General features: G+C 38.2%; 7 protein-coding genes across 10 annotated transcripts in view; 3 read left to right on the top strand and 4 right to left on the bottom strand.

Annotated features, from left to right (window-relative positions):
• Positions 1-21,546: 21,546 nt before the first annotated feature.
• On the bottom strand, positions 21,547-41,837 carry LOC135476559 (RILP-like protein 1). Of its 2 annotated transcripts, XM_064756618.1 has the most exons (8): positions 41,462-41,837; positions 32,378-32,528; positions 29,890-30,008; positions 28,547-28,789; positions 26,570-26,757; positions 26,000-26,113; positions 24,727-24,802; positions 22,235-22,362 (listed from the first exon to the last, which is right to left on the bottom strand). In XM_064756618.1, exons 1-7 carry the CDS (start codon positions 41,759-41,761, stop codon positions 24,754-24,756), a joined length of 1,164 nt encoding a protein of 387 aa, XP_064612688.1. In that variant the 5' UTR covers positions 41,762-41,837; the 3' UTR covers positions 22,235-22,362; positions 24,727-24,753. The 2 variants fall into 2 exon arrangements, with proteins under 2 accessions (XP_064612686.1, XP_064612688.1); XM_064756616.1 differs by lacking the exon at positions 24,727-24,802 and having other exon boundaries at positions 21,547-22,362.
• Positions 41,838-42,091: 254 nt separating this feature from the next.
• LOC135476395 (transmembrane emp24 domain-containing protein 2-like) lies at positions 42,092-48,235 on the top strand. Its single transcript, XM_064756401.1, has 4 exons — positions 42,092-42,322; positions 43,614-43,806; positions 46,241-46,348; positions 47,758-48,235. The coding sequence occupies exons 1-4, from the start codon at positions 42,137-42,139 to the stop codon at positions 47,880-47,882; spliced, it is 612 nt and encodes a 203-aa protein (XP_064612471.1). The 5' UTR covers positions 42,092-42,136; the 3' UTR covers positions 47,883-48,235.
• Positions 48,236-56,034: 7,799 nt separating this feature from the next.
• Positions 56,035-82,373, bottom strand: LOC135476639 (cell division control protein 45 homolog). Its single transcript, XM_064756731.1, has 18 exons — positions 82,252-82,373; positions 76,531-76,590; positions 75,146-75,238; positions 74,180-74,274; positions 70,030-70,144; positions 68,803-68,918; positions 67,779-67,827; positions 67,041-67,102; positions 66,455-66,565; positions 65,437-65,628; positions 62,480-62,578; positions 62,004-62,115; positions 61,333-61,388; positions 60,107-60,245; positions 58,857-58,940; positions 57,633-57,751; positions 56,938-57,014; positions 56,035-56,150 (listed from the first exon to the last, which is right to left on the bottom strand). The coding sequence occupies exons 1-18, from the start codon at positions 82,300-82,302 to the stop codon at positions 56,086-56,088; spliced, it is 1,695 nt and encodes a 564-aa protein (XP_064612801.1). The 5' UTR covers positions 82,303-82,373; the 3' UTR covers positions 56,035-56,085.
• Positions 82,374-84,281: 1,908 nt separating this feature from the next.
• On the top strand, positions 84,282-94,002 carry LOC135476607 (ubiquitin recognition factor in ER-associated degradation protein 1-like). The gene is made up of 12 exons (XM_064756689.1): positions 84,282-84,425; positions 85,214-85,328; positions 85,709-85,741; positions 86,944-87,065; positions 87,609-87,739; positions 88,804-88,876; positions 89,544-89,612; positions 90,738-90,812; positions 91,385-91,426; positions 91,664-91,752; positions 92,050-92,131; positions 93,469-94,002. The coding sequence occupies exons 1-12, from the start codon at positions 84,423-84,425 to the stop codon at positions 93,538-93,540; spliced, it is 906 nt and encodes a 301-aa protein (XP_064612759.1). The 5' UTR covers positions 84,282-84,422; the 3' UTR covers positions 93,541-94,002.
• A 2,466-nt stretch (positions 94,003-96,468) lies between these two features.
• On the bottom strand, positions 96,469-99,602 carry LOC135477099 (uncharacterized). Its single transcript, XM_064757253.1, has 3 exons — positions 99,341-99,602; positions 97,318-97,467; positions 96,469-96,629 (listed from the first exon to the last, which is right to left on the bottom strand). The coding sequence occupies exons 1-3, from the start codon at positions 99,600-99,602 to the stop codon at positions 96,469-96,471; spliced, it is 573 nt and encodes a 190-aa protein (XP_064613323.1).
• A 10,011-nt stretch (positions 99,603-109,613) lies between these two features.
• Positions 109,614-113,399, top strand: LOC135476112 (toll-like receptor 6). Its single transcript, XM_064756013.1, has one exon. The coding sequence runs from the start codon at positions 109,652-109,654 to the stop codon at positions 112,586-112,588; it is 2,937 nt and encodes a 978-aa protein (XP_064612083.1). The 5' UTR covers positions 109,614-109,651; the 3' UTR covers positions 112,589-113,399.
• Positions 113,400-119,489: 6,090 nt separating this feature from the next.
• Positions 119,490-129,878, bottom strand: part of LOC135476114 (hillarin-like) — a 16,759-nt gene continuing 6,370 nt past the window's right edge. For all 3 annotated transcript variants that reach the window (XM_064756014.1, XM_064756016.1, XM_064756015.1), the window contains exons 4-7: positions 125,652-125,801; positions 124,413-124,495; positions 124,070-124,213; positions 119,490-123,099 (exon numbers count right to left, since the gene is read on the bottom strand). In XM_064756014.1, the coding sequence (XP_064612084.1) occupies positions 121,737-123,099; positions 124,070-124,213; positions 124,413-124,495; positions 125,652-125,801 (1,740 nt within the window). In that variant the 3' untranslated portion in view covers positions 119,490-121,736. The remainder of the gene's footprint in view (positions 123,100-124,069; positions 124,214-124,412; positions 124,496-125,651; positions 125,802-129,878) is intronic.

Raw genomic sequence — 129,878 nt, 5'->3', positions numbered from 1 at the left:
GTGATTGTATTTTGTAATGTGATGACAACATAGAATTTTTATTACTTCCAGTCGAGTGACGTTTAATAGATTGCAATTAAAATATCTGTATTGTTTTCAGATTACTTCTGTTTAATCTTTGCTGCAGTAGGAGGTATTTAAGTTGCTATGATTTACGCATTTACAACAGTTTGAAAAGACCTCTTAATGAGGTGAATGACAAGAGGCGGGATTTCTTCGGTTAAGTGTGACCATTTGCAAAATCTCTGGTTTTATTCCCAGTAATGTAGTCCTTAATGTTAACATAAATATATGTTTTTGTCTGGTATAGAAGTACTGATATGTTGGACATATATGCGTGGCAACGTGCTTCTGGCTCTAGTCACAGAAGATACTTGCACTCCTTTCTCACCTCACGCTCTTCTTGTCTCATCGTACATAAATATGTGTGTATATATATATATATATATATATAATATATATATATATATATATATATATATAATATATATATATATATATATATAACGCCACCTCAACTTTCTGCATTCTGTTATATCCCAACTACAGTTTCAAACTTCATGTTAATTTCAAGAAATGTCCACAGAGGTCTTTATATGTGTTTATGTGTTACCAGTAACTAAGGAACATGTTACGTACATGTCAAAACAGGCAGTGGATTAGTTACATGGCATAAACACACGGATAAATTGTTGCTGGGAACAAGGTCGTACATGTATAAAGCTGTTAAGTAGTGAGCAATAGATTAATCGGTACCTGAGATTATCTATCCGCAGGCGACTAGTGACGATGGATAATCTGTGACATAAAATTAATCAACATAAATTATACAAGCACGGGGTACATCGTCATATTATGAGATATGATATAAGTGCCGGTGACTACCATTGAGACATGGGTTGTATTTATTTATGAAGAAAGTTTCTTTTACATCTAAGGTGGCTTGATTTCCATCTAATACTTTATAAAAAGGAAAGACTTTAAAACGAGGGAGTCAATGACAATGCGCATGAGCGTATGTGCGTACTGACTGGAAGATGACAATATTCTTCGTTGCTGATATGTCGTCCATGCAGTGTCAATCTGGAGCGGAGATCTGAGGTCTGGTCAATATATTGTCAGCCACACGCCTGGTATTAATCACAATAATTAAACAACACGGCCCCGCCTGGTATTAATCGCAATAATTACCTCCCAGGAACTGTGTTTATCGGTCAATTTAGAAACCGTCAAAACCGTTCAAGGGACTAGTACGGACTCTTTTTTTCTTTTAGGAAATCGCCGGGGCCAATGGAAGAAACCACAAAACAACCGGTGGTCCCGAAAGTAATTAACCTTTCTTTTGTGATTTTGACCCAAGATGACATTAATGTATTAAAATTAGGACTTGACTTCACTCCAGCGCCATCAGCTAACACTGAAGATCTACAGAAAGATATACGTGAGTTTAGCAAACGACTAAGAATGAGTGAATTAATGCATGGCCATACTAACAATAACGTGAGTGATGAATCTCTGGCTAAAAACCCATCCACTGTCAGGCCACGCACCAGTGATGACGATAACCTCGAAACATTTTAAGATAATTTGCAAAAGATTCCCCTTAAATCTACATCAAAAGCCAGGTCAAATTTATCATCTGCACAGAAGTCAGCTCTGGATAATCTTGCAACATTATTATAAAAGAAGCAGACAAAGGTAAAGCTGTCGTTGTTATGGATAAGGCATTTTATTAAACAAAACTTATGGAAATGCTTGAGGACAGAGATACTTCTGTGGAAGTAGGTAGCAGCCCAGATAGTGAAATACTCCCTGAACTTCGGGAATTTCTGCCAGGAATCGGGAATCATGAACGAGACCTTACTAAAAACGAACGCGAGTATCTAACCAAATTTGAATCTAAAACCAGCAACTTCTATGGTCTTCCTAAAGTGCATAAATCAAAACAGGTTACCATGGATATTAAAGATCAGAAATCAGAGTTCATTACACTGCACTGTCCTTCCGATTTGAAATTTAGACCAATTATAGCTGGTCCTTGCTCTCCTATACAAAGGCTTAGTCATATAGTTGACATTTTACTTAGGCCAATTATTGCTCAGATCAAAAGTAACGTAAGAGATGATATCGACTTCCTAAATAAGTTACCGCAGGATGTAGACCATGATGTCGAAATGGACACTTTTGATGTGAACAGTTTATATAGCAACATTCGGCACGAGCTGGGAATAGAAGCAACACACTATTGGTTAAATCAACATCCCGAATCACTGGACAAACGCTTCAAAAATGAATTTCTAACAGATTGTATAAAATTTATCTTAAACAATAACTCCTTCTGTTTTAACGATTGTCATTATGTACAAATTTTTGGGACATCAATGGGAACAAAAATGGCCCCAGTTTATGCAACATTAGTAATGGGCTATTTAGAAATATCTCTTCACAAAAAAATACAAACCATGTTTGGACATGATTTTGCAACAGAATTTAAAAGCCAGTGGAAAAGGTAACTGGGTGATTGTTTTATTTTCTGGCCAAAGGAAACCGGGCCGACTGACCTTCTCTTTGATAGCCTCAACAACCTTCATCCCCAAATATCCTTCACAATGGAAGTAAATTCTAAGTCAATACCCTTCTTAGACATACTTGTCTTGAAAGAGGGGACTTCTATTTCAACTGATATTTATCGGAAACCCACGGCCACACAACTTCATCTTAATTTTAGTTCGAATCACGCGCGTCATACTCGAGAAAATATCCCATATTCCTTTGCCTGAAGAATCTGTACTATAGTAAACGTAAAATCGAAACAAAATGAAAGATTAATAGAACTTAAATCATGTCTACGCAACTGCGGTTTTTCCGGAAGCATCAATTGACAAAGGAGGACCGCTCAGAGTCATTCATTGACTGAACTGAGGAAACTCACAGAAAAAACTTGACGAGAAGGTAATTCCATTTGTTTCAACACATAATCCCAATAACAACATCTTCTCAGTCATTGTGAATACCTTACGAGTTCTAAAAAACAGTGACAGGGTGAAAGATATTCTAGCCCAGTCTAAGGTCATTAATAGCAAACGAAAGGCTCCAAGCCTCAAAAAAATGTTAACTCGCGCTCACTTTTCAGAAATATCCGTGACGCCATCGGTTTCTAAATGCAATAAACCTAGATGTGGAGCATGCATACACATGTTAGAAGGACCAAGCGTTAAATCTGAGAGAAACGATTCTTTGTTTAATTTAAAATTTGACATGTGCTGCACTGTAAAAAATGTTGTATATACACTTGTTTGCATGGGGTGTGGCAAACAATATATTGGCCAGACCTCAGATCTCCGCTCCAGATTGACAACACATTAACAACGAATAATATTGTCGTCTTCCAGTCAGTAAGCGCATACGCTCATGCGCATTGTCATTGACTCCCTCGTTTAAAGCCTTTCCTTTTTGTAAAGTATTAGATGAAAATCAAGCCACCTCAGATATAAAAGAAACTTTCTTCATAAATAAATACAACCTATGTCTCAATGGTAGTCATCGGCCCTAATATCGTATCTCATAATATGATAATGTACCCCGTGCTTGTATAATTTATGTTGATTAATTTTATGTCACATATTATCCGCAGGACCATCCTTTCGATGCTAATAAAGACGCATCGTCACTAGTCGCCCTGCGGATAGACACTCTTAGGTACTTATTAATCTATTGTTCGCTACTTAACAGCTTTATACACGTACGACCTTGTTCCCAGCAACAATTTATCTATGCCATGTAACTAAACCACTGCCTGTTTTGACATGTACATAACATGTTCCTTAGTTACTGGTAACACATATCCTATATAAAGACCTCGGTGGACATTCATATTCATATTCCTTGAAAATAACATGAAGTTTGAAACTGTAGTTGGAATATAACAGAATGTAGAAACTTGAGATACATACAATGTTGAATATACCGGTACCACTTCTCTGGTTGCTGTTTGGCTGCGAATGGGTTACTGAAGTAATACACAAACAAGAAAAAAGGACGATTATGTTTCTTCATAAGGCAAGACACACCGGTCTGCCACAGGAATTTATTCCTACAGGAAGACGTTAGATTTCTGAGAAAACCCAAGTCCGGCAGTTAACCTTTTGGTACCCCTACTACTTTTACCTCGTATTGAATGGATAAACTCTAATGGTCCAGGGAACACATGTTGAGTTTGGGGGATACATGATCAGAAACCCCCGACGCTGTCGTGTGCTGGGGATTATGGCCCGGATTAATTTTGGCCGCGGTTTCGGGTTTCAAGTTCTTGTTGACCGGTCGTGTAACCAGAGATGGTACAGCCAACAAATGCTAGGATTAGTTTGTGAATTAGCCGAAGGAGTTTACATGCACAAAACGCTTTGCGGGTTTTACCAAAAGGCGAAATTACGGAGACTAGAACAAATTGACCAATTAAATAGCAGCATTCTCGTTGGCTGCCGCTCGAGCTCGTATCCGGTCACAGACCTGGGACCAATTAGGTCAACAACTTGTTCGTCTCTCGCACCGGGAGCCAAGATGTCTGCCTTTCTTAAAATTATAGCCAATAAATGGAGAGATTTTGACAGTAATTGATGACTGATAGATGGCAGATTCAGATAAACACAGCAACAGCTATCGATCTAAAGTCAAAACTTGCAGGCAAGTCATTACCCCTACATGTTTGTACAGGACAAGCCATCTTGAAACTCCCACAGATTGCACAGTTCGTACGCCACACGGACTCGTCGAGGATGTGCCAAAAATCTGCCTAACAATCTACAATGTTCATTATCTGAAAAGGGCAAACCTACAGGGACTTCAGTCCCGTCATTTTGACCACAAGAGCTCTCTTGTTATTCCTCCACTACTTTTTTCTGTCCTTTTATAAAATGCCGAGATCCATTTATGTGTAATCTGACTATAAAAAAGCATTCATATCTCTGCACAATTTTATAACTGTACCGATTTTTTCAGTTGCAAATGTTTGAATCCAGCCAAATTGCCTTATCTATAGAAACCCACTGTTGCCGTCAATGTTATCTTGTAGGCAGCTTTACGTTTAACAATATTCCCGTTAACCTCGATGCAGAACTCTAAACTGTGAGGGTTAAAAAAGCTGATTACCTTAAATCGATGTTGGAGGCATAATGTTTTTAGCATTTGTGGAATAGTTCTTAGAAAGATGTGATGTTTATACATTTGCCCATATGCGGCAGATGATGTCAATATTCTCAGTGTTAAACACAATAGAGCGAGAGAGAGCGAGAGAGAGAGCGAGAGAGAGAGAGAGAGAGAGAGAGAGAGAGAGAGAGAGAGAGAGAGAGAGAGAGAGAGAGAGAGGAGAGAGAGAGAGAGAGAGAGAGAGAGAGCTTAAATTGTTGGCGCCTTGCAAAGTTGATCAGGGACTATGTACGCCACATTTTTGAATGTTTCAAAGAGTGAGTGAGTGAGTGTTTGGGGTTTGACGTCGTACTCAACAATTTTTCAGTCATATGACAACGAAGGAATCCTAAGGGTGTATGTAATGTGCCTCCTTGTCGCAGGACGGATTTCCACCGCTCTCTTATCTTGTACTGCTTCACTGAGACGACTTAACGAAGACAAGTAAGTTGCCCCGCTCGAGCCATTATATTGATACGGGTCAACCAGGGTTGCACTATCCCCTTCATGCTGAACGCCAAGCGAGGAAGTTACAACTTCCTCTTTTAAAAGTCTTAGGTGTGACTCGACCCAAGAATGTTCCTGGATCTACCCCTCCTGAAGCGGACGCGCTACCAACTGTGCTATCCGGGCCGGTCATATTCCAAAGAAGTCAAAAAATTAGGCATTATAACCATTCAAATAAAATTACAAGGTATTTTCTCCGTCCGAAAAATAATCTTCTAGCATTTGCCATAAGCCTTGCTATTTCATCCAATCCATCCGTTCTGGATTGGCGTGGACAGGTGGTAACCTTTAATTTTGTCCTGAAAAATGCGGTTATGAGGTACCCTTACAAACAACTACATCAACGCAACAAAGGTATAGGAGACATTGTAGGAGAAAGTGTGTCTCAGAAACACCACAATCACCACAAACACCAATATATGGTACGAGTTCAATTTTAAACAGACGCCAGATTAAAGTTACAAAGCCAGTATTGGTTTTTGACTTACCATACGAGCCTTCTCTGCATACCCCCCCCCCCCCCCCGCCCCCACCCCCCAGCTGTCACACTGTCCTCGCTGCCCTGGTTTTCTTGTCTGTGCTGTGCGTCTTTAATTATATGATACTAAAACAGACAAGAACTTTGAGTTTAATACACAACATATGCTTATTCAAGGCTTGTCGTTACTAGTCCTATTCAAGAGGCTTGAGAAGTGATTCACCGTCTTGTGATATTCACTTCCATGTAACTTCCATGACAGCCAATAATGTAGTTATTACATCGCTATGGTAGTTACGTGTGCTCCATGCATGTGCCCGTGGTTTATAGATGCACGTAGTCCAGCTGGCCATACAAGCGTATTTATCCTATATGATTGCCAAAATACACTTCTCCACACAACGCCAGAGTGGCGCCAACGTATATAAGCTGATTTAGCGGTCAGCGCTATCCCTGGGTCAAAGGTCAGCGCGAGTCCTTGGTTAAAGGTCAGCAGTTCGCATAAGGTCAGCTATGATATGTACATACAAGTACAATCTATCTTGACCACGTAGTTGAATCGTGTATCTGGGCCCGTTAAGCGTGGTCAAAATGTCAAGTACACTCTAAGAAAAGTTGGTTCTTCAAGACACCTGACTTGGTTCTCCCCATATTACACAGGTTAAACCAAAGTTCGACCCAAACAAAGAAACAAACATAAATCTGGAACCACCACCACCTAACGGTTAGAATTCGCACTTTTTTCAGAGACATTGTTGACTGCTTACCCAGTGGGAATCAGATGTTTTGGATTATATCACATACCAAGAGGTTCCATAGAGAACTAAACATGAGAACAAAAAACCTGAAGAACCCAGATTTCCGAGAGTGTATGCATGCCTTATAATAACCCAAAGTAAACATACTGTAGGCAAATACTCAGGTCTCTTTTTTACAACTGTTACGTTCTAAAGTAAAATTGTTGTTGACCAACCATTTATGTCATTCTTATAGTTGAGTTTGTCATGGTTGAACGTTATCTGCTTTTATTTCACCAAAAAAACAGGCCATTGGGTTGTAGGTCAGAACGGTGTGGAAATTAACTAAGCTAGAGTAAATCTACGCATCCGACGTTTACAATCCACAAACCATGAAAGGACGTTCCAAGCCGATAGTCACAATGATCCATTTCTTAAACAACCCAATAGTGAGTTCTCGACGATGTATTTATTTATTAATTTGATTGGTGTTTTACGCCGTACTCAAGAATATTTCACTTCTGCGATGGCGGACAGCATTATGGTAAGAGGAAACCGTACAGAGCCCAAGGGAAACCCACGACCATCCGCAGGCTGCAGGAAGACCTTTCCACTTACGGCCGGAGAGGAAGCCAGCATGAACTCACAGTGACCGCATTGGTGATTTGCTGTCAGGTTTGGGTCATTACACTGCGCTAGCGTGCTAACCAGCTGAGCCACGGAGGCCCCCTCGACGATGTAAGGTTGACAGTCCATATTCTAGGCATGCTATCAAATTCAAACTTCAAACTCGCAGCCCGGGAATAATTCCTAGATCGAACACAAAAATACAGCTATCTTAGCTGCGATTTCGTTGCAATAGTTCATAAAGCACCATGTAATAACCACGAATGATTATATATCCCCAGGCATCCAAAACCACACAACTTCAAGTAATAAAGTCATCTAAGCATTTTAAATTACCACAATTCAGTTTTGTTTTCCAGAAATACAGCACTTAGGCGCTGAATTAACGGTCTGAAGTATATACATTATAATGTCACATTACTTTTTTATTTGATTTTTTTAGTTGATTGGTGTTTTACGCTCTACTCAAGAATATTTCCCTTATACGACGGCGGCCAGCATTATGATGGGAAGAAACCGGGGAGTGCCTGGCGGAAACCCACGGCCATCCGTAGGTTGGTGGCAGGCCTTCCCACGTACGGTCGGAGAGGAAGCCAGCATGGGCATTACGGCAGCCAGCATTATGATGGGAACAAAGCGGACAGAGCCTGGCGGAAACCCACGGCCATCCGTAGGTTGCTGGAAGGCCTTCCCACGTACGGTCGGAGAGGAAGCCAGCATGAGCATTACGGCGGCCAGCATTATGATGGGAACAAAGCGGGCAGAGCCTGGCGGAAACCCACGGCCATCCGTAGGTTGCTGGAAGGCCTTCCCACGTACGGTCGGAGAGGAAGCCAGCATGAGCATTACGGCGGCCAGCATTATGATGGGAACAAAGCGGGCAGAGCCTGGCGGAAACCCACGGCCATCCGTAGGTTGCTGACAGACCTTCCCACGTACGGTCGGAGAGGACGCCAGCATGAGCATTACGGCGGCCAGCATTATGATGGGAAGAAACCGGGCAGAGCCTGGCGGAAACACATGACTGTCCGTAGGTTGCTGGCAGGCCTACCCACGTACGGTCGGAGAGGAAGTCAGCATGAGCATTACTTTTCTCATGAGCATTACTTGTGAACTCATCGCTAAATGAACAGGCTTCACAACACAAACTTCATCTCTGGATCTTAATATGACCCGTAACTGGAAAACCAACTATTGTAACGCCAACACATTGCTTAATTAACAATATCAATTTCAAGCATAAACGTATATGAAGTATAGAATCTCAACAGGTAATACGAGGACATTTAAAAGAAAAAAATTAAAGCTTCCAGTGGTATTTTGGTGATTATGACATGCCTATTTGATGGGTCTTTTTTTAGCTTAACAAGCGTCACTATAGACAGGTTAACCATGGTTATCAGGTTAACGTAGGCCTAAACGTAATAAGAAAACGCCTATTGATAAGGTCAGAGTTTCATGCGCAGGCCTAATAGAGCTAGTTCTTTGAAACATACGCGTTTATTAGGAACTTATTTATTTTTTAAAAATATTTTTTGTAATAAATATATTTGTTTTATTTATTTATTTATTGATTTTGTCATCAGATTTGATGTCAGGTTTGTGTTAAACGTCGTTTTGGGAAAATGCCTTACGATTACTGACCCGGAAAATCCATAATGGTTAACGGCTGGTATACGAATGTCAGTTTCGATGGATAGATTAAATAAGATCTAAAAAGCGTTTATTTCTTATGATACACGCGTGGTTCCACTATGCTTTGTTGCGTAGTGCTAAGTCTTGAATCTCCCTTTTTCTTTAACAAGCTTATACTGTTGGTATTTCTTTTCTTTTTCTAAACTGGGATTGTTTTCCTTAGTCTCCTTTGCACTAGATGCGGCCTAATTGGTTGACCGAGAAATTTCTTGTTGCGGCTCAAAATGTCACGCAGTGCGCATGAACTGTACTTCGTGTTCTGCACGTAAGGAGATAACGAATTTTCAAATATCTCACGAACCCTTGTTACCAAAAGCTTAGGTGGACACGCTTTGTGATTTGAATCGGTGTCTTCAGTCAAGGGAGAATATCAGAGCATTTTCAAGGAAACACAACATTTTATGAAGTTGCCTCCCTTGTCTAGCTTCGATACTGTTATCTGTGCCAACGGTGTCAATACTTGCGGGTTCGTTTTTTTACGCAGAAAATATCCCGAATTTACTCCTTTTGCTACAATGAACCGTGGGCAAAATTTTAAGTGAATGTGAGCTTCGTTGTAAATGAAAAAAATATCTAGATTTTATAGTTTTTTTTAGGCATGCATGCAGCTGTCATCCGTTTGAATATTCTGTAAACTTGCCCAATAACCGTAAATAAGACAATTTTTAAGCGCCTTACGATTTTTTAAAGATTTACTGAAACGAATCTTAAATTATTATAGTAGGTCTGTGATAAGCTAAGTTCAAACGAGACGCAGTAGTGCTAAAATGTTTACACTATAGGCTAATCGGTGGTGCGTTGCCATTTGTAGTAAATTTTATTTGTTCATAGTTGACAGGTAACTGATTTTGAAAGTTGTATTTTCTTGTGACATTGTAATATTTGTCAGTAATAAGTGTTACTCTACCATTAGGGTATTTTACTTTTGAATAGCACAAACCTCATTCATTTTTATAACGTTTCCGTTATTTAATCTTTGTGATTGATCAATCACAAGGCACTTTGGTCAGCGATGCAAGTATTTGTCGAGTAGCGCACCAATCAAATAAATGGATCGAATGAGGATAGTGTTGGAAAGTTCGTGGGGCTAATGTCCGTTTTTGGCCATGCGCTCACAATTTCGTGGCTTAGACCGTCAATGTGGAAATAGCGAAGTACCAAAAACATTCACAGTTGACGGGCATAGTTTTGATCACCATTTAGGAAAGATGGGGAAAAAAAGGAAAAAGAGAAATATATGTCTAGCATTGTGGGGATGGGGGGTGAGATGGGAGTCACCTTAGTAAGCAGCTATGACCGAAAGAGGTAAACCTTCAGAAATGGTGAAAACCCTGAGATTAGGCCTACTTTCTATCTCTCGTTAGCAATATGTGTTAAATTATTTAACAGAATGTCGAAGGTGCTAAATCAGTGTAATTCATTGTCCTGAAAAAATTCACGTGCTGACACAAGCCTCAGTATAGTTCCTTATTTTGCTTCCCCTTTTCGAGGATGCAATCTCACTTTCGACATCGCTTCGCGTATTCGATTCTTTATTTGCAAGGTCGGGAGGACATCGTCCTTCGAGGATACACTATTTCGAAAATGATCTGAGCAATTAACATAATGCATTAAGGTCAATATGGCAAATATCGCATTGGAGATTCACCAGGGCGGTTGTGTTCATTCACTTCGACATCTGTACTCCCTGAATCAGGATGTGTTATTTGCAGGCTGTATTGACATTGTCAAATCAAATGTTGAAATCCCGGAGTCAAACACATCAGTCATACAGGGTAGGTTTTCTGCAAACAAATGGGAATAAAGAGAACACCATCTGTCACTTGGTGCGAAATTATACCAAGTCAGCTTACGAGCCTTTTTCATATACAACAGGAACAATTACTTAAATGCGTCCCAGCTTTAATCCACGTTTTCCAGATCGACAAATAACTTCATGCATACAGGCTTCTATTCGGGAAACACCGATATTAAGAACGCTATTAACGCTTATATTCCATCCATTCAATCCATGCTATATGGAAGAAATATAAAAATAATCAAGAATAATCCAGCCAATATCCAGACGATATCGATGATTATTGTTTGTTACCATATCTAAAGGAAAGTCAGTGTGATAACGGCGAAAAACTATGAGCAAGGAAAATGCATGAATATCCAGAGGAATCACGTGGGAATGACTGACTGTGGGGTACCGGTTTATAAGTAGTATGCACAAGGGCACTCGTGGGCAAAAGCTCTAACAATTGGAGACTGGAGGACGAGCTACACAGACGGCCCAAATGACATGGCAATGCATGTGCACCTCTTGTATGTTTTATGAGCACACGTACGCTGATAGTTGTGACGTGATAAAGGAAAGAACAAATTAGCACGCAGTTTTGGACCGTCTTGATACAAGCGGGAAGGAGTTTTACTAGTTCCCCATTGCTGTCCTTACAACGATGGACCATGACTAATGGGATGTCGGTAGAAAACCCAAAGTGGGACGTATTACGTCATTTCAGTGTCGCTGGACGTTCCACTGCAGTATCAACAGCGCGACGTCACAGAGGGTAGACCCAATACGTCACAGATAAAACGCAACATGATTCACGTTGCACAATAAAAGATTTGTGAGGTGCAAACTCACACTAGCGCTACCTTTTGTGAGAGAAAAATCTGCCGCTACTCTACTGCGGACGTATACTCACGGGACTAAGTTGAAGTTGACTAAAAAGAGAAAACTGCCACTATACTACGCACTGGTCCAGAAAACAGGAAACAAAATTATCTGGAGTGAAAATCTGCCTGGAAACCAGTCAGTGGCATTGAACCTGTTGGAGTGTCCCCGATTTTGGCAAAGATAAGGAAATCTTTGACCCGTTCGATTAATTCTATTTATTTACCCGTTTGCTTGCATGCTGTTTAACGCCAGAATCAGTGTCGTGGATGGGTGTAACCGTAGTAAACTTGGAATAAACCACGGACCTTTGGCAATTAACTGACGAACTTTCACACATATGACGCAGGTACAGACACTACCATTGGCGGAAGACAAGTGGTCTTCAACGAACGTTAGACCGCGACAATGGCCAGGGCCGCTTGCACAAAGGGATCGTAAGCCTAAATTGGTTGTAAATCACTAGGATCTCGATCGTAGCCATAGCGTACAATCGACACCCACTTACACGAGGGGATTGTAAGCTAAGATACCTGTAACTTACAATCACAAATTACCTTCGGACCGACCTTATTGTCAATATTTACAATCGCCCTAGTACAAATTTTTGCCGTAGATAGACTTAGTACCATCTGATTCGGTTTGCAAAGATGTGCCACGCAGTTCTATTAAAAAGATGTTACGAATCTTTTTTCACTTATTGTTGCTGCTAGCTGCTGAATCATTATGATGTAGAACACTTTTGAAAATGAAGGCAAGACAAGTTACTGACCTGTACATGTCCACTTACACACCGAGTCAAATTTGGCCAATGATCACGATTGTAACTTAAAAATATTCCAACCACCTTACAATTTCTTTTGTGCAAGCGCCGTAAATTATTTTCACAATCAACTGTTAACTGAATTGTAGGGTATGTACAATCTCGTTGCGGAAACGGGTCCAGAAGAACATCGTCAACCCTTTACTGTTACAAATACCAACCAAACAGTGAGATTTATTTATTTATTTATTTGACTGGTGTTTTAAGCCGTTCTCTTAACAGAATATTTCACTTATACGACGCAGCATTATGGTGGGAGGACACCGGACAGAGCACAGGGAAACCCACGACCATTCGCAGGTTGCTGGAAGATCTTCCCACGTAGGACCGAAGAAGCCCGCAAGAGATGGACTTGAACTAACAGCGATAGCATTGGCGAAAGGCTCCTGGGTATTGTGCTGCGCTAGCGCGCTAACCACTTGGCCACTGTGGGCCCCTTGACACAAAAACACACGGGCTTGTTATTACTCACGTTGTACGAAACAAACCAGGCTCAACATTTTTCATGCAGTAAATACAACAAAAAGTCTATATAACATATTGGTGTTCAATTTAATATATTCTGAGGAAAGTATGTCCATACATAGTCAATAATATATCTTTTGTTATGACGTCGTGTCTTGAGATATAGTGACGTATCTGGTGTGCAGATGTGTATACTTAAGCCTAGAATTACTCCCCAAAACGGACACAAAGTTGTACTGATAATAAATAAACAAATATATATATATATATATATATATATATATATATATATATATATATATATATATATATAAACCCGAGCTCTTCATACAGATTTAAACATATCATAATAATAACCAATTACCGGAAAGTATACAAATTAACTTCATTGTTTAATGATGGTTATTTTTAAATTGTCCCAGTTTGAATACACTGACTTATGCACGACTCGCATGTATAGTGATAAACAAAAGCGGTAATTTTTGGCCAAGAATTGATCTGCGCAAATCCATTCAAACTGTTGCTATTATTTGATAATAGCCCAAATAATTACCGGTCACAATATATCAGCCTTTTACGTGCATGAGTTACCATTCAAAATTGGTAAGTTTTTGAAATCTATACAGCCTTTTCAAATTTTGGAATCATTTTAACACGATATTATAGGTACGAGTCTGACACTTAGTGAAAGGCAATCATCTGAGCTATTCTTGGTGAACACAGAAAATTTGATTTCTTTAGCCAATATAGATTATTTTTTGGCAAAAAATCTCCAGTGTATCCTCGTTTCAGACGATTTTTTGTCCCAATATTCTTTGTGTGCGGGCGATGTTTACGCTATATATCCACGATATGTTCTCAAGTCATACAAAGAAAACAGGCAACACCTGCATTATACAAGTACACAAAATCCTGCATTATACAAGTACACAAAAATCCTGGGTCGATAAAAAAGGTTTAAAATGAAATTATTACATACTCAAATGATATTAACAAATGCATTTTTTGTAACATAAATACATGACACAGACCTCTTGGGAGACGTGGGTTATGTGTAAGAATAGGCCTGGTGTTCATTTATTTCTTTGATTGGTGTTTTACGCCGTACTCAAGAATATTTCACTTTTACGACGGCAACCAGAATTATGGTGGGAGGAAACCGGGCAGAGCCCGGGGGAAACCCACGGCCATCCGCATGCTTTTCGTGTTATGTATATATCTTTAGGAAATCCCCGTCATAAAACAAGCTCGCGGAAGTCAAGATTTTAAAAAAAGAAGGTGACATACTACGAACACTTTCGGTTCCAAAAGTCAGGATTGCAGGGAAACGTCTATCACGTATACTCTATGCTTACAATATCACAATTTGAATTTCTGGGACAGTATACATCTGGTCATGTGGAATTTGGAAATCTGGACTCAAGTCATATATATAGTTTCCTGGGATCGGCTATGGTATGCAGTATTACAGTCTTGGGAACACTCAAAAATCAATCTCTTAATTTTAACTGGAGTCTGTTGTCCGAGTGATGCTAGAATTATTATGTTATTACAACAAAATATTCTGTCATATTCAACATAATATCCTGTTAGTCATGGAATCTTTGTGGTGAATTAACACAATATGTGTGCCATATTGAACAAAGAAAACTGCTGCAATAGCAGAATTCATTCAAACATCACCCAGACAACGGACATTCTGTTAAAATGAAGAGATTTTTTTTTGAGTAAACAATGAACAACCACCCTGGGTTATAATGACATATCGTATACCTAACGCGCCATTTTCCTGCATGTCCGCTGACAACCAGACTAAGCAGATACCAGTCACCCAAGAGACTGTTTCCAACTGAAATTTACTTGAGGTTTCCGTTAACACGTTTAACTAGACTTTTCACAGAATGTTTAAAAATCTGCCTTCAGAACAGGCACGTATTTTTGTTGACATCTTGTCACCCATACACAAGCACAGACAAAAAAATGTAAAGAACGTATCCTTTATATCCGTATACCATCGTTCCAAGGCACTTCACGAATAGCTAGATCTGCTGAATTTGTGGTTTAACTGTCCTTTATATTTATGTTCAAGCTGTATATAAATTAAAATTACACCACTTCCATAAATGTGATGCAATGGTTTACACACGGTATAGATCCTTTACACACTCATCTAGATGGACTTACAGAGCCTAAGCTTATCATATCTTTCATACAGGCAGGAAAGAACAAACAGGGAAGTAACCTACATACATTAATTGCTCGTTTCTCCGAATCAGCAATAGCCGGTAATATGCTGCTTTTTCTCATTTGTTCACGTAGACTAGAGCAACTTTAATTCTGCATTGCTCTATATAGTGTGATTTAGGGCTACCATTCCAAAACATTGCGCATACTTGTACAAGCCGGGCTGTATACTGATTGATGAATATATATACAGCCACTTCAGCTGTAGTGCTTGGCCACGATTTACACACCCTGTGCTTGTATATTTATCCTTTACAGGTAAATACAAGAAACACAGAAAATAAAAGCATGCTACACATACACTGATACTTCCCGTTCGAAAGTTTAACCCCTTTAAATCCATCATTCTACGTCAAATGGCACAATGGACATCACAGTTACACCTACATTAACATTTTGTGATCTAATCTACAACATTATAAATTACATGTTTCACTAGAGAACATTCATTTCACGCCTAAATTTATTCAGGTCCAAGCTGTGCAGTCGTTCATTTCTGTACTACTATTACAGGTCTACTGAGGCGTCATGCAAGATGACACAACAGGCTTGCCATGTATATCGATCTGCAAACACCCAATGGCGATTTTTCATAAAAAATATTTTGGTCACTGCACCTAGACATCAATTACTTAAATATATACCACTGTTTTCATTCGACCCAAACCTTTGAAGAAGATCTCGATTAAGCCTACTTAAACTAATTTGCATATTTACAGGATAGCATTCATGGAGGTCGAAGTGAATCCCTAGTTACATTGAAATTACCATGGTTACTGCGACGAACCAGTGCGTGATATATATATATATATATATATATATATATATATATATATATACGCACATGACCATTTGCAGAAGTTAGCCTTCTTGTAAAGTGGAAGAAGTTTTGATAAGTACTTCCAAGCTCATCTGATTCTTCACAACCGAAGCACTGGTCTAATCTGAACTACACTCATAACAACTTAATAACTCGCTTAAACTGCATGGGCAAGGGTATGCTTTAATCAGTGAACAATAATAACACTACAATGGTTAGTGGCCACGATGTGACTGAAATGCTGCCGATGTGGCGTTAAGCGATAATCATTCATTAATAACGGTTCCATGAAAAATTGGTGGTAGACACAACAGATTTACGGCCGAAACTTGTTTCTCAAAAGCGCTAGCCTGTAATCTGTATAAATACCGAGTATCGAGTGTATAAAGAAAGAGAGACGAGCCTGATAATTGACAAAGACGGCTCATTCTATAAGTACACATATTTATATAGAATAAAGATCTATAATAATGCGCCATTTGCTTCTTGTTGTATCTAAAATATATAGCAGTATATATGCAGCTATTTCGTCCTACTTCGATATCATAATATGACTAGACATGCTAGAGTGTATGTATATAGCATATATAAATAAGGAGAGTAGTACAAGAAAGGATTACAGCTACATGTATTTAAGAAATCTTAACACAAAAACACAGCTGTTTCATACCCGTGAAGAACACACATATACGTGTAGTTAATATATATATATATATATATATATATATATATATACACTCCTCCACATATAGTAGAAATATATATATATATATTTTACTCTTCTAAGAAGAAGGTACAATCAAGATGATTTTTCATTACTTCCCTTGCAAGGAGTTCTGTTTTAGGAGCTTTTTTTATTACATTTTAACACAATCACAAAGGTTAACTTTGTGCTATAGATGACCCCAAAAAACCATTCACATGACAGTTGTAAGAAGTGTGAATACAAAGCTTTGGTTTTCTGCTTCAGACTATTCAATTTTGCAACAGTAACAAACGATTACCAAAGTCCATACAGGGGCAATACAGGATTCAAAAAGAAAGTAGAAGCACAAGAGAAGGTGAAAGTAGACATGAAAAAGAAAGTGAAAGTAAATGCAAAAAAAAAATTAGTGGCCAAACCACAAAAGGCCTTAAGAAAGAGAATGGGAAATAGCAGAAAAATGGACTGAGCAAAAAAGCACAGAATAGAGAGGGATAAAGGTAAAGAAGAGACAGTAATTGTTTACACTAAGACCATCAAGGTAATAAACACCATTTAGTGGTTTGTTTTAAAAACAAGGTAGGATCATCATGGAATGTTACTGTAAGGTTAACAGATAACAATGGAAGGTGAACTTCTGAGAAAAGCCTGCATGTATTTCACATCAACAGCAAACTGTTGTAAAAATGGCTAAAGATATAATAAACCTACTGAAATGGATTTGAATCAGTGGCTACATATATAATTCTATGCTTCACATCTGTCACATCTTAAGTGTGTACTGGTAGTATTGGGTAGCAAAGTCCTTCAACCAATGTGACTTTATGTTCTAAAAACCCTCCCTGCAACAGAAGCATACACAACTGCAAGTCATAATAATAGAAAATTCAATCTGAAACCGGTTATTCCAACATTTTTGCATTTCACATGCTTGGTGCAATTTACAACTCATGTCCATATTACTAAAACAATATCAGTATATCGAATAATGGATGTGTCAGAATGTCTGTTTCTGTACAAAAACATAAGCTGCAAGCCCTAACATACAAGCCAACAATATACAAATAAATACTAAAATATACATAAAGTACAGAATCCTAGGCTTACACATAACATACAATCATAGTCACATGATATACAATGATTTAACAAAAAAATGAATAATGTTTTCTTAATACAAGAATATGCTTTTCAGAAACTATATATATTCTGACCCAGTTTACACATAATAATTCTTGTGTCTGTGTACATGCACACACAGAGAGCTGGAATGACATTCAGGATATGTGAACGTTCAATCCCTCCTCAAACCTATATGGTATTCTATACATGTAAGATATACATCATAATTCCACACTGATACATAAGAAGAATCATGGTGTTAAATCTAAACATATGTTGTTGCTAGAGAGTGGAAAGTAAGAGCTAACTAAAGACCAATTTGTTAACTTATTTGACAGCTGACTGACACCATTCTCCAGTTAATTGTTCACTAAGAATTGTTTCAGTTTTAGACCATGGGTGGAGGAAACTGGAGTGCTCTGGATATTAAACCATCACCTTTCGATAAATTAGTTATATAACACCCTGCATGCTTAGTCACTCGGGCCTCACAAACAATGCAAGGCAGATAATCTAGGAGTTCTAGCTCTGTCCATGGTGGGGATTGAACTCGTACTTCGCAAGGATCGATGGTTTATGGTTTCATCAGGATACGCTAACTAACTGAGCCACTCCTTCAGAAATACCATTTTAGAACCTTGCCAAGAAACATCTTCTGAAATTGCCCACTGATGATATTGGTGTATTCTAGAATGTCTAAATGACCAAAAATGACAGCAAGGCTAAGTTAGTACTTTGCACAATACACAATTAATAATCCTCACCTCACAGAGTTGTTCATCCCTAGCAGTTTTCAGTTGTTTTTTTTTTGCATAGTACAACTTGCAAACCTGTGGCATAATTTTTGACATTGTTGGCAAATCACAAAACACACCCATTTGATTAACAAAAAAGCAACAACAACAACTGATAATACTGAATATAGGCAGCTCAGTGTTTCTACACAATTTTAGAGTAATAGTTGTTCCTCCTGGCCTTATCTCACTAAGCTTTTTTTAATTTCTGTCAAAAGTAATTTTATGTTTAATTCTGTGTTCCAATTAAAAGCACTAAAAAACATGTTCCATTTTCACAATGATTTTACCCATTATTTCAAATCAATTTTAAAATTTCCTTAAGCACTAACTTATTTGTAAAACATTCCAAAATTCTTACTTTAGTATTTCCCTGCATGAAAGATCAATTAGAAATTACCTTCTTCACTACAGATTTACTGCTTAATTTCATTTCACATCACATGTCATTATGATTATCCTAAATCACTTTCAATCAACCCATCAACTAAAAAAAAAAAACACAAAAATAAAGAAAAAATCCATAAAACATCAATCAACAACAACATTCCAACTCATGAACAAATTCTGTAACCATTAGTTACAGACAAGGAATGAACATAACTGCTCTTTCGTTTACTCAAACAAAATTACTTGAATACAACACATCCCATTACAAGATGGTCACAATAACATTGCTTAGTTTTCATGCTCAAGACACCTCTTCTTAAGGAGAAATAATATAACAATTGGTAAGTACACATGCATGCAGTCAAATCAAGAATAAGTAGCGCATTTTGCAAAGTAATCAGTCAAATATAAATCTACAGGTAGGGCTAACATTTGGTCTGAGCGTCATCACACAACGGCATTTAGTATAACTTACCTACTCTAATTCTTCTAATTTTTGGGACAGACATCAGTAGTGTTGAAAGCAGAATATTACATTTCTTTACCAGCCTTTTTGGAAAAGTTAAGATATGAGTATGTTGTTTATTAGATGGTCTAACCATGTGAGAAAAACAGAAATGCAATATTCCTGCTACAGTTACACCTATATTGGCTAAAATGAGCAGACCAGGTGTCCCAAAAATTAGAGGAAATAGGGTATTAAAGCACAAAGTACAGTTACATGTAATTGGAATAATAATGAGTGATTAAGGAATGATTCTTGTTATGCAGAACATTAGTATGGACCATCGTATCAGTAGACCCTAATTCCTGAAGCCTTTGAAATACTCATGTGGTGTTTTATTTGAGTAAGAACATTCATGAATCTTTTTGCTGTCAAGATAGATGACTTTTTGTGAAGCTCTGAAAATATTCCTATAAAAAACATGTATATGCCCATTATCTAATTATTAAGAAGCTTACTGAAAAAAAAAAAATAGATATAGCTTCCTCGTTTTTGTTATATTTAAATTCAAGACTTGAGGTAACAAGGGTTTAATGTTGTGTACTCATGTAATACAAGAGCTTGTTCAGGTGTATCATTTGCTCCATGTATTAATGTGCAACTTTGTGTGTAATAGTGTTATGTGTACATGCTTTAGGGTCAATAAGCAACTGTGTGTGTAATAGTGTTATGTGTACATGCTTTAGGGTCAATTTTTAAATCTGTGTGTAATGGTGTTATGTGTACAAGCTTTAGGGTCAATATGCAACTTAGTGTGTAATAGTACTGTGTGTACATGCTTTAGGGTCAGTATGCAACTTAGTGTGTAATAGTGTTATGTATACATGCTTTAGGCTCAATATGCAACTTTGTGTGTAATAGTGTTATGTGTACATCCTTTAGGGTCAATTTTCAAATCTGTGCCTTATAGTGTTATGTGTACATGCTTTAGGGACAATATGCAACTTAGTGTGTAATCGTGTTAAGTGTACATCCTTTAGGGTCAATATGCAACTTTGTGTGTAACAGTGTTATGTGTACATGCTTTAGGGTCAATATGCAAGTGTAATATGTGCTGAATATGTACAGCTCAGAACTTATGAAATCTCAGACAGAGCACTGTAGCCCATCAAATAAATACTACAATCCTGCGTGCGCTGAGTACCGTACTGCAAGTACAACTCCAGTATTCACTAACTATGATACGCTTAACTGAGTACTGCAACACATTACTGAGTACAACAATTTTTTAATCAAGACATTATATCTTCTTCCTGTTGCGCATTGTTCACAGAAGCAACACCTGACAACTGCATGAAATGCTTGTCAAATCATGAACTATGTTGTCATGAACCTGGTCATGCAACTCATGAACAGTGTCATCATAATATGGCTGTAATATTGCAGACGTCACCTTCAGCCATAATCAGGGATCAGGCCAGGTCAATTCTGTCTGATTACCAGGACACTGCCCATATTAATTTTCACTCAAAGATGTCTTCTTTAAGCAAAACAATCAAAAATAAAATCCAAAATTTGTGCATTCAGCCTTTAAAAATCAACAGCAAGAAAAAAAAAAACCAGCATAAAAAACCAAAATATAAAGGCACCTGGCATTCCATACCTAGATAAGGCTTGGTAATATTCACTCATTCAATCACAAACTATTTTCCTGAACTCCTGACCTGTGCTTCTCAACGGTGTACAGAGCTTCCATAACTGCATAAAATCACGATATATATATATATATATATATATATATATATATATACATATACATACATACATATATATATATGCATGTGTGTGTGTGTGTGTATACACAGTTCAAACCTAAACAAAACATATAGATTTGCCAATGGTTATGACGGTTTGGCATGGTTGTTCAAAAATGTATTAGAAGTTTAAAACATGTATTAAGTAAGCCGTAATACCAGCCTGCAATACATAACAAACTACAGACTAAAAATAAACAACAGGCTTAAATCTTAACTCACCTTTGACCAGCAAGGGTCAGAAGTCATTGATGGTATTAAAGCGAGTCTTTTTTTCTTTAAAACAGGTTTCAAACCAAGCACACACAAAAAAAATAAATTCATTAAAAAATATGTTGATGCACAGCAACAACAACAACACAGATCATCCTCAACCGGTATTCAAGTTCAACATGATTGAAACCTCAGCCAAAAGAACATTGCAATTAGTTAAAAAAACAGTAACAACTTATGCAGACTAAAAATTCATTTGTGTATATCATACTGACGTGAAAGACAAATCAGCAAAGTACTATATACATTTGTTTGCATTTGGTGATTCTTAAAGCCTATAGCCAACGCATTCAATACAACAGGAATGACAAATGTGCAGCTGCATGTCTGACCATCTGTGCGTGGAGCCGTCACGTTGTGGGACCATACTGGCAAGAAGTTCAGTTGTGACTAACCTCTAAACTGCCGCAGGAATCCGCCAACTCTGCGTTCGCTATGGGTGTGTTAAGTTCTGTGGCTGGAGACGCCGTTTCCACGGAGCCATATTTTTGTGTTTGTGTCCTGAACGATGAACTTAGTTTGCTACTTGAACGGCTCTTTCGTCGACTTTTCTTTGGGTCACGGAAAAGGAAATTAAAACTGAAACAGAAAGCAAACTCACTCATATAACATCTCTTACACGTCAAAGAAAAAGCTTACAAACACATATTTTTCCACAAGTAATTCATAAATAAGCTACTTTAATACTATCTTCAAACTGAAAGATTATGTTCACAAACTGACTTTTTCTCCACAATGTGATAATGAATGACAATTCAACACTGTGTTCCACACAATTTTACCATGCTGTGTTTTTAAAATGATTACATGTGATTTCATATCATCATATAAATATACACATGTACATGGACATCAGATGAGAAATACACGCGCACATGCATGAAGGAAAATAGAGTTAACTACATGTACCTGTTCCACACTCAATTGTTTTTCTCAAGTTTTATTGAAATGCTCATCTTGCACTCGATATAACAAAATAAGTCAGTGTTTTCAACCAGGTCTCATTACATTCCTTACTTTGTCTATTATTATCAGAACCGAAAACCAATTAAGCTGTCTTTAATTAATATATGAACTCATGTGGAACATTTTCCGCCTAGGCCATACACAACCCAGTTCCAAGTTGTGTGCAAACAGATCAATCTCTGCTCTTTTACACTTTACTAGAAGTACAACAGTGACATATTTACAGAAAAGAGTGCACAGCTTGAACCAACTTCTTATACATGTAGGTGCACTGGGTTATGTTACCCATTGTTGGTATACTGAAAACTTTGGACTTTAGATACATGAATTCAATGATGGGAATAGCATCTTGACTACAGAACATACAGAATCAGCCAGCTTATAAAGGTTTTTTATTGCCATGCCACTAGCCGACTACCAGCACACCTGTAGCAGGCTTCTAGCATCCCACTAAGGTACATATAGTTCTCACTGCCATACCAATGTGTTATATGCTTGCCATTCATTTTCAAACAAAGTGCATTTGAATTTGAAAAAAATGCCATTCTGTAAAATGCCAATCCAGCATATACATGTATCGTAATAAGTTTGCCAGCAAATTCTGGAGTCTGCTATAAAAGTCCAATGAAATATATAAATATCTTGCCAAAAAATATTACATGCATGTCACAAACAATTATAAATTAACACTAACCTATTTCCGACGGCAGGACAGATAGCATTCTACAAGCAAATTCCTGGCAGACTTATTACACCTACATAGATGCTACTGGAATTGCACTGAAACACTTTTAGCCTGGCTTCTGTATGTCCTATACATGTTTTCATGAGTTACAGTAACATGTGTGTAACAGTAAAAGAAATAAAAAAGTAACATAAACATTTGTGCGAGGCAATTCAACACAAATTAACTATGACAGATTAGCTGAAAAAACAATATATAAGCCACAACTACTACAGTATTCTAACTGTTCTCCAAAGGGATAGCCAGCAAACGACATGCAACAAGCAGAACTTAATTCAAATTATGTTTAGCTAATGGATAGTAAATTTAAGTACAGGCTATTCAACATAATTCTACATAAGCAATTTTTTTGTCCAGAATGTTCCACACAACTAATACTTCAGGGTTTAGTCAAAAGACGGCCTTTTTCTGTGCTTTTGACCAATCAGTGGGAAGGATGCACATGCAGAATCTATTGTAATACGATATGAACATGGTCTGAGATGAATTGAACAATGCAAGTATGAAAATAAGAGCTCTGTTCACTTGCCAAAGTGCTGCTTGAGATAACTGGATATCAAAATAACATTTGATATCCTCCAATTAATTGTAACCCAACTCACAGGGATATGTAATGAATTTCACTTACAGTATGTAAAACTGCACAACCAAAGGCGCACAATTTTTGTTGCACTTAAGTTTTTCTGATCAGAAAATGAATCAAACTTAAATAAAAATGTCTAAGTTAAAATGGATGAATCAGTCAGAATCAAAACAAAGGGTTTCACTTCAAAAATGCTAAACTTTAGGTGACACATGGTAATTTCTTACTTAATATCTTGTTTAGCAACTTTTAAAAAGGCTATTTTCTGATAACTTTACAACTGGGAAATGCTCTGAGATAACTCTGGATTTAAGCTTATGTTAGCTTATGTACTCTGTTCAGTAATATTTTAATTCTCACATCAACTACGCGTACATTGTACATGAATGATAGAATTATGCTTCAGTCTCGTGATGTGTTCACCGGAATTTCAACATCTGAAACATCATAACTACCCAGAACTTTCAGAAATTTCATTGTCATGTTCACTTTTATTCACTGCTTCTTTCTTTCTTTGAATCAAAACAGAAACCACAAAGAAAACAGGCACACATGTAGCTAAGGCATCACAGGGTATTTCAATCGTCATGCAACAGACTCCAACGTGTTAACAACAACAACATGTGGTTTTGTAATGTTGAAGAATCACCTGGAACTCAAACTAACTACATATTCTTCATGGCATCTCCAGTGTGACGTTGATTTTATCGATCAGTTGTTGAAAGCTAAAAGACAGACAAAGGAATCTGACTTAGCGTCAGCACAAAAATGTCCACAAAACTTCAATTTGTTTTAATATTGGGTTTATGTTTCTAAACATTCTAAATTTACATGTACAACACACTGACACTCATCATTTATCTCTTGACTTTTCTGTCAGTTTTTGAAACTCAATGACAGACAGACAGACAGACACAAAACACACACACATAAATCATACCATATTAGTAACATATTAAGAGGATGAGGCCATGGTTCTGATGTAAACCTAGTTACTTTAGCCAATTTACAAAAAAAACTATGTAGAGACATAGATGAAGTTTTGCCTACAGGTTCGCCTTAGCCGAAGGACTAATCCATTCAATTTTTTGGTGATCCAGTTGCAATGACAGTGTTGTTAATGGATTTTGTTAGAGAAGCAATAACCACTGAAACAGCTAGACATGAAAGTGTATGTATGTCAGATTGATGTTAACTTTAATATGGACTGATTTTATTCACATGCACATTACTATCTTCATGCTTCACAAAATTTCTCTTCACATTATGTTTTGATTGATTGAAATTTTGATGGAGACTTGGAAGAGCCAGTCCACTCAATTTTCAAGATGCCACAACAAACCCATGCCTGAGTCATCCTGATATTGGTATGGTAACACATCAAGGCAAACTAGCAAGTTCTTTTTGGTTCACTTTCAGTTTTCATTGGCTGTGGACAAGTTCATAATGTTTACAAAACCAACAAAGATTGGCTCTCCATATATACTTGTGATTTAGTCAATTCAGTTTGATGTTTAACACAACACACCAAACAAATGACTTCACAAGGTACCAAACATTTTCACTCCATTTTGTTATTTTGATAATGTTTCAGTTGACTGTCAACTAAACTTCAAATCAATCCATCATGAAACAAAGTTGTCTAGAACTGAGGCAAAGCACTGAACTTTGAGTATTTTTTTAATTCAATTTGTCATTCCTTATTGACAAACACGCATTTTTAGACTCAACTCAGGTTCAGCAATTTTTTTCCCCAAAATGCTCAAACTGGCAAATGCGTCCTACTTGTACAAATTTCACACCTACACTATCTACACCTGTGCATGTAAACGTGCCTAAAATTATCATCAAGCCACAGCAAATCAGCAAACCTTCACCAAGGCCTTGATATCCAGGGATATAAACAAACAAGTTGTACGTACAATTTTCTGATGCCCGAGTCTTCTTTCTTGAATCTCTCAGGATACAGCTTGTCTTCAGGCTCCCTGTTGATTGGACCCTGAACTGCAAAGTCATCCTCATCTTCATCCTCAGATCTGATTGGTCAAAACAAAGTTCCATGTTCAATGACCACTGACAAATTCCAGTTTTCCACATCAATAAACTGCATTTCTAAGACTTTATTCCAATGTCATATTGAAATTGAAACTACTTCTTCAAAATATTTACATGGTAGTTACATCAGCAGGAAAGGAAATCTTTTAAGCTAATGAATGGGCTATTTAATTAATGCCCCTCAATGCATTTTCATGTCAATTCAAAGAATGAGCTTTCAAATGTTTTCCATGAGGTGTATGATATCAGGGCTCATTATTAAATAATACTGATACTAATAACCTGACTGAATTAAACTTCAAACATCTTAATTTGCATAAATATAACAGTCTTCTAAATCATAATAAAAAAAAAAAGGCCCCACAATGCAATCAATGTAAAAACCTGATCCCTCAAAATACTGATAAATCTAATATACATGTAGGTCAATATCCTACTTTGGCTTGTAGATTTCTAGTTCTTCCTCCACCTCTATCAACTTTGTTTTCAGCTCGTTTCGCTCTAATAGCACTTCTTTCAGCTCGCTGAGAGTAAAACGAGGTCTGTTTGGGTCCTTCATGTCAATCACCAGCTTCCCAACCTGACTCAATCTTTCTTCCATCTTTGTAACTTCTTCTTCTGACTCCTAAAAAAAAAAAAAGACACAAAGTTGTTAAAAGTCACATGGAATAACACAAGTGCATAGAATAACAATATAAATAAATCTTAACACACTGATTCAATGACCATGGGTTATACATTTACTAAGCCGTTCACTTCCACTCTTCACACAAATCAATCACCCATTCACTTACACACACTTGTACACATACATGCACTGGGGTTCTAAAAGATCACAATACTATGACTGGAAGGTTAGTCAGTTCACTGCACAAAAGTTATCCCCCTATGCCGATGCAAGCGTATTGGTTGTCTCCCCTTACTCTAAACCCCCCAATGTGGCCTAGCCCTGATAACATATACAAAATTTGAAAGGGATTTAATAATGGTACAGGCACACAGTACTATACAGATGCAAGTCATATTCTAATTTGCAAGAGTGAATTAAGTTAATCAGATCAAAGACGAAAAAGAAGAAAAGTAAAATGAGTTATTTACATTGAAAACACACAGCACTAAACCATATTGCATATATTCCTGAAAATCAATGTTTACTGTGTTAAATGTTGAAAAAAAATGTTCCAAAAAGATCTTTCACACAGTTCACAATTCTGATTTCCTAAATAACAACTTATCAAAACTCCTGGAAAGAAAACAAGCATACAAAGTTGTGAAAAGTTTAACCTCCTTTACAGAACAATAATCTGAAGTCAGGCATGGATTTAGTCCATCTAATTGGGCTTGGGATCAGCAACAACTGCTGACAAGCATCAAACTGTCTCCTGTTGCGTCGATCTACGCTTGTTTGTGCCCACCTGAGCAGATTTTGCCAAAAGTTGATGACTGTCGTGTTTGTGATACATCGTATCGTGACATGTAAATGAGCGCTGACGGCAAATGCTCAGGATTGCATGATTTTCTCCAAATTCTTGACACAAGCAAAATGCATATGTCTGTCAAGTTGAGCCCAGTTACCTAGTATCACAAGTCTACCTACAAGCGGATAGAATCTTACGATGGACAGAAAGAACTTAAATAGTTCTTCTAATATTCTAAAACGACCAGTTGGATACAAAGTTACAGTTTTCTCTGAATCCCTTTTTGAAATTAATAGACAACAATGATATACAGCTGTTGATCTTATCTGACTCTCTTCACAAGAGTTATAAAGTAATAATCAGGCCAGAATTGTAATGATCTTGAAAAAAAAAAAAATCATCCTACACAACTGTTGACAATTCAAGGAGAGTGAATACATTTCGAATAATTTTACTCTATCACAAAAGAAAATTTACTGTTGCTTCTACATGAATATATCCTTTATACACCAAACTGACAAACCAACAATTTCACAGTAAACAATATATATCTGCAACAGCACTGACAGTGCAGGACTCGGTGAAAGCTGGATTTGAAACCATAATACCTTCCCTTGAGCTCTGAGGTGATATTTCGCTACTTCAAGCTCTTCACACTAATGATCTGAACAAAACTAGAGGTCAATCAGTGTGTTTTAATGATGTAAATTGTATTATATCCCACTGGGTAAAAGTGAACCAAAAAAAAAAACAAAAAGAAAAAAAAAACAAAAAAAAAGAAGAGCATTTAAATGTCTCCTAATATGAATATTTGTATAATATAAGGTAATTTTTGTAATGATGACCAGGGCTCACTTTATTTTAAATTAATTTTAAATTAATTTTAAAATTATTTTAAACATTTTGATCCATTGAAATACACGTAGGACTTTGCAGTCAATAGCAGCCCCATAAGTACCGGTGAATAATGTAATAAAACAGAATGGCCTATCTTACCGGAGAGTTGAGTGTGGGCAGTTTCCCAAGCCCAGGGGAAGCTGGACAGCTATTGGTCAACTCTGTGCTGTCTTGGTCGTGTAACAATCTCTGAATTTGCGCAATTTGATTTTCCTTGTCCTGAATCTGGGTCTGGAGGTCAGCCTTCTCCTCTAGCAGCCCGCGTGCTTGTTTCCGTGACGTCGTGTTTTTCCTCCTTAGGTCAGCATTGACCTTTGCCATTCTCTCAAGCTGTGCCTGTAACTAATGGGAACGAAAGAGGATGTGTGAGAAATAAGCAGGTGTGAAGTGCTGGGAGGGAGTGGATGTTAACAAATGTTAATGTCCTTGTATGGGGAAAAGTATGCAATTCCCAGACTACAACACCGACAAACTTTCACACCATTTACATACCCTACATGCATCTAGTCTACATTTACATCTTGTCACCTGATAAGCTGATTCATTCTCTTATATGGTTTTACAAAGATCAATAAAATCCATAAAAACACAGAAAAATTAAAATTAAATGTCAACAATACACTTCATGAAAGTAACATACACCACGTACACTGCCTGTCAAGCTACAAGTAAAGTACCAGACACATCTTGTCCTCTCAATTATATACCAACGGGATTTCCTAGGTCATCTTTGGAATTTGCATCATAAGGGTTATTCTACCCCGCCGTCATTCACGGGTGCAAATATACATACTAAATAGAGATGACCTTTCAAACAACATCGAGTGTGTCACGCAACACACCAGCCGGTATGTTTGCCTCCCCGAACAATATCATTTCATTCTTTATGTTTTCCACTCGGACGCCATCATTAAAAAAGAAACTTTAGTTTCAAGACGTTCCAATCTGAGCTCATCGGTATGACGTCATAATACATGTACGGTAAACTTTTACATTTCGACGTCATGCAACAATAAAACACACCTTTGAGAAAAAACAAAGGGTACAAGCACATGTAACTCTGAGGGGCTTTCTGATCTGATCTAAACGTTTTATGGTTTTATAGCCCTGGAAGCATAAATTAAACCCATCACTTGACACTAGAATCATTCATCAACTGTCTCTGAAATTTACCAAGGAGCCACCAAAGACTTTGGTCAACAGGTGCCATCTCTGAACATTTGCCTTGAATAAGACTCCAGAAACTTTCATCTCACAGAGACCAAAATAAATGTGAATAAATATGTGCTTCAACAGCCTAAAATAGTGCCAAAGATATGTAGACATGTAAAGATATGCAGACATATATGGAAAGACAACATCCTCAAAATGTTTATATGGTGCAATCAGGGCTTTCAGTGACAACATCAATCAGAGAGAGAATGGACAACTTCCACACTTACTGCCTCACAATCCACAGCTTTCTGTGACATTTCTCGCTGAGCTTTCCGGATTTGTTCTCGCTGCTTATCAACAGTCTCTTTCAACTTTGTTAGCACTCGAATTTCTTCTTCTTCAGACTCTGGCGAGTGGATTAAAAAATACACCAAATTAAAACATTCTGAGGGAACGGGTGAGATGTATGAACATTTATATCTGGGTCAAGTCTGGACACTGGTTCTAAGTTTGCATGCCCTGAAATGTTTTATACATATTTATCAAAGATAAAATATATTCTGTGGTAATATATATGCATGACATTCAGAAATCCTCAAATAATGGATGCCCTTTGGACATTACAATTGGCTCACCACATGGTACCCCAAAAATACTGATGCATTACGGAGAAAGACCGCATGTGGTCTTGTTGTTTGTAGATAACCAAGATGCTCGGGAAATTTATCCACTACAAAGTACAACATAAAACTTGACCAGCTAATGTGCTTCGTGCCTCCGTATCTTCCAATTCCCACAGGGAAAAGCTAACTTTTGCATACCATACTATAATATTTGTGACCATAACCGTATTATTATCCAGTACTCCACAATTAATCAATCAATTATGTCTGACCGTACCCACTAGCGTATTGCTGACATAATCTAAAGCATCTGACTTCCATATATGGAAATATATTTAAGGACTGACTGTCATAACTTTTAGGTTTATAGGGATATAAATGAAAAAAACGCTGTGCAAACTATGAATCGGCGTAGCGGTTCATGCAAACGTTTGCACAGTGGTTTTCTCATTAATTCCCCGATAAACCATAAAAATATTACAGTCAATCCTTATAACTTAAGTTAAGGAATAAAAGAATATTATCTAATATTTTACTTTCATTCCACACTGTGAGAAATGTTAGTCGATTCTTTTGAAGAAGGGAACGCCGCAGGTTCCAGTATACACATTATACGAATGAGATTCTTTGGGCCAATGAAATTGGTGATCAAAGTCCTACCATTACTAAGCAACGTCACATGCACAATGAGCGAAATGACAAGGCAAAGTTTACATCTGTGGGTCGTTTCAAAAAAGAACTGTGAATAACACAACATTTAGAAGGTGAATTCCCAGCTAGAGAACTTTGGGCACAGAAGATGGCGAAGGAGTTGAATTTATTCATGAGAGGCATTTTCTGGGCGACAACATGTTTGAGCTGTTTATAACAGACTACTGCTGTTGTTGTTGCACACCAAGGATATGCAGGAGTATGTAGGCTACACAGGTGACTTTGTCATGCTGGTTGTAAACCACATGTACATGTAGTTGTAACACATGGATGATATCTCAGTATTTCAAACATACTGGTTATCCAAGAACACCAGTGTGTATTTTAAACATATGAGATGGAAAGTAATTTTGATGACATTGGCTTGTCTATATATGCATATGCACACTCACTGACCCAGCATGTCTGTGCATGTTTGTGATCAAGCTCATATACTGGGGTAGGCACTAATGTTTAAACAGTCTTAATTCATCCTAGATAAATCTAGGATTTGTACTAATGCTCCTGCTTATGAATGTAAATATAATACAAAACAAAAGTAGATATATTTATACTGTTCTGTTTCTCATTTTACAGTCTCTTCAGTCTCTTTCAGTTCTGTTCTAAGAAAAAAAACAGTCCTACGCGGACGTGGCTTCAATTTTTAGTGGAGCATAAATGCAAAAATTTGACCAATCGGACAGCACCTTAAAAGTGTAAAATTCAGAAAATCAAAAATTATATACATGTAACAGACTACTGATATAATCAAATGAAGTATTGCGAGACATGTACATGTACGGTCCGAAACTCACATTAAACATATACAGAGTAACAAGGTGGTATTTACATGTACAGGTATGGCCATTCTGACACTGGGACATGAGGTACATACATACAGTGTGCAGAAAATAGTGACACTGTGGTAACAATCATACAACAGATTTATTAATATTTACATGTATTGATCTTTTGGTAACAAACAACTAGGCTATCCTAATCCTACATTTTAATTTCATTAGTTTAATTATGAAATTAAACTGAACGAAGACAGCTATTAAAGCTTATTTCCAGAGACTGGTTTAAAGGACAAAGTCTCTATGAAGAGCGCTGACTACTGTGATGCATTATATGTCTGCACTGTATATGTATACGTTGCCAGGGGAGAGATAGGGAAAATAGGGGGAGAGATAGGGAAAATAATGGGAGAGATAGGGAAAATAGGGGGAGAGATAGGGAAAATAGGGGGAGAGAATTGGAAATGAGACGGCCAACCAACGTCTCATTTCATTGGAAAAATGGGCAAGTTAGTCATGGATGAAATTTAAGGTCACTTAGGATACATGTGTAAACAAATACCACAAAAGTCATGAGTAAAGAAGCATTAAAAAGCAATCAAACAAACACATAAATAAGAAATCATTGCAACATTCTTTTTTTTAGAAAAAACCTGTTGGCTTACTTTTGGTGAGTTCTGCTGCTTTGATGACAGCGGTCTCCTTCTGGTCCCGGATTAGCACTTTAAGGTTACGATTCTCCTCCTGGAGTTTGTTGGTCATCTTCACCAAATCCTGAGACTCCTGTCTCCAGTTGTCCTCGATCTGTTCAAGCTCCTACAAAAACAAGAACAGAAATAGTGTAATATGTGATACACTGTACGCAGCCTCTTCAGAATTACCAGAAAAACACGGTTTAACTTGTCACCTTCAGCAGATTCTGGGAGCCTCATCTGAAGTTGTTCTTGATCTGTTCAAGCTCATACAAACCAAACCGGAGCGTCTTGGAATGTCTTCATCAGTTTACCAAGAGAAACCATAAAAACTGTGACCTTTGACAAAAAACTTGGGTGACAAATTTTATTGTGTGTTTTACGACTGAGCCTACACTAGAAAAAATAAAAATATGGAATAAAAAACCAAATTGAAAATTTACCTTTTTCTTTTTATAGCTCTATGATTTTCCAGTTTACCAAGACTTTTTGATCTTGTAAGTAGGTCTTCAATAGGTAAAACTGCTGAGATTTCTCTAGAAATTTCACATTTTACACAAATGATTGTTTTCATTTTTATACCCTTCACCGACATTGAAAAAAAAATCATTCTGCCCGTAAAACAACAATTTAAATTGGTGTGGACTATAGCAAGGGCCAAAAACATTTGCTTTATAATTAGTCGCTATTCCCTCATATAATTATGCTTTGGTTAAGTCATCAACTGACACGACTGAAGCTGACAACTAGATCTAGTTTATTCCTGATGCGACTTTATAAAGAAAAGTCACAAAAATGACAAACACTACATGTATAAATTTAGAATTATGTGACAAAGTCCCGTTTTCAATATGTAGATGTACGTGTAGTGACTCCATTAACATGTGTACACAATACATGTCAGAATGCATAAATTTATGCAATAAATTTGCGGCAAACTGTTCATGGATGCATGGGCAAATGTATTTCAGTCAGTATAAAAAGACCGACACAACACAGATAGGGCCAGAAATTCCGTGTTATTAATGGAGATTTAACACTGTACAAATGTCTCTCTAAATTACTCAGACATTTGAATGAAGCTGATTCATTTACTACTAATTAATGAGTCATAGTCAAAACATGGTACCCAATTTCTCCATCTGAACATGTAGGTTTACTTTCGTGTATATATTTAATGAACTGACAAGTCAGACAGCAATCAGGCAAAAAGTTTGAAGCCACATACCCTACTTCCTCCCCCTTTTTCGAATATAAAACAGCAACTTTCAGAGCAATTTATGCATGTTTTTAATTTAATTTTGGAGATAAAACTCCCACTCGTTGGGTTAGTCAATTTCAGGGCTTCACAAAAAGCATAATTTTATCAGTGCACACAGAACACTGCCTTCAGAATATTTGTTGAATAAACATTTTGCAAGCATGCCAAAAGGTTGAAAAATTGCACTAATACTTATGTATCAGTCCGCCCTTCACAAAAACTTTCAAAGACTTAACTGAATACCATACAAAGGTGTTTATATATGTTCTGTTTAGTAATGTTTACAAGTTCAGATCAATTCTGACAAAGTAATGTCTCTTTTATCCTGAACTTTGGACTTTTTCAAATTTTAATTCCGGCATAAATGTTTAACCAGGAGCAACTTTAGATGCTGAACACCACCATCACTGGCATGCTTATGTAGATTTTAGTAGGTAAAAATAATGCAGTGATGTTAATGGGAATGTTTTAGAAGTCACTAGTCATAAGTAATTTAATAAGTAATAATAATTTAATACCACACCTATAATTATTACTGTACCTGTATGTGGATTTAAAAGGCTCTTATTTATTCAATGATAGATGTTAAAACTGAGCTCAACAATTTCCCACTTAAATTTGGCAACAAGTTTACAATAAGAAATAAACCAGGCAGAGGTCGAGGGAAACTATGCATGTTTTGCGCCCTAGCCAGGTAGGCTGTTCGTAGCTGACACACCCCAGCCAGGTAGGCCTACCTGACACACCCTAGCCAGGTTGGCCTTTCTGACACACCTGCTGACTACATGAATGTAACCTGTGGTCAAACAAGCAAGAGGTGAATTCAAATCTGCAACCAAATTGGTCACAGGGAGATTTGTCAATTAGTCCAGTCCCCTTGACCAGGGTGGCCCCTTCTGTAGAGAGGTTTAAACTGTTTATAACAGACTTGTAAATGGTGTTTACATTAACAGTCACTATTACGTTTAGCATTAGCTCCATTTAGTGTACGGTACAATTATGCCTGCATACACATTAACACAGGCTAGTGTTAATCCCTTTTATATCTGGCAGTTTACATTGTGGCTATACTGAACACACCTGGATAGACTGATGCACTACATTTACATGAGCGTGTGGAGAGCAAACCGAAGTTACGCAATTCTCCATAAACTAGCACAGTCCCAGCTCATTCTGGCTTCCTTCCCAGCCATACGTGGAAAGGTCTGCCAGCAATCTGAGGATGACTGTGGCTTTTTCCCGGGCTCTGTGCAGTTTCCTCCCGACTGTAATTCTCTGTGCCGTCATATAAGTGAAATATTCTTGAGTACAGCATAAAACCACCATCAAATAAATAAATTAACATCTGCACAGTCATAACATGTGTTTGTACTATCTACATGTAGCTATGTACATGTAGCACCATGACCAAGAAAATGTACCTGTCACATGTAGCACCATGACCAGGAAAATGTACCTGTCACATGTAGCACCATGACCAGGAAAATGTACCTGTCACATGTAGCACCATGACCAGGAAAATGTACCTGTCACATGTAGCACCATGACCAGGAAAATGTACCTGTCACATGTAGCACCATGACCAGGAAAATGTACCTGTCCAGCGTAGTACCATGATCAGGAAAATGTACCTGTCACACATAGCACCATGACCAGGAAAATGTACCTGTCCAGCGTAGCGCCATGACGAGGAAAATGTACCTGTCCAGCGTAGTACCATGATCAGGAAAATGTACCTGTCACACATAGCACCATGACCAGGAAAATGTACCTGTCCAGCGTAGCACCATGACCAGGAAAATGTACCTGTCCAGCGTAGCATCATGATCAGGAAAATGTACCTGTCACGCACAGAACCATGACCAGGAAAATGATCCAAAATTTCACGGAAAAAGTCTTGGCTCCCAAACTATAAGGCACCCGACAGCCAAACTAAATGTTGTATTAAAATGTAACAAGTAAACTGAACAAAAACATGATCTGACAATAAAAACCTAACTTTTCATCTAAATTTCATTCGCCAACTTAAAACAATGAAAACCTCTCAGAAAGTATCATTTCGAGTCTGCATTTTATAAAAATTTCTTCATACATGAACAATGAAAACCTTTAACATTTTGGATGAAAGACTTCAAGATTTCCTGGATGTGGTTTTGCAGGTCATAATGCTCAAGGTTACAAAAGTCTGTTAGACTGTAACTGCACAAGGGTACATCTAACTGAACATGTGACATGATCCTCAATCAATACAATCACGTACATCAGGCTGGATGGCTGGAAAACCATACATGTACACTTTCTGTTTTGATTTGATTTTTTATTTCATCAAAACATTTATAACATGTTAATATGATATTGTTGGATGGCTGCAAATACATACTGATCACGATGAGATTTATATATGTGCTTTGTCTGATAGCTGAAAATGATCACAGGGGTCAAAATGTTTGATCACTTAATCGGTTTTAAGAGCTAAAAATAAAAATGATGACGTAACATTGAGCTCAGCTAGGTCATCACAGCGATGACTTTGTATCACGGAAATATCTATAATTTCCGACACATAAATGAGTGTGTCTCATGTTTCATCCACTTCCACGTTGACTTACAATATCTTTAAACGGAATCTAAGTTCACACTTTTAGCTCATACTGGATAACCCCAATAAAATTTGTTGAGGTCATCACTCTAAAGTGATATCACAATATCTAACATTTTGACCCCTGGATTACTGATATCACTGTCAGTGTAAACTTGGATGAATGGTTTACAATCTTCATCAAGACATGAACATTTATAATTACAAGTATAATTATTGGTCCAATGTGATGCCTGTGTTCCACGCCATGCTTTATACATGTACCTGTAGCTATTACGTTATTGTAATTTATTGCTAATCTCTTGCCAATGTGTATGTACCAAACCATATATGTTACAACTAAATGTACAGCAGCTGAGTAACATACATGTCCTACAGGCATTGATTTCCATGCATATTATGTAGCACATGATATCAGCAAAATAAGGCCACCAAGTAAAGCTCGTTAAGATCCTGCCAAACACAGGTAACACAGCTGTCAACTGTTAATAAAGGAAGTGTTAATAACATTCTGATCACCTGACAAATTACATGTACATGTGTAATGTATTTGATCTAAAACTTTGGCCAAAATATGACACAATTTTTAGGCCGATGACAACTGCTTCTTTGTTAATCCTGTCTGAACGTCATACTAGCTGACATGTACACATATATGATGTTGTCATCTAACGTGTACCAGAATCCTTGAATACACATACGTATGTTCTATTACATGATAACAGGATGTGCAAATTGAGATGGTAATGGGGTTATTTTCACTATCTCTTTTGAGTATGATGTCATCAACTGCCCTTAGCTGGATCATGTTCTGAATATGACGGGATTATTTAACATAAGGCTACATATATAGTGCATACACATAATGTACACATTAGAGTGCCTGGGGTTGGGGTGGGTCACATAAACATGTGTACACATTACAGTGCCTGGGGTTGGGGTGGGTCACATAACCATGTGTACACATTAGAGTGCCTGGGGTTGGGGTGGGTCACATAACCATGTGTACACATCAGAGTGCCTGGGGTTGGGGTGGGTCACATAAACATGTGTACACATTAGAGTGCCTGGGGTTGGGGTGGGTCACATAACCATGTGTACACATCAGAGTGCCTGGGGTTGGGGTGGGTCACATAAACATGTGTACACATTAGAAATCCTGGGCTTGGGGTGGTCACATAAACATGTGCACACATTAGAATTCCCGGGGTTGGGGTGGGTCAAATAAACATGTGTACGCATTAAATTTCCCTGGGTTGGGATGGGTCACATAAACCTGTGTACACATTAGAACTCCTGGCGTTGGGGTGGGTCACATAAACATGTGCACACATTAGAATTCCCGGGGTTGGGGTGGGTCGCATAAACATGTGTACACATTAGAAATCCTGGGCTTGGGGTGGTCACATAAACATGTGTACACATCAGAATTCCCGGGGTTGGGGTGGTCACATAAACATGTGTACACATTAGAAATCCTGGGCTTGGGGTGGTCACATAAACCTGTGTACACATTAGAATTCCCCGGGTTGGGGTGGGTCAAATAAACATGTGTACGCATTAAATTTCCCTGGGTTGGGGCGGGTCACATAAACATGTGTACACATTAGAGTTCCCGGGGTTGGGGTGGGTCACATAAACCTGTGTACACATTAGAATTCCTGGCGTTGGGGTGGGTCACATAAACATGTGTACACATTAAAATTTCGTGGGTTAGGGCGGTTCACATGTGATTCGTGACATTAACGCCAACATCAATGATTTATAAAATAACATGTTTAACAAAATATCAGTGTGATAGATTAAGTATACACTAAAGAAAGTGCATGTGTAAACATGCAGTAAAACATTCAAAATACAGTCTTCTAAATTATGAAAGTTGTTAATGGATTAAGTGACACGTACCTGTAGAGTTTGATTCTTTGGAGAGGGACAGAAAATTGTTTTGTCTGCAGTTAAAGTCAGACTGTTTAAACCAGATCACATCAGGCTATCGTAAAGATACATACAGTGATTCCAAGACTACTGAAAATGACTTACTGTAATTCTTCAGCCTTTTTGCATATTTGCGAGGTGTTTATTCAAGCTTATTCGGAAGGCATTATTCTCTGTAGACTGATGAAATAGTTTTTGTGAAGCCCTGAAATTGACCAATCCATCCCATGTCTCCAAGACCTAATTAAGTGTGCATAAATTCTGCAGAAAATTGCTCTTTCGTGCACGAGAAAGTTGAGGAATTATGGTAATCTATCCAGCTCAAGTTGCACGTTCTGCCTGATTCTGAGGGATCTATCAAGTCTATGATGATCTCAGACAAGCGTTTGGAAGTACACGTATCTGTACATTTGCAATAAAGAATGATATCCTACTGGGAAAATGGAAGTTTCAGCTCCAGTAAACATTTAATGACATTTAATGGCCTATAAAAACTGCACTTGTTTAGACTAAATTTTGGGTCATTTACAGTAACTTGGGATTGTTGTGTTAGTCCCTGCCATAACAGTTGTCCTGAAAAGACCCAACTGTATCTGTAAAAAGTCAATGTCTATACGTGTACATGCACATCTACCTGAGGCTAAAGGTACCGTAATATAATAATAAATCATAGTCAAATAAGGAAGAATGAGATTACACAAGGAAGAAAGAAATCTGAAAATGAAAGTTGTTTGGACAACAGGATATTTATGACATATATAAGGCAGTTCTATTATTCTGGTTTATGGATGGGCATGTACATGTAGCTGTGCATTATACAACTTTGAACAATTTGATCACGCTTTCTTTTACTTTGCTATGAATAATTAAATACTGATACCCTTTGACATGTAGATTAATTTACATACATGTATGTGACTTTAGCCTGACCATTAATTTATTAAACTGGCTTTAATATGAAAAAAATAGTGATTTTAAGAAATTATTATTGGGAAAAAACAATAAAAAAACTTCTGTCAAAAATTCAACAAAAACTTAAGCAGTTATTCATGTTATGCAAATTGTCTCCCAATGAATATGTACAAAAACGTACATAAATAAATTATATGTTATAATAGAAAATGAAGAGAAATACAACATACAGTCCCCAAAAGCCACTTTACTAAAATAGGGCTTAATGTGTCTGTCTTGTTTTATTTTATAATGACAAAACATAGTTCCATAGATGTTAAAGGTAACGAAAAAATTTTTCGTTAACCACCTGGTCATTAACATGTTTGCCTCATTTGCCATGCCTCATTTGCCATACCACATGTGCCAGCCCAGCCACTGACCATATGCCTAACATCCACCTCCACCCCACCCCACCCCCACCCCACCCATTAAACATACATATATGCATACAAATGTACAAGCTTTATAACCAGGACTGTCTGCCATTTCTTTACAGTGGTACGAGTCTAGCATTTGTTCCAATACTTATCCACGCAATCAGCACCTGATGTACAACTTCCAGACATAGGGACACAGGGAATCTTACTAGGCCATTCTGCTAAACAGATTAAAACATAGACACCCCACTTTATGCTTGAGTGAATAAGAATGACTGACCTCCATGCATCCTCAAAACGAAAGTGAAACCCAAAGTTCTGCCTCTATGATCAACATTACAACGTCTGCACAGTGAGCAATGTGCTCTCCGCCCAATAGTAGCCTATACAGGTCTAGACCACCTGCTGTTATAACCAGTAATAATGCTTCCTGATCAGCCTTGATCTGACTCCCTCACTCTGTGTGGGGGAATGATTAACCCCCTCCTCTTCCAATACAAACAGGGACACAATAAACTTTGTTAGGAGTCATCCACCTTACGTCTAATGTCTACAGGTCCAGTTAAGGACTGTCTAAATGGAATCAATGCCTTTTACACGTACATGTATATTCTTGTAATGCAATTTATATACATGTAAGTATATTAAACAATAAACTTAGAATCTTTGAAATATTAGAACTATTCTATCTGCCAAAATGTCTATGGAATTCTAATCTTGGGTTATGTACATGTATATGGCTGTGATGGCTACCCATGTTCTGTGGCCATTTTGCTTGAACATGAGTAACTACAAAATGTGCATGTCTCAGCTGATCTTGAAGTTTGTAAACAAGGAAGTTATAATACTGTAGAATCACAAAGCATGCCAGTTTGTCAGCTATTCATGAATAATACATCACAAAGTGAAATATAAAAATATCTACAGCTTTACCTAGTCTATCTGGATGGACTCAATGTGCTATTTTAAAATTCTGACAATCATCGTAACACTGACATAGCTGAGTCTATTGCCGCCTCTTAAAAAAATCACAGCACATTTTCAAACTCAAACTGGATGGGACCAAGTCTGCACTGAGGGCACACACACTTACCTGCATCAAAAATACAAGGTTTTTTTTAAATGTATTTTTGGGTTGAATTATAAGAAGGCTGTAGTTGTTCTTGCAGAGGGCAATGGAAATATATTAGTTTTCTCAAGGATTTCAATGCCCCAGAAGAAGGTCACATCTCACTTCAAAATAGCTGTTGACAGAGCTAGGCACTCCATAAGTTTTAACAGTCAATGTGAGCACATCGCAACGAGTTAATTAGAGTTATCGGTGAGGACAGTATTAGAGATTCCATCGTGAAGTTACCATTAAATGAGCAGAGGAGGTAAGTTAAACTCCATTTAAGTGGCAAAGAGATTGGAGTTTGAAATACGCACCATATTTGTTGAGAGGTGGCGACGGACTTAGCGTTACGATGAATGTGAGAATATTAAAATAGCATAGGCCTACTGAGTCCATCTAGATGGACTACAGCTGTACCATACATGTGCCCATACTGAGCATTTTTAACTTGAAGTCTGAAATTCACTGTATTAAAATGTTGCAGTAATGTTCCGTGTTTTAAGAATGTCATGAACGTCTCACATCTTTAGTACTGGACAGAACAGTACAGGAATTAGGAGATGAAGTATCAAAAGGCGTAAATTGTTGTAGCAGCTGTTCAACTTCATGTACATGTATGATGGACTGACCACATTAAACAGGGGTAAATTTTCAGCAGTTTGTCAGTGATGAAGGATTTTCTTCTTAAATCATGAAAAGTTACGGACATGACATCGTATCTATAAACATAAGCGACCAATGATTCGTTCAATTAGGACATCAGTACCCGATCATCAAAATCGTCTGATCATTCATAGATTATGAAAATTTATCATACCTGCTCATATTTGACTCTCATCTGGGCGGCTTCTGCTTTCTGGTTCTCCAGTTTTTCAACCAAGTATCTGAGCTCCACGATCTCATGGTTTTCCTTTTCGTTCTTGTTCGCTAACACTTCCAGTTGCTCTAAACACCGAATTACTTTGGGCATTAAATCAGTCACCGCATCCACCCCGTGAATGTCTATGATTTTCTCGAACTCTTTGCCAATCATACTGGCTTGATCATACACATCAACCACCGTAATTCCTTGAATGTCATCATCCATCATTCTTCTTCTTATATACAAGGTATCCATTGACAAGGAAGACTACAAGTCATACTCAGGGATCTCCGGAAAACGATGGTCAGACTTTTGACAAGCTGAAGCTTTCTCTCCCGTCACGAGGAAATGAGATCGTGGGGGAGGCACAGCGACAAGCCGCGCTTTCGTATGAATTGGCAACCTGCTATGTATTCTTAATTCTTAAATGTCATATATTTGTAAATTTTAAATTTCATGACAAATGCGAGTCTAATGTGAAAATTGCTTTTAAGATTATTAAAATTTTATCCAATCAAAAATAAGTTACCGGCTAGTGCGACATTGCCACGCATGCGCATTGCATCGATACGTGGCAAGCAGTACAAGAATCAAAACGTGTGGCATGTTAGCTTGTGATCGTTGACGAAGATGGATATTTTGCAGGTTTCCCTGGCTTTTTTGGTTACAGTTATATATTTAGGATCTGTAAACGCTTATTTTATATCCATAGATGCCCACGCCGAAGAATGTTTCTTCGACAAAGTGTCGTCAGGCACAAAACTTAGCTTGATGTTTGAAGTTGCAGAAGGGGGTTTCCTTGACATCGATGTGAAGGTAAGGAATTTCTATACTGGTAGTAAACACCGATAGCGGTTTGATTATGTCTTAAACTTAATGTGGCATAGTCATTTTAGCATGTATGATGTACACAGCTGTGATAGGCAGAATATATTGTCACTTCTTGATAATTAAGGTTATAACATTGACATGCACAGTGCATGTATCTATATGGCAAAATAGGCCAGATGTAATATTTATTCTTCTCCTAAGATCTCAGTGTATTCTTGTTTTGCACTCTACCGTTTTTCTTTACGGCACAGCACCCATGCATTCTTGTTCTTTCCTACTTTGGTTTCACAAAGTGATTTATGAAGATCCAGTTTGTGTGGCTAAAGAAAGCTCGCATATGGCTGACAATGGGTACGATCCATTTGTCGATCTAACTGGCACTGGTGGCAGATTCATTGGCCACCGAATGACACAGTGTGGCATCCCAGTTTTCCGGAGCCTGTGTCAAGTCACGCGAGTTAACACTCTAAAACACACGCCATCGGCAAACTCAGCGGCAGTGGGGCTCCTCCAGTGACCAATGCAACAACACATTAGTGACCATTACCTCCTCCATTGGCCACTTGGGAGTCAGTGGAGTGTACCCAGTATGTTTATATAGCATTTCTGAAATAAGCATGTTATAAGTGGTGTGATAATTGATAATTTGATAATTCTCTGTAGGTAAATAGATGGCATGCTGAGAAGCATTATGCCTATGCCAATGATTCCTTGTTTCCTTCCAGAATATTTTCGGAAATTCCTGCAGGCATCGGATCAGTAGTCATTTTGATTACCATTATTGTGACTATCCTTTTTTGACACAATTTGCAACAATTTCTGGCAAAAAAGGAAATAATGAGATACAACGTAGGGGGATAAAATGGCATGCATGCAAGAGGTGATTTACTTGTCCTTATGTTTGAAATAGTATTTATTAAAATGCACATTTGCTAAATGAAACCAACACATCAGTGACTATTTTGTTCATGAGAGAAATGTCAAGGTGTATGGGCCTTCTATAAATGCGTAACATGTGGTTGGTGTAATTCTCATAAGATTGGAGTTTAGCATTTAGCACAAGGCAGGTTTCAACTATTTAAGTTATTGCCTGTCAGTGGTCATGGAGTTCCCCTGGCGTGTGCCTGATTTCCTCCCACCAGATGTGGACTCCAGTTTCATATTGCTTCTGCTTCTAGTTTTTATGCAGTCAAATCCCATTGGTGCATACGAGTGACAAACCCTCAACAAGGAACATTACCATTTGCCAATTCATGAAAGACTTTCTGTTCTGCAGATCACAGGACCAGATGACAAGCTCATCTATTCCGGCGATAGAGAATCAAATGGGAAATACACCTTTGCTGCTCACATGGATGGAATCTACAAATACTGTTTTAGCAACAAAATGTCAACAATGACACCCAAAATAGTCATGTTTAGTGTAGACGTGGGTGAAAAACCCAAAGGTGACAACATGGAAACAGATGGTAGGTTTGGCTTTTTCTTCATTAGGATAATCTTGATATATTATTGTTATAGGAGAGTGTTGTTGTTATGCTGTCAGATATATCAAATCAGCTTTGTGTGGCTTCCTAAACCTATGAAGCTAGAGATGCAATCTTAAGGCCTAACATTATCCCATGGCAAACAGATAACTTTTGCACAGCCTAAAGTGTCGTCAGCAAACTGGAAGTAGTACATACCAAAAAAAAAATCGCCATCTTTTCATTTTTCAAACTTGGAAAACTTCTACAGCTAAAACGTCTCCAGAAAAAAAAAATTTGACAGCAATTTTTTCCAAAACGCAAAGTTCGATTGACTTGAAATTTAGCACAGATAATAAGCGTTCTATGAAGGCTATTTGGACAGAAAAAGGATGCAATATGTATGCAAATTAGGCTTTGACGATTACATAAGATGTGACGTCATGGGAAAACAAAAAATTTGAATTTCAAAATTCTTCATGTGCTACCTGACGCAGTTTGCGCTCCTGATCACAAATCCGGTCTTATTTTTGCTCTGCGATGTATATTTTTGTCGCAAATTGCGATCAAAACGGGGGAAAAATGCAATTTTCCCCGTTTTTTGCAGGTCACTTGACAGAAAACTGTTACAGCTGTAAAGCTAATAATGGCTGAGTGCAAAGGGCTATATGTGTACTGTATGTGTGCAGAAAATCGTTGAAGTGTCTTAATTAATGCAGGAGTTGCAGTGCTTGAAAAATTGTCCAAAGGCCGATTTGGTGTATTTGGCACTTAGAGGTTCTATAAGTGCTAAATCTTAAGCCCGCCCATGTATTCACGGAAATGCGAATGACCAGCCGACTGCCTCAGTGACAAACGGTGTAAGGTCGCATTGACAGTTTGAAAGCCGAGTATGTGGTTATGCGTTGATTTTTGACTGATAACTTATGCTCTGATAGGAAAGATATAAGCATAAAGAAAAGGTGTATGAAGTGAGAATTGTGACTGCCTTGTGATGTATGTAATAGTGTGGATGGTAGGGGGGATGCTGCTGAAATTTTCTCCGACTTGACCTAATTACATAAGGACTAAAACGCTGACCGTCTCCCGGCTTTGTGGTGTGACGCAGATGTGTCTGGGGCTGTCGAGGAGGGAAGATGATTGACATCGGGAAGTCGACATCAGGGAGATCGTGCCGTTTTTGTTTTTTTTTCTTACTGCTCACATCTGTCAGTCATGTCAAAGTTTGATCCCAGCTTTGCCAATTTGTCACGTGATGAAAATGTGAATTTAAACGTATTACGCTGCTAGACCTAGTTCGATGTTCTGATGACGAATCTGGTGGTTTTTGCTTGCTCCGACGCACGGTTTGGTATCGCCAATTGCCATGAAAGTGCGAAAAAGTGCAATTTTCCCCCATGTTTGGAGGTCATGTGACACAAAACCGCTGCAGCTGTGGAGCCGAAAATGACTGAGTGCAAAGGGCTATATGTGTACTGTATGCATGCCGAAAATTGTTGAAGTGTTTTAATAAATGTGGGAGCTGCAGTGCTTGAAATTATCGTCCAAAAGCCGATTTGCCGTATCACTAGTTACGGAGAAAGCACCTTGGCTTGAACACGACCTTTCAATAATTTTACCGAATTTTATGAAAGAAAACAGAAAAAAATCATCCCTTGTACGCAAGAAAGACAAAGGAGCAAAATATAAATTCTTCTTCTCATAAACTTAGAGAAAGAAAAATTAAATCATAAGATTTAATTGATTTTAAGCATCGTCCAGTGAGATGCTGTCTTCTCATTCAACGTTCTGAATTCCTAATGAATTTTTCACTGACTGATTTGTTATGTAGAAACTTTAAAATGAATGACAAAAACATGCTGAGATGGTATGCTGTTGTTTGACACCATCGTTCAATATTACATGGTTTGTAAATCAACTAATTTTAGGTCTGTGGTGCCCATAAATGATACAGACCTGTCCCACAACACTATGAAATTGCCCCTCGGCTGTACCTAACTAAATTGTTGTAAATGATCACAAAATGATGTCTTATGCAGTGGTTCTGTGTTAATATATGTCACTTCATGGAGTGAAGGTTAAGTCACAGCTTAGGCCGCACAATCTGATAGCAACATGTTTGATTGGATAAAATTCTCAAGATGTCTGCCTCAGTTCACACCAGCCATTTGTACAGTATTGACATTTTATTCTTCATGTTGTTCGTTGAAATCTTATTACAATAATAAAGTATGATACTTTTTATAAAGCCTGAGAAACGTGCTTTCGATAGAAATATGTTTAAGCCAGGTGCTGTCTTGTCCTTTAATACAAAGTATGCAAATTTTCAGCTTTTTATCTGTTTGCAGATTTTATTTTTCAGATTCGAAAGTAAATTTCATCTTGTTTCATCCGATGTTGGAACACTCAAACATAAAAAAAAATTTTATTTTCACAGCCCACCAGAACAAGTTGGAAGAAATGATCAATGAACTGTCTACAGCTTTAACAGGAGTTAAACATGAACAGGAGTACATGGAAGTTCGAGAGAGAATCCATAGAGCTAGTAAGTATTATGCGAGGTTTTCTCATTGAATAAGTTTTGAAACTTCTAAAGTGTTTATTGTTTTCAAATCAAGCCAGTTTCTGTCTTTAAAATGTGTTCTACCTATAGTGTTTCATCAGTTGTGAACACTGTTTCAACATTCTTGAGGTTTCTTCAGTTGTGAACACTGTTGCAACATTCTCGAGGTTTCATCAGTTGTGAACACTGTTGCAACATTCTGGGTTTCATCAGTTGTGAACACTTGTTGTAACATTCTTGAGGTTTCATTAGTTGTGAACACTGTTGCAACATTCTCCAGGTTTTTTTCATCAGACCAGCATATGAAAATTTTCTGGTAATGGCATGGCTGTTACAACACCATATGATGACATCATTTACATGAAAAATTGATGTATAAGTTGTGCCAAGTACACACATAACCGTTGATATACCCGGCGCATGGTTTTCAAGAAAAAACAAAAGTAATTAAATACGGATATAACTTCCAGTTCTGTCACAGTAGTCTTGTTCTTTCTGGGTACATTTCAGCCATTACACGGTGTTGCCATCAGAGATTTTTTCACAGGGTAATTAATTATTGTCTGTCCAAATTGCTCAACTTGTTTTCAGTTGTGGTTTACCACATACAGTAGCGTTCAAGGAAAATTTTCCATATGAATCTACATTTTACATATGAATTTTACATGTACATTTTTCACTTCTGCCAAGGAACAGGGTCTGATGGTTTAATTTGCAGACATTGTTGAATTTCGTACTCCATGAAAGTGTTCTTCCCAGCCCTCTTCAAAATCATGGCATAACATATTCATAATACTGCACTTTTACTGACATGTAAATGCAACTCTGTTGCCATATTTCACCTGTTGCCAAATGATTAACACCCATCACATGACCATTGCTAACAAACCCAATGAACCGTGCATGTCCAGTCCTTAGATATGATTACTGCCAAGTTTGCGCTAAACTATGCGATTTTTGCTATGCGGATCGCTTCAGCGTTGGTGATAGAAAATCGAAGTGGTAAGGAACGCAAGGTGAATTTACTTCTCAGCATATATAAGCTGGAAAGGTTTACTAAAAGTTTGACATGTATTAAAGTCTTTAAAGGCAAGCACAATGGACGTTATATGTATCCTAGAAACTATTTTTCTGAGATTTTTAGATTTAAAATCCAAATGAATGAATAATGCTCTATTTTCTTTTTCAGTATTATAATGATTGTTTTCCTTTCAAAGATCATAGGTTTACACTTTGTCTTCACTTTTAGAACTTAAATTTGTAAACAAAAGTTTCTGGTGCCAAAAAATTCTATGAAGTTCACAAAAAGCATCACAATTTCAATTAGGACTTCAATGATTTTGAGAATGATGCTTATTTTATTAACTGATTGTTTTTCTTTTTTTTTTCAGTAAATGATAACACTAATTCCAGAGTGGTTTTATGGTCCTTCTTTGAAGCCCTTGTTCTGGTTGCCATGACATTAGGACAAGTTTATTACCTGAAAAGATTTTTCGAAGTGAGGAGAGTGGTGTAAGGGGAGATAACTGCCATAAAGTATTTTCAGTCATTCATACATTCATGTCAAGTGGCCTTGAATTTGGAGGAAAACAACAGAAGCCAGCTGGAGAAACTTCCGTGTTCAGTCATGATGATGTGCCTCTTCATTTCCTGTTCATCTTCGACAACCCCTGTCATTTGTGAAACTTTTGAAAGAAAACAAAAACCAAAAAAAAACAGCTTCGTTTATATTTGCCTCCTTTGATTTGAAAAATGATTTTTCATAAATTAATAAATCAGGCTCAAATAGAATACATGTGATTCGGGCACAGTTATGTATTGGTGAAGATCTGAAAATTCAAGAAAACTATTAAAACCCTCTAATTTTTGGAACTCTTTTTTTTTTTTTTAAGCCGATATACATGTTACAGTAACACTTACTTTCTTTTTGGGGCCTCTGTGCCTCAGTTGGTTAGCGCGCTAGCACAGCATAATGGCCAAGAAGCCTCTCACCAATGCGGTCGCTATGAGTTCAAGTCCAGCTGATGCTGGCTTCCTCTCCAGCTGTACGTGGGAAGGTCAGCCAGTAACCTGCCGATGGTGGTGGGTTTCCCCGGGCCTTGCTTGGTTTCTTCCAACCGTAATGTTGACCGCCGCCATATTAGTGAAATATTCTTGAGTAAGGCGTAAAACACTAATCAAATAAAATAAGTAAACAAATAGTTTCTTTTTTTTTCACATGCTTAGTCAATCTAATGAACAATGTATTCATATGTTTACTTTTCAAAAAAAATTGGGAGAGAAATGTAATTATTTGCTTTCAGCTCCTAAAATTAGAAAATTTGGGTTTTAGTCTTACCCAAATGTGGCAAATAAAAACTTGTTTAGGGGTCTTTTTTTTTGGAATGACATTTTAAACCTAGATAAATCATGCCACACTTGTAATCTGTATCTATGACATTGATCAGTACGTGTTTGAACCAAAATGGTTGGGTAACATCATTGTTTGGCACTGATAATATAAAAAGCTGTAATGTTTGAAGAGGAAAATCAATGTTTGCAATGGTCTACATGGCATAAATGTTTTAAAGCACATCTCATCGGTCTGTATAACAGCTCAAGACAAAAATGTATTTGTTAAAACTACTTTGAAAGAATAACATCATCTTTAACCTGGTTTTGTGTAGTTTCTTGATAACAATCTGTGTACATTTTGGCGTGCGTGTTTAAGATGTGAGAGTGAAAGACAAGTTTGGGTAAAGTTCATCTAAAATATCCCTTTTTTTTACGGTTGTGGAAATATTGATTTATAATGCATGAAGTATCAAAGATGTAACCATTTTCCGAATTATTTGAGTGTCAACAGTTTTGTGCTGGATACCTGGACAAGGGTGCGCATAAGTGTTACCTTCACTAGCTGAGATGTCTAAAGGCTTTTGAAAGTAATTAAATTATTACAGAGTGTTGAGTTGTTGAGATCAGACATGTAAATGATACATTTTATGGTCTTAAAAAAAAGACGTCTCTCTCAGTCGAACCTTCAGGCGTTTTTGGCTGAATAGGAACTTAAACTTAATTGCAGTGCTCTTAGATGTAATATCAGGTAGGCTGTAATCAACCTTAGAGAAGTCTCCTGGTCTGATCCAGTTAGTCAGGGTACGGTGCATGACCTAAACATTTTGCCCCAAAAAGTGCATTTTAGAAGCAAAAATGCACTGCTGCAACATGTGGATATTTTTCAGTAGTATGTCATTCGTCCTTTCATCCATACCTCAAAACACCTTTCAAAGATTAGTAGACCTCTCAGAATGGGGCAAAACATGATGCTAGTTTAAGTCTTTTGCTTGATGAACCCGACAAAGAGCTGTAAATTATACTAGGGTATAATTATTTAAAATATTTTGAGTATAGCGTTAAAACATGAAAGGAGGCTTTAATGAAGATGGTAATGTCTCCTGGGTGATGTTCAGTTGTGTCGGTATATTGTCATAGATTATGTTGTTTGGCCTCATAAAACTACGTGTACATCTAATTAAATGATGAAACAGAAAGTGAAAGTCAGGTCGGCACACCTGGATTAACATATTTAGCTGCATTTATTTTTCAGAACTTAACAGCACACAGTAAACCTTAATCTGTGTATATTCTCATCAATAACAAACTGTTGAGGACAGAATTAACGAGGCGTTGTGATGACTTGTTCACTGTTCATCATTATTATGTGATTGTGTATCTTGTTACAAAACTAGGAAACTTATCCATTTGAAAGTAAGCAGAAGATAAAATTGATACTTCCACTGTGCTGTGGAGACACCTTTGTCATTTTATTGATTCATCTTACTAATGTTGTGTGTATGTAACATGGAAATTATGCCTTTTTGTACTATCTTAGAGGTTTGACTGTGGCCAAATTACATAATGGCATGTACATTGGACATCAACATAAATGTTTTTGTTTTTCTGTGTGTTAGCAGATCCGAACTGATTTATAGCTGGGTTTGTTTTTGTTTTTTTTGACACCTTTAATATACTTGACCAGTCATAGATAACCAAAAAAAAAAAAAAAAGGTTTATTAATAAAATTAGTGCCAATGTGTGGCCCAAATGTGGTTAAGATCTCCAGGAAGATGTAATGGTAGTTTTAAAAATAGAATGGGTACGGATGTACATGTAATTACAAATTCATATATGCACAAATTGTAGGCCTAATACAGGTATGGAGCTGTTAGCTGTCGAGTGTGGCCAGATCTATGCCAGGTCTGCGAATCTTTGGTTATAGTAGGCATGCATTTGTTGCCATCGTAGTTACAATCAACTTACGGTTAGATTGCTCTTCCCAGAAAGCCATTACAATGTGTTCCAATGGTAGTGAACCTGTATCATTAAACCGGACATTGGCATTGATATATGCAGATAAAAATGCAACAACTTGTGAAATTGCAGAATTGCCATATATCTACAGACTACTGTGTCTGGTAAGAATCATGTGTGTTGTACTTGTACCAGTTTACTAGTGTTAGCATTGGACAACACTAATTGATGTTATAAGGTTGCTTTATCCGCACCCTTTATGGGTAAATGTACTTTAGTAAAGGTTATTTCTGAGTTGCAGCGTAATGTACACATAAACCTGCATGTACAGGTTTAGTTAAATTTATTTCCGCGATTCAATCTTGGTGATGACTTAGCTTTGCTAGGCAGTGTGTTTCATTTATTATTTTACTTGTATATATATATATGGCACAGTGCTGTCAAATCCAGTCTGCATTCTACACAATGTACAAGTGGACAAACATTTAATTTTACTAAATACTCAACAAATTCAAGCAGAGACAGAATTTGTTTTGGCATACATCTATTAAAGGAATGCTTATCTGATCTGGACATACTATTTTGTAATGTCTGTAAAATTCATTTTTGCCCACTATGTGAACAGGAGGCTAAATACTACTTTTAAAATGTAAAAAATGGATTTCAAATTAGATCTACATGTATATACATACTTCATTGGTAGAATTTGTTGAGGATTGAAAGTTGCTTTATTAAAATTCTGAACATTGTATGTCAGTTACAAATATGTAAAAATTTTTGTGCAGCAATTGTTGTTCAGTTCAAAAATATCAAATGTTCAGTTTGTCTAGAACTGACGAATTCAAGAAGCAAAAGTGTTTATAGTGGTACTGGTTTACAGCTCTAGTGACTTGGTTCATTTGCACCAAGCTCATGGATGCAAATTGTTTAAAGGTGTGCTTCTCACAAGGTGTATAAAATTCTTGTAATTTTTTTGTTGTAAAAATAAATAGTATGTTACATGTAGTTTTAAATTATTAATCTTTTGTTTTACCTATGTGGTCATTTTTGCTTTAAATGTACAATAACATTCAAAGTTTCCATAGGTGCAAGTTTTCATATAATTTCATAGATGTTCGGAACTAATTGACTTGCCACATGCTAAAATGCTTTGTCTGCTATAAAAGGGAAGAAGTGTTCATTATAGAAGCATAGCTGACAGTTATGTGCAAAGGAGACTTAAAAAAAAGAACAAAAAAAAACATTCCAAACCAGGGAATAACCATGCTTCAGAACATATGAAAACTTGCATCTGTCGGAAGTAAAAGAGCAGATACATGTAGATTGATTCGTTACACAACAAGAACTATTTGAGCCAAGCGACTGTTATCCATGAATCAGTTGTGTTTATACATGTAAAAAGTGAAAATAAACAGTGGCATAAAAATGGAAAGAGTTCGCCATGGTGCATTTTGTTTGGTCTCTGCTGCAAGACAACTTGAGCTGTAGTGCCTTCAGTGCTAGTTGTCATGGTAGTTACTGTAGGTGCAGGTAACGTTACGAGAGCTACATGCAGGCGGGACAGATCTTTAAGGCACCATCATGTAATACACTGTAGTATTGCTGTACAGAGTCGCTGTCTCTCTTCATGTGCTTCATTACTTTATCCTGAATAGTCCGCAGAGAAATTTTTAAATAAACTGGAAAAATATTTATGTTCAGTGAAAATGTGACTTTTTCTTCTTTTGATACAGTATATAGGCCTGTCTTTTTACCTCCCATGATTTTCAACATAAACCTTGATTACATATTCACATATAAATGTGTGATTGGGGTGTAAAGCTGTACTCAAGAATGTTTCACTTTTATGGCAGCGGTCCGGTTAATAGACAGAATTATGATAGAACCACCGCCTTTCACTAGGTTCCTGGCAAAACTGATGTAAAACGACCGCCTTTCACTAGGTTCCTGGCAAATCTGATGTAAAACGACCGCCTTTCACTAGGTTCCTGGCAAATCTGATGTAAAACCGCCACCTTTCACTAGGTTCCTGGCAAGTCTGATGTAAAACCACCGCCTTTAACTTGGTTCCTGGCAAACCTGATGTAAAACCACAGCCTCACATTAGGTTCCTCATGTAAAACCACAGCCTTTCACTAGGTTCCTGGCAAATCTGATGTAAAACGACCGCCTTGCACTAGATTCCTGGCAAACCCGATGTAAGACCACTGCCTAACCAGCAAGAGCTGGATTTGAGCCAAAGATCTCATTGTCCAGGAGCTGCGGCTAGACTAACGCTTTAGCCAGATGAACCTTATTGTAGAGTAAGTGCCATAAATGCAGTCCTATTAATAGCTAAATGTTTACACAGCCTTATCTTTATGGTAGCATGATTTTGCTGTTCAGATGTGTAGCTAAATAGTTGTGGTTTCACTCTGCCCATAAAACAATATAAATTGGTGTAGAATAATGGAAAGAAAAACTAATCAGAAAAGAAACACCACAAATCTTGAGATGGAGCTTTCCATTCATATATATATATATATATATATATATATACATTATTACAAATAAAACATACATTACATGAACTCATGAGTAACCAAAGCAGATGCACACTGTACAATGTAACATGGCATGAGCAAGAGGATACAGTAGCACACTCAGCCAAACTGTATTACATACATGAACTCATGAGTAACCAAAGCAGATGAACACTGTACAATGTAACATGGCATGAGCAAGAGGATACAGTAGCACACTCAGCCAAACTGTATTACATACATGAACTTGTGAGTAACCAAAGCAGATGAACACTGTAAGATGTAACATGGCATGAGCAAGAGGATACAGTAACACACTCAGCCAAATTGTATCACATACATGAACTCATGAATAACCAAGGCAGATGCACACTGTACAATGTAACCTGGCATGAGCAAGAGGATACAGTAGCACACTCAGCCAAATTGTATCACATACATGAACTTATGAGTAACCAAAGCAGATGCACACTACAATGTAACATGGCATGAGCAAGAGGATACAGTAGCACACTCAGCCAAACTGTATCACATACATGAACTCATGAGTAACCAAAGCAGATGAACACTGTACAATGTAACATGGCATGAGTAAGAGGATACAGTGGCACACTTGGCCAAAATATATCACATACATGAACTCATGAATAACCAAAGCAGATGCACACTGTACAATGTAACCTGGCATGAGTAAGAGGACACAGTAGCACACTTAGCCAAATTGTATCACATACATGAACTTATGAGTAACCAAAGCAGATGAACACTGTACAATGTAACATGGCATGAGTAAGAGGATACAGTGGCACACTCGGCCAAAATATATCACATACATGTACTCATGAGTTACCAAAGTAGCTGCACACTACAATGTAACATGGCATGAGCAAGAAGATACAGTAGCACACTCAGCCAAACTGTATCACATACATGAACTCCTGAGTAACCAAAGCAGATGCACACTGTACGATGTAACATGGCATAAGTATAAGAGGATACAGTGGCACACTCGGCCAAACTATATTACATACGTGTAGTGACAAAATAGGAAATCTAAAACTGAAAACTGGCAGCTCAATATAGACGAGCACTATTGACAACAAATATATAAGTTCAGAAGCACAGAATTAAGTATCGTTACATGAAAGAAAAAGAAAAAAAAATTATTCTGCTAGCAATGGGTACACATTTCAGACTAGATGGTAGATGACAATACACAAAAATTACAAAATGGTCATTTCTTCACATGGTTAAAATTTATTCCCTGGAAATGCTCTTACTAATTATAATAAATTATTCCTGGAACATACCTGGATTGTCTTAATTTTTTAATTTTTGCTGGTTTAGAACATATGCAACATAAATGTATAATTATAGAATAATACACACCATAGTAAAGGCCTCGGTAAACATTAAATATGAAGGTACCGTACTCTAACATTGTCAGATGTAGGGCTTTTTACCCGAGAGCATGGAGAATGGCTAAAACTATTGGCCAGCTTTAACACTGGCAAGAGTTTGATCAAACTCTCAAGAGAAACAACTTCAGGAACAGTTTCATTCTCTGTGTCACAGAAAAATTCACACTGACAACAACTGGATTTGAACTCTCAATATCTGACTAGCACTGTCCACGTTTTCAAAAAGTGCACACTGCTGAAAACTACAACTGTGAATTAGATGAAAAGTAAGAGATGTATGGAAGGCCAGTGTTTTATCTTATGTTCATGTGCGAACAGATCTGTGTCTTGGAACAATCAACCACAAGGTTTCTAAAATACAGACATGATTTTTTTCCGCTTTTTCTTTGTTCAGTTTCTATTAATTTACCTGTTTTCCGTTTTTTTTTCTGTGTAGTAACATTTTGTAAAGTTCCGATTTATTTCCTCAAAATAAAGTCGAAGATTCTGTCAATTTGCCGATGCATGGCTACCGAAATCTGGCATTGCCGGAGGTTATAATGTTATCTGAATGGAGTCTATTGTCCAGTCAGATGGTGTGTTTCATTAAGCCGAACTGTTTCAACCAATCGGGAACAAGATACCATTATTCGAAGGCAGAAGCAGAGCCAGCCCGGTCAAAAATGGCGGCAACGTCTCGGAGTATCCTGGATCGATCAGATAAAGATTTTGATGCGCGTACAGTGGACAAGGGGTTGAAAAACATCTGGAGGTGGGATTGGCTTGAACGGAAGGTCGAAGGGGAATACGTGGGAAAATTCATGAGGAAGATAACATCCGCCGGTTTGGCTTTCTGCGAGTTGTGCCACAAAGATGTGCATTATGGGGGTCGCAGATGGAAGGCGCTAGCACAGCACATCGGCCAGAAAATTCACAGAGATAACCTGTTACATGTATTAAATTTTGGCTTTGGTACAAAAATGCATTCTTCTCTGTCCAGAAGATTAGAGTTCTGTGGGGACAAAGCAGATGGGAAAATCTGTAAGTCAGAAAACAGTGTTGGTTTTCTTCATATTTTACAGGATTCTAGTTTGATTTTAATAGCCAAAAACGTCCCAGAATCCATTTTCAGCCACGCAGATTTTTCTAGCTTCCGGGGCCTAGGCGGCCCCTGGACCCCGGCCTTTTTGGGCTATGATAGTAAATTTCAGCTATTTTCTTGGTTCACCACAATCATGTCTGTAAAATAACAGTCCTTAATAGTGAGAGGAAAGACACCAGACAGATCTTGATGCTAAAATTAATCAGTTTCCTTAAAACATGCTTTCCAATTTCCATACCAGTAAAATTGTATATCTAAATATTATTACTGTCACAAGTTACATTAAAATACATGTACACACAAATGTCTTTTTTACACCAAAATTGATATATTTTTGATTTCATGACAGATTTTCTGATATTTACATCTGGGTAAAAATGCACTAAGATGATGGAAATATATTTATCACTGTAACAAAGATATGAGTGCATCAAAGAATTTGCTTCTGTCTTCTCCTTTCATCTCCATTACTGAAATGAGAAGATCAATAATAACTGTAAAAATCTTTTTAAAAGCATGCTAGAAAACCTGTCTATGAACCGACAATTTACAGTGTTAATTATACACATAATCAGGGGATGGGCCAGAAATTGAAATGAAGGATGTCATACTAACACCTTTTCCTACGTTTTCAAAATAAAACACATTAAAATTTCAGATTCAAGTTTTTATTGTATTTATCCCATGCCAAAAACAAAATAGGATTGAGAATGTTTAACTGAGGCTGAAATGATATCCCAGCAGGAAGGTATGTGTCCTTGTGGCAGGACATCCTCCATGGGGATGACTGGAGACACCAGACATCGCACTTTAACCAACAACATTAGACTGACACCAGATCTCACACTTCACCCAATGACATTAAACCGACACCAGGAATGACGACCTACTCAATGACACTAAACCGACACCAGGAATAGCAACCCACCCCATGACATTATACCGACCAGACATGACACTCGCCCCATGACATTATGCTGACACCAGAAATGACACTCCACCCAATGACATTATACTGACACCAGGAATGACACCCGACCCAATGACATTATACTGACATCAGACATGATATCCCAACCAAAGACATTATACATTTTCTCCCGCCAATTCAACCCGTCTTTGATCTACCTATTTGGCTCCCTTATGAGTCAATGTGTACCTCTTTGACACGGCATGACTTATAACTGTCACTGAACCCCCAGCTCTAAACCTTGGTACATCTCGGTTTTAATGCACTTATGATTTTGTCATACTCACCATATGAATCAAAGCTGTCATGAAGTGACCTTGACCCCGTACTTGAAGCTGCCTGTTCAAACGCCTTGCCAAAGAAACTATGGAAAATATACATAAAACAAACACATGTATGTAGGAAACCAGGAACAGATGGTACAAATTACAGAGTGTGACTGCAGTCAGACCTATGAGTGGAGGAAAACAGACTTGAACTGCATGGAGTAAATCAGACCAACCTCCCGAGGCCTCCGTGGCTCAGTTGGTTAGCGCACTAGCGCAACGTTATGACCCCAGGAGTCTCTCACCAATGAAGTTGCTGTGAGTTCAAGTCCAGCTCATGCCTCTCCTACCGTACGTGGGAAGGTCTTGCAGCAACCTGCGCATGGTCGTGGGTTTCCCCCGGGGGATTGCCTTGTTCCCTCCCACCATATTGCTGGCCGCCATCGAATAAGTGAAATATTCATGCATATGGCGTAAAACACCAATCAAATAAATAAATTAAAACAAAAACAGCAACTAAACCACAAGAGCTGGATTCGAACAGGAGGCACAATTGGCCAGGGGCAGATCACCTGTGGGCAGACAAAGGTCAAGACGATTAAGCCAGCCAGGACCATCTCAATATGATGGCATATGATAGGCTCTGTTTACAAGAGACACTGTCATGATAAGATTCAAACGGTGATGAAAGCAATGTGAAACAGGTGAATTCTTACTTCTTGCGCTCGTCATCTAAATTCAGGGGAGGAATTCCAATGATGATCGTGGTTCCTTCCTCTGGGTCCAGAGGTGCCCCCAACACCAACGGTAAACTTTTCGCTTTTCTGCTCTTTGACTGAAAAAAAAAACAACTTTTACAACAATTTTTACTTTAAATGTCTGTGTGGCCAATTAGTGCTCCTTCACTTTTTAGTTCAGAGGCAAACCTTGGACCCAATTGCCTGAATTACGCATGTGCAAACCAGTACATGATGAGTTGTATCACAGCTTACAAATACAGTCTTTGAAATAAATTTCATTTGGTTATCATTTGTGACTTGTCAATACTATGTCTTCCAATACAAAAGTGATAAACCAAGTGCACTTATTAATTTAAATGTACATTAAAAAGGGTTACCTTAGATTTACAATTAGCTTCTGATGTCAAGATCAAAATATTTGAGGGCATGCCCAGAAAACTTCTGACCATTTAATTTGAATCATACACAAGCAGGTCGAGGAAGAGCAGGACGGCTAAAACATGACGCTTGTGTCTATGAACCTCACCCTGACAGAATGCCAAGCTAGTAGAAGGAACATCAGCCCTTTGAACATGTAACAGAGCTGATACTCTTTGGTTGGGTACCAGGCATGTTTGTTTGTATTTTCTCATTGTCACATTGTTTAATACTGATGGTATGGGAGAGCTCCTAGGTTTTGTGACATCACTGTAGATGGCTGTAACACGGCAAAATGGCGTAACCAATTGAATGGCTAGGTACTCACCATTGTTTGCTATTTATTTGTTGATAAACGGGTGTAGAATTTTAAAAATTTTAAAACATTTCTGGAATACTACATTTATTCAGATTTAGTGGCTGACTTATGTTCACTTTGATGTAAGTCCTATTAAAAACAGTTAATTTTGGTCATACTCAACAAATGTCAAGTTTAGTCACTCAAGAAATGCCAATTTTGATTGCTCAAGAAACGTAAATTTTGGTCAGGCAGGAAATGTCAATTTTGGTCACGTAAGAAATGTCAATTTTGGTCACTCGAGAAATGTCAACTTTGGTTGCTCAAGAAATGTCAATTTTGGTCACTCAAGAAATGTCAACTTTGCTCAGGAAATGTTATTTTCAGTCACAGTGAAAGAACCTTAAAATATCTGTTTTGTTTTACATGAACATTGTTATGTACACAACAGTTGTACAGGTGGTCAGTGTCATGTGTAAACTCACCTGAGCTGAGTATGCTTCCAGAGTGAACCGGGCTAGCCGGGTCAAACACTGCACCTTTGAGAAATACTTCACATCAGCTGTGCCCTGAAAACAGAGCACAATCAATTCTGCATCATCAATACATCAATCAATTCTGCATCATCAATCACTTTCTGATAGTAGCTTAACCAAGCAATTCTTATGATGGTAGCTCCCACAAACAAATGTCATGATGGTAGCTTCAACAAACAAATGTCATGATGGTAGCTTCACCAAACAAATGCCATGCTGGTAGCTTCACCAAACAAATGTCATGATGGTAGCTTCGACAAACAAATGTTATGATGGTTGCTTCACCAAATAAATGTTGTTATCATTCATCTATCATAAATGAAAGAATAGCTCTGCCTGGAGTGATATAATGCAGGAACATATCCACAGCCATTTAAGAAAAATGTATTCAAACTAACAAGTAAACTGAAGAAAAATATGATGATTTACCAGTGAAAACATTATATCTTTATGCAAATTTATTTCATTCACAGACTTTAAGTATGCGGACACCAGATATGACACCTAATCCAGTCACAGTGTAAGTATACTGACACCAGATACAACACCTCATCCAGTCACAGTGTAAGTATGCTGACACCAGATACGACACCTAATCCAGTCACAGTGTAAGTCTGCTGACACCAGATACGACACCTCATCCAGACACAGTGTAAGTATGCTGACACCAGATACGACACCTTATCCAGTCACAGTGTAAGTCTGCTGACACCAGATACGACACCTCATCCAGACACAGTGTAAGTATGCTGACACCAGATACGACACCTTATCCAGTCACAGTGTAAGTATGCTGACACCAGATACGACACCTCATCCAGTCACAGTGTAAGTATGCTGACACCAGATACGACACCTCATCCAGTAAGAGTGTAAGGATGCTGATGCGACCAATACTGGAGTCTGAAGTCAGGTGTGTTACTCATCATGCATTTTACTCAAAGCTTAATTTATTACAGGATGTAATATTACACGCTAAAATACATCAACTCATGATTAATAACAACACTACAATACTCTCTTACCTTGGATAGTTATCAAAGTCATTTTGCCATTATGACAACGATTATTCTCATCTTATCTCTCCAGAAATCAAGACCACTGGATATGGCAACACGTGAGTGACAGTGTTAATTTGACGAGCTTGTTTATGCTCTTTTCTCTGATGACTTTTGGCGATGTGCAATAAACTAACAAACCTCTTGTATGAAAACATAAAGGAAGGGCCCTGCAGAGATGACCTGGTGCATGTCAAGGAAAGTCTGCACCTGAGTAACCATGGCTTTTAACTGTTTCTTGGCCAGATCTAAACTCTTCTCCATTCCTTCTGTGTTTGTCCTAGACAAATACACAGAAAAACACTTGGGTGATATCCTAGACAAATACACAGATAAACACTTGGGTGATATCCTAGACAAATATACACATAAACACTTGGGTGATACCCTAGGCAAATGTAAAGACACGGGTGATATCCTGGGCAAATACACATATAAACACTTGAGTGACAATTACGCATATAAACACATAGGTGATATCTTAAGACAAATATACACATAAACACTTGGGTGATACCCTAGGCAAATGTAAAGACATGGGTGATATCATGGGCAAATACACATGCAAACACTTGGGTGATACCCTAGGCAAATACACATGTAAACACTCGGGTGATATCCTAGACAAAAATACATATAAACACATGGGTGATATCCTAGGCAAATACACATATAAACATCTGAGTGATATCCTAGACAAATACACATATGAAGTCTTGGGGGATATTCTAGATGAATACACTTATAAACACTTGAGTGATATCCTAGGCAAATACACAAGCAAAGACTTGGGTGATATCCTAGGCAAATACACATGTAAGGACTTGGGTGATATCCTAGGAAAACAGTCACATTCCCACTTGAGTAATATCCTTGACAAAGACATATAAGCACTTGGGTGACCAAGGCCTTCAGTTTCTTCTTGACGAGCTCTAAACTTTTCTAAGTATTTTCAAAGTAAGTCCTAGGCAACAAGTCATGTAAACACTTGACTGAAGTCCTACACAAAAGTCCTACACAAATGTCCTAGACAAAACAGCTGGATTTGATTTATTAATCTGATTTGTGTTTTACACCGTACTCAAGAATATTTCACTTATACGACAGCAGCCAGTATAATGGTGGGAGGAAAACCCACGACCATCCACAGGTTGCTGTCAGACCTTCCCACGTACAGCCGGACAGCCTAGACAAAATGACCTACCATATGTAAAGATTTGAGTGACCACTGTCTTCAGCTGTTCCTTGGTCAATTCTGGCTTCTCCGTAAATTTTCTGTTAGCCTTAGACCCAAAGGCATGTCAACTCTCTTTTCTTGAACTTTTTGCACAGCTAATAGTACTTAAAAGTAAGATTTAATTTCTTACCTATGAAGTATGTCCAAAGCACTGAGGAAATTATCTGTTGCTTTCTTTCCTCTTTCCTTATAAAAAGAAAGTTATCAGATTGATTTTTAAGACTAAATTACACTCGCACCAGTGCAGAGAAAAACATACAACATTGGAATCTACAACATAATATTTACAAGCTATAAGAAGGCTTACCAGTTGGCTTGGTTGTCTAATGTGTCTGTCTCACTACAAGCAGACAACTGGGCTTTTTGATGTCTGATTTTTATGTATTTGAGTTTTACACCACACTCAAGAATATTTTACTTATACAACGGTGGTCAGTGTAATAGCGAGAGGAACCGGGCGAGTCCAGAGGAAACCCATGACAATGCTCAGGTTCCGGTAAGACCTTCCCACGTACAACCAGAGAGGTTGAAGTTCTCAGGTTGAGCATGAACTCACAGCAGTCACCTAGGTGAGATATTCCTGAGTCATTGTGCTGTGCTAGTGCACTAACCATCTGAGCCATGGAGGCCCCCTGATGTGTATCAGGTGATTTGTCAGTGACCTGCATGTACATGGCAGATGTTATGTCTACCTACACCAAAAATAATCCCCAGTACAAGTGTGCGTTTCTCCTTGATTACAACATAGAACCCCAATAAAAGAAATAAAATGTATGATTACTGAACATAATCAGCACTTACCACTGATTCCAGGGCTGCCACGCAGGCATGGGCCACATCTGTAGCACTAAGTTTATTTCTGTAGCCATACTGAGCAAAGAAGGATGGCACCACAACATCTGCAGTTTCCAGCCTGCAGGGAAAAAAAATAACATTATAATGAACTGAATCATCCTGAACTGAAACTACCACAGACAGAAAACAGACAAGGGAGAGATTACCTGAAAAATCACACTGTTTTCAAGTTAAAAAGTTGTGGGGTCAATCAAACCAGAAAAATGTCAGAAACTGTTGACACATGTACTTTGTTTAGTACTTTTCTTTAAGCTTGATTTTTGACAATTTGGTGTCTATCTATCAATCCTACCATACCTAAACCACACTGTAGATGATGTCTATGTATCTGTCTTTATTCATGTAGCTGTAAAAATATTCACTTTAGAAATAATTTGTTTTTAGTTTAACAAATCCATTCTGAATAAAAGAAAACAACTCACCCATACTTCTCTGTGTGTTCCAATATGAGTTCTTTGAGGTTAGCTTTGATGGAGGGATCCATAGATACAAACTTCTGTTTACACTGGTTCAGAGGCATTCTGTCAAAATCAAAACAATAACATAGCTTTAATGGAGGGATCCATAGATACAAACTTCTGTTTACACTGGTTCAGAGGCATTCTGTCAAAATCAAAACAATAACATAGCTTTAATGGAGAGATCCATAGATACAAACTTCTGTTTACACTGGTTCAGAGGCATTCTGTCAAAATCAAAACAGTAACATAGCTTTAATGGAGGGATCCATAGATACAAACTTCTGTTTACACTGGTTCAGAGGCATTCTGTCAAAATCAAAACAGTAACATAGCTTTAATGGAGGGATACATAGATACAAACTTCTGTTTACACTGGTTCAGAAGCATTCTGTCAAAATCAAAACAATAACATAGCTTTAATGGAGGGATCCATCGATACAAACTTCTGTTTACACTGGTTCAGAGGCATTCTGTCAAAATCAAAACAATAACATAGCTTTAACGGAGGGATCCATAGATACAAACTTCTGTTTACACTGGTTCAGAGGCATTCTGTCAAAATCAAAACAATAACATAGCTTTAAAGGAGGGATCCATAGATACAAACTTCTGTTTACACTGGTTCAGAGGCATTCTGTCAAAATCAAAACAGTAACATAGCTTTGATGGAGGGATCCATAGATACAAACTTCTGTTTACACTGGTTCAGAGGCATTCTGTCAAAATCAAAACAGTAACATAGCTTTAATGGAGGGATCCATAGATACAAACTTCTGTTTACACTGGTTCAGAGGCATTCTGTCAAAATCAAAACAGTAACATAGCTTTGATGGAGGGATCCATAGATACAAACTTCTGTTTACACTGGTTCAGAGGCATTCTGTCAAAATCAAAACAATAACATAGCTTTAATGGAGGGATCCATAGATACAAACTTCTGTTTACACTGGTTCAGAGGCATTCTGTCAAAATCAAAACAATAACATAGCTTTAATGGAGGGATACATAGATACAAGTTTCTGTTTACACTGGTTCAGAGGCATTCTGTCAAAATCAAAACAATAACATAGCTTTGATGGAGGGATCCATCGATACAAACTTCTGTTTACACTGGTTCAGAGGCATTCTGTCAAAATCAAAACAGTAACATAGCTTTAATGGAGGGATCCATCGATACAAACTTCTGTTTACACTGGTTCAGAGGCATTCTGTCAAAATCAAAACAGTAACATAGCTTTAATGGAGGGATCCATCGATACAAACTTCTGTTTACACTGGTTCAGAAGCATTCTGTCAAAATCAAAACAGTAACATAGCTTTAATGGAGGGATCCATAGATACAAACTTCTGTTTACACTGGTTCAGAGGCATTCTGTCAAAATCAAAACAATAACGAACTCAATTTAATCCTTCAAATTTTAATGGTAAAAGCAGGTAAAAAAAAATGTCTACATCCATACTTTTTTTTAACAATTTCACAACCTGGCACCGTGTTATTTAATGCTGGCCTAGTAAAATCCACTAAACTGACATTCCGACAGATACATGTAATAAGTGAGTATAACTGTGTGCCTTAACCCATTTCTGCCAGGAACTCCTGTAACCTCTCCTTTCCTCGTAAACTATAACTCTGTGCCTTAACCCATTTCTGCCAGGAACTCCTGTAACCTCTCCTTTCCTCGTAAACTATAACTCTGTGCCTTAACCCATTTCTGCCAGGAACTCCTGTAACCTCTCCTTTCCTCGTAAACTATAACTCTGTGCCTTACCCCATTTCTGCCAGGAACTCCTGTAACCACTCCTGTCCTCGTAAACTATAACTGTGTGCCTTACCCCATTTCTGCCAGGAACTCTGTAACCTCTCCTTTCCTTGTAAACTGTAACTCTGTGCCTTAACCCATTTCTGCCAGGAACTCTGTAACCTCTCCTTTCCTTGTAAACTATAACTGTGTGCCTTACCCCATTTCTGCCAGGAACTCCTGAAACCTCTTCTGTTTTTGTAAACTATAACTGTGTGCCTTACCCCATTTCTGTCAGGAACTCCTGAAACCTCTCCTGTCCTCGTAAACTATAACTGTGTGCCTTACCCCATTTCTGTCAGGAACTCCTGAAACCTCTTCTGTCCTTGTAAACTATAACTGTGTGCCTTACCCCATTTCTGCCAAGAACTCCTGTAACCTCTTCTGTCCTCGTGAACTATAACTGTTTGCCTTATCCCATTTCTGTCAGGAACTCCTGAAACCTCTCCTGTCCTCGTAAACAATAACTGTGTGCCTTACCCCATTTCTGCCAAGAACTCCTGTAACCTCTTCTGTCCTCGTGAACTATAACTGTATGCCTTACCCCATTTCTGCCAGGAACTCCTATAACCTCTTCTGTCCTCGTAAACAATAACTGTGTGCCTTACCCCATTTCTGCCAAGAACTCCTGTAACCTCTTCTGTCCTCGTAAACTGTAACTGTGTGCCTTACCCCATTTCTGCCAAGAACTCTGTAACCTCTTCTGTCCTCGTAAACTATAACTGTGTGCCTTACCCCATTTCTGTCAGGAACTCCTGAAACCTCTCCTGTCCTCGTAAACTATAACTGTGTAACTTACCCCATTTCTGCCAGAAACTCCTGAAACCTCTTCTGTCCTCGTAAACTATAGCTGTGTGCCTTACCCCATTTCTGTCAGGAACTCCTGAAACCTCTCCTGTCCTCGTGAACTATAACTGTGTGCCTTACCCCATTTCTGTCAGAAACTCCTGAAACCTCTCCTGTCCTTGTAAACTATAACTGTGTGCCTTACCCCATTTCTGTCAGGAACTCCTGAAACCTCTCCTGTCCTCGTAAACTATAACTGTGTGCCTTATCCCATTTCTGTCAGGAACTCCTGAAACCTCTCCTGTCCTCGTAAACTATAACTGTGTAACTTACCCCATTTCTGCCAGGAACTCCTGTAACCTCTTCTGTCCCCGTAAACTCCAAACTTTAAATTTACACGAGAAATTCATGGAGTGACAGATGCTGTCATAGAGTGTCCAATGACGATACAGCGTCAGTCTTAGCTCTTCCTCAAACACAATTCGCAGACAGTCCACAGAAATCACATTGTCTGCATCATCGCCCCTGCAAACACACGAGGAGTTCAAAGGTGCATATCACAAAAAAAAAAAAAAAAACAATAAGAGAGTTTGAACTCTATTGTCTCTAAAGGTAAAACAGTCCAACTTTACCATGTGACATAATGTGATTAACTCTTTGTTCAAGCAACTCTTTGTTTTTCTGCATCATTCATGTACTCTTACGTTTCGTTCAAATTTTTCAGACACTCATGTCATTTACCATCATACTTAACAATTTTTCAGACATGTGACGACAAAGGAATCCTTAGAGTGCATGTAATGTGCCTTCCTGTTGCAGGGAGGATTTCCACCGGTCTTTTATCTAGTGCTGCTTCACTGAGACGCTTCAGCGAAGGCAAGTAAGCCACCCTGTTAGAGCCATTATATTGATCAACCAGTCAATGCACTATCCCCTTCATGCTGAACACCACACGAGGAAGTTACAACTTCCTTTTTTACGTCTTAGGTGCGACTCGACCCAGGATAAACCCTGGATCTACCCCCCCATCACCCCCCAAAGCGGACGCTCTACCAACTGTGCTATCGGCGCCGGTAGGCATCAGAAGAACTTGTCTGCAACAGCAGTTATAACATGCATTTTCTTGCAGACATAATGTGGGCTTTCTCTGGGTAGGATCTTGTCACAATATAGCTGAAATATTGCTGATAAGCCATAATCATTCATTCATTCATTCTCTGGCTGAGAAATTCAGGACTATATGAATGCCTGATTCACAAAACATAAACACGGGCAATGCTAGAATACATGAGAAACTGAAGAATACATGAATACCTGAGAAACATGTGAGAAAACCAGGTGAATCATTTACCTGTGACTGTGCCTGGAGACGTGTGACTGTAAGGTGAGGACATCATCCATGTACTTATCTCTGCATACCTTGTAATGGATGTACTGATCTGTGAGGCCAATAATTGCCAGCCTACAACACACCAATCAGACTTCAAGCTATCAAAGCTAACTTCAGGGAATTACCTTTCACATACAATTTACTTTCTTCTCAAACTTTCTTTTTTTAACAAAAAGTTTGACAACACACCAAATTTGGTCAAAGTGAATCCTGAGACAGTTTCATAAGCCCATTCATCAGCCTATTTTATTAATAAGCCAAAAGCATTAACATAGTCTTTGCACCATTTGAGCCCAACAAAACTTTTAACCAAAGTCAGACAGTCAGTGACAAAAGTTGTTTTCAACTTCTCAAATGAAGTTTAGGCGCACCTAAAACTATACTAAACTACTGGGGCAGAAATTTATATCAACAATTAAATCAACAGAACTGTTCTGCCTGGTCTCCTCCCACCATAATGCTGGCCGCCATCGTATAAGTGAAATATTCTTGAGTACGGCGTAAAACACCAATCAAATAAATAAATAAAAAAATCACCAGAACTCACCATAATAAATCTGTGGTGTCTTTGGACATTTTCCAGGCAAGTTCAAACATTGTCAGTGCTGCCTGAAACACCCAGCATAGTTTGCCTTAAACACTGACATAAAATCCCGGAAACTATTTCTGATTTACAACTGGAAATCTCACAACGCTACATCTGCTTAATGCAATTGAAGGATTTGTCATCATGACTGACAACTTTATGCTCCCAGAAGCAGAGTTATAATAACTGGTGTTGCACTTTTAAACCTGCTACATTTGTACATTGTTGCATTCTGCCCAACTTCTCCTACAAGACAAACACCAAAACACAAACACATGCTTCTTACCATGGTGGGAAAAAATATGGTCATAAAATTAACTTTTATATTAACTTATTTATTACACTGGTGTTTTACTCCGTGCTCATAAATATTTCACTTATACAATAGCAACCACTGTAACCAGGTTTATGGTGGGAGGAAATCAGGCTGCGTCTGGGGAGAAACCCACGACCGAGTGCAGGTTGCTACCAGACCTCGTCATGTACAACCGGAGAGGAAGCCACATGAGCTGAACTCACAGTGACCACCTTGGTGAGAGGCTCCTCAGCCACTGTGCTGTGCTAACACACTAACCACTCAGCCACGGAGTAACCTGTTCATTTTAATAATCCCAAGCTCTATGTTTAGTATGTACAATATTTAACAGAGTGCATGACGTAGTAATTTGGGGGATTCTCTATTCATCTACATATACTTACCGATGTTCCAAATGTTGAGAACTGCATATAATTGAATAGAATTTTGTTTCTGGAAAGAGAAATATTAAGCGTCTTTCAGTCAGGTTGACAAAAAGAATATTCAACTACATAATTTAAACTTAACTGTATATGTAACAGCCAAACACGACATCTAATCTTTCAACTTTTCAGTCTAATTGCAGAACACAGACTGTGCGCCAATACACACAATATGGAGCCAGCAGCAGTTTGGGGGGTATGGAAATTAAACTGAAGGGCTGATAAAATACCATTAAACATTAAATTATTTTGATTTTTTTTCTCAGAACTTTCCTTGCCAACTGTAACAAAATGTGTTTGAACACTTAGATTCTATGGTTGTCTGTTGGGACCAAGCACATATGAAAGCTTTGTATACATATTCTTTACTGGAAATAGTTTGTTTGAAGGTGCATTTGGTAAACACATTCACAGCTCTACTGGTATACTCATTTAGTCGTATGTATTTAGTACCAAAAAAAAGGACAATGTCACAGTAGAATCGAATGTTTCAAATGTAATTCACTTCAAATTATATATTAGCGTTTTCTTTACACTGAACATGAACAGTTTACAATTATACTTGTACAATGGCCTTCACCTTGATTACTACGACAGTCAAGCAAAGAATTACAAAATTTCTTTATGCACAGTCACAATGTTACCTTGAAAGATTGGGATCAGGCCCCTGGATCACGAAACGATCTTAAACGCGAGTCAAAATTTCACACCACTCTAAAATTGTTATTTATTACCTAACAAGGTCAAAATATTGCTTGATGACATAAATTCTGGGCTAATATAATATGTAAGCTATATAAATTGTTGTAAAACAAATTTCAGCTAAAGTATAAACGCATAGTAACATACCAACGTTAATGATTGAAATTTTATTTTGTCTATAAAGATTGCTTCATGATCCCTGGGCCAGAACTTAACAGTTACTACCAGATAATAGTCTTGACTTGTTGTGACATAAGCCATGTTGCTGTTGTTACTGCCTTACTTATTTTCCTCCCACTGTCGTTTCTTTCTGCGCCTCTCTATGGCCTCATCGTCAAACCGTTGTTTTTTCCCCAATCTGTCAGAACTATCGCTCTCATTGCCAGAGTCATCTTCAGACTGACAACAAACATGGCTTCAAATTGTTAATTACGATATATGTATTATGGTGAGAAAAAGACCAAAAAAAAAAAGTTGACATAAGAATAATGTAACTCAAAGTTGAATTTGCTGTAATTTTGATCAATCAATTTCAAATTTATAAATGAGTACTTCAATGTTGCAAAATTTTCCAGCTCAGAAATCTACATGTAAAATAAAAAAACTCAGCTAAAAATACCCCTTAGCCTTGGCTCAATTTAAGTGGAAGCCCAAAACACAATGTATTCTTGTACCCTGTGTCTTTATTTATTTTTTTGATTGGTGTTTATGCCATACTCAAGAATATTTCAATTATACGATGGCAGCCAGTATTATGGCTAGAGAAAACAGGCTGCCGTCAGGCCTTCCCACATACAGAAAGAGAGGAAGTCAGCATGAGCTGGTCTTGAACTCAGAGCGACTGCATTGGTGGGAGGCTCCTGGGTTATTGCACCGTGCTGGTGTGCGAACACTGTCGGCACATCTTTGAGTTTATCACACATTAAAAAAAAAAGTCAGGGTAATTTACCCACATCAAATTTTTCCTTTGGTGGATGGTTAACATCTGCAATTCACCAAAAACAATTTTACAGTTTCAGCAGAAACATATTCTTGAACAATATCAAAAACACCATCAGGTAAACATGTGAAAAGGTTGAAGAAATAGGGTACATATAGATGCATAATATAACAGAAGTTTTGTTCTTTTTTAATTTTTAAATCTGGCCTGAAAACATCCTTTGTGTTGCCCACCAGTGATAATGTTTCCTGGTATAATTAACTTTTGGATTTTGGATTTTTGACCGTTTTAATAAAAGGGTACCAAAAGTAGTAAAATCTAATGTGATCAAGGGACCTGGCAGTGAGTCTATATACCAAGAGAAGTTTCAATGAATTTGACAAACAGACTTGGGAAAATGCAAAGTAAAACAAGGCAGAATTCTGAAATAAAGAGACAGAACTCTGTAAAATATTGTCTGAGAATACGGACTTCCTACTCAATGATGTAACCAAGTTCAAAGATTCAAGATTTTTTTAAACAAAAATAAAAAAAATAAAAAAAAAAAAGTACAAAATCCCATAGACTAACCTCCTCATCACAGAAAACCTCCTCATATTCAGGCACGTCAGTCAACTCTTCCTGTTTCATTAGCAGCTTGACCTGGACAGCGTTAAACACATTGTAGATGTCCACTGGGCGATGGCTAGAAACAAGCACAATACAAATTACAACCAGTTGTAATTAATACAGAAGCTGAGAAATTTACTAGATCATTCCATCTTTCTTTATTGGTGTTAAATGCCATTTTCAAGAATTTTCTTTTTATATGACAATCAAAAACACCAAAGTTCAAGTTAAACCACAGGTTCATTAACAACTACAAGCCTTTCCAACACAGATGTGTTGTGTACCGGATCAAGAAATTTGATCAAGATTTGTGATCAATTGGTCCTCCATCTTCTCGACGCGGAAACTTTTTTTCCAGCAGTCATTGATGCGTGTCACACAGGTGCGCGCTCTACACATGACGCCTGACAGGTGATGCAATGTGGGCCACCGGAACGTGCATTTTTGAGGTTATGTTTTCATTTTAACCCTGTGTACAGACTACTGAAGCTATGACCTTGAAAACTGGTCAGTATATTAACAAAATCATGCCATTTGAATGTCCAAGTTTGAAAGGGTTTGAACAAAGGATAATGGAGTAATGAAGCATCAAAGTACAACCCAATTTTTGATGCTCACGCGATATATATATACACGCACATATATAAAAAGCACAACGATGTAAAAAATGAGAAAATTCTCTGTTTTTTCTTACAATACGTTTCAGCACATCAGAAAAACCAACATCTGTACATATATGGAATGTTCAGTTAACTATATGTAATTACAACATGAAACATTTTCAACACTAACACCAATACCCGATGTAGAGCTGATGAAGTTTGGGGTACGGGCGTAAAGTTTGTTAGGCTTGAGTTAGTGCTTGGGGTTTAACGTCATACTTAACAATTTTTCAGTCATATGACGACGAATGTTAGGCTTGAAGATCCTTTCTTAAAGTTTCAAGTTTCACTCACAGTTCATCAAACCAATCAGTTCACAAACTCATTTACACAATGGGATACATATTAATCTACAAAGATGTCTGAAGTCATTTAAGAAGTCATTATTTTACAAAAGCCAAAGACATTAGTACATTCCGAACAAAATCTTCAGTGAGCTAAACCTGCATGGGCCTTGTTTAATTGCTTATGTGAAAAGAACTTTCTGTTTCTTTGTCATAGTTTGTTCCACTGTTTCCATGTCTCTGTCAGATTCATTACTTTCACTATCACTCAAACCCTCATCAAGCTGAACAGGCTGGCGGTTGAGGCATGCATAGCATCTACAACATGCACTTGATCCCTGCCTTCCTACATGAACGTATCAAACTGTCGCACGATTTCTTACAACCATAACGGACGCTCTTAATTTATTTGATTGGTGTTTTACGCCGTATTCAAGAATATTTCACTTATACGACGACAGCCAGCATTATGGTGGGAGTAAACCAGGCAGAGCCCGGGGTTGATGGTCTTAAGGACACAACCATGGGCAACAGGAAGTGTTGTCCACTGGATGGACAATAGTTCAGATTTAACATTCCATCCATGTCCAATTGGCTCAGGTACTGTGAACATCTCCTGCAGACATGATCAATATATTTTGGCTTGGTAGTTTGCACATATTATGTGAAGCTTGAGGGCTTCCCTGTTTGGGGACATCATCATATCACTAAATGAACCAAGTCTGAAGTCACCCCATCAATGCAGTTCACAAACAAATTTCTCCAGATATTCAACCGAGGTGTCTGACATAGTCCATTGTTTCTCTAAATTACAAAATGTTCTGACTTTACCATTAGTTTCAATCCTTTTACTTTTCCTTATCCTCTGAAACCACTTACACTATTACATCCTATTACATCCTGAAAATGGATGGAATCCTACAAGTCTTTCGGCAACATTTTCTGAAAGGTTTCTTACTAATTGTATATCAATATGCTTGGAGGTTTCAGTCACTAAATGTAAAATCACATGAGCGTTTACAACTGCTGACATCCACAGACCCAATACAAAGACATCCGTATCCACTGTACCGATTATGATATCCATGGCTGTTGTTTCATTCTATGCAGCAAGTGAAACATGGAGAAACACTCTGGTATCTGCTTCCTCCTGGTTGGGGCTGAGCTCTTCCACCTCTATAACGCAATTTGCTGAAAGGATGACTGGTATAGCCTGAAACATTTCTCACCTTGTGTTGCATACACTTGAATGCCAGACACAGTATGTGGTGAGCAGGCTTTCCACATTCCCACAACAAAATTAACTAGGTCTTCTTTGTTGCTTCCAAATGTAAGAAATTTGCTCATCTGTTCTGGTAGCCTTTCATCAGGTCTTGTTATATGAACTTTGGTGCATCTATATGCTGACCTTTTGTCTCATTCATATTGCTTGATCGATTTATTTTTGTATCCGTCTGCCATAAAGTCGATTCATTTGGCATGATATTTCTTTGATATCCAGTTCAACCGTTCCAATATAGCAATTGCAAGCTCACCAAAGGTTTCTGGGAGTTGATGCTGTTGTTGGATAAGAACCATGGCATCAACAATGACAACAATTTCCGAGTTAAAAACAATATTCAGGTCGACTGATTCTTTAGAGATGCATTTTACATCCTGATGTAAAAGTGCTGATTTGTTGGTCTTCGTCATGTTGCCATCAAAGGTGGCTACTGCTGCGGGAACAGTGGCCAATGGATACTTCAACACTTCCTTCAGTTCTAAACCTTTCTCTTCTTCAACCATCAAAGGGCGGTGAAACAGGTGTCGACTCTCATTTGCAGGTGCATTTGCAAGAGAGCACATTGAGGTAACTTATCTAATACCTAAGAATGTTTTTTTTTTGGTGGAAGTGTCAGCTTATCAGATGTATCTCTCCCTTCAGATTTCTCTTTCAATAACCTCTCATTGACAAATCCTTTTCAATTTTCTTCTCCAAGTGTATAGGCATTGGATAGGCTCGACCTTAACTCTTCTGGCGCAATTTTTCCAGAACAGCTATGTATAGGCTCATCATTATGGTCAGATGTAAACAAGTTGGTGAACTCTTCAACAGTTGTCATAACATCACTGCTCATTCTTGAGGATTCTTGATGCTGTTGACTCATTACGCTGTGAAGATATTCCTGCATCCATCCTTAATTGATGCAGAGCTTTGCCGTTGATCTCAAACTACGATTACAGTGATGACCATTCATGACTCCTGAAATGGAACCTAAAGCAAGAAATGCCATAGCAGTGTGAAATTCACCCATGCAAAGGATTAGATTCTTTCTAAATTTAGACTTTAACGTATGTCCTGGGCCTTTGCACGCAGTTTTCACACATAACTGGTCGCTGTTGTCTTCCTTTCATGGTTGACTGGCCAGCAATTGTTTTAGTTTTACGACAGATGATACATTCCGCAGGTAAAACATCTGCCAATCTCCTGGCAGACAAATTTTCAGAATTTGAAATGCGATCACTTAAACGATGTCTGATAGGGTTCTTCATAAAGTATTTGAACACCTTCGTTGGTATGCCATAATGTTCCGTTCCGTTTTCGTATTACACTAAGCGATATTCTATGTTGGTCAGTGTACCTCTGATGACAAGGTTGATGACAGGCATAGGAAGATCTGACTATGTGACGGAACAGTACTAGTGCTCCCTTTTCTATACGATCTAGACCTTTCCATATATGTACCCGGTCAATAATTTTAATCCCGAAAACATCAGTGAACGAAATAAACGGACTCTTTTCCCCAAGCAAGACGTGACAAGCCCATTTCTTGTTGGGGGACGCCATCTTGGAAAGGAATGAAGCAGTGATATTTATGCTCTATGATTGGTATAAAATTCGCTTCACAGGGGGTACTCAACAAGGGTGAGAAAAAAAAACTTTTATTAACTTAGCAAACCTGTTTTTTAACATGAACATTTTCAATTTTGAAACTAGATACCCAGTTCCATCCAAACGTGTCAAAATTTGTTAGTCACCAGTTACGTTGAAGAGTAACGTTTGAATCTGAACTTCGGCTCATGGCGTTAATTGTTCTAAAATTTGTTTCATATGACTGTGTCCACATTGGACACAATACATATTATATTCATATCAGTGTATAATATGTGTTAATAGCAATGTACCTATCACAGATGTAGAAGACCACACCCTCATCAGGCTGTAGCAGCTCCACCACGTCCAGGTTAGCTCCACAGTTTATCATCAACACATGCTTCATCTGAAACATACAAATGAAGAAAAAACAAAAACATTCATCTATCTATGTGGTTCAGCTGAACTTTTCCGGCTAAACATTGATTATCTTCAATCTTGTCAATGCTATCAATTAAGGAACTTCTGTGTTATACCAACCCATCCCTTTGAACATTTCAACGCTATCAATCAACGAACTTCTGTGTTATACCAACCCATCCCTTTGAACATTTCAACGCTATCAATCAATGAACTTCTGTGTTATACCAACCCATCCCTTTGAACATTTCAACGCTATCAATCAACGAACTTCTGTGTTATACCAACCCATCCCTTTGAACACTTGAACGCCATCAATCAACGAACTTCTGTGTTATACCAACCCATCCCTTTGAACACTTGAACGCCATCAATCAACGAACTTCTGTGTTATACCAACCCATCCCTTTGAACATTTGCGAAAAGTAACTCCAATCACAATCCAAAACTTCCCTGTCCAGGTCGGAAATGAACTAGGCGGATAGCCAGAAATATGGAAAAAGGTGTCCGGACTGTCCTTTCTGAGCCCATTTTGTTTCAGTAGGGTGTCCAGATTTCATATTTTCTTCTTCCATGTCAGAAGTGCTGAATCAGGGTCCCAAATTTGGCTAAGTTTCTGTTTCAGCCATCAACTTGGTGGACGTGTAACTGATTAACACTGGTTTGAACTGAACTTCCAACTCAAGGTGTACAAGTAACTGATAGACTAGTAAGCTTCATAAATACTTTGCCACAAGTTGCTTTCAGTGTTAATTATGGTGGCTGCCTCAACAAATTGGTAAGTAATGCTCTCTTTTCATCACTCAACACCATTTTAGAAGTGTTTAAAACATTTGAACACGAGAGTGTTTTGTTACCCCTTCCGAGTTCTCCACAAAGGCCCTCTCCAAATCCTGCTTCCCTGCCACTGGAATGATTGTGTACAAGACATGGTCGCACTGGAACAAGTACTAAAACACAAAAGAGACATTACATCATTGTTTGTGCGTTAATTACTGGCCTGGTTTACGAACATATTTTTTTTATCTCACTAGTAACTTCGGCTGTACACTGCTTCTTTAATTTTGTTTTAAAGAGGCTAGTATAACAAATATCAGACATACATGTATATTCCAAACAACTGATCAGCGCAAATCCAACTGAGTTTTTGCTACAACAAGTACATGTATTTGAGAACAGCCCATATAATTATCATTCACAATTTTATTATATCAGCCTAATCGGTATACTGTAATTCTTCAACCTTTTGGCATGTTTGCTGCAAGGTGTTTAGTCAAGCATATTCTGAAGACATCTGTGTAGTCTAGTAAAATTACACATTTGGTGAAGCCTTGAAATTGGCCAATCCAACTATTGCAGTTTTGTCTCCAAAATAAATTAAAAAACTTGCTCTTTCACACCTTGTGGAAAGGTTGAAGAATTAGGGTACATATCACCATTCAAAATCAGAAATAAAATTCCTAAAATGTATGAAGCTGGCCGCATTAGCAGTTTTCCAAACTTCAGACTCATTTTACCATTATAAACAGTACAGACCAGAGAGGACAAACAATAACCTGAGCAATATGTATTCTTGTTAACAGAGAAAAATAGATATGATTAGCGGATATGGATTGTTTGTGCAGAATTCCCCATACACTCTGTTTATCAAGAGCTTCACACCACTTCAGTCATGACAGTAGCTGTGATTGTTTCTGCTCAGGGTTTCACTTCCAATACTGGATGTAATCTAGTGACTTCACGGTTGTGTTCTTTTGTGGACACAAGACAGTCCTAACATGCACACGGTGCTGCTTCAACTGAGTGTAATCTGGATGTATTTTAGTGACTTCACGGTTGTGTTTCTTTGTGGAAACAAGCCAGTCCTAATGTGTACACGATGCTGTTCAGCTGAGTGTAATCAAGAAGGCTACCAGTGGTGGTACATACAAAAAACAGTTGATGGTGAAAGTCTCAGTTTCCCTTAAGGTTTGTAGGGTTTAACGGAATGCAAACTAAATATATTCATTTATTTCTTCACTTATTTGATTGGTCACCTTACTCCATCATATTTCACTGATACAACGCGGGCCAACAATTGAAGGAAGCCAAGCAGAGCCCGTGGGAAACCCACACCAACCGCAGGTTGCTGGAAGACCTTTCCATGAACAACGGGTGAGGAGGCCAGCATAAGACCTGGCAATGTAGCTATAAGATGGAAGATAAATGTCTGAAAAATGATAAATGTAAAGTCTGTTTTTACCTGCAAAATCTTAACAGCGCACAAGCCATCCACATCAAATCCAACAAATACCAGCACTCTCTGAAAAACCAAACATTTATTTATAAAGCGTGAAATGTCAGGATTTCCGTCACTGATGTGATATTTAAAAGTGATATTTCACTCAGATACCACTTTTGTTACTACATTTTCAGATTTCACTCCCAGACACCGACCTCGGTGTGCGAGACATTAAAACACAGAAACATTTTGTTTTATAACGTTCCAATCCGAGGTCAGTGGGTTCACATCATAATAACAGTTTAGCCAACTTCAACATTCCTACATGTATGTGATGCAACAAGACATAATCTCATACAAGGCATGACATCCTACAAGACATGACATCATACAAGACATGATATCATACAAGACATGACGTCATACAAGACCTGACGTCATACAAGACATGATGTCATACAAGGCATGACATCATACAAGACATGACATCACACAAGACCTCAGGTACAATGTCCTGCTATTTGCTATATGCAAGTTCTTTTGAAGGACAATGTACAGCAAAAAATATTGCTGAACAGGATGACTTCAGTGACTGAAGAATAATTTCACTAAATGAACGCAAAAGCTGATGGCAAGTCAATTTAATTTCCATTCAGGTGGAGGAAACCTGAGTGCCTGGATAATCCACCAGCCACTGGCAAATAACCGATGTGCTTTCTCGCTAATGTGATGTAGGGACATCAGTGATCTCAGACCAGACTAAGAACATCAGTGATCTCAGACCAGACTAAGAACATCAGTGATCTAAGACCAGACTAGGCACATCACATCGGTGATCTCAGACCAGACAAGGGTCATTGGTGATCTCAGACCAGACAAGGGTCATTGGTGATCTCAGACCAGACTAGGGACATCGGGGATCTCAGACCAGACAAGGGTCATCAGTGATCTCAGGCCAGATTAAGAACATCGGTGATCTCAGACCAGACTAGGGTCATCGGTGATCTCAGACCAGGCTAGGGACATCGGTGATCTCAGACCAGACTAGGCACATCAGTGATCTCAGACCAGACTAAGAACATCGGTGATCTCAGACCAGACTAAGAACATCGGTGATCTCAGACCAGACTAGGGACATCGGTGATCTCAGACCAGACTAAGAACATCGGTGATCTCAGACCAGACTAGGGACATCGGTGATCTCAGACCAGACTAAGAACATTGGTGATCTCAGACCAGACTAGGGACATCGGTGATCTCAGACCAGACAAGGGTCATCGGTGATCTCAGACCAGACAAGGGTCATCGGTGATCTCAGACCAGACTAGGGTCATCAGGGATCTCAGACCAGACAAGGGTCAACGGTGATCTCAGACCAGACTAGGGTCATCGGTGATCTCAGACTACACTATGGACATCGGTGATCTCAGACTAGACTAGGGTCATCGGTAATCTCAGACCAGACTAAGAGCATCGGTGATCTCAGACCAGACTAAGAACATCGGTGATCTCAGACTAGACTAGGGTCATCGGTGATCTCAGACCAGACTAGGGTCATCGGTGATCTCAAACCAGACTAAGAAAATCGGTGATCTCAGACCAGACTAAGAACATCGGTGATCTCAGACCAGACTAGGGTCATCGGTGATCTCAGACCAGACTAGGGACATCGGTGATCTCAGACCAGACAAGGGTCATCGGTGATCTCAGACCAGACTAGGGTCATCGGGGATCTCAGACCAGACAAGGGTCAATGGTGATCTCAGACCAGACTAGGGTCATCGGTGATCTCAAACCAGACTAAGAACATCGGTGATCTCAGGCCAGACTAAGAACATCAGTGATCTAAGACCAGACTAGGGTCATCGGTGATCTCAGACCAGACCAGGGACATCGGTGATCTCAGACCAGACAAGGGTCATCAGTGATCTCAGACCAGACAAGGGTCATCGGTGATCTCTGACCAGACTAGGGACATTGGGGAACTCAGACCAGACAAGGGTCATCGGTGATCTCAGGCCAGACTAAGAACATCGGTGATCTCAGACCAGAATAGGGTCATCGGTGATCTCAGACTACACTATGGGCATCGGTGATCTCAGACTAGACTAGGGTCATCGGTGATCTCAGACCAGACTAAGAGCATCGGTGATCTCAGACCAGACTAAGAACATCGGTGATCTCAGACTAGACTAGGGTCATCGGTGATCTCAGACCAGACTAAGAACATCGGTGATCTCAGAACAGACCAGAAACATCAGTGATCTTAAACCAGGCTAGGAACATCAGTGATTTCAGACCACACTAGGAACATCAAGGTGTTCAAAAAGGGCAAGTAGCAGGTTGCAGACAGCTATCTACTGCCATCCCCCCAACTGCCTACTTTGAATATTCTTAACATTTAAATCAGTACTAACTGTGATTAATAACATAATTAACACTAACATAATTACTTTCATTTCAGCCGCCTACTTTTGAACTCTGACCTCCTTCTCCAATTCTAAATGAAAACTCTGAACATCTTTGATCTCAGGCTAGACTAGGAACATCAGTGATCTCAGAATAGACTAGGAACATTGGTGATTTCAGAACAGACTAGGAACATCGGTGATCTCAGACTAGACTACAAACTTCATGTAAGACCATGTAAATTACTCATTTGCTCTGTTAACTATTTTTTTTTTTGCCATCAAAACAGCTAGAAGCATGGTACATGTATCTGGTTAAGAGAAGTTTAAAATGATTGGTTAATAACATTCTGAGGGAATATGGATTTCAATATGGATTTCAGTTTGACAATTTGTGCTGGTTTGTTCACGGCAGTTCATTTGGTCGCTTGACCACTTATGTGATGTTCAACTGGAAGAAGAACAGTAGACAAGACTGTGTGTGCCACGTGACTTATGGATAAATTGCACACAATACGAGCAAACAATAACTTTAAATTTCTGTTTCCGAGGTAAATAACGCTTATTTAACAAGTGGAGTTTTAACATCATATGTGGCTACCTCACAAGGTGGCAGTCACATGATCATTCTTCTATAACAGTGACCTTTTATGTCAATGACGAAAACCTTAATCCCCAAATTAAGCCTCTATGTCCTCCTTATTGTCATATACATGGTGGTGGAATGGGATATACGTTTGATGTTACGTGACCGACTATTCCAAAAGGTCCCAACCCAAATTCTTTTTTCATGCTTTTACAGATGCCAAATTATTTTATTTCATTTAATATTCCCCCCCACCCCCCGACCACCCCCCACCTATCGTTTGAAATGTCACCCTGTTTATACAGATGACAAGTGCTCTTTCGAGATATACAATTTCCGAAAATCCGGTCTAAGCATGGATTATTTTTACTGATGCACGGAGACCGCTGCCATCCTTAGCCCCGATGATGTGTGCACCCAATTATGATTTTGTATCTGTATTCAACATTCATACACCTTTTGCACCCACTGACACTGACCTTTATTCGATATTTCCTCAGAAAATCTCTGTCCAATTTGAAAATAAGGTCTGCTTTGAGCTACTCACCGCGTGATGCCGTCTACCTGATTGACCTAAATTGGTACGTCCATCACACTGACGTCTATTGAGAATCTGACATCATGTAAAAATACATCATAACGAATTCCAATCTATGAGTATCACAGTCCTCCATATGAGCCCCCTCTGTTGGCATGGAAAGATACCGTTCAGGAGATCCCAAAATATAAAAATGGTTAGTCAGGTGTGGACATCTTTTCTCCCTGCCAAAGTCTATGCTAGGGAGCATGTAAATGAAGCATTTGTTTACTGATACATTGTTGTGAAGAGGAAACAATGTAAGTGACACTAGAAAGGGTAGGTGCATTTCTAAATGGATACAGGGAAGTTCACATACAAAGACAAAGCTGTTATATTCCATCTTCATGCAACGCAATAGGATTTGGGCTCTCCTCTTCCTCATGTATAAATGTTTTGTACTGTAAATTAGGTCAAGGCTGGTGATCTGAGCTGAGGTTCAGTTGGGTGCTTATTCTCTTCACACTTTTAGACAAGCATGTACAATGAATGATGTATTGAAGACAGAATAAATATTTGATCCTTCACATGAAGGAAAAATCCCCTAAATCTCACAAAGTTTAATTAAAATTAGGAAATTTAGGAAAATGGAAACAGATTTCTCAGTAGGTTCTGCTTCACTGCATCAAAAGTATCAGCTGGACAAGATTTTGGTTATATTTTCACATGCTCACCCCCTCTGTACAGAACCTGAAAATGCTAGCACTAACTGTTGACTTAAATTATTCTGTAGTACTCATAGAAATGTTTAACAGGTGACGAACCTGTTAGTTTTATCGCAAGATCTAAGAGCATTTATTTTGAGAATTGTCAAATGTTGGGCGATATAATTCAGTATTATGTTCTGATCAATGTTGAGGACATTTTATTGTGATCATTTGAGCAGGATTCTACTACTGTCCTTCCTTTATGCGAAAAAAAAAAGAAAGAAATTGCATCCTTGCATTCCTTTATATCCAGCCTAATGAATTACCCTAGGCATGGTTACGATACAACTTCTAACAGACGTTCTTTCTCAATATGCCGGGTACATGTATGTATTTTCCTATCCACACTTACAACCTCCACAAAACATTTCCTGACATTTTTTCAACGGACAATCCCAAGCCAAAGGAATCACATTTTAACTGGACCAAAATCAGCTTCTGTTCTGCTAAAATCGGTCATTTGTTGGCCAAAAACCCAGCACACCTTTGGACATGTAGCCATGTTTGCCGTTTCGGTGATTTGCAGAGTTTCTCCATAATCCATGATGGAGACCTTTCGTCATGCTGATGGCCATAAGTCATAGAAAAGTACAGATAAAAATCATGCAGCTAGACGAGACAAAAATCCACATCGTAGAGAATAGCCTCAAAACTTGAGAGTTAGAAACATGGCTGGGACGGTTTTGTTGGGTTGTCAACTAAAATAGGTACATATGAACTAAACTGTCAGGTGAGGGGACATGTGTATTCTTGAATCCTGCAGATGATGTCAAACATGTCTGTTGAGTAGGTTGTCTCCCTTTGTTGAATTGTGAAAACAATTGTCACATAGCTGAAAGGGTTCACCTGTGCGAGACCGCAGACATCCTGGCACTTCACCATTACTAGGCAGCAGCAAGCAGACGACGACGAGGTGAAAGATAACATGGGAAGGTGTAGGGAAATGAACAACACTGGACGATATTCAGGAAAGTAAGGTTAATAACCAGAAATTATAGTATGTTTAACAACAGAACAATGTGCACAGCATGTATAAACTGTGAAGGTCAACAAAAGCCCTGAAGCAGAATTTTGTGTTGACTCCCATGTTATTTAGACAATGTTTTCACCACAGTGTGTGAGGGAATAAGCGTGCTGATGCAGGTCAAATGGCAAATACCTGAATGTCTGCTGTCTCGTATATATCGATCTTTAGGACAGAATTCATGGGTCTTTGGCGGAATAAATTCGTCACTTGGTTATTAAACATACTCTGTGATAGGATATGGAAATATATGGTGTCAGTAACCTTTATATTGGGTTCGGCGTCAATATGAGGATTACTCCGAATCCTATCGCCGCATACCCATGTAACGTATAGTATAAGAAACATGTTGATGTTGTAGTGCTCGTGCAACCCAGGTGTGACTACACTTTCAAACGCTTTACATTCTTGAAATGGGAAGCTTATCCATATCTAGATACCTGGTGTAGTACTGCCTCGTAAAACTCTCGTCTGATATCTTTCACGAACATCCTGCAGTGAAGATAAACCTGAAATTTTCAACCTTCTTGAAACTCAACCTCACGATAACATTGTTAAAATCTGGCGGGCTATAATGCAGTAGAGAAATTCGGCTTCGGTCATTGGACAAAAATCAAAAGGTGAACTTCCGTTGTGGAAATCTTCTGCAAATTAAACAGCACCCGTCTAAGTTGGGACCTTAGCTACTACCAAATGCTAGACTAGTAAATTCCCCGATAATCAACCAAGCGGTTGTGTATACATAAGGAAGGCTTTCCCAGTATACTTACATAGGCCTAACTATAACATATTTGTATAAAGAGTTCAGTGCAGATGCGTGATTATTGGGTACACCCACTTGGGCAATTATACTACTATATATATATATATATATATATATATATATATATATATATATATATATATATATATATATATATATATATATATATATATTGCGTGTGTCCGACATATACCGGTATAGTTTAATTTTTTTTTTTTTTTTTTGTTTGTTCGCTCCATTGAATCCATTTTCCTAGAGCAAGCCATTTTATGGTACCGTTCGCGTAGTATACACTGTGCACGTGTGTTTCATATATGCATGCTTTTGTGTGTGGCGTTAGCTGCGTTAGAAACGTTCGAATGGCTTCACGGGTCACAAATGGATATCGGCTCTCACGCTTATATTTACCGGCATTTAATTTGTTTTATAGCAACTGGACTGATTCTGACCCAATACCGATCCACGTGTATAACACATTTCCAGGAGTAACAGTTGATGGGTGTATATACGCTCAGCGTAACTTCCATAAAAAGATACGTCACCACAGCAAATTAATGCGCCTGATTGGCACGGCTGCGACGGCTTTGTAAAAGGGCTGGGTGCTATATCATAAGTTATTTAACGCAAATGCGACCCTCGGAGTAATGTGAAGCTCGTGAACGTCATAGTACCCATACGTAACGTTGCGTCAGACGAACGCACCTAACTGCACCTAATTAATGTGATGTCATGAACACTTGAGACGTCTTGAACACTTGTGACGTCATAAACACTTGTGGCGTCATAAACAGCATCCGAATCATTCTTTTTCACACATTCCTTGATATCTGGAAAAGGTAAGACGGGTGGTAGGCCTACATGCGTGACTTTTATCGCCTTCGATTACCACTTTGCTAATTGATACAGCAAAGTTGAAAAACATACACATACATTGGTAGCATTGAAATGACGATAGATGTTATTTATAATAATATACACTTTACAAATTTCACAACGATTTGCTCTTTTTAATTCCACGTCGTATATATTATACGCCTACGAAGGAGTGTGCAGGTGAGTTCCAAGTCCCGATGGGAGACCGAAATCAGCGTTCTTGAGTGTATGACGTTAAACAAAAATGTATTCTAACAGCTTCAATTCTAGCAGACCAGATGAAGAAAAAAATTTGATTACAACTGGTCAGTCCCCCATTCTTGGTTGGTAGCTTCACATGGCACCCTGTAACGAGCGCGCGTATGTATTTAATGCTATAGATGTCATATAAAAAGTTACCCGTTAGCTATGCACACGTGTGTTTCTTTAATTTAAAATCATGCATATATCTTTTTTAAAATATTTTCCTACTACATTCAATATGTTTCTTCTTGTAAATCCATTGTACTTCACACGGGGAAAAATATCCGCATCATCACTTTTGTCAGCTAGGTGTTGTTTTTACATGTACTTGTAGCCTGTTCGTAAGATATTGTAGGCATTTGATTAGATTTTATTAAATAAAATTTAATAAAATCAAATTCTTCAATTCTATAATTGTTGAGGTATATACATAAAATCAAATTATGTGATATATCCATGGTATAACATATACTGTGTTAAACTTTAGTAGCGGTACATGCATGTATAACACTGGAACAACAAAACTGTCGTCCTAGCTAAGTCACAAGGGTCCTTTCTTAAAGGGCTGTGGATTAGCTGGTTTTGGTTAACCTATGTTTTTATGCCAGGCTTTCGCTTTCCACTGGAATAGAAATGACTTGTCCCTAAGCTAGTAGAATTGTGCCGCGCTAAAAGAAACCGTGTAAATTTATATCTGTTTTTGGAAGGATTTTTAGTCGAAACGACTTCAAGATGGTAAGATGTTGCCTCCCCACGTCAGCTTGTAGTCGATTGAAACGATGGCCTGTCAAAAGTTACAACAACAACAGTCCGGAAAACGTCAAGTCATTCACGAATTGCACTAGCGATGAGATGTATAAGTATATTTCGGTAACAAAGTAAATGATGCTGGAATTATAAAGTTATAGGACGATATATACAAGATGCTGTTTCATTCAGATTTAAAGATATAGTGGCCTACTGTGACTATGGTTTGTTCTAAATTAAAAAGTCATAATGTATTAGCCTTATATGCAAGCATTCACTTACCCTGCACTCCTTGGTTCTGAGTTTGCTGCCCTTGCATGTATCTAAATGTTGTCTGCAGTTTAAAACAGCTGTCAACTGTGGCTCTTACCTCACATCTAACCAGCACACGTAACATACAAGGTATATTCCACTTGATAATGACACACCAACCCCGTGGTGTGAATTGGTGTATGGTTTAGCATTGGTTGCCAGTGTGGCTGTAATCAGGTAATACCCCGGCCAGCCCAGTATAAAGAGAAGAGTTGAAATAGCCACCTGGGGTTACGTCTGATGTAGGCCTATGTCAGATATACTTCGCCTTGCCAGCATACCTTTGTATGTCAAAGTACAGCCCTTTTTGGAGTGTTGGTCGGGTAACTCCCAATGATCATATTTTTAATGATGCCCAGAATCTTTATGTTCTGGGCATTTAACATGATATAAGTGTTCATGTACATGTACTACACTGCCAAAACACACAATGTCAAATTTAAGTATTTCATTTTCTTTGGCAGTTTGGGTTTGGTAACGTATTTCCTGAGATGCCGGGGCGATCATTTACTCAGACATATCGATGTTACTCAGTGACAATGCTGGGGGACAGAGAAGACGTGGACAGAGGAGGAAAAAGTGAGCTTATCTTAAAACATTAGTTTTATTAATGTTTTAAACATTAGTGAAACGTTGCTAACTACACAACACATCAAGGTTGGAAATGATGGTTCCCTTTAACATTTTAGAGGTCAGGAAGATACATTTTCATAATTTGTTCATGGTAGCCATGGTAGCAATACAAACAGTCATGAGGTGCTTAGAACCATAAGATCCAGTCGAGATAACAAAAAAAAAAAATTGATTGCTAAACTTAATGATCTTACTTAGCATATCACCCAGCTCTGCATTGCATGGCTGTTCTGCACTACAGCCAATGTATTTGCCATATGGTGAAAAATATTAAATTAGACCATATATACTTCTGACAGCTCATCTTGTTCATTCTTTCTTTACAGTTATAATGCCCCCTTCAGCACTGGACCAGCTAAGTAAGTGTTGTTTACTGGGATAAAATCTCCCACTGTTCATTGTGTCATGATTTTATACTTACTATGTGAAATTCACATTGGATGCGAATCCAAGATTTAATAGTACTGAATGGTTCCAAGGCTAATTCTTTGCCATTCAAAACTGCCCAGAAATAGGGCAGCACTGTTGGACAGCTGCTTATTGCTGGTTGGCAGTATAATATCTGTACGATACACATAGTGACTGTGCGGTGTTTAGTAATTCCCAGCCCTGCAGCACCCCATAGCACTAAATTGTTTTTGGTGTTAACGCCATTATACATTAACCACGAAGCAGTAGTGGTTGCTTTGAATTTTATGTATAATTTTGTGAATTAGGAATTAGTATCATTGTAACTGTTTTGTCTCATGCCACAAAAGTGATAAGGAAACATGGAAATGCTCTCGGTTTATTTTTGTTCCATCTGTCCCTCCGTTCGTCAGTCATGTTGTTGTAAACAGGTTGTCAAACAGGTTCCCACCAATCAAGTTCATACTTACAGATGAGATCAGAGAAGAAACTGTTGTCCTGTATTTTAGTCACTCCAGGAAATTCAGTGAGACTGCTGTTGGTCATCTTTGGTTTCCTTCTTTTCTTTATCTCATTTTGTTAATGTGAACTTTTCATTTGATGGATTTTGTGAATTTGTTTATGAGAAAACAAAACAATCCCTTTGTATTTCTTCTGATGCTGTACTTTAAAAACATATTACATCAAGACATACCAAAGTTGAAGAAATTCACAAAAACTGAAATATTTCATTATTTTTTTTTCTTTCATGTTGCATCTTCATGAATACTGAACTTCTGTAGTGCCCCTTACTCTTGTCTTCCAGTCCTGCCTTATATGTCCCACATGTTCATGATAAAAAAGTATCCAGTCTAGTGACAAATATGACAGGAACAAATTCTTTGTGGGGCATGACCAGACCTAAACAGGGAAAGTGTGATAGATTGAAAAGAAATTATTTATTATTAATTCTGGTCACTCAAATAGATATGGACTTATAGAAATTAATATTCATATAAAGGAGAAAATTTCTTATTGAGGTTTTCCTAAAGTACATGTACACATGTGGCGACTGGCCACTATTATGGTCCATTTTCTTGTTTTTGTTTTTTTTTTTTTTTTTTTTTTTTTTTCTTTTGTTAATACTGTGACCTGACTGACCTATTCTTTACAGCACGTCTGCACATCCAGTACCCAATGTTGTTCAAACTACAGAACAGGAAGGCTGACAGAATCACACACTGTGGAGTGTTAGAGTTCGTCGCAGATGAAGGCCGCATATACATCCCCTACTGGGTGAGAAATTAAATTATTTGATTTCATCATTTTGGATTCTGTCAGGATTCAGGCTAGGAGGCTACCTCAGATTGTAACAGTATCCTCTAACATTTTATTTTTTATTAAGTTCCCTTGGCAATTATTCAGTATAGAATTAATCAAGATATTTAGTGTAATAAATTAATGTTGAAAAGTAAATATTGTGACAATAGTTTTATCTGAAGTTGATTTTATTGTATAATCTAAACTGCAACAGATATGTTCATGTTAGCTATCTGCTGTGTGTACACGTTGAAGCCAGCAACCTGCGGATGGTCGTGGGTTTCCCCCAGGCTCTGCCCGGTTTCCGGGATGCTGGTCACCGTCATATAAGTGAAATATTCTTGAGTACAGCGTAAAACACCAATCAAATAAATAAGTAAATAAATACATGTATATGCTTACTGCTGGAAGATAATCTGTTTTATTTACAATCGTGATCGATATATCCACATGTATTTTCCAGTAAACATCATGTGATTTTAACGGCGAGAACGCATTGCTGCGTTTTACTGATTACAGATGATGCAGAACCTAATGCTGGAAGAAGGTGGTTTGGTCCAGGTGGAAAATGTGTCGTTGTCCGTGGCAACATTTGCCAAATTCCAGCCTCAGTCAGTTGACTTCTTGGACATCACCAACCCTAAAGCTGTGTATCCTGTGTGTTAGCACTCACCTTGTAGCACATCAGTTATAGATTTCCACAGAATGTGTAACTCTGCTTTCATCCCAGATCTGCTGTACCTTAAGTGGTTGTTAAATAATGTTTAATAATGTTCATGTATACATATTTGGTATACATGTATACAAACACACATGGTTGAAATTCCTCTAACGTATAACTGAGTGATATCTAGAGCATTCGGCATGTGAATGGAAATGAAGATCGCTTAACCATCAAGTTTGCTGTTTTTAAGCATAAAAATGATCACCTGTTTTTTTATTAATTACCAACCGTAAATGAAAATATCAAAGAGAGAGGCTTCTGTTTAACATTTGTTTCACTTTTGATTAAGAATTATAAGTGTCCTAATAAGTGTCCTAATAAGTGTAAGTGTCCTACTAGGTGTAAGTGTCCTACAGAGTGTAAGTGTCCTACTAAGTGTAAATCTCCTACTCAATATAAGGCTCCTATAAAGTGTTAGACTCCTACTAAGTGTAAGTGTCCTACTCAATATAAGGCTCCTACTAAGTGTAAGTGTCCTACTAAGTGTAAGTGTCCTACTCAATATAAGGCTCCTACTAAGTGTAAGTGTCCTACTAAGTGTAAGTGTCCTACTAAGTGTAAATCTCCTACTCAATATAAGGCTCCTATAAAGTGTTAGACTCCTACTAAGTGTAAGTCTCCTACTCAATATAAGGCTCCTACTAAGTGTAAGTGTCCTACTAAGTGTAAGTCTCCTACTCAATATAAGGCTCCTACTAAGTGTAAGTGTCCTACTAAGTGTAAGTCTCCTACTCAATATAAGGCTCCTACTAAGTGTATGTGTCCTACTAATTGCAAATGTCCCACTAAGTGTAAGTCTCCTACTAAGTGTAAGTGTCCTACTAATTTTGTGTAGTAAAAGTTTTAGTACAAGCTTATTTGTAACTACTCTTATTTGATATTGCAACATACATTGACAACTTAATATAATCACTGGTTTGGGACAGTTAAATAGAAGTTTGGGGTGAAATTGTTTTGTCTTTATGCAGTACATTCTTAACCTTCTGTCAGACTGGAAAACGCATTGCGGAACTTTGCCTGTCTGACATCAGGGGACGTTGTTGCCATCAAATATAATGAGAAGGTAAGCATTAGACATACCGGTAAGTCTGACATTCGAGAAGACACAAACATGTTATGAAACAAAAGTAAAGGCTTACATGTACTTTAGAAAAGCAATAACAATTACAGCCGCATTGAAAGAGAGAATTTTAGATACTAATTGTTGTGAGTGTGTATAAATATTTGTAGCAAGAGAAGGCTCATCCAGCTTTCAACTTCGATATAGATTTTAAAACAACATTGGCTTTTACAGTTATGCCCTATTGAAATGTTTTCTTTGACAACCCTTACAAAGACCGCTAAAACTTGTATTTCTTCTGAAGTATTCACACTACAAGTTTAATGAATGCATTCTACTGCTGCATTGATTCATTTGGTATGAAGTGTGAAGTCTGCATTTGAGATAATATTTTGTGTATTGTAGACAAACTGCTGTGAGTTCAAGTCCAGCTCATGCTGGCCTCCTCTCTGGGCTGTAAGTGGGAAGGTCTGGCATCAACCTGCAGATGGTTGTGGGTTTCTTCCGAGCTCTGCTTGGTTTCCTCTCCCCATAATGCTGGCCGCTACCGTATAAGTGAAATATTCTTGATTACGGCGTAAAACATCAATCAAATAAATAAATACATAAATTATAGACATTCTTTTTGCTCAGATATCCCAATGACAAGGCCCTTTTTACTTTATTACAGATATATGAATTGTGCGTGCTGGAAACAAAGCCTGGCTCAGCTGTTTCTATAATTGAATGTGATATGAATGTAAGTGTCAAATCATAAAACATGGTGAAGAGATCAGCTGTTTTTATTATAGAATTTAATATGAATGCATATGAAAATGAAAATTGATATGAATATGAATGAAAGTGGACATACAGTATAGCATGTTTAGGCGGGACAGGCATTGGCATCATTGAAGGATATAGGCTGTAACATAGGGTTTAACCCATCTGTGTGTCTGTCTCACTGATCGTCTTGTTTATGCTAGTCTTTAATTTAATTTGATTAATAATGCTGAATTTAAGAATGGTTACTGTGATTCTTCAACCTTTTCGCATGTTTGCAAAGTGTTTATTCAAGCATATTCTGAAGGCATTCTGTGTAGACAGATAAAATTAAACTTTTTGTGAAGCCTTTATATCGGCCAACCCAACCAATGTAGTGTTGTCACTACAAAATAAAATTAAAAATGAGTATAAGTTCCTTTTTTACATGCGAAAAGGATGAGGCATTAGTTTATCTCTTACTATAGCAACCAGGATTTCATACGTGGAAGAAACTAGAGGTGCGACTAGTAAACCATTGACCTTTAAGAAGTTACATGGGTGAACTTTGCACGTGACATATGTCATTTTCATGGATAGCAACCGTACCATGTATTTCATGTAAGACTACGTTGATAGAGAGCACAGTCAACCACATACCAGCTTTGGTTGGAACCGTGGAAGCCTGGAAGCACATGCTCCAGAATGATACTGGAATGAAGCTGTTTGCCATTGGCAAATGATTCACTTGTTCGCTTAGTGCAATATTCCCCTCTGACCAATGCAGTCGCTTTGAGTTCAAGTCCATCTCCTTCTTGCTTCCTCTTTGGCTGTACGCGGGAAGGTCTGTCAGCAGCTTGCCGATGGTTGTGGGTTTCCCTCGGGCTCTGCCAGGTTTCATCCCACCATAATGCTTCTTGAGTACAGCGTAAAGCAGCAATCAAAGAAAGAAATCTGTAAACAATGCCATATTCAAACATTTTCATACAAACGACTGCAGGTTTTGCAGTTGCAAGAAACTGCAGTGCCAGGAACCAAATCAACACGATTCACCAGCTAACGCATAAACCAGATAACATAATAAGCCTGAAAAATAACTTTTGTTTTGATGTTTGGTTTTCAGGTGGACTTTGCCCCACCTGTGGGTTACCAGGAGCCACAGAGACATGTGCGAGGAACAGAACAGACAGACTCACCAGTGAGCTCCCCACCCACTAATACAAGAGCCTCAGTTCCACATATAATCAAACCTTAGGCATCATTTTGTTACAGACACTGAAAGCTTTAATTATAATGAATGTAATTGCCTATTGATTAACCAGAAGAAAATTTATCTGAAAGTACCACTTGTTTATTACATACTTAGTTTTAGATTTAGATGTCATCAAATTAATTTATCAAATATTTAAATTAGATAATAGTCCGTAAACGAATCAAGCATTTCACTATTTGATTCCCTTGTGAAAGATCTCCAAAAAAGTTAAAAGAAACAAGAATGAATTATTTACTTTGTGTGACTTGCTATCTCTTGATATATAAACTGTTTGAATATGCTACGGCCTAGCGGCTGGCGTGTTAACGCAGCGCAATGACCCCAAAGTCTCTTATTAATATGGTCGCTCTCCAGCTCTTCCAGCAACCTGCAAATGCTCTTGGGTTTCCACTCGCCGTAGTAATGGCGGCTGTCATGTAAGTGACATATTTGTGAGTACGGGTATAACTACAAGCAAATAAACAAATACTTTGTTTTTTTGTTGTTTGTTTTTTCAGAGTGAACAAGAAGCAGAACAGTTTGAAGATTTATCCTTTCGGGTGAGTTTTTGTGACAGGATTTCATTGTGCTGTGAATCTGTGGAATAAGCTGGAGGAGACTAAAAAGACATACATTTTGGTGTGACAGAATTAAGTGCACTGTATCTGCAAATGACCCCGCAAGTTTTGTCTACATTTCACATCACTGGCTTTTTGTTTAAATGTTAAGATAACATTAATGGTGAGTGTGTATGATTCTTTATGCCATTATCATCTTAGTTATATGTTTGTTTGTAGGCTTTTATGGGTCAGGGGAACAGATTAGACGGGAAGAAAAAGGGAACAGAAAGTTCACCTATGACAACTCAGGGAGGGAATGGCAAGCGGTGAGTTCATTCGATACATTTAATTCTAAGGTTTGCTACAAAGAAGGTTTATATAATTTACTCTCCCAACCGTCTGCCCATTTCATGCGTATGGTGCTAACCAAGATTCAAATGAACAAAACAAGTACTTAAATGTTAAATGGTATACTTCAGTAAAACACGATCGCTGTGAGTTCAAGTGCAGCTCATGCTGGCTTCCTCTCCGGCCATACGTGGGAAGTTTCGGCAGATGGTTGTGTGTTTCCCCTGAGTTGTACCCATAAGTAATTTGTTTCACAATTTTACTTTCTATTACAGTGGTATTCCAAACTATGACTACCGTAAAGGAACGATTACATTTATTAGGACTTCAAGATCTGCAGCCAGTGAGGGTGGAAATGTAAGTTCTGCCATTGCGAAGAGCATGTTTAACACTTTGTCAAATTTGTTCACTAATCTGTAGAGCTGTCAGGTGTTTTGTGTCACATTGGGAGTTAAGGATGTCATGCAGATGGTTAATCTGCTGATTTAACCATATTAGATGATTGTCAGATCACGCGTAACAATTACACCTAATCTTAACCATTACACCTGATCTTAACCATTACACCTGATCTTAACCATTACACCTAATGATTACATCTGATCTTAACATTTACACTTTACTTTACATCTCATTGTGGGATTGGTTGGAGGAATATTCAGGGTATCCCAGAAGTCACGCACCATCCAGGATGAGGTTGAATGCTTGAACTACAGAGCGGTGTGTTGCCCCAACTCTTCCAAACATAAAAACCAATTCAACTTTTTCTTGTACTGTTTATTAGCCATAATTAACTCTGAAAGAGAAAAAAAAATTTAAAATCAGTATTAAATCTGAAACACAGAAAAAAAATGAAAATCAGGATGGTGCACGACTTCTGAGACACCCTGTACACTGCTGGCTTTAAACAACAAAATACGGCAAATACACTAAAGGGGCCTTCCATGGCTCAGATGGTTAGCGAGCTAGTAATGACCCAGGAGCGTCCTCTTCCAGGAGCCTCTCATCAATGCAGTCACTGTTTATTAAAGTCCAGCTCATGCTGTAAGTGGGAAGGTCTGGAAGAAACCTGCATATGGTTGTGGGTTTCCCCCAGGCTCTGCCCGGTTTTCTCCCACCATATTGCTGGTTGTCGTCGTATAAGTGAAATATTCTTGAGTACGGCGTAAAACACCAATCAAATAATTAAATAAATAAATAATCAAATACCCTATAATCAAAGATATACTAATTCCTCAACCTCTTCGCACATGAAAGAGCAACTTTCTGTGTAATTTATGCACACTTTTAATTTGATAATAAAGACAAAACTACATTAGTTGGATTGGCCAATTTCAGAGCTTCACAAAAAGTATAATTTTATCAATTCACGCAGAATATTGCCTTCAGAATATGCTTAATAAACACCTTGCAAACCTGCGAAAATGGTGAAGAATTACAGTTTCAGATGTTGTATGTTTCATCTCATTGTGAACGTGGGACCAAAGGCCTAGCTTTCACATCAGGTATATAAACGTTTGCAAGCAAACACATTGAAAGGAAAGACATCAGATATTACTCTTTCCATCTTGGCATATGAACATTTGAAGTCATAGATTTTAACCTTGAATAATCATATCATATAATCTATAATCTGTCATAGAGAGTATTATAAAACAGATGTGAAATCTAACTTGTCATTTCTTGTTTCTCAGGACAAAAGTGACAAAGAGTTTGAAGCTTTCTCAGGATCAGGGCAGTCTCTACGAAAGAAGGGACGAAAATAAATATGTTTACGGCACACCTCATATAACGTTCAGGGCATTAAACAAAAACATGATATTTTCAGTACATTTTGTTTCTAAAAGGTATGTATGGGTTATTTCAGACTCTGTTTTTGTAATGTAAGAAGTTAAAATTGGGGTTAAGAATTTAGGATCGTTCTATATTGAAGTTTCTAATCACGCAAAATGGATTTAATTCATCAAGCTTCAAATTTTTAAACAGCAGTCGCTTTAGAAGCAACTAACTCTTTATAGTAAATAGTCTCATACTTCTGGTTAAAAATCATGGGGAAAAATTTGTACCTTTTCCATCTCAACAACTGTCACCTTCAACAAAACAGTGTGAAGTATTAGAACGAATACCTGTGATAAGCCCATCACAGTATCAGCATATACCCGTCATGTGTCTGTAGCATCAGTTTTGAATCACTTGTCATGTTTTAAATCATGAAATACACACCTTGAACTGCACGCCTTTTGTATTTTGATTTATTTATTGGTAGCCTACTGGTAGGGTTGTAGGTTTACTTTCGACAAAATTATATCTGTTTTTGCCTTAATTTAAACTTTACAGCTTTCGGCCGAATTTTCGATTCTAGCTCACAGTTAGATGAAGTTTTCTGTCTGAAAGTTGGTCACTGGTTGATAAGCCACTATTCTACAGCGCTGTACAATTGTCAGCCTTAAAGCCCCTGTGTAAGACACAAGGTGTGCTGTCTTAGTCCCTGAGGGCCAAATCGTCTGGAAACTTGAAAAAAAAATAATAACCCCAGGGTTTTTCCTCGACCTTTTTTACAACCATATGCCGAACAGCAAATCATTTCATGGAGAAATTTGATATGCCTGTTGTCACTGTTGTAGCTTTTTAAACACTGAACTAAATAACGTTATTCAGAGTGTTTACGGAAAACATGCATAAAACCAACTTCATTTTCAAGTAACTTTATGTGCCATATTAGAAGATTAATATACCCTTTCTTAATATTTTTATATCAGGTATCAACAGAAGTCGTAACTTATAATGAACAAATGATAAATCTGTTTAATCGTTTAATGTACAGTGACGATTTGAGTGTAAGTTGCGGTGAGTGCACGTGTTACAAAAAGGGGCAATGGTCAGCCCAGCTTGGACCCAGGTCGCCAATGAGCGGGAGAGGGGACACCATTGAAATAAATCCGAGAACAAAAAATTTCTTTGTGGAGAATGAAGAAAGAAAATATGTACACTTCTTTAAAAGTTAAAAATGAACACAGTAAACTTTGAGAGCGGTATTCAAACATTATACATACTAATTCAGGTGGTTTGAGCAATTCATAGCCGGTATAAAGTACAACACTGATTCTTTGATAGAGTGTTCGCTGAAACCTAATTTGTATCAGGTAAACAATATGTTTGCCCATGTGGAATCTTTAAAGATGAATTACTTCAATAACAAATAAAAATATGGTAAATATAACAGCATGTAGCCTTGGATTCTTAATGTAAGAAAATAACTCTATATCAACATAGAGGTAGACAATAGTGGATGTAATGACCTGAATTTCTTTTTGAACAAAAAAAAGTGACCTTGTGGCCTTTCTGCATCGTGTCGTAAGGTAAAATAGTAACGATTTATTTGAATGAAAGAAAACGTGAATAAGTGAAGTGCAATATATAAAGTTACCCAATAGAGAGCCATATGCCTACTGTGTCCCTTGGGGATTTATTGAAGGATTGTAGATGTTGTTTAACGGTGCATGCTGAAGGATATATCACATGAAAGACGGCGTTGAAAACGAGAGTAAACCACAAACCATTTTTGGTAAATGTCTGAGAATAATTTCCCAGAGGCGACGCACAAATGTTCCCCAAAGAGAGATTAGTGCGTGAGCAATATTCGTGGTAGATTCCAACCAAATAAGTAGGAAAAGGAGATATTTCCAACGACATAAACTGTTCTGGGAGCGCTGTGGAAGGCTCATTGTCAGGGAATCTCAATAATTCCCTCGCGAGGCTGAGGTAGAACCAGCACCCCGTGCGTCTGACTATTGAAGGACAAGCATATCAGTCGCGCGGACTTAAGATTAAGTTTTTTAAGGGGAGTTTAGGAGGACAAAATGAAGTTGTTTGTATTCATCTCTGAGCTATACCACTTACATTCCCACACAAATAATGCGAAATAACCAGAATTGTTGCAAAACATGGCGCCTATATAGACGTGTACACCAATAATACGTTAACATGTACAGAACTAAAAATATAACAAACCAGACAATAAATTATACACGTGAATATGTTAAATATAAGCATTTGGCTGTAAATAAACATGTATATGACGAGTAGTGTTATGTAACAAAGCCGGTGTTAGAGCAACCACATGGGTTCCCTCTTTCCATCTTTCCTTCTTTCCATCGCTGGAAAGTGAAACCTGGCGATGTTAGGTTTTCCGAATTTACTCCTACACACTCTAGCCAATAAAAATGTATTCACAATACCGGACTCGTGATAACATTGACAAATTGTTTTTAATATATATATTTATATACATTTTAGAGCGACCATTTGAACTATACCTCAGTTGTATATGTATCACAAAATGTTTTGAATGCGCGTTATGGTACACTGGTACGTCTCACACTGTCTGTTAAGGACAGATAGTATTATTCTTCGACACTTAAATGATAGGTAAGCCTAAATAGACTCACACCCAATTCCCCAGTTTATGTTTCTTTGTTGTTTTTTTTTAATTACTTTGAACAGTTTTGACACAAGTCGGTATATAAAGGAATCTGTAATATCAGGTTCGTAACTCTTGGACGTTGATTCGTTGAGAAGTCAAGACGGGATTCTTCAACATGCAGTTAGAAATGACATCCTTCATCTTGAGAATTGTTAACAGCAGAGTTTAGCATATCATATGCATGAACATTTCATAAATATGCGCCGATTATTTACGGCTTATATTTGATGAACTCCACCAGAAGTAGGGCGAAGGAAACGAAAGTAAAGAACGCCGCTGCCATGACGACTGGCCAGGAGAATCCAAGAGATCCAATGCCCTGGTCAATGAAGTCGATCCAGAAGAGTGCCATGCCCACGACTATCAGCGCTCCTGTAATATGTACATGTCAGAAAATGGTTAATCGATTGAGTGGCAAATATAGATGAAAAGGTCAGTGGTAGAGTGTACAACTTAGCAATGTATGGCTGATAAACACGTACAAACGGACTGATTTATACATGTCAATTATTCGCAGCATGCATTCTATTAAAGTGAATGTAAAGTATTTCATTATATAGACATAGAAAAATTATACAGAAAAATGTGTAATAAATTCTGTACAGTTTTGAAAGCCTAGAAGATGAAGTTCAGCATTGGGGATATGACACTGACGGACAATTCACTCCAAGTAGCCGTGTTGTAGAAGCCCTCATGAACTTGACTAATTACCAGCGTTGGAAGCGTCACGTGATAAATTGCTGTCACGTCAAAAATCTGTTAGCTCTCCATTGTCAGTGTGGTTTCTTATAGTGGACAGCCAGATATCGATGCAATAAATTGGATTTGGCGGCTAGTTTAAACGTTAAACTGATGCATTTTGAACCAAATATGTATGAGCAGGGAACTGAGAACGGCTGCCCTTGTCACAATGCGTATATGGATACGATATTGCAATATATGTAACTTGTCAGGGTGAGATGGCAAGAAAACCGCTTCGGGATAGCCATTGCTTGAAGAAAAATATCGTGCATTATTTTTCTTTAGCAAAATCAGATTTATTACGAAAATATCTTCTTACCTGCTATGAAGGCCAGTGCCATGAGTATCCCTGCCATCGGCTTGCTGTTTAATCGACCAATCAAAATGTAGACAGGGATAAGGAAGATGGCTAATACGAGCTGGACCACCAATGCCAAAGCCTCCATGGCTTGGATGTTACGGACCTTGGCTGTAAACAGACAGAACAATTGATACAAAAAGGTGAGATAAAACACAGCGTTTACGTGGTTTTCGTGGGTTTCCCTGTGTGCTTTGACAAGAAACCATCAGGTCGTACCGATGATAATGAGATATACATGATAAGTTTGTAAAAGCCCCAAGATAATTAAGAGAATTTCTAAATGAAAAAACTGTCAGAATAAACAAAAGATAGTTTTGAGGAGAATTCAATATTATATTTTGGATTGCTTATAATTCCGTTTTCCTTGCGGGAATGGCGGTTCGTTGATACCGCTTTTCGTGAACTCAAAAAGATCTCAGTTTAAAAAAATACTAGCAAACAATGACAGTGTATCACGAATTTTTGTGGCCATATTTCCAATTCAGCGCAACACGGGCGAGGATCTGCATAAACGTGGCACAGCCTTAATATGAATACTGGTATTGTGCTTATACATAACTAAAAGCATGAATGTGATAGGCATTACACCGTTACCTGGCGTATCCTATATGTATAACAGGCAATGCTGAATGAAGGATGTGGACATTTTATTTATTTATTGAATTATTTATTGAATTATTTATTTATTTATTTGATTGGTGTTTTACGCCGTACTCAAGAATATTTCACTTTATGATGGGAGCAAACCGGGCAGAGCCCAGGGGAAACCCACGACCATCCGCAGGTTGCCGTTGACATTTTATATATACAATACTAACTGTATGAACTGGATACAGTATGGCGCCAAAGATGTTACATGTCCTCCAAATATCTTTTCCCGTACAATATTTTTGGCAACACTCAAATATTGTTACCATTTATCCTACGTGTACAAAAACTACAAAATATTAACCTATTTTTAGCGAACAGGGAAAATTGATCGATGTTGTCTTTTCGAACACAAAAAATGTATTAGGACCAACAAATCATAAATGATGTGTGTACGCACACATAAGTTCCAAAAAACAAGCCGATAGTGTACATATAGTTTGTCAAACTGAGCCAAGGTGAAAAGGTTGTATAAATTCCAAGAAACAAACAGGGTTGTGTAGTTTGTCAAACTGAGCCAAGGTGAAAAGGTTGTATAAATTCCAAGAAACAAACAGGGTTGTGTAGTTTGTCAAACTGAGCCAAGGTGAAAAGGTTGTATAAATTCCAAGAAACAAACAGGGTTGTGTAGTTTGTCAAACTGAGCCAAGGTGAAAAGGTTGTATGAATTCCAAGAAACAAACCGGGTTGTGTGGTGTGTCAAACTGAACCAAAGTGAACAGGGATATCAAGAAACAAGCCTGGAATGTAGTTTGCCCACCTGAGCCAAGTGAGAGTAATGATCTCCAAAAAACAAGCTGGGTGTTACTTTTGCTAAATTGAGTCAAACTAAGAAGGAATTAGAAGTTCCAAGAAGCAATCCGGAGTGTATATGTAAAATTTGTCAAACTGAGCACGCTTTAACGAACCTTTTAACGGACTATAAAAACTTCAGTGCGAAATCTGGCACTACAGTATTCTTCTAGAGGATAAAAAAAACGTTTTTTTTTAATTTCATACATAAATTCTTTGAAAATGCTGAATTTTAATCCCACCTAGACTGGACAAAATGTAAATTGATCTCAATAATTAAGCAAGTGATCAAGCATTAAATATTTTGAAGGAAACGAATGTGTACAAAGAAAATCAACAATATCTTTCAGCATGATTTAGGCTTAAAAATATGGCAATTTCAGCATGATTTTGGCTCGACAATATGGCGATTTCAGCTGACTTAGGCTTAACAATATGGCAATCTAATCTGATTTACTGATTTTTTTTGTTTTTAGACGTTTTTCTTATTCAATTAAATGAATTCTGATGGAATTTACATAGGTTTTTCGGGGAAACTTACACTGCCATGGTTTTGAACCGGTGACGTCAAGGGTGTAACATCGGATTTCATATCTGTATGGCAGGATGTTAATATTTTCCGCCCGGCAAAATTTCCACATTCCACGACTGTACTCTCTTTCCCCTTCATACGTGCGCACCAAATAGTCAGTCCCGATACCGATGGCAAAGATGAAAATGGCAATAAACATCACTATCCAGCCCCATATGATGAACTTCGATGCCTTGGAGAATCCCGCCTTCTTCGGTTTTCGAGCCGCCATCTTGGATACGGAATTATCTGATATTCATACAATGACAGATCGATACGTAAATATCTACCCAGTATTTACACATACGTAGTAACTACACAAATATGGCATGTACGCATATACACTATGTAGCAATTTCTCTTTAAATAATTTTCTACACACCATTACAGGTAACTTGTTATATATACATAACATGTATATATATATATATATATATATATATATATATATATATATATATATATATATATATATATATATATATATATATATATATATATAGTGGTAAGGCCTTCGTTGGTCTTTGGTATCCATAATTGTATTCTTATTTGTTTATTTATTTTTGTATCATTTTATTGGGGTTTTACGCCGTACTTAAGAATGTTGTACTTATACTGCGGCGGCCAGCAATATGATGGGAAGTAACAGGGCAGAGCCTGATTAGAGCCCGAACTTGTGGCGGGAATTCCCACGTACGGCCGGAGATTTGTATACATTTGTCTGGAATTTTACACCGTTTTCTGGAGGATTTCACTGTTATGACGGCCATGAGATTTATGGATTAGAAGACCGAACGGATCCCGGAGGAAACCATTGCGATCTAAGTTAGCTGACCAATCTCTAACAAAGTCGCTGTCCATTCTACAACATCACTGATCAAGGACTACTTCACTTTTGGTCAAGGCTAATAGACCGAATTACACATGTGCAATTAGTTTGGGCTGACGCATTAGTACTCTTGCTAAATGATAAACGAATTTAAAAAAGATGTCCACAACTGAGACACAACTGACTAATTTTATTAGAAATTTGGGTGATATAGGCACTACTTAGGTGGTCAGAAATTTGCCTTCTGATTTCGGGAAAATTAAAGAAAAAATCTACGTTCTAAATGATTCAACATCTCAACTAACAGAGTACTAAATGCAGCTCAACGTTGATTAAAGGCAAAACGTTTCATTTATTTATTTATTTATTTACTTGATTAGAGTTTTACGCCGTATACTCCAGAATATTTCACTTATACTACAACGGCCAGCAGTATGGTGTTTAAAACTTTGTTGCTAGAATAGCTCTTGTATAGTCAAGAAAAGAGCAGTTAGCGAAATGTTTTCGTATAAGACAAATTAAGTGACAAAATTTTAAGAACACATTTCTGACAAATTGTTTCTTAAATTCCGGAAAAAAGGAACCTGTTTCACTCACCTATCCAATTTTAAGGGCACTCGTTCGTGGATTACATCCAACTGAGACTGAAGTGTTAAAAAGCTCACTGTCACACAGGTTTAAATTCCTTCCAGACCAGATGCGTTACTACAACAATACATACACAATAAACCTGTTATGATAGATAAAAAGTCACGACCAAACCGTTATCGTATACAGACTGTATACACATATCTCTATATAGAGTATTTACAGTAGGTATACCCTGGCACACAAAGGCAGCTATGGACGTCAGCGGGCGTATAAAGCACCATAGCAAATTGGAGACGCCCGAAAGGAATTCTTGTCACCGAGAAAGACGCTTGTTGTTTCGTTTATTTAGATTGATAGGCAAGGTGTGAAATTTGAATATACATGCAGTAGGTCAAAATATACAAAAAGTGCCGACCCCCCTGTAGGTTGGAATAATCTTTTAGAGCATCTGTTTGTTACAAGGCAGGTCTGGGTTCAATCCCGTGATCCGGCCACATTTCGAGGACATTTGGAGTCCTACTCAGTTAACAATGCTCTCAAAATATAGCCTGTTAATTTACTAGCAAATTTGCTGTCTTGGTGCTAGAAGGTTATTCTGTTACTGCAACAGATTATCATGTTAAATATGTACAAATATTCTGTTAATTCATCAAGAACATTTTATGAGACTAAGAACAGGATGATATGATGAGTATATCACAGCGTAATGTTATAATTATACAATACGTTCATCACTCAAACAACAGACATTCTGAAAAGGTTAATTTGTTGTGATTTTGAGTTTGGAATTATCTGGCTATCCATTAACAGTTGTTTGTTTGTGCACTTAATAATTCGGAAATCTAATCTTCTATATACCTCGCCTATATATAAATATATACATGTTATATATATATACATGACATGTCCACATCATACCACTAAGGGGCGTCACTTGATACGTTTTAGCAAGCGAATTCAATGTTAACCCTTTATAATGTTTCCTTAAAATAAAGTATTATATAAAAAATAGATCTCGGTTGTTTTCCGTGCAATGAGCCTAGTTATTTGTAGCAGGATACATTCTACCACTATATTTTGCAAGAGAGAACTTAAGAAGCATTTTGCATTATTTTAACAGAATCTATTTTTTATTAAAGGTATACACTAATTTTTTTCCACTTTGTAGGGAATGATGGTTTCTGGTATGAAATTCTGCTCTTTCCAATTCATCTAGCGATGTGTTCGATGGCAATGCTAGATACTCCATTCCATTTACTTGACAATTACTTGTTCAGTTAAGTTCGATGGCAATGCTGGACACGCCATGTTCCATTTACTTCACAGCAGCTGCTCATTTTAAATACAGTACAGCTTGTTAAAGTGTTTAGGACTATCAAAACAAGTATTACGGAACTGGAAGTAATGTTAAATGTAGTCCATGGACTGCGCCTTGAGCTATGGCTTTATTGTCTTGCCAACCACTGCGTCCGTTATGACGCTTTGTACTTCCAAAGCGGCATGGAACTGGTGACCCGAACTTCGCATGCCAAAGACCCAGCAACTAGTTGGCGACCAGGCTTGATTGGATCAAATGGATATTGTAGATCCTGACACCTTGAAGAACACCTCAGGGTCACGTGCGACCTGTTTAGAATTAAGCCATGCACCTGAAATTAAAATGGCTATCATGCTAGCTAATCTCCGATATGTCAAAGCTGTCAGTTATATACAAGTACGTACAGAGTGTATTTGTAAAATATGATATGACGCACCGTGTCATTTAAAGCCGGTGCTATAGGAATGAATTACCTGCTCCAGTAGATATTGTGCACTAAAAAACAAGCAGGAAATCCCACTCAGAAAAGCATACATGGAATTTTAAATCATAGCTCTTACTGGATAAGAAGATTTCTTGAAAGTATGTCTGGTTTCAAAGAAGCAGCGATTTTAACGAAAGTAGCCTTACTGATCGCAATGACAGACGGAATCTTCCTGATCTCGGGGTTTGCGTCATCTCGCTGGCAAACGGGACAAGATAACGGGGATGACGTGAGTTATGGGTTGTGGTTCAGGTGTACAGAGCCTAACGGAACACTGACTTGCCAACCGTATTCCACCGTCAATGGACAAGGCGCCAGTTATGAAAGTAAGACAACACAATTATCTGTTTTTGTGCCATGTAAATGGTTTACACGTATAACCGAATTTGAAATTGCCCGTGATATCGTATATTTTGCAATGAGAGGAAATTTTATTACACGAGCTAGAGATGAAGTTCTGCCGAAGGTATTGGCAAGCCAGCATGGCAGAATGTCCGAGGAGCCTCTCACCAATGCGGTCGCTGTGTGTTCAAGTCCAGCTCATGCTGGCTTCCTCTCCAACAGTACGCGGGAAGGTATTCCGGCAACCTACTGCTGGCCGTGGGTTTCCCCCGGGCTCTGCCCGGTTTCCTCCCACCATAATGCTGGCCGCCGTTGTAGACTGTAAGTGAAATATTCTTGAGTACGGCGTGAAACACCAATCAAGTAAATAAATAAATAAAATAACAGCTGGCAAAAACCGTACCTCGTTCAATATCAGTATTGTGTCAACATTTTAGATAGTTTGTGATAGTTGGTGCGTAAAGACTTGGAAGGATAGAGTTTTATGCCGACTTCTACGTTATCGTTGGTACAACGCGGCAGAAATTCCTTATCCCTTTCCTAGCCATTGAAAGAGACGATGCTTTGGACTGGTTCTTGGTTATTTGTGTATCTGGAGTCTTTATAAAGATCTAAATGTAATAAATTGTGTTGTACGCACGCACAACCTAAAACTTTCAATATTCCGTCCATACACAGGTGTATGTACTTCGATAGTATTGGGTCGAGTTGAGTCTTGCGTTTTTCACGTGGTGTTTCCAGTGAGGAAGCATTAAAATTTCGGCATTGAAACCGGATTGCTACAACGAGTTATGCGCTATCATGATATTCTCCTGAAACACCTGTGTGTAAAAATTACTTACTGTCTCGATTTATTCTTCAGATTCCCTGCGAACGGCGCGAGGATTGGAGTTCATGGGATTCATATGCTTGTGCCTGGTCTCCATGTTCGGGTTTGTTTACATATACTACAGCAGACTGCGGCACAAGGCGTTTGCCTTTTTTGTGGCGTTGTTGTCGTATACAGCGGGTACGTCATCTGCCACTAGGCTAGATAACTTACAAGTCATCACCATACAATGGCGTGCAACGAAGACGTCATAGTTTGTTTACCATAAGTCCACACTGTTGTTTTTTTTTCATGCTTCGACCTGGTTAGAAAAAAAAAAGTTAAAATTTTTACCCATAGATGAATATTAAGGTATAGATAAAGTCATTTGGATGCGAGTCCGTTCAAGAATATCATTTTGGTCTACAAAATGTACTGCTGGATTCAAGCATTTAACCATGAGCATACAAAAGAGAACCCAACTCCCGTTCTATTAATTACGGATATACATATTACACGTACTGACACGCGCATTTACTTATTTATTTATTTGATTGGTGTTTTACGCCATACTCAAGGATATTTCACTTCGAATATTTATACGACGGCGGCAATCATTATGGTGAGAGAAAACTGGGCAGAGCCAGGGGGAAATCCACGACCATCCGCAGGCTGCTGACGCGCAGATACCGATCGACAAAACAACATTTAAAATTTCGACATGTTGTGCAGTTTATGTCTTAAAAAATGTACATTATATGCATTCAGCTTAAAACATAACATCAATGACCCAGGAGCCCTTTAACAATGCGGTCGCTGTGAGTTCGAGCCCAGTTCATGCTGGCTTCATCTCCGGCCGTACGTAGAAAGGTCTCCCAGCAACCTGCTGACGGTCGTTGGTTTTCCCGGCCTTTGCGTTGTTTCCTCCCTTCATAATGCTGATCGCCGTTGTATAAGTGAAATATTCTTGAGTACTTCGTAAAACACCAAATAAATAGATAAATAAATGTGCGCTAGGCCATTTTTTTCACCCCTACAGGCGTATTTTGCAGGCGATCTTGTCGGCTCGGATAATGGATTATATCAAACATGTTATACACTGTAGATTTCACTGGGTTCTTGTAGAGTGCCCACTCCATTAAACTCCGCCGAGGGTAACGATCCAGTTTGACCAATCAAACTGCACGAAATTCTCAAATGATTTCCAAAAATGGCGCCATATCTATGGTTTATTAGATTATAGGTTAAATGTGTACACCTCTAATACATGCATGTCTTAATAACTATTCTTTTCGTTTCAGTTGCCACTATGTTTGCCGGGCTACTCGTGTACGGGGTCAGTTTAGTGCTACCGAACTTCACCTTGGGGTGGTCTTTTGCTACAACAGTATTGGCCATGCTCTTTGCTATACCAATGGCCGTCTTCCTGACTGTGGAGATATTCAAAGTGCAACATGTCGAGTAACCGGAAAATTTTCCACGTCGTTAACTATTTTTGCTGAAAAATTTTGCTGTCTACCTTGGACACCTTTGAATTGTTGCTCGCTGTCATTCTCAGAAAAAAAAAACCAAGGCTGTTATGGTGACATTCCTCGTTGTCATCATCAGGATTTGACCGGATACATTGTTACCTCGTGTAAACCCACATGGGGTACCGGGACAAGCCCAATGATTCAATGGATATTCGTATCTACATGTATCATATGGCTATTGTGACTTGGTGTGCTTAAGTCTGTGTTTAAGTCAGTCTACATGTTCCAGATGGCGTCTAATCGTTTGAAATTAACATTTCCGCATTTTGTTACATAGTTCTGTTGAGGTACATTCACAGGAAGCCGTAATTCACCGGTTACGTACGGCTGTTTAATACATATTTGTGTTGGGGTTAACACATTTCTGTGTTGAGCGAAACAAAACAAGTTTTGTTGTTTTGTGTGTATGTCTTCTTGTGGTTTTGTTTCGTATGGGGAAAACGAAGTGGAGGGGAAGAAGCTCCATTTTCCGACAAAGTCTTGTCACTAAGTTTATCTGATTTCTTGTCTAAACATGAAGTTGCACCAAGAAACTAATCTATTAAAATATTAACATGAAGTCTGCGGTCTCAGTGATATTTGAATGTATTCAGTTATTATTACATAATACTTTGTCATATTCAACGCAATACCCCCTTCTTACCTCTTCCTGCACCACTTCTTATTACCTGCTCTGGGAAAGGGGTACCCTGTTGATAACCCAACTGAGACAGGATAACGTGCGACAGGATAACTGTACCGACTTTAGGGAATTTGCTCAACATGCCGCTCTTAGTTCCCTGCTCATAAATGTCTGGTTTATAATGTATCAGCTTAAGACTTAAACTATCCGCAAAATCCAATTGATTGCATCGATTTCTGTCAATTCACCATAAGAAACCACTCTGACAACCGAGAGCTAATAGGTTGTTTGACGTGACAGCCAATTATCACGTGACGCTTTCAGCGCTAGTGATTGGCCAAGTTCATAAGGGCTTCCACAACATGGAAGGACTTAATTGCCATATCCCCAATACTAAACTTCATCTTGTCGTCTTTCAAAAATTTTTAGGATTTTTTAGATAGCTTTCTGTGATAGCTGTGTCCTATATCAAATTTTCTGTGTATATATTGTGGCAAACTTTATATTCTCTTTAAGGAACTGGTTCTCCAGTGAGACAGGTTGGTCACTATATATATATTTTTAGGACAATGTAAATTTAAACCTGTCCTAAGAAATGCATGTTTTTCCACACTGTACACTGTTATATCTTCTTAGGCTATCGCTTCTATTCTGTTATTCATGGATTTTCGGTTAGCATGGCACAATTAGTATTTCAGTAACTCCGGCTATGCAGTTAAAAAAATCTGTGCTAGAAAACACACTAAGATCGTGGCTGAAAGACACCATCACTCACATTAGGTTTGATCATGTACCGGATGATTCTAATTTATTGAACAGCACCATATTCCAAAGAAATCAGGTAACGGCGGTTGTATGAAACCCGGTGTGAGTGGGGTAAACCATCGAAATTTATCTAGTTACTGATTACCTTTCCACGTGTTATGTGCAGTACATAGCAGTGGAAGACAAGTAAGCTTCTACAAACGTGAGATTGTTCAAACCGCCTTGTTGTTTCTCGTAATACAAGGCGCCACGAACATTTAAGCTGCGGAAATTTAAAAATTCCATGACCAAGGCCAGCTGGCTGAAAAAAATAGAATACATGATATTGATTATAGCTATGTAAAGTGGCAAAGGGCTCTGGTCTACCTCGTAGTCATGGTGAAAATATCACTCAAGGGATGTAACTCTTCCCGACAGCACCGGTACATTCTTCCATCGGTTGTCTGTGGTCCCGGGAAGGAAAGATTCGTGGTCGAACTGTTGAGATGCTTGTCTTTTTTAATCCCTAGGACAGACGAGGTATGGGTTAGTCCCTGCCTTATGGACAGGGTATTTGTACATTGCTCATCTCTCCCTGATTCGCCAGAATATGGCTGAAATACTGCTGACGTGACCTTAAGCCATAATCATTCATGCATTCATTCTCTCACTGATTGCCGGGCTTAGCTGGCTTGGAATATTTGATTGGTGCTTAACGCCTTAATACCTGGATTAATACCAGGAGTAATACGATTGTTGTAATGATATCTATGCGGTTAGAGGACAAAGCAACTGGCTTTGATGGATACTAGTAACTTGGCTCATTGCCATTACCTACTGGACATTTTTCATCTGTTGGATCACCTGGGTCCACTTTCACAAAGCGGCGTAAGACATTTTTTATCGCACATTTGTCGTACGACATTTTGTACGTGACTGTTAACGTACCTTTGTCCTATACATGCGATATCGTACAAGTACGACGTATTTGTGAAAGTGCCCCCAGAACCATCTGTCCCCCAACGGCTGACCCAACCGGCCTTATGAGAACATGGCCAACAGCTTTAGCCACCAGTGAAGTTGAAACGTGTTCAACTTTCCCGGTCACCGCCGGTATGTAATGACATGTTAAAACTCGAATACGCCGGTCAACTACTGTCATCCGCCGAGTGTATGTGTACCAGGCTTTAAAGCGAACGAAAACGTGAAAAAAATAAAGAAACCATCATTAGAAAAACCACCAAAAGCTATATCTTCACAGATTTTTTTTCAAAAAGCAACATTTCGTGACTGGATTAAATGCAGCCAAATATTTGGATTGTAAGGCGGGTTTTATAGGGATCATAATGATGATCTCTGGCCCTAAAATAGGTATTTAATATCAGATTTGCTTTTTCGTACACATTGCAGGAAAAAAAGTTCCTCTAAAAGTGCAAAAGGGATAGGCGTTTAGGTAATACACCTTTACAATTCATTGAATATAAAGTGCCTTTGAAACAGCCCCACGCTTTCTTGTGTACTCTGTCGTGAAGAGATATTTATAGGTCGTTATTATATAGTCGCAAAGCATATCTTTTATAATGTATAAGGCCACTGAAAGACTTTTGTGTCGGACCGGTTACAGTATGAACGTGAGGTGAAGTAACACAGAATCGAAGCTAAACCTAAGGAAACCAAAGTGTCAGTACTCTGCTTTTAAGATGAGTAATGGAAAGAGTGAAAATGAATGAAATAACAAAATAGGTGCAGGAGTGATATTATATAAACGTGGGAAACAGTATGAATGTTAAAACCAAATCAACGACGACAGTGCCATGGTGTTAGCAAATGATCACACTTAACCAGTGGAATTAAGCCCCTATATCCAGATGTGAATATAATATTTCCTTCACGCAGCCTGATAACTATTAGTTTTGTTGGTCTGTTCTTTCCAGGTGAAACAATATATATATATATATATATATATATATATATATATATATATATATATATATATATATATATATATATATATATATATATATATATATATATATACACACACATGTGTGTGTGTGTATACGACACTTGCTCACTTGTCAGGAATGGGTACCTGCCGCGGAGTACAGTTTAGTGGAAGAAGACTTGCTATTATTCCCTGTGAATGCAAATGTGTGTCGGGTATCTGTTGGGTGAATCAGTTCATTGAAAATCACTGGTATGTGTAACGCCCCAGGCTGGTGAAAGCTTACAATGAATGTGATTTTAAACACTTTGGAACGGCAACAATGAAGCGCCCTTCCCCATTGCGCGTGTTGCCATGACACCCACTTAAAAAACGCCAAAACGCAGATTCAAACAATTGGAATGGTGGTAAAGCCTTGAATGGCTTTCCAGGCGTAGTTTATCTCCACGCATCAAGATGATCCTATACTGGTATACTATGGTGAATAAAATACGACATGAAGTACTGTCAGGTTCTTCCTGTCTTATGTTGGGTGTGACCATGGTATGATATGTGATATGCTCAGTGTGGTTCAGAGCAGAGTACTGCTTCACACATGAACCGGTCGAAATAGAGACGACGGATCAAGATGGGGGCAAATGTCTACATGCTTCTCGGTCTGGTCATCTTGACCACATTAGCCGCCTTACCCTATGGTGCCCGTGGCCAACAGTGTCCATTAAACCCACTCTGCGAGTGCTCGGAACAAAACGGCACCGACATTATGTGCTTAAATCTGGACAAGAATCTAATCGCGTTTCTACCATCGAATGTGTCATACCACCGGCTCTATGTCTCCAGTCCCCAGCGTGTCTCTTTCGCAAAGGATGCTTTCAAAGGTATACGTGTTACAAACTTGATCATAGGCTCTACACGAACGTCTTCTTTTGGGTGCACAGATTTTGCCGGGCTAGCATCTGAACTGAATTCCGTTGAATTTACGAATAACTTCGAGTTGACAACGGTACCCAGTTGCGCCCTATCTCCTCTTGTCAAACTGAAAAAATTGGTTTTCTTTCAAAACGGAATGTCGACACTTAAAAGCGGTGACTTTGCAAGTCTGGTTAAACTGGAAAGCTTGCATTTGTCATGGAATAACATTTCGTTTGTTGAATCTGGATCATTTTCTGGGCTTATCAAATTACAAACGCTGAATTTGAACGGAAACGCGTTAAAACAGCTGGACAGTTCTCTCTTTTCTGAGCTGCAGAGTCTCCAAAAATTATATTTGCAGGACAACAACATCGATAGTTTACCCTCAGAATTGTTTCAAAATACGACGAATTTGAAGTTCGTGTTCCTCAGTAATAACAGGATTGCCAGTTTTCCGGACAAGTTGTTCTCCAATTTAGCCATGCTGACCGGCTTGTACGCCTCGGGAAATAAACTCTCGGATATCCCCGTCGATTTCTTCAACAGCACAACGGCATTGCGTATCCTGGATCTGAATGGCAATCACCTGGGAATGGTTAATCCTGGCGCATTTCGGAGACTGGAAAAGCTGGAATATTTATCTTTAAGCAATAACGAGAACGTCTCTGACGATGGTAGAAGTAACATCGAGACACTTTTGACGCGTGTGTCTAAATATTGGCCGAAAATAAAGACAATTCATTCCAGTAACAACAGTATAGTAAGCTTACAGGCTGGAGCTTTCAAGAATTTGAAAACTCTGACTCGGTTGTATTTGGATAATAACAAGCTGACGGAAATACCACGTGATGTGTTGGCAAACTCACCTCGGCTCAAATATGTGTATCTCCAACAAAACATGATTAGTCGAATCGACAAAAGTGTTATCTTCGGCCTAGGAATACAGCTGCGCGGAATGAACTTATCTCATAATGATCTCTCCTCAGAGACAATATCAGATCTTCTACAACGAATTCCCGTATTCTACCATTTACGTAAACTGGATTTGTCTTACAATAAGTTACCAGCACTAACGCAAAACATTACCAAAGGGTTCGTAAATCTCTTCCAGGTGAGCTTTAGAAATTGTTCTTTGACCGGAACCACTGACTTTGACGGAGCTATGTTACCAGGACACATTGACGTCTCCAGCAACCGTTTGAGGACATTCGGAAAAAGTGATGAGCTAGTAATAATCACAGGATCCGTTGTAAATGTTGACGTCTCAGGCAATGATCTTCAAGAGGTCAACGTTGTCTTTAATCAGGAAAAAATCACGAATGGCCGTTTGGATGCGAGTCAGAACCAGATAGAAAATGTGATCATTCATGCCTCGCAGGAAGCGGCATTTCAACTGCTTCGTTTTAGCAGAAACCGGGTCAGGCTTCCATTGGTATTCTCAAATGAAACCTCTGTCGAGCTTTTGGATCTTTCAGACAACTCCTTGGAACGTATAACCATATTTCCCCTGAAGGTTTCAAATGATGGATCATCGCGAGAATGGAATCCTTGCGAGTCTTCTTTGGTTCACTCATTGAATCTTTCGCGGAACGCTATTGTTGATATTTTTCCAAATGCCTGTCTGGGTAGAGTTCAAATCTTAGATCTTAGTCACAACAAGCTAGAGATATTTAACTCCCTAATGCCTAAATCAGATGCATCAACATTCCGACTCCTTCACCTAAATTTAATGGGCAACAGGCTAACAATGATATCTCCAGACAGCTTTGGAGGTGTGAGCGAACTGGACCTTCGTTTGAACCAGATTGCCTCCTTGAACAAAGCCTCGGAGCTTTTATCAAAGACAAAGTTGCAAAAGCTGTATTTGACTGGCAATCCCTTAATGTGTGATTGTGAAGGGGCTTCTTTGAGAGGAAGTTCCATGGTTAATAGGCTGGACGGCGCTCGCTGTCAGTTCCCTCCGGAACTAAATTTCTATCTTGTGACTTGTTACTCTTTAGCCAGATGTGCTTTGAATTCCATCTCTGAAACAATAAAATCATCAGATTCAACACCAACAACAGCACACTGTGAGAAGGACTTGGCGATTTCAACGTGGCGTTTCTCCCTAGATAGTAACAATGACAGTGTGACGCTAGAATGGTCTGTATCAGGACCGGGGGCTGGCTACATCGATCATTTTCGTTTGACGTCCAAAGACGTCTCGGACGCCATGGTTCAACAACGCCTCATTCCTGCCAGTAACCGATCAGTTGTCTTGTTCGATCTTCTCTGCGGGCATCAATACAGCATTTGCGTGCAACCCAGGCTGTCCACGAGAACGACAACCGATGCAGTGTGTCGGGATGCGAAACTCTATGAAACTCCTTGCATTAAGCAAAGGAATAACAAATCAGTTGGCATCGAGAACTTGACTTTCAGAAGAGACAACGAGACATTGATTCTCGAGTGGTCGGTCGTTGGTCCAGGGCAAGTCTACATTCAATATCTGAGTCTAGAGTACACGGACTCTCTGCGCCCATCTGCAGTGATAAAGACAACTTTACAACCCGATCAGCGGTCTCACGTGTTATCGGACTTGCAGCTTGATCACAGTTATAACGCCTGTATTACTGGTCAGCTTAACTACGGACCGTCCACTACACAGCTGTGCACCACGATGACTTTGTCAGCAGCATTGGCTCCGGGGACTGTTGAGCGGGATACAGCCATAGCGGTCGTTATCATCCTCATCGCCATTATTGTCGTCGTCGCTTTGGTGTGGAAACGCAAGCAGCTAAAACTTTGTTTCCAGCGACGCAAACATAGGACCACCGTTAACGGAGATCAAATTCACGAACGGGTAGATAATTCGAATATTCGTGGATCCTATTTTCAGCCCACGTCAGATGTTGGATACATGAACGACGCCTACGATGAGGATTTGACATTTAACCCAGAGGTGAACGACGGCAATACCACGGTATATGATTCCAAAAAATTGGATGCCAAACGTGATGTGGAGCCTTCACAGGTGTCCCTGAACAATGTAAACGGATCTCGTGCTCGGTCGGGACCTTTGGACGAAGAGTTGGACAGTTCTAAGGTATAAATATAGACAATGTGCGATGCAATAATTATCCCTACTGTTGTACTGTAACTGGTGACTAATTGAGTTCGAATGCCAGTTGTCACAGAGAATGTGCGAGTGAAGTGTCAGGATCTAGACTGTGCACAAGGCATGGTTTCTCTATAAAGCTTCTACAGCATTTCCGTCAGATTAATACTGTGAGGAATACCACGTAAAATCACCCAAAATGTTTCATCTGGCAATAATCAAATCTGCCTGCTAATAGCGTCTAACAGAGGCGGAAGGTAATTGTGTTTAAATTAGTAAAACGTCTGCCAAAAGGTTTTATGCAGTGAAATATTAAGCTGTAAAGAAAGTATTTGCTACATTTTGCCGTCAGTTGTGTGCCTATACATGAATGTAATCCTTAGATGTTAACACTTGCCATGGATTTATAAGATAGTTCAGTTATAAAAATGACTGTTTATGATGTGTTTGACATACGGAGTAATGATTATAAAAATCGAACCGTATCACTGTTAGTTACGATTAAAAATGCGATATGGGAGGCCTCATTTACTTATCCCAAGGAAAGAGCATTTTCTCGCTGAAAAAATGAACTGCTTTGATCCAAGTCTACGAATCAACACATAGAAATGCTTCAGATCGGCCTGAAGTTCTACTCTCAAATATTCCACGAACGCTTTCATGCTATTCAAGAATACGCAATCTGTGTCAAAAGTTAATATATGTTTAAATGTTGACTAGTTTCCGTTTTATTGAGCTCTAGTCACATGGTTTGACATGAAACTGTCATTTCAATTTCCGTTTGTGTTTGAAATATCTAGAATCAATATATATATATATATATATATATATATATATATATATATATATATATATATAGTTTAAAAGTGCATATAGGAAAGTACTCAAACATTACCTTGCAAATAACTGGATCTTTGATGTAGACATATCGTACTATATTCCTATAACTGGGCATGCGAACGAACGATACAGTATCAAAGTTTCCTAGCTACGCTTGAAATTCATCACTTACGCATTACACTTGCTGGCCGAGTGCACGAACGTATTAGAATATCTTCCTCTCCATAGTGTTTACACCAGCTCTGCAGACATATATTTAAGAAAAAAAGCCGAGTACCAATGAGATTTTAGACAGTACATGTATTTTACCCTAATTGACATATTAGGTAATATCTGCACATTCATGTGTTCAACAGATGGAAAACCTATCACTATCAACAAATCAGTGCGCATTCAGGAAATACTGACAACTTGTTTTAAATATTGTGTGATGACAAACAGATCTGTGAAACTATTTTGGCTTCAGTTATGCTTATTGCTTGTATAATAAAATTTATTTACATGTATGTTATGTAACACATTGATAGCCTTGGTTATTTTGACCAAATTTACTTTATTTTTAATTGTCGTTTATGTCCATACTTACAAAGTTTTCATTCGTGCATATTTATGTACGGTCAGTTTTAGGGGTAGAGGAAACCAGAGTACCCAGCGTAAACCACTGATTATTGGCAAGGTGAACTTTTCCGCGTGTGTCACACAGATATGCACAGCGTAATACTGGTAGAAACGTGCTCTTCAGCAAAGGTTACAATGCACAAATGACCAAAAGAATGTCGTCCACCGTATGAAAATACATCATATTGCATCTAAAACTCTTACCATGCAATAGGTTTGAACAGCCCGTATTAATTTGCACGCCGACATAAAAGGTGCATTTTAGCGTAGAGCAGATAATAGATTTGATGTTTGCTCAAGCGTACAAAGCAGTCTGCCAAGGTTGTCATGCTTTATACGTTGAGGAGCTCCCTATAGTGAACGGCATGTATATACAGTCAGGGAGCAAAGAACTATGAATGTTCGTTCTGAACATTGTTAAAGCGTGTATATATCTGTTGTTAAAGTCGGCCGACGTCTTCAGCCAGGTGCTGGCATCTGGTTCAGACGGTATCGGGACCTGTAACCATGTAACATTCTACCCCAGCTGCTAAGTGGTCAGTGTTGCCTACTGGTTCAGCCATTTCCCCCACTTTGATACTCTTACTCCATGTCAACTCATACTGGATAAAATGTACACAGTATCATAAAATATACACAAATTATACACACTAAAAATATACACTTAACAGGAAGTATGTTGTTTAAGTCATGCTAGAATACATTATGTTATTATAACATAATACTGTGTCCTTTTGAACATAAATCTAATAAAATCTCTATGTTGAGTTGATAGAAAGTTTGTCCTATGTTTTAAAGAATAATCGGCCACAATACAGAATGCATTCAAGCATTAATCAAATAACAGACTTTGTGTTAAATTTCACGGATCATTTCTTTGAGGGTATGTGTATTTGCGCCACCATGTACGTCATGTTCAAGTCAAAGAAAGAATTTTACTTATTTATTTGATTGGAGTTTTACGCCATACTCAAGAATATTTCACTTATACGACGACAGCCAGCACTATGATGGAAGAAAACCGGGATCGGCCCGGGGGAATTCCCCAACCATTCGCAGGTTGGTGACAAACCTTCCCACTTACGGCCGGAGTGGAAGTCAGCATGAGCTGGACTTGAACCAGAGAGACCGCTCTGGTGAGAGGCTCCTTGGTCTTGGTAACGTGCTAACCACCTCTACCATGGAGGAAAGGTCACAGTTACAAGCATACAGCCCCAATATGTCGACGACTAGAAATCTTGGTGTTATCAGAACATACCAACTTCGCAATTCTCCTTCTTAGGCAAAAATTTGTCGGAACGAATTCCAAACAGTTTTAACAACTATTTCATCAGTAAAACTGTTGTACAGTATTATCATACCCGAGGAAGATCTGTTAATTTAAGTAAACCACCTTGCAGTAATATATCGTACGGCTCATTTCAAGTAAGCATGCCTCGAGTACGTATGTATGTATGCTTGGAGGTTTAACGTCGTACTTTACAGTCTTTCAGTCATATGACTGATGAGGAATCATTAAGTGTGTTTACGTACAATGTGTCTTCTTGTGGCAGAGAAAGTCCATGCCGCCAAAGTGCTGCCGCCACTGAGGTATCAAGCTGAAGACACCAGGCATGACACCTAACCGAGTCACAATATACTGACACCGGACCAAGCAGTCCTGTTTCCTTGCTGTAATCTCTGTGCTGTGCGCCAAGCCCGGCAGGAACAAGAAAATTTTGAAATCTTTGGTATGACCCGACCCGAGTTTGATCCCGTGGTCCGTCGACTTCGAGGCGGACGCTCTAACCATTAGGCCACCAAAGTGGTTCTGTTCTGAATGAAATTATTGATTAACACAAACCATGCTTCCATGTCACTGCTTAAATCACAACTATACAACTCCTGTAACATATAGATGTTCATCTTATGTAGCGTTCGCTCGGTAGCATAAAATGATTTTGATTTTGTCTTTTTTAAAAACATTAATTTTCAAAAATATTCATGGTATTTGTTTTCTTGATAATTCACCTTCGACACCAAACAATGTAAAGAAACATGTTGTGATAAATCCAGCTCTCTGGTGCTTTACTCCCACCAATATTGTGCCAAACACCAGCTCTAATAAATTGAATTTATTGAATAAAATATCAATCAATTTATCAAAAAACCTACAGAGAATTATATAACTGCCTATTTTGTCTCGTGCAACACAAAGTTATAGCCTCAATGAGAGCATTGCTAACAAGAGTATTCTATGCGATGGCCGATATCAGTCATATGCTGGTTGAATGTGTTGATTTTGCCCAAGCTCGGCAAAGGTTGTACACAGTATGCTATTGACAGTGATTTGCATCTGCTGTCATTCATTATTTAAAGGCTATTGGCCTATATCATGAAAACATAATTCTTGTACATTTGTATACATAATTTACGGAATTATATATGCCAAAAAAAATTATTTGGTTTAAAAATGTATTCTCACCCAGTACTGACTTGTTGCTAACTAGACCTGTGGTAACACCAGTTCCAGTCTTTCTGATGAACTCTCTTTGCGTAGAGGGCTCAAGCGCTTGGACTTCTCAGAATCGTTGTTTCAATATGTGAATGAGGGAATGATCTGACTTCGTTTTCAAAACTGCAAATAATCTTTCAGTGTGAAAAACAATTGTCGACTCCAACATAAGCAAAACAGCATACTGTAGGACAAGATGAATCCGTGGAATTTTGGGGCATATGTGACGTTAGTCTTCACATATATCTTCATATAGGAACTACATAACTGAGACCCACGATACCCATTTAAAATTTTAATTGTAGATTCTGAACGAAGGCGGTGGGTCAGTCCTATTTTAGGATGACATTTGCCAACCAGAGTTACATCCCCTGACCATTTCATTTAAATCTCTTTCTCGACTCAGGTAGTGATTATATACCACTATTATCTGATTTTACGTTGCAAAGAGGGTGGAAATACCTTCAATACGCTCGACACCCGGTCAAGCGTTTATGGGCAACGTCGTAAAATGTGAGAGATTCAAAACAAAGGTTTGCTTTGTAACACACTTAAATTACCATGAACAGATGAAACCAAAATGATATTTAGCGCTGAACTATTGATTCTGTAGACAGATTAATAATCTCCAGCAACCCACACCAGACCATTCATTCAGAAATATAACCCATCATTTTTCTCATCGTCAGGCGGTAAATAGGTACAGATATTATTTTCAGAAACTGAGTCTCGAGACAGGTGGAAATGCTGAATCAAATGAGAATCGTAGCCATCTTCAGTGAAGAAAAATTATCTACAATCAGTGATCTACAGATCTTCAAGGAAAACATTTTCGCCCGTGGAATGTTACAGCAGAATAAGGCAGGTAGTAACTTTTAAATGGACGAAATTGTGTGATATAGGCTACACTATCAGTGTAACTACTGTGTATGAAAACTTGAACGCAAAGGAGAAAAGTCTGTACAACTCTGAATTATTTTGGGAGGGAAGCATTTCGTCGCCGAGAAGAACAGTTGTAACAGACAAGGGATTCAACATTCTTAAAGAGGCTATACCAAAGATTTCTGACAAAAATTGATCAGCGCCATACTCCTTAAAGTGCATGTGTCGCTCCCTACCTTTGGCTTTACATCACTGACACCAATATGAAATTTAGTACAGAAATGTAGAACGCGGAGGTCAGTAGGTGAGTGAGTGAGTGCTTGGGGTTTAACGTCGTTTTCAACAATTTTTCAGTTGAAAAATTGACGACGAAGGAATCATTAGGGTGCATGTACGTGTAATGTGCCTCCTTGTTGCAGGACGGATTTCCACCGCTCTTTTATTTAGTGCTGCCTCACTGAGACGACTTACCGAAGGCAAGCAAGCCGCCCCGCCCGAGCCATTATACTGATACGGGTCAACCAGTCGTTGCACTATCTCCTTCATGCTGAACGCCAAGCGAGGAAGTTACAACTTCCTCTTTTAAAGTCTTAGGTGTGACTCGATCAAGGATTGATCCTGGATCTACCGGTCCCGAAGCGGACGCTCTACCAACTGTGCTATCCGGGCCGGTCCGAGGTCAGTAGGGTCACGGCCCAAAGCCTAAAACAATTTTATTTATGAATTCTGATTAAACACGTGATATATATATATATATATATATATATATATATATATATATATATATATATATATATATATATATATTTGTGTGTATTTGCTTTTTTTATAATAATTATTTTGATCCTTTCACAGAGATACAGTAGAACACACAATTTTAGATATGTGACATTAGGAAATGCTTAAATACGTTGATTCTTCAACATATGTTGCAGGATAATATGCTAATTTCCAGAGCCCACTTTGGCGGGAAAGGTGCATGTCTGTTCTGTATAGAAGAATGTTCTTGTGTGGAAGACGTCAATAATTTGACCTCTGTCTCCGCTTGTTATTGTATTTCCTACATATAAGAGAGCAGGGGGCCTCCGTGGCTCAGTCGGTTAGCGCGCTAGCGCAGCGTAATGACCCAGGAGTCTCTCACCAATGCGGTCGCTGTGAGTTCAAGTCCAGCTCATGCTGGCTTCCTCTCCGGCCGTACGTGGGAAGGTCTTCCAGCAACCTGTGGATTGTCGTTGGCACGTAATAAAGCTCTTAAAATGTACATAGTGCGTCGTTTTATAACTGTTTCAAATTTTAGAATAATTTTAACACTATAAATACAACGTAAAACTATTCTCGGTAATCACAGAAAATTTCAGTTCATTAGCGAATATAATTTTTTAAAAAAGGCTAATGTAAGTTTTTTTATCTTTACTTACAGTAGGATAATTTTGTAAGCAAATTTAAGCATTTCGCTTCTCAATTTCCCAATACTTAACACACTGGTAATGGTGAAGTAAATATTTGAAAGAAATTAAAATGAAAGGAAACACAAGATCAGAAACATTACTGACGTTTTAGCGTGGTATCAATACCAATCTATAACTCGTGTAAACGTGTACAGCCAGTCGTAAGACTTCGCGAGACTTCGGGAGACTTCGGGAGACCTGGGATCGAACCCGGATACCAAATACTTTTAAAATGGCGGTTGTTGTTGCCTCGCTCTGCGCTCAGCACTGGAAGGTTAGAGCAAGGATTGGGTGACTAAGTGGGGTGTAATGTCTGGTGCCTTCGGCATAACACTTCAGTGGCGGTAACACTTTGTCGGCAACGTTTCATCTCGGGCGCAAGGAGATACAGAATATGTACACAGACCTTATGACTTCCCTTCGTCATGTGACTAAAATTTGCTTAGTACGACATAAAACCCAAGCATTTATTCATCCATCCATTCATTAGTAAGATCAGTGTGTTCACATGAAGTCTATGATCAAGTTTAATATTCAGGGGAAATAACTCCTCCAGTCATTCCCAACAGTGTTGGATGGTGATCACACAATGGTATTTAACATTAAGCCTTCGTTTGAGCAAGGGTACTTCAAGGTTTTATTGATGTACTCTAACCAGTTACATCATATAACAGAAAATGTATAGTAACTATAGTAGTATTGCTCTTGATAAGCGATAATCGGTCTCTGGAAAAGGCGGATTTTGACATAGGCTGTACTGAATTACTTTAAGAATTAACCATTTATTAAAAATCATAATGTAATACAATAAAGAATTAAATAAAGAAGCAACAACAACAACAGTTCCGTTTACCAGATTAATACTGCTTACTAAAAAACTGTAAGCTCAGTCACAGAGTTTATAATTATTATTGACAAGCGACAAATTGATATGACAAATGAAGCTGATATAGCAGTATTATTGGGAAAGACCTTATTCTTTGTCTGACACCGCACGTATTATGCAAATACTGAAATAAATGGCCAGCATGGATACATATTCAAGGTTTGAACATGCATATGTATAATTCAGTGAAAAGAGAGAACGGTGCAAAAACTGCTCAAGGACTAACATATTTCTCGTTTAAAGGGATAGGCCTATATTAAAACACAATTCAGTTTTGGAGTAGCAACTAACGTTATCACTGACATCATTATTTCTTATTGTTACCTCCTTCCAGCTTACTTTTAACAAGTCGATACAAAATCACATGATACATGTACTTCGCAAAGCATGAATCAAATAAAGGATTATAGCTTAACACCCTTTCGACAGCATTACATTCATACCTGGGCGAGACATATAGCTCACTGAGCTAGTAACATCTCCCAGCATGAACTATCTGCACAATATAGTTTCTATTGACATATTCACACTAATTAAAATTGTCCTTCTGTCTAATAAGCATTACGTTCTAAGCACTACCGGCGATAAACCTAGGTATTTCCGTCCACACGCATCCCGTTCTACATGCAGCTAGTGTTAAAATGAGAAATATATTGACCAAATAAATCGAAGAGTAGATAATATATAATGCAATTTCATTTCAAATGTCTATTGTACTATTGCTTTTATGTTTCCACTTAACTTCTGTTCAGTTATTCACACAATGACCTTCTACCATGACCGTCTTGTACTTCAAACTTAATCCTCACTGGGTTACCAAACTAACAGCTGTTGTAATACTTCTTCTTAGATGACTAGGTTTTATGACTAAATGTCTAATATAACCGATTGGTTCTGTTACCTATCTTAACATTCTGGAGCTGACTGCCCGACATATATCTTAATACCAGTTTATGATAGCACATACAAAGAGATTTTAGTCCACACTAAAGCGTAGATTATGATTAAATCGCCTATTTCGTGCAATTTGTCGCAAAATTGTAACTTGTGAATAATCCATTGATCTATCTGAATGTTATGAATCGCAAGAAATACATGCAGTTTGTCCTGTTTTCAATCCTCTACACTGGAATACGAGTGGATATATCCGATTTATTTATTTATTTGATTGGTGTTTTACGCCGTACTCAAAAATGTTTCACTTGTACGACAACGACCAGCATTACAATAGGAGAAACCGGACTGAGCCTGGACGAAACCCAGGATCATCCGCAGGTTGTTGACACACCTTTCCACGTACGGCCAGAGAGGTAGCCAGCAAAAACTGTACTTAAACTCATAGCGAGCACAATGGTAGGAGGAGGTCACTGGGTTACTGCCCCCCGCTGATAGTTCCAGATAGTTCCCTGTGAGCGTAGTTTAATACACTTCCCAATATTTTAATCTTGAATGGACGACCCATTTCCCTAATATAAAAAACTACAGTGGACAGAGTCAAACAAGAGCAGCGACGACGGTGTGATAGTTGGCAAATGGCCACATGTAACCGTTGAAATCTGCCCTTCATACTAGTTTCCCTCAGTTAAGGTTTAATTCCAGCTGATCATGTAAATGTTCCCCTTGCAGCGATTTACACGCCCCCTTGCACCAATGGCTTAAGCAGAATTACGCGCTGAAGAAAAACGTAGTGGTGTTAATTACAATTTGGGGGAGAAAATCTCAAAGTGTTGCGTTGTCAGCACTTTTAACTTTCCGAACAAGGCAAATGGACCAGTCATCGAGCATGCCTAGTTTACCAGCAGAATGACATCCACTAGCATATTATATCTACCTGGAAAAACACACAATGTAAATATATGTTTTTTATATGCTTGACAAAAATAGGAAATATGCCATTTTCTTCCTCTCAACTGGCTTATTGCCATAGTCGCTAAGTGAAGAAAAAATCAAAACAACGTATGATATTAAGTTTGGTCAAGAGACAATAAACTCCACCAGGGGAGAGAAGCGTGACCTGTCTTTCTGTAACTTGGCATAAACTTTTACTTTTGTATTGCTGGTTTTTCCTGTGTACACATGCCCTTCCCACACATCGTCTTTGTTCTTTTTCAAGTGAAACCACACATCTGCTATCATAACAGCAATGTCTAACGCCAACGGCGCCAGGAGTCGAAACATGATCTTGTTGTCACGTGACAATGTCCCGTGAAACGGCGAGATAAGGCGACACTCGTGCCAGCGGTGACAAGCCCTTGGGAGGCCTGTCTGTAGCTTGGAAGCTGTCTTAGCTTCTATGAGATATTTAAATAGGCACTCGTTTGTCCTGCTGTTGTCATCGGCACCATTGGTTTCGTTGTTATCACCACCAAATATGGAAAACACGTACATTCCAACTTTTGGACAGCGTATGCAAAACACCACATCGTCTTTGCTCTTGTAATGTAAAAATACACCTCTCTTGCAGTCCTCGTGGCGCTCCGATTGCCCGGGAAAATAGTACTCCAACATGCCGGACACTTTTAAGTTTCTCGTTAAGGCAAACTCGATGAACAAATCTTCCCCAGTAAATTGTACAAAGGGATCTGAATGGGATTTCGGCAATATTCCATAGGCTTCAATGCTAGGCATCGGCCCGAACGAAGGCACTTTTGGATAGTGTGCTTGCCTTACCCTGTCTCTCGCCGTGCATCGGATCTGGAAGGAGCAGGCACTTTGGAGGGATTCAGAGACCCAGTCCTCTTTAGCGTAGACAGTGAAGTAAAACCTTCCTACATAGGGTGGTGCAACAGTGAAAATTACTCTCTGACCAATTTGGCGAACAAACACACGACCTTCTGCAGACTTCCGGTTTTCGGTTTTGTCCTTTGGGTCTAGAAGGTGACCAAATTCTGTCAGTTTCACGGCCACTAATTCTATTTCGACGGCACCATTGCGCGTTTCAAGCAACGAATCGTAGTGTGTTGCAAACTGAAGTCCTAACGAGAAAAACGGGGATTTAACCACGGGAAGATTGATGAAATCCGCCATGGATATTGGACATTCCAAAAGTTGCCATTTTGGATCGTCAGGAAAGTGCTGGTAAATATGATTTTCGGGATCAGTCACAAAGTAGAACTCATCACATTTATAATGCAGTTCGGACGGATCGTCCAGATCGCTCTTCAGGTGTCCTTTGACATGTCTGGCACCCCAGTTAGAGTTGATAAACTGCCAACACCCATCAATGCAGACAGCTGTCCAGCAATTCCGGAATCTTGGGCTATCCATGCGCATCCCAGGCTTGTATCCCGCTCCTTTGGAATATCCCTGAATGATCTCACAGAACAACCCGGCGTAACTGAAAAGAAGGCAAATGAATTGTTCAATATTTATGAACTAATAATAAACAATGTATAAATGTTTCTCGCTGACAGATAGAGAAACATATTTACTTTCATTGGTCACCTCGTGCCTTCTAGCTGATGAAAACTTTGCATTCAATCTGATATCAGGGCTTATTGCGCAAACTCAGCTCTCTCCTTAAAAGTGTAAAATTCATATTCAAATTAGAGATTTGGCCTCATAAAACAAGTGAGACCCACTCCTCAAAGCTTAAATGTGACATAAACGCTGATTTTTGTGTCGCGTGAGTTGAACAGGGAACATACATCTATAACAAATATTAGTTTTGACAAATGTGGCAAAACTTGGGGGGCTACAAGCTGCGTGTCATATTGAAGTTTAAATGTTCAAATCGGCGTGTGGAATCGCACCCCGATATCTAACATCACAATTTCGAGTTATGATTTACCACGAAGTCGTACGGCGACAATATCGATAAAAGGGTGTAAACAATGAACACCATGAGCTGGCAAGTCCAGAATTTCATAACCCAAGGCTAGCTGTGACAATAGGTGACCATATGCTCGATTTAAAATTTTAAACGGTTGGATTACTGTTAAAAGATGGTTTGACATATCTATACCAGTACGGATAGAATGACTAAGGTGTGTTTCCCTGTGCTCTGTCGGGTTTCCCCCCACCATAATGCAGGCCGTCGTCGTATAAGTCAAATATTTTTGAGTACGGCGTAAAACAAATAAATAAATAGAATAACTAAAGCATACCAAATATAAGGTCGGTTCAAGCTGTTAATTTTAGTGAAATAGGCCCGTGTGGACCTAGCTGGGTGCTACGTTATTGTAGCGTCCCAACTAGCTTTGGGCTAATGATTCAGTGACTTTGCAAACGAAAGATTAGCCGCGAGGCCAAAATTCGCCGACAGACTATGGAATTAAGACAGATAAACCTGACAAAAGATGACAAACCTGCACAGCCGTTTGAATAAGTCATGGTAACTCTCAGTTCCGCATTTAATGCCTCGCAGCAATCCCATTGGCGAATCTGGGTGGACGGTTTCTTTCATGTCCAACTTATTCAAGTCCTTGAGGGTAATCCACAGAAATAGCGCTCTGACGAATTAAAATAAGAACAACCATAAGAAAGACAAGTTGGAGTCTAGACAGGAATATTTGAAAATACATGTTTTCTTTGCTTGTTTTAAAATTGTTTACATTATGCATACAAATAAAATGCAATCAACCTCACTGTAAAACATTAGTAATTACTCTATCTGGTGCAAACAGATGACTGATTTAAAAGTCTGCATACCTCACTTTTTCCAAGTCTGAGGTGCAGTCTCTGGTAAGATCTTTCACCAGGGAGGTAAAGGTGGAGTGGTCTTGCTTAGCCGTCTGTAATTACAGGGATGATACATTAGAATACGAAGTTTTCATCAGACCTAGAACAAACATACAAAATGTAACAGAATGCATTTGAACATATATTTAGACAGTGCTGCTCTGATCACGTCTTGTTCAGGTTTAGTTGGTGATTACAAATGTTTGCATTTATGTTACTTATTTCCTTTGAAATGGTATAGGAATTCAGATTTGAATTTAATATACACAATTTTCAATCATAAAGGTGGGAAAATTTATGGTTACAAGATACTGTAGTACAACATACATCAATAAAACATTCAGCATGAAAGACGTAAAAACGATGTCCATGAACATTTTTTTTATTCTTGCTTAAGAGAAGAGGAAAAAATAATCTAATTTTTTGAGAACGATCATATATCAAAAACAGAAATTCCCATATCATCACAAATGAACTAACTGCTTTTAATTTCATTTGAACTGTCCACGCTTAGCTGATAAGCTATGGGAAGAGGCAAGTGTTTCGTGATGTAGTAAAACTGGAAATCCCATAAATAAGCTTTACGAGATCATTGAGATGTCACACCTGATACATCTAGTTATAAAAACGCGACAAAATCTTTCTTTTTGGCTGTATTTTACTGCAAAGGAAATGAAAACCTGATGACAGCATAGATCTTATCAATGACGTTAATTTCATCGCATCTTATATGTTCTATTTTTTATCGTATAATTCAGGTTCAGGAATGGCCCTTAATCTCTCAGGACTTTTATGTCTCTTATTTGTTTGTTTGGCCAAATACGATTCACAAAGATGTACAGGTACGATAATCGCACATACATTACAATGGTACAGTAATAGTGACGTGAAAAATATCGTACGACAAATGTGCGAAGAAAAATGTCGTATCCCGCTTTGTGAATCTGGGCACAGGTTCCATTTTGTAGTGGTTTGAAATTAAACATTCATTCAAACTGAATGAAAAAGGTATCGCGTGCGGCTTTGGATCATAAAACTACCCAAGATTTCAAAAGAATGTTTTCATTCACAACCAGTTGCGTCGTGTTTCTTACTGGTATGGCGTTGTTTGTCGAAATTATCAAACAGTAAATACATCTGGGTTAGTAGAAAAACATTTTAAAAGAATGTTTCCATTCAAACCATTGCCAGGTTTGTTGTGTTTCTTACTTGTATGGCATTGTTGTCCACCTTATCAAACACCTTTGGACTAGAAAACATCTGGGACTTTTTGACTTCTGGTGGTGAGACCTCTGGGGGTTGTGACAAGTCCAAGAGTCCATCGTCGTCTGCTTCTATATCGTGACCCTCTTTTTCTTCCTTCAATTCAAATATAGAGAAAAATATCAGTAACAAGTAGTCGTTGTTTCAAGAACATTAAACGCCAGTGATCACGTCACACGAAGGTTTGAACTGTCAATTATCTTTCAAGAATCCGCATTTGGCATTGAACCCTCCGGGTGCTCCACTTTCCTCCGCGGTTACATCTGACCTCAACCCGACATTAGTCGGGGAAAATTTCCCTTCAGTAAAGAAATAAATTGTAATACATGTACATTTCATGCATCTACATATATCTCTGCTCACACACTATCGAATACGGACATCACAAACTTAGCCAGCATAGCCACATGCTAGAAATAATGCACCTGGTGTCCTGTCCCACTGGTGGAGTCTATTTCTTCATACAAATTTTAAATCAGTATTTTTTGCAGCGTAAATGGCAACGTACTTGAGAAATCTAAGAGTATAATACCGCAACCCAAACCAGCGAGAGCCGAAATAAAACATGGCCCACATGCCGCAAAATGTTTTAAGTTCATTAAATTGTCGGGAGTGTTTTTGTCTCAGTCCAAGACAGAGTGCTTCTCGATTAAACATTAGTCAAACACTGCAAAAGTATAATATTATGAAAGCTAAAAAGCTTCGTAAAAATGTTCGTGATAGACAGGCCCACCAAACAATTTGTATACAGTTTTGAGGGTTATGGAGTAAAATTTCGCAAAACATTGCGTGACAAATCTCAATTATATAAGGTTGCCTGTATATACATTTCAAAAGCTGATAGTTATATATCTACTCTCTTCAAGACGGACGAGCACGGCAGCTTCTTTCTAACGATGTCAGGGCCTATAACATTCTACACGATGCTGAATGCTTTACTTTACTGCCATCGAGCAGAGTAGCGTTACACATACACGCACATAAAGATGACTTCGGCTGCTTAGACAGTGGGTGAAGAGGTACTTAAACTGATTGCCGAAAACGGTGTCTATGATAGAGGATTGCTTCTATGGCAATGTCACGTGACGTGACTCACTGACTTAACAGAACTTCCGGAAGCTATACATCGTGTGCTCGTGTACATATTGGGAATGAAACCTGACTGGTTGATTTGTAGATTCATTTGATTCCTATTTGTTGGTTATATGAACCAATTTCATGGTGCTACATTGATGGTGCAGAATCCTAGACTGACACAGAGGTAAGAAAAGGACTTGGAAGAGTCGATGGTTTTCAGATACGACCAGCACATGCACATTCTCATATGACTTCACAAACGATCCAATGAACTTATCCCGTAGACCTCCATATTTCGTTTATTTTATAGTAAGAATATTTAAGGAACTTAATAAAAACCAAATGAATCTTTATGCTTACAATGAATTATCTTTTTTTTTTTACTTTTTTCATTTAATTAGAGTGATATACAATTTTACATCGCTACACCTGTAAATGTGTTAAAGAAAAAAAAAACAATTGTATCACCTAAACCGAAACTTTCCGTGCATAAAATAAGAACGTCTTTACCATCTAAAAGAAATGAAATCATAAGCGAGCGAAAGGCTATCAAACTGTATGTCCCTTTTCCAGATAAATCAAATGTTCATGTACTCAAAACAGGAAACAGCTGACGAGTTATCGCAGGAAAGAGTGAAAATTCAGGGAAGTCGTAATACGATTGGTCAATAATAAGACATCGGTTGAGACATTGCTGTCTACATATGAATCCCATGTATACACACCCTTAATATTTCAAAAACTGATTTTAACTTTATTACTGGTCATATGAAGACCACGTCTTCGACAAAAAGCAAACAAGATTTTCTTTTTTAAAACAATCATAGACGAAATCCATGAAAGTCTTTTCCAATCTATCCTGAAATATTTGGACTCACTTCCAATCGACAAACTTGAATGGGGCGGATCTTGATAAACCTAACATATACAGCACTGTTTCTTACAGCCGTAAAATTTCAATATATACAGATTCTCTATGTCAATGATCGACAATATCTAGTGACAATACTTGTAATACATATGTGCAAGTCTGAAAAATTTAAGTTTGGCAAAGTGGAAAATAAAACTGTCTAAGGTGATTATAGGTAACTCAAGCCCACAGTGTTGTAAATCCATCTGGCTAGTAATACCGACCCTTGACAAAGTAAATATGCCCGGGGTAGCGTTCTGTAACACCGCACTGTTAACGGTACCTTACCTAAAGTGTACATAAACCTGGTTAGGCTCAGGTGTACATTAACTGTACAAGACGGCCCATGTAGGTCACAGTGCAATCTGGCTCTACTCCCAGGATGTGAAATACGATGTAGTGATAGCATAGAACAGAGGTGAAGTAAGAAAGAACAAGTTATGGCGTGATGACATCGGTGTATAATGGACTGTGACTGAACCAGGACACAGCCAGAAAAACACGACGGCGACCAGGATATGTAATACGCAATCCCTCTATATTATAAAATGTGAGACATACACACTTATATACTAAGTACAGGAGTGCAAGTCACATGCATGTATTACTGAAGGTTGACCAGGTAAAGACACTGGCATACTTTAAAAGGTCATGTCACCTAAATAGAGCTTTTAAAGATAAGGTCTTACTTACAACGACTGTTCCTTGAGGACAGAGCATAGACTACTATATATTTAACCAGCTAATATCCACTTTTTTGCTTCATAAAATCTAGGCTGCCGAAATTATATCAAAGAAAAAAAACTACAGTAAGGTCTGTATCTTTCCCGTAGACATTTATTTTACAATTGTCCACAGTGGATGATTTACCTCTGAAGCTAGTTTAAGTGCTAAAACGTGTATTTTGTCTCACAAGCAGGTACGTCATGTTAAGGAAATTAACAAACACCACATTAGTCTTTACATTACCCAAGCAAACTTGACGCAATCACGAGTAAACTTGAAGACAATATATGTACATGTAGTCGAAGGCCTACCTAATAACATCGTCACAATCCATCGTTCCGTATAGGTTGACCTGAGGTTTATGTTCTCTTAACACAGGACACGCTTCTCACTAAGCATATGTTATACAAGGTTAGACACCCAGTTTGTTATAATGTTAAGTACATTAAGATAAATAATAACTTGGGCCCTTAACCAAAGGTAAAGACTCAGCATGAATTACGGATTCTTTTTATAACAAATGTTGTCATTTCCTCCATGGCGAATCATTTATACTTGTAAGAATAATGTCAATGCTTGTAAACCAAATAGCTGTTTTACATCCTCGCCTGTAATACATGTGTCACATTTAACATTTTAGTTTTCCGGTGTTCATTGTTATATTTCTCCCATTTATAAAGACTTTAATTGCCTGCACTTCCGTTGATATATATATATATATATATATATATATATATATATATATATATATATATATATATATATACAAAAATAAATGACACTGTAATGAACAAATCAGCATTATTACGATATTAGCTGTGCAAAGATATCACGCCTTACAAGTCTCAACATAGGTTATAATTTAATCGATGCCAATATGATTATCAGCTGACGTTCAATTTTCTGAGACGCGCAATTACGTCCACGTGAATACCGTTTAACCCCTTCTCCTGAAGTATTAATACTAAAGGCTGTGTTATATGTGTGGTTTTCAAACTACGTGTTGCCAGGGATATACTGTAACCTTACACAGTTTATAATACGTGACTTGTACAATACCATTCTTCGTTGTAAGTGACCTATCACGCCAAATGCCATAAAAGCCCCATAAATTTGCTTTTAAGCAATCCACATTTTTCTTACAAACACTTTCACAAGTTCTACAATTACCTTAAAAACACAGCCTGTGTCACACAGTGTATGTGGATTCAGGGAACGGCAACTATCTTGATACACTGTCAACAGCACGCTTAAAGTTTAAACACGTATCGTCAGTAATTACATATCAATTCATAGCACACGTCAGTCTTATCATAATTTCAAGTAAAGCACGCCCGCAGTAGAAAAACAAAGATCTTCAGTCGACTGTGACAGCGACAGAGCTTGATTCACAAAATACATACTCACCTTTAACTTTGTCATCAAAACATTACACCTGTTCATGACAGCGCACACCGTGC

Source organism: Liolophura sinensis, chromosome 10, assembly GCF_032854445.1.
Source record: "Liolophura sinensis isolate JHLJ2023 chromosome 10, CUHK_Ljap_v2, whole genome shotgun sequence".
NCBI lineage: Eukaryota > Metazoa > Mollusca > Polyplacophora > Chitonida > Chitonidae > Liolophura > Liolophura sinensis.
This window is presented reverse-complemented; position numbering and strand designations above follow the sequence as displayed.

Excerpts from the sequence above, each read along its gene's own strand:
- LOC135476395 (XM_064756401.1), top strand. The coding sequence starts at position 42,137 with ATGGATATTTTGCAGGTTTCCCTGGCTTTTTTGGTTACAGTTATATAT. Across the intron at positions 42,323-43,613 it reads TCCTTGACATCGATGTGAAG|ATCACAGGACCAGATGACAA; the intron begins GTAAGGAATTTC and ends TCTGTTCTGCAG. Across the intron at positions 43,807-46,240 it reads TGACAACATGGAAACAGATG|CCCACCAGAACAAGTTGGAA; the intron begins GTAGGTTTGGCT and ends TTATTTTCACAG.
- LOC135476112 (XM_064756013.1), top strand. The coding sequence starts at position 109,652 with ATGTCGACACTTAAAAGCGGTGACTTTGCAAGTCTGGTTAAACTGGAA.
- LOC135477099 (XM_064757253.1), bottom strand. The coding sequence starts at position 99,602 with ATGGCGGCTCGAAAACCGAAGAAGGCGGGATTCTCCAAGGCATCGAAG. Across the intron at positions 97,468-99,340 it reads CGGTTCAAAACCATGGCAGT|CCAAGGTCCGTAACATCCAA; the intron begins GTAAGTTTCCCC and ends GTCTGTTTACAG. Across the intron at positions 96,630-97,317 it reads GGCACTGGCCTTCATAGCAG|GAGCGCTGATAGTCGTGGGC; the intron begins GTAAGAAGATAT and ends TACATATTACAG.
- LOC135476639 (XM_064756731.1), bottom strand. The coding sequence starts at position 82,302 with ATGTTCGTGAAAGATATCAGACGAGAGTTTTACGAGGCAGTACTACAC. Across the intron at positions 75,239-76,530 it reads GCGCTGTTAAGATTTTGCAG|TACTTGTTCCAGTGCGACCA; the intron begins GTAAAAACAGAC and ends TTTGTGTTTTAG. Across the intron at positions 57,015-57,632 it reads TTAGATGACGAGCGCAAGAA|TTTCTTTGGCAAGGCGTTTG; the intron begins GTAAGAATTCAC and ends TATTTTCCATAG.
- LOC135476559 (XM_064756616.1), bottom strand. The coding sequence starts at position 41,761 with ATGGATACCTTGTATATAAGAAGAAGAATGATGGATGATGACATTCAA. Across the intron at positions 30,009-32,377 it reads AGCAGCAGAACTCACCAAAA|AGTCTGAAGAAGAAGAAATT; the intron begins GTAAGCCAACAG and ends TCCACTCGCCAG. Across the intron at positions 28,790-29,889 it reads AAGCTGTGGATTGTGAGGCA|TTACAGGCACAGCTTGAGAG; the intron begins GTAAGTGTGGAA and ends CGTTCCCATTAG.
- LOC135476607 (XM_064756689.1), top strand. Across the intron at positions 89,613-90,737 it reads TAATTGAATGTGATATGAAT|GTGGACTTTGCCCCACCTGT; the intron begins GTAAGTGTCAAA and ends TTTGGTTTTCAG. Across the intron at positions 90,813-91,384 it reads CAGAACAGACAGACTCACCA|AGTGAACAAGAAGCAGAACA; the intron begins GTGAGCTCCCCA and ends TTGTTTTTTCAG.